Source organism: Lagopus muta, chromosome 5 (assembly GCF_023343835.1).
Source record: "Lagopus muta isolate bLagMut1 chromosome 5, bLagMut1 primary, whole genome shotgun sequence".
Classification (NCBI taxonomy): Eukaryota; Metazoa; Chordata; class Aves; order Galliformes; family Phasianidae; genus Lagopus; species Lagopus muta.
In genome coordinates, this window is record NC_064437.1 from 8,136,918 (window position 1) to 8,274,990 (window position 138,073).

General features: G+C 45.8%; 8 protein-coding genes and 1 long non-coding RNA gene across 21 annotated transcripts in view; 7 read left to right on the forward strand and 2 right to left on the reverse strand.

The window, feature by feature from the left end:
- The first annotated feature begins 8,006 nt into the window (after positions 1-8,006).
- Positions 8,007-12,043, forward strand: PDZK1IP1 (PDZK1 interacting protein 1). The gene is made up of 4 exons (XM_048946010.1): positions 8,007-8,217; positions 10,703-10,811; positions 11,360-11,458; positions 11,564-12,043. Exons 1-4 carry the CDS (start codon positions 8,151-8,153, stop codon positions 11,634-11,636), a joined length of 348 nt encoding a protein of 115 aa, XP_048801967.1. The 5' UTR covers positions 8,007-8,150; the 3' UTR covers positions 11,637-12,043.
- Positions 12,044-15,740: 3,697 nt separating this feature from the next.
- LOC125693755 (cytochrome P450 4A6-like) lies at positions 15,741-23,005 on the reverse strand. Its single transcript, XM_048946009.1, has 12 exons — positions 22,677-23,005; positions 22,370-22,511; positions 20,531-20,575; positions 20,136-20,263; positions 19,650-19,762; positions 19,404-19,555; positions 19,117-19,223; positions 18,175-18,365; positions 17,698-17,831; positions 17,192-17,256; positions 16,643-16,725; positions 15,741-16,413 (listed from the first exon to the last, which is right to left on the reverse strand). The coding sequence occupies exons 1-12, from the start codon at positions 22,860-22,862 to the stop codon at positions 16,245-16,247; spliced, it is 1,515 nt and encodes a 504-aa protein (XP_048801966.1). The 5' UTR covers positions 22,863-23,005; the 3' UTR covers positions 15,741-16,244.
- Positions 23,006-29,447: 6,442 nt separating this feature from the next.
- Positions 29,448-38,068, reverse strand: LOC125693904 (cytochrome P450 4B1-like). Its single transcript, XM_048946372.1, has 12 exons — positions 37,734-38,068; positions 34,708-34,852; positions 34,002-34,046; positions 33,565-33,692; positions 32,736-32,860; positions 32,259-32,410; positions 31,702-31,808; positions 31,113-31,303; positions 30,701-30,834; positions 30,545-30,609; positions 30,088-30,170; positions 29,448-29,934 (listed from the first exon to the last, which is right to left on the reverse strand). The coding sequence occupies exons 1-12, from the start codon at positions 37,911-37,913 to the stop codon at positions 29,766-29,768; spliced, it is 1,524 nt and encodes a 507-aa protein (XP_048802329.1). The 5' UTR covers positions 37,914-38,068; the 3' UTR covers positions 29,448-29,765.
- Positions 38,069-39,544: 1,476 nt separating this feature from the next.
- On the forward strand, positions 39,545-54,648 carry EFCAB14 (EF-hand calcium binding domain 14). Of its 3 annotated transcripts, XM_048945509.1 has the most exons (11): positions 39,548-39,898; positions 40,059-40,207; positions 43,081-43,226; positions 45,098-45,196; positions 47,207-47,317; positions 48,130-48,195; positions 48,977-49,168; positions 49,359-49,439; positions 50,691-50,802; positions 51,398-51,529; positions 52,360-54,648. In XM_048945509.1, the coding sequence occupies exons 1-11, from the start codon at positions 39,717-39,719 to the stop codon at positions 52,533-52,535; spliced, it is 1,446 nt and encodes a 481-aa protein (XP_048801466.1). In that variant the 5' UTR covers positions 39,548-39,716; the 3' UTR covers positions 52,536-54,648. The 3 variants fall into 3 exon arrangements, with proteins under 3 accessions (XP_048801468.1, XP_048801466.1, XP_048801467.1); XM_048945511.1 differs by lacking the exon at positions 51,398-51,529 and having other exon boundaries at positions 39,545-39,898; XM_048945510.1 differs by lacking the exon at positions 49,359-49,439.
- Positions 54,649-55,487: 839 nt separating this feature from the next.
- On the forward strand, positions 55,488-65,469 carry ATPAF1 (ATP synthase mitochondrial F1 complex assembly factor 1). 3 transcript variants are annotated; one of them, XM_048945513.1, is made up of 9 exons: positions 55,488-55,729; positions 55,810-55,918; positions 56,952-57,002; positions 57,744-57,806; positions 58,381-58,431; positions 59,772-59,846; positions 61,646-61,741; positions 62,272-62,379; positions 63,422-65,461. In XM_048945513.1, exons 1-9 carry the CDS (start codon positions 55,527-55,529, stop codon positions 63,614-63,616), a joined length of 951 nt encoding a protein of 316 aa, XP_048801470.1. In that variant the 5' UTR covers positions 55,488-55,526; the 3' UTR covers positions 63,617-65,461. The 3 variants fall into 3 exon arrangements, with proteins under 3 accessions (XP_048801470.1, XP_048801471.1, XP_048801472.1); XM_048945514.1 differs by having other exon boundaries at positions 59,772-59,819; positions 63,422-65,456; XM_048945515.1 differs by lacking the exon at positions 59,772-59,846 and having other exon boundaries at positions 63,422-65,469.
- Positions 65,470-67,731: 2,262 nt separating this feature from the next.
- MOB3C (MOB kinase activator 3C) lies at positions 67,732-81,071 on the forward strand. Of its 4 annotated transcripts, none has more exons than XM_048946420.1 (5): positions 67,732-67,910; positions 68,282-68,417; positions 72,217-72,701; positions 77,669-77,871; positions 79,898-81,071. In XM_048946420.1, the coding sequence occupies exons 3-5, from the start codon at positions 72,281-72,283 to the stop codon at positions 79,925-79,927; spliced, it is 654 nt and encodes a 217-aa protein (XP_048802377.1). In that variant the 5' UTR covers positions 67,732-67,910; positions 68,282-68,417; positions 72,217-72,280; the 3' UTR covers positions 79,928-81,071. The 4 variants fall into 4 exon arrangements, with proteins under 4 accessions (XP_048802377.1, XP_048802378.1, XP_048802379.1 ...); XM_048946421.1 differs by having other exon boundaries at positions 68,285-68,417; XM_048946422.1 differs by having other exon boundaries at positions 68,318-68,417.
- Positions 81,072-86,341: 5,270 nt separating this feature from the next.
- On the forward strand, positions 86,342-107,633 carry MKNK1 (MAPK interacting serine/threonine kinase 1). Of its 3 annotated transcripts, none has more exons than XM_048945962.1 (14): positions 86,342-86,442; positions 86,588-86,719; positions 86,836-87,005; positions 92,210-92,308; positions 93,118-93,215; positions 94,335-94,414; positions 95,869-95,942; positions 98,427-98,531; positions 101,505-101,560; positions 102,321-102,416; positions 103,268-103,462; positions 104,071-104,235; positions 104,857-104,900; positions 105,839-107,633. In XM_048945962.1, exons 3-14 carry the CDS (start codon positions 86,930-86,932, stop codon positions 106,065-106,067), a joined length of 1,317 nt encoding a protein of 438 aa, XP_048801919.1. In that variant the 5' UTR covers positions 86,342-86,442; positions 86,588-86,719; positions 86,836-86,929; the 3' UTR covers positions 106,068-107,633. The 3 variants fall into 3 exon arrangements, with proteins under 3 accessions (XP_048801919.1, XP_048801920.1, XP_048801918.1); XM_048945963.1 differs by lacking the exon at positions 86,588-86,719 and adding an exon at positions 88,911-89,015 and having other exon boundaries at positions 86,347-86,442; XM_048945961.1 differs by lacking the exon at positions 86,588-86,719 and having other exon boundaries at positions 86,347-86,442.
- A 1,556-nt stretch (positions 107,634-109,189) lies between these two features.
- Positions 109,190-119,134, forward strand: LOC125693606 (uncharacterized). 3 transcript variants are annotated; one of them, XR_007377176.1, is made up of 6 exons: positions 109,190-109,270; positions 110,525-110,668; positions 114,949-115,061; positions 115,794-115,867; positions 116,657-116,724; positions 117,009-119,134. It is a non-coding gene; the product is annotated as an uncharacterized LOC125693606 (long non-coding RNA). The 3 variants fall into 3 exon arrangements; XR_007377175.1 differs by lacking the exon at positions 109,190-109,270 and adding an exon at positions 110,204-110,333; XR_007377177.1 differs by lacking the exon at positions 110,525-110,668 and having other exon boundaries at positions 109,203-109,270.
- Positions 119,135-130,055: 10,921 nt separating this feature from the next.
- TMEM275 (transmembrane protein 275) overlaps positions 130,056-138,073 on the forward strand; it is an 8,222-nt gene continuing 204 nt past the window's right edge. The window contains exons 1-3 of one of the 2 annotated variants that reach the window (XM_048946617.1): positions 130,056-130,373; positions 131,721-131,984; positions 133,240-138,073. The exon at positions 133,240-138,073 is cut by the window's right edge and continues 204 nt beyond it. In XM_048946617.1, the coding sequence (XP_048802574.1) occupies positions 133,331-133,879 (549 nt within the window). In that variant the 5' untranslated portion in view covers positions 130,056-130,373; positions 131,721-131,984; positions 133,240-133,330 and the 3' untranslated portion in view covers positions 133,880-138,073. The remainder of the gene's footprint in view (positions 130,374-131,720; positions 131,985-133,239) is intronic. The other variant, XM_048946618.1, reaches the window with a different exon arrangement.

Below are 138,073 nucleotides of genomic sequence, written 5' to 3' on the forward strand. Positions count from 1 at the left end.
AGCCACACAAAGGCTGCGGGTGCCCAGGGGACCGCATGCTGTCACGGGCAGAGCCGTTCATCCTCCCATCCCTCCCTTTGCCTGCCTGGTTCTCCTGCCTCTCCCTTTGCTTCTTGCTGCCCAACACCTGAACACCACCTGGGGCTCACTGAGTTGTCACACTCCGGGATAAGGCTCACAGTGATGGCCAACCCTATTAGGAACGAAGGTGGTGATGCTCCAAAGCACACAGGGCTCCAAGGAGCCTCACGTCAGGGGTCCCGCCGTCATCTTCAGGTTCGTCACCCTTCGGACACATCGATTTTTCCTCTCTCCTCGAGCTATTCTGAGACGCCCCAGTGACCTTTAGGGGAACAATTTACCATTGTGTTTTGGTGAAGCCCGGCCTCTATTTTTACACTCTGTTTTGCTGATGCGGGCAAAGGGAGCGAGACGGGAATCCAGCAGGAAATGGGAGGGAGCGTCTGGAGCGCAGTTCAATCTGCCCCGACCCTTTGATGTGCCGGGACTGGGGCCGGGCCGGGCCGGGACAGAGGCGGGGATGGGACTACGAGACCCAGGGGGGATTTGCTTTTGTCCCTCCCAGCACTCCACGTGGATCGGGTGAGGGGAGAAGTTTTGTACTCAGGGGGTGGCGACTCCTTGGCACAGCTGTCCAGAGAGCTGTGGGTGTCCTATCCCTGGAGGTGCTCAAGGCCAAGTTGGATGGGACCTGGGCAGCCTGAGGACATCCAGTCCACGGCAGGGTGTTAGGCTGGGGGTTCTCTAAGGTGCCTTCCAACCTAAACCATTCTGTGATTCTGTCACTCAGACTGCGTGAGATGATGCTTTCACACTACCCTGTACGTCCGCACGGTTCAACCTATCTCCTATCCCATCTCCCATCACCCCGTCTCCTAACCAGTGCCGATCTCGCTCACATACGTACAGCGCTCGATGCCCGCACTTTTGCGTGCACATCCTTCGCTGTAGCCTCCCTGGAACGGGCTCAGGGCACTCCACGTCGCAGATAAGCGCTGCATCAAAGCTACCGCAGCGCACCCGCTTCCTGCCCGCCGGCGGGGCCGGCACCGGCGGGGCCGCTCGGGGCTGCGGCTGCTGCCGGGCCCTTGGCCGCCTCCCGGCGCCATTACCCCGAGCTGCCGGCAGGGGGCGCTGCGGGACGGCAGCAGCCACGGCCCGGGCCCGAGCGGGGCGGGGGCTGCTTCGTGACGGCCGTCGGGGGCTGCCTGCACTGCCCGGTATCTTAAGGGCTCGTCTCATCCCTTTCTTTCCTCTTTCCCCCTTTCCCCTTTTCTTTTTCCCGCTCTCTTTTACCCTTTTCCCTTCCTCCTTAACCTTTTCCCCTTCTTCCTTCTCCCTTTCCCCTCTTCCTTTTCTCCTTTCCCCATTTTTCCTCATTCCCTTATTCCTTTTCCCCTTTTCAGTTTTCAATTTTTCCCCATTTCCTTTCCTTTTTTTTTTTTTTTCTCTTTTCCTCTTTCTCTTCCCTATTTGAATTTTCCCCCTCTCTCCTCTCCTCTCCTCTCCTCTCCTCTCCTCTCCTCTCCTCTCCTCTCCTCTCCTCTCCTCTCCTCTCCTCTCCTCTCCTCTCCTCTCCTCTCCTCTCCTCTCCTCTCCTCTCCTCTCCTCTCCTCTCCTCTCCTCTCCTCTCCTCTCCTCTCCTCTCCTCTCCTCTCCTCTCCTCTCCTCTCCTCTCCTCTCCTCTCCTCTCCTCTCCTCTCCTCTCTCCTCTTTTTTCCACCCCCCTCCCTTCCCCAGGCTCCCCATTTCTTCACACCCATTGAAACATCCCTCCACACCAATGGAAATGGCAAAGACACCCTCAGGAGCTTTCACCTTTAGTACTTCAGCCCCATATAGGGCCGCACCGGAGGCAGAAGGTGCTGCAATTTCCCCCATTCCCCCACTACCTGCACCTGTTTGCTTGGGTCACAGTCAGAACAGCAACATATTATTATTATTATTATTATTATTATTATTATTATTATTATTATTATTATTATTATTATTATTATTATTATTATTATTCCTTTTTAATTTTGCAGCCAGCCAAATGCTGCAGAACCCAGAGGTGAAGCAGCCGAGCCAAACCCTGCCCTGTGTTATGGAAATCGCGGCTGCCACCCGGCAGATGCGGGCTGAGGAAATAATGCGGCTGTTGAGCCGACACAGAGGAGGAGAGGGGAGCTTTTGTCTGGCACTCGCCGGGGTTGGAGAACACTTGTCGAGCAACAACTGGAGCTCATTGAAAAGAAGTGGAGGTTATTAGGAGCGTTTCGCTCGATGCCGATGGCCCCGTAATTTTTCCCTTCAGATGCCAGGCAGAATCTGTGGGGCTGGGAGGGAGAAGAGAGATACCACCTGACAGCACGCTGATGGTGGAGAGAATAAATAGGGCTGGAAGCAGCCGGCAGGGCTCTGGCAGCTCGGACCCCGTGTTTTAAGGGTGCTTTGCCTTCCCCAGGGTAACTGGGGCAGCACAATGATCAGCTGGCCTGGGAGACATCCATCCATCCCTCTATCTACCCTCCTATCTCTCCCTCTGTCTCGATGCACGACCCTCCAGCCTCCTTTCTCTGCTCTGAAATAAAAAGCAGCGATCCCCTTTCCGAAGCCAGGAACGAAATGAATGCCTTCTCTCCCTAATTCAGGTAGCTCCTCATAAATCTTCCCAGCTTCAGCATGGTCTCCTAGGACTCCTGGGGCAGTTGGGAACCTATGTAATCAGCTCGGATGATCAGCACTGTTTGTCACTCTCCAGTTGCCGAAAAGCCCTTTGAACCCTTTGTGTCTTTATTGAATGATCCCGGAGTCCCCTGACGATTTTGCCAGTCTGGCCCATTCTGCACGCCAGCTCCTGGGTTAATAACCCACTGAAATCCCGCAGTGAGTGCGGAGGGTGGGGAGAGCCACGGCCCTGCTGCCAAGCCTCTTATCACAGCATCTTCCCATGTCTCCTCCTCGGTGCTCCCACACGCTGCAGATTTCCATGAAAACACAAAACGTGGCCAGCAAGTAGGGCTCAGAGCCAGCATGAGAACATCCAGGGAATGATACACCTGGTGCTGAGAGAAGAAAGCTAAAAGTCCCCGTGGGGAGACTCAACAGGGGCTGGGGCAGATGAAAAGTCACAACATCTATGGGTGAATGTGTTTATTTTTAGTACATTTTAGTGCTTTTTTTGGTTTCAGTTGGTCAGGAACCAAGCTGAGGGATGGCGGCTGCTGGCAGAGGTTTGCTGTGATGCTGAGCCCTTTGGGAGCACTGCTCAGGTTGCAGCCTGCTGGAAGCAAATCCAAACCTGTCCAAACCCAGGAAGATTCCTTCCATCAGGGAAATGCTCAGCTGTCATCTTTATAAATCGTTTGAGTTGGAAGGGACTCTTAAAGGTCACCTGGTCCAACTCCCCTGCCATGAACAGGGAGAGCCATGCCCACCTTCAGTGGACAGGTCTCTTAGGCTGAAGTTTTGCTGGCAATGTTTGCCATCTGCCCCAGCATCCCCAATAATCCCACGGTGATCACCAGCCAGATCTGCACCTCTTCTCCACCCAGTTCTCCCCAGAGGCGTTGTTGGTGTTTCTCCTCCTGAAGGATGCAGCTCTCCATACCTCACAAGTTAGTGTGGACCTCCACCAAGACAGGCAAAGTAACCTAATCTATGAGCGCATTAGGGTGTTGGAAAACAATAATCCAAGAAGGAAACACATTATCTGTCCTTGTTACTTTACAAAGTAATTTAAATTAATTTTTCCCTAGAGTGGTTAGGGAGCACAGCAACTCGCCCTTGCCTATTCTCTCCGGCTAATGAAGCTTTACCAGAGACTGCTCGTGAATTCCTATTAAGACCTCATCTTAGAGGTTACAGGGCAAAGCAATTTCTGCTCCTGGGAAAGATGCCTATGAATTTGTAATTGTAAGGCCGTGTTTGATAGGGATTAGCATCTGAAAGGGGTAGAGTGGTGGGTAGCAGAGAAAACATTATTTCAATTAGCAGAAGAAAAGCAACTTAACATCTGATTATAGTTTACAGTTTCAATTTTCTCCTATTCTGGCATTTGGGATAATTATTTCCTGAAATCATCCACACCCACCAAGCAGCCAACTCTGCCTTTCTTTTCCTCCTGGTCATGTTGGTAGTGATTGACATGGGAATGGCTGATGAGCTGGCTTTGTTCCTTTCTGTTCTTCTCCCAGGCAATAGCCAGACTCAGGGAATGTGGGGATGGAGGGGAGGATGCTGTGGCAAGCCTGACTAAAATGAGATGAGCTGTTTCCCATCATGCCCAGGAGGTGTAGGACGTGGTGGAGCTTTGCTCAGCTGTTGGGTTCAAGGCTGGTGTAGTGGTCAGCAGCATGGCACAGTGCTAATGCCCTTCGCTCCCACTCACAAAATGGTGCAACTGGGAAAACGTTTAAGGAGACTGGAAATGCCCTGGGACACCTAATGCTCAGAGCTTTCCTCTGCACTCAGGAATTGCCTCTCATCACTCATTTACTTTCCTCCCAGCCTACAGAGGCAGATGCCTTTTGCTCTGTATGGACTTGCCACAACCCACGGTCCTGCTGCTTTTCTCTGCCTTATTGGTCTCCTGCTTCCTTAATGGCGATGCAATCGGTTTTCAGGCTGGAGATTCCTCGTAAGAAGGCATGTTGTTATTTAAGGAAGATCACGAAATCCATCCTTAATGAAAGGATGGGAGAAACCCTTTCTACCAAGTTACGCTGAAGCCTGAGATTATCATTTTTATGGGCTTCCAATCTCTCCAGCCTTGTGTCTTATCAGCAAATGCAGCTGGAGGCTTCAAAACACTCCCAGCTTGCTGCTGATTTTGTGGGATGAAGATTAGAGATGATCAGATAGTGAATTATTCATTCCACTTGATATCTCTGGGCAGGAGGGAATATCCAAGCAAAAGTCAGCTCCCTCCTAGCTGTCTGAGCATCTCCTGCTCTTCCAGGGAAGAGCAGAGGCAAGGGGCCAGGCTGACATGAACACAGAGCCAGAGCCTCAGAGCCATTGGTCCCACCAGCCTCCTTCACCTGGTGGGCAGAGAAGCAGCAGCAGTGGTTTAAAAATGAATGAAGGTAGATTTACATTGGATGTAAGGAAATTTGTCACGATGAAGGTGGTGAGGGAATGGAACAGGTTCCTTGGGGAAGCTGTGGATGTTCCATCAATGGAAATGTTCAAAGCTGAGCATGATGTGGCTTTGAGGTCTAGTGGCAGGTGTCCCTGCTTATGGTAGAGGGATGGATTAGGTGGTCTTTAAGGTCCCTTTCAACCCAATGATTTTGTTATCTCAGAGGAAAATGAAGAGAGTAGCACAGCCCTAGGGTGGATGAAGGGTCACAGACACAATACCAATGTTAGAGACCACCTACCAGCTCTTGTGGGACCTCTTTGAGCCATGTAATAAAGCACAGGGTGGGGTGAAGGCCCCGTGGAAGACGTTGGGGCAGCCATGCTCTACTGCATGACGGCAGCTGGGTGCCAGCACCGGTTATTACACAGTCCAATTGGACATTGTTTCATGAAATTCCTCTGGGGGGTGGTGGCTCTGGATGTCCCTTGTCCTTCTCCATGCTTCCCAGACCTTGCACAACCCTTCTGCCAAGTGACTCTGCCACTGAATAACTGGCCAAGGAAATAGCTCACCCATTGCAGGAGGGGAACGTCCTGCCAGCCCTGACTTGACCCTGTTGGGGAGTCTGGGCAAAAACCCATGTTTTCAATGGAAGAAAAAATATATATTTTTTTATTTTTGCACTGTTCAGGCTTGCTTTTATCTATTTTATCTATTTATTTATTTCTTTATTTTTATGTCTCTTTCTGGTGAAGTGTGGGGGAGATGGGGTGGATGAAACAGGGGAGGAGGTTGAGAGGGAGGAAGGAAATGAAGGAAAAACAACCCAACCTCCATACAGACACTGAAGCCCACAATGTTTCTCAAAGAGGAACTGGCATCTGCTCTGAGCCGTATCACCCAGGAACACATTTTAGGCTCAGGAATGTGCTCTGAGCCAATGTTAATTTTGGTTAAAAAGAAGAAAAAAAAAAAAAAAAAGAGGAAGAAATGTCAGGTTTTTTTTGAGGATATCAACATAATTCTGAAATGCCAAGACCTGGATTTGTCCAAGTCCTGTTCTATGGGAAACAGCTCCTAAGAGTCCCTTGGAGAGAGCTGGGCTGGGGCTCAGTGCTGCAAACAGAACTGCCCTTCTCTGCCTCAGTTTCCCCCTTCAGTGAAATGTCTCCAAAAGGGTTTGCTCTGCCACATCCCTGTGCTGCCAAGAGCATAAATGTGAGGGATAGCAACACATCCAAAGTGCTGCAGTGGGAACTTGTAGCTTTTGGTCTCTGCTTTGCATGCTTCCACTGCGAGAATTCCACACGCTTCCACTCCTCCCACAAAAAGACAAAGCGGTGGCAAATTATTTGCTGAAATTTCTGATCTTGTCCCTACAATAAACCTATTGCCATTGCTGTTCCTCATCCCCCCCCCAGGCCTGGCTGAGTGACGTGCAGCCAAGCAGGTGCCACTGGGCCCTTTGGCCACAGTTGTGCATACCTCCCTAATAGCTGCCATAGGCTCAGCAGATGCCTGGGAGCAGAGAAGAGCTTTGAGATAAGCAAAGGAATGAGTCCCTGCCCTCATGGCCAAGGGCAGAAGAAGAAGAACCCTGCCTTAAGATTCTTCTTTCTTTGGAAATCAGCCCTGCTGTCCCTGGGGCTGAGCTGAGCAGAGAAGATGGGAAGAAGTCCCCGAGTGTGGAGAGGCTGAGAGCGATGTGGATGCAGGGTGGGCAGCAATAGGTGGCAGATGTTACAGGTGCTGCACTTGCTAAAGACAGACCCAGGACTGGGTGTTGGTGAAGCTTTCTGCTGAAGGCAGGCTTTTTTCTTTTTTTTTTTTTTTCCTTGTGAGGTTGTGCTAAGGAATAAGCAGCCAAGAGCACAAGACCTGCGTTCTTCTTTGGAATGGATAACATGCAAATATGTTGCTGGGAAACCAAAGGTCACTCTCATTATTATTTCTTCGTAAGCCAGCTCATCCCTTTTGGTTTGTAACAGCATTGCTTTTAAAGGGACACACTATAGGCACGTCCTTCCCAGGTGCATGGAGAGAGTTCCCTCCTTGGAGAGACCTTTCCCTGCATGAGCAAAGCTGGTGGGGCTGAGGCTGAGCCCACCTTGTGCTGCATGGGGGATTGAGGCAGGGGGAGATGAGTGTGCAAAGGAACTCGGGGGAAAGCTGGGGGCTGGGCTTGTGCACCTCAATTTCCAGGATAAATGAGACTGCTTGAGGTCTGGGGAAAGCAGGGGAATGAAGAGCAGGATGACAGCACTGCTGTTGTGTGTTTCTATCTCTTGTGGTGTCAGAAAAACTTCAGGATCAGCCCTGAAGGCTCAATAAAACCAATGCTCTGTGTATGATGTTTAATAGTCTATCTAGCAACGTCTGTTGCAGCAATCAGCAGTGAGGCTAGTTTAATAAAGGATGTTTCTAAGCCACAAATGTGTTTTCCCAGCTTGTTAATGACACTTGGTGCAAAGGACAGCAGCATTCCTCTCCTGTACCTGGCACTCCGTTCCCCTGCTAAGCTGTGCTGTGTGTGGTATCTGTGCTCTGTGGGTGCTCCCCAGGACTCCAGTGCTGGGATGGGGCACAGGGGTGGGAAGGGGTTCCTAGGGGAGCCCCAACCCCTGCTCTGTGGGACAAGAGGTGCTGACGGGGAGCTCTCAGAGCTGAGATTTCAGCTCTCTGCTCGGCCGCATTCCCCAAAGACCACAGCAGGGATTTACCGATGAGGGCGTTAGTTCTTCCTCCCGCACCCGTACAATCGCTGTCCGTGTATCTCGGCTCCCTTCCAAGCCCTAAGGGAACAGCCAGGTTCAAGTCACCTTGCCCCAAATTCCCCTTAATCCCTCTCTCTGGGGCGGAAGAAAGAGACACCTCCTCCACACCCTCCTCCCCTTCCCGGGGTCGGATTTGAATATCCAGGTGTGAGCATCAGCCACTCTCGTTAACAAGTTTGATAATTTACCCGGCTCGTTCCTGCCTGAGGGATCTGAACGCAGCGCGGCTCCTCCCGGCCCCGCAACGCCGTTCGCAGCCCCACCGCCCCGCATCGTAACCCCGCACCATGCCGGCCCTGCGGCTCCTCGCCCTCGGGCTCCTCCTGGCTCTGGAGCCCGCGAGCTGCCAGGAAGGTAAGAGCTCCATTCCTGGAGAAACAGAGGCACGAGGGGTAGGGGTGGCTTTTGGGACAGGAGAGCTGCTTAGGAACGGGAAAAATGCCTCTGTTCCCCCTGCAGCTCTGCCTTCCTATGTGAGCTCAGTGGTAGATCTGGCTGCAGATGGAACAGTCTTTACCTGTTTAGCTTGATGCCAGGTTACACTTTGATGCAGCAGCTCCAACTGATCCCCAGCACTTAAAGATGGGCGATGTGTTTTCTTACAAATTGCTTTCTTATTTGCCTCTGGAAGGCACTGCTCTGCTTCTCGCTCTCAAAGCGGCAGGATTTGTTAATTTGTAGCTCTGATCCCTGTGGAGGTGGTAGGGCCAAATATTTTCCTCTGCAAATCATGCTTTCATTCCCTTCCTGGAGACTTAATAGAGAAACTTCCTATTGCTCTGACATTATTTTTACGAAACTCGGGACTTGTCTGACACTACAAATAATCAGGAGTAATTAAAACAAATCAGGTCCTGCCAAAGAGCTGGAAAATTCCCTCCCCCTTTCTCCTCCTGATGCTCTGGCCTTGACCGCTCTTCCTCTATTTGTTTACCAACTCGTGAAAGACTGAGCAGTGTGGGGTCTCCACTGTCAGCAGGATTGGATGTTTTGCTGCTGCCTTGAAAGAAAAAAAAGAAGGGGAAAAAAAAAAAAAAAAAAAAAAGCCTTTAGTGAAGTTTAAGAGCTGGCACAGCTTCCTCGGCCATAGCAAAGCACTGGCACAGCTGCCCAGGGAGGTGATGGGGTCACTGTCCCTGGAGGTGTTAGGAACCATGGGGATGTGGCACTGAGGGATGTGGTCAGTGGGCATGGTGGGGTGGGATTGGGGGTGGTGGTCTTAGAGGTCTTTTCCAACGTCTATGATTGTATGAAAGCTCAGGGGACAGCTGATGCCTTCTAAGCGCTCAGGAAAGATGGCCCAGAAGTCCTGGATGTACCTTCAGACCAGCCTTGGAGCATGGAAACAGAGTTACAGCACATGAAAGGGCTTATTTTGGCACTGGTGTTTTCCCTCGTCTTGTTTGTAGCTGCAGATGGATGTGTGTGTGTCTGCCAGGGAGTGCAGAGTCTGCATCCCACGCTGGTTAGTTGGCTGAGGAATTCCTGCGTGATGGAAAAAATCATCATTACTATGGGCAGAAGGGAGATGAGATGGCAGGGATGCTCTAGGAGGGATGCCTCCATTAAAACCTTTTTTGGGAAGGGGTCTCTCATCCTCAGGGTCATGCACCTTGTTGAGCACTTTGCCTCTGCTCTGGTTTTCTGCTCATATTTGTGCACTGTGTTCTCGTAGCCCCTGGCATGAGGCTGTGAGGCTGCTCGAAGCCAGAAGTGCCCCATTCTTATGTACTGCTCATCCCTTTAGCTCTGGGTGCTCTGAAATTGCATGGGAACAACGGTCTGAGGGAAGCTTTGCTCGCAAAACCTGTATCTCCTGAGCACAGCTGGCTGTGGGAGGTCTCCTACCATTTATCTTCTCACCTTCCCTCTTGGAAGACCAAGAGAAGAGAACTTGGAGGTTTTGGTCGCTGCTGAATGCCATAGATAAGTTGAGGTGGGATCTGTGGAGGTAGCCTACTCAGCCCCAGCAGAAACACCTATGACAGGGTGCCTAGGCCCAGCTCCAGGCAGCTTTTGAAGATCTCCAAGGAGAAACGTGCTCTGGTGCCCCATCACCTGCACAGCACAGAAGGACTTCCTGCTGTTTTGACAACAATCCATTCCCAAGCTGACCCTGAACTCCCTCAGTCCCATCACAAACCTCATTGCAGTCTGGAAACCATGGCCCCAGCAGGAAAATAAAACACAAATAATAAATAAATCTAGCAGAGATAACAGCCAAGGACTGAGCGAGGGAGGAAATGAAGCTGTCAGGCCCCCAGGGCAGGGGGAATGTTTGTCTTTGGGGCTGCACTGCAGGGCAGGAGCATCTCCTGCCCATTAGGTAGTGCAGGTGGTGACCAAGCCCTGCTCCCTCTGCCTGCTGCCACCCGTGTGGCACTGCTCAGCGCTGATCTGAGGGGCTGCAGTTGAGGCATGTGGATACAAGAGGGAATTTCCGCCTGGATTCCTCCTGTCTGAGTGTCGATCCAAAGGCTTTGCTGTGAGCACATCTGCACAGGCAGGAGGAAGGGTGAGACAGCTGCCAGCAGCACAGGCAGCGTGCCTGTGGGGGGCTGGTTTGCAAACACAGGTTGCATAGTCCACTTTTATTGCCTCTGGGGAAGGTTATCTGCAGTTGAGAGCAGAAATTTGTCTGGACAGTGTGTTCTGCCATGTAAGACTCTGGAGCTGGGCTGAAGTGTTCCCACTGGTGTCTGGTGGCAGTGGCTCTGACATGGCTCTGCAGAGCTCAGCTCCCTTCTGTGTGTTGCTGACACTGTGCTGGAGAATCTCACCCAAGTGGGCAAAGCACATAAATGCATTTCTAATCCCTCTTCTTCTTCTTTCCCTGCAGCCAGGGGCAAACTTCAGCCTTGGTCACAAGGTGTCATTGCTGTGGTGGTGTTTCTGGTGCTGGTGGCAATCTGCTTCGTGGTCAACAGATTCTGGTGCAAGAAGCAGCAGTGAGTGCTGGGGCCCTGGGAGTGCTTGGGGCTGTTCTGTTTGTTGGTGGATAAGGTGGCCAAGCAGTCACAGCACTGTGATGTGGACTCAACCCATGGGAGATGCAGTGTGGGACCACTGCTCAGCTTGGCTGACCCTTGCCTGCCTGCTGGGCTATAGGACATGGTCTAGAAGCCCAGTGTTGATGAGGACAAGTGCTGGAGGTGCTTTCCCATGGGCCGAGATGTGCACACATGCACACAAACACTGTGTTGTGCCAGGGGAGGCACAGCCCTGCCTATCTTTCCCTGTCACTCCTGGCTGCGGGTGATCATTTTGCAACGGCGTACACAGAAGGCAACTGGAAAAACCAGTTAGCAGAAGAAAACAACCCTTTGTGTGTGTGGATGGATGAGCAGGAGCACCCTGCTGAGATGCCATCAGATCTTGCCAGGGTCACACGTTTCTGAGAGTCTCATATTATCCCCATGGTGTCCCCTTCTCTCTGCTGCTCTCCCCTTACCCCTGCACAGCCCCCAGTGTTGGGATCTTTCCTCTCCCCTTCCAGGGATAATGTTGAGACAGTGGTGAGCATCGGGGCCAAGGAAGAGGCTGTTGTGCCCAACGGACGTGAAGGGACATATGTGACCTCTGCAGTGAACTTCAGGTGAAGCATCCCTCCCTGTGACCCTCAGGCTCAGCAGTCATGTCCTGTTCTGTCCTCTGGCAGGTGTTGGGACACGATGACAGCTTGTGCTTCTCCCTCTGACAGGTCCAAGGAGAACAAGCACGCCTATGAAAACACTTTGGATCTAGAGGAGAAGGTGATCACCACTGCCATGTAGCACCAGCTGGTGGCGGGACCCTCTGCACTGACATCCCCATGCATGGCAGCTCCTCTGTCCCAGGCCTTCAGACTTCTGTCCCTTTGATAGACCCTAGGAGAGGTCTGGGGCTGTCACCTCCCCAGTCCTTTGGCCATCCCCCCACCTTTTCAGCTCAGCTGATGTCCCCCACCCCCTGGACCAGGGGATGCTGACCCACTCCAGATGCTGCTGCATGCATGGGACCCCATGTTCCCTCCCCATATCCTTTCCCCTCTGGGAAACTGTCAATGGAGAACCCACTCTCATGTCAACATCTCATCCTCCTTTTTATGAACAAAGGCTCCATGCCATGCATTTCAAACTCGGAACAAATCGCCTCCCCTGTACATATCTTCTCTGCCAGCAATAAAAAGAATTGCTGTCCATCCAGGCTCATTCTGCTGGTGATCCACAGGATTCTCCAGCATCTCATGACACTCCCAGTCCTCAGGCACTTCAGAGAGGGTGGGACAGTATGGAGAAGGATGCTCAGAGAGGGGTCAACACCTCATGGGTGGGATCCATTGCTTATTTCCTAGCTTAGATTTCCTTAGCATCAGGGGATGTAGCTTGAGATACCATGTACAAGTTGTGACCTGGTGTCACCGACTGTTGCAAGCTCCTTTTCTGCAGCCACAGCTTCTGTAGGTGATGCTGCTGATGTTCCTGATGGGTGGGGACAGAAATTCAGGCGTGGTGCAAATCGGGAGTGTCCCCATGCCAGATATCTCCCCATTAAGGTAAACATCGTGGAGCCAATGCTGAGAAATCACAACTGGCATCAGGGAAATTGAACGGGGTGGAAGATGGGGCAGAAGGTTCAGAAGGGCTGAGCCCTGTGGTGCAGCTCTCCTTTTGCAGATGGAGGCTGCGTTGTGCTAGAAGTGCTTTTGTGACTGCAGGGCTGCAGCAGGATCTGGGTGCTGCTCTGAAATAAGCATCACTGACACTGCCTCATGCCCAGGTAATTTCGGGGCGTATGGCCATAGGGATGGGAAGGAGTCCCCTCCCCACCCCCCCCCAGCTCACCTCCTGTCTTTTCTTTGGTGGCTGCCACACTGCACAGCTCTGACAAACAAGCTTCCCAGATCTTCCTGGTAATGATTTGCTTAGCAGAATGTACAAGGATTACTCATTTTTCAGCCTGCTGTGTCAGCACTCTGGCTCGTGGCTCGAGGAGTGGCAGAAAGATTGGAACCCATTAATTTTTTACCTCTCAGTTGCAAAAGAAGTTACAAAACAGCGGCCTTATAATGAGTAACAAGTTGTCCCCGACTGCATGCACGCCCTGGGTGAGCCGTGATGGGTTTGGGGTGGGCAGTGGTGGCAGGTAGATGGTTGGATTAAATGATCTTAGAGGTCTTTTCTGACCTTAACGATTCTATGACGCAGGGTTGCTCAGTGTGTGGCATCCCATTTCTGAGGAGGGCAGATGTAAGTCTGGGCAAGGGCAGGGATGGGGATTTTGGGATGAACCCAGGCGGTCTCTAACAAACAAAACGGAGCAAGCATAAATGAAATTTATTGTTGGAAAATCTTAATTAGACTTTAAGCCCCAAAGGGAGAAAAGTGAGGTATTATCTGACGCAGCTAATGAGTGTTAAGGGTCTATTGTTGTCTTTCTTGTTTACCTTTCTGTGCTGGTTGATATGGCCTGGATCCTCACCTGCGTTGCCATAATTAGGATATCTCATCTCCCACTGATAGGGCTGGGGATGCTGTTTGTAGCACAACGCTGCACCATCCCTTCCTGGTGGAAGAGCATGGTGAGGAAGACAGTGTCCTGGCACCCACTGCACTCCCCATGAGCTGGGGGATGCCCTAGGGCGCCCTGCAGTACCTGAAACCTTGGGATCATCAAATCATAGAATGGCTTGGGTTGGAAGGGACCTCAAAGATTATCTGTTACCAATCTCCTGCCATGGGCAGGGTTGCCAACCATTAAAATCACCTGCTGGCCCCAGGTGATACCACTAACAAAGGCATGTTAATTCTGCCTTACTCTGAGGATATGTGAATTATTCCAGGTGGTTATTCCATTATTCCATTATTCCATTCCATTATTCCAGCAACTGAGGGGTTGCTGTATGGGGTTGAAGTGTTGCAGAGTAGGAGGTTTGTTCCACCCTTGCCCCACGCAGTGCAGCCTTGGCTTGTTGTCTTGGTGCTGGGCTCCTCAGCATCCAAGCAGCGGGATTTGGACCTGCAGAGCACAAAGGGAGGTTTGGCACCACTATGGGAGTGAGTAACAGTGCTAGAACACATGGAGGGGGCTATCACAGCCCCTTGGGGTGCTGCCTGGTGGCATCGGTGCAAATGGGAGCAGGGCATGTGAGATAGATGCGTGTGGGCAATGGGGCCACAAAGTTTTTGGTCTTGATTCAAGGTACTGAGAGCCAGGAGTAAAATACCATCCATTGTTGATTCATACACCCTTAGTAGCTCAACAAACATCCCTGGAGCCGGTCCTTATCACTTTATTACACCTGCTAGAGTGAATAGATTAAAGAGGACAGGGGAGGGGGGAGAAAGCAGAAGAATCCAGGAGAAAAAAAAAACAAAAAAAACAACCAGGTTTGGGGATTGTTAATTATTCTCTGGGGTCTCTAATCTTTAACTGGCAAACAGCATCGCTAACTGTCTTAAAGCCCCTCCTGGAACATCCTGATAATAAGCCATCTGCATGAAGGCACCCCGTTATCTGCCCTCCTCCAGCCGTCTGTGACATGGCTGGAGTGGGAGATAATGGATGTGCGCCGTGTAATAACGACACGTCATTCATGATTATCGGCCTGATACCCAACCTTTTAGCTCCATTGTTTGTGCATTGAAAAAAAAAATTAAATAAATTAAAAAAAGGAAAAAAAGGGAAGGGGAGGGAGGGAAAGATGGGGGGGGGGGGGGGGGGGGAAAGGAGGATTTTTGGTGCTGTGTGTACAGACTAATGCATCTCCCTGCTAAAGAGGCTGGCTCTGGTGGCATCTCCCTGAGGGGCTGTGGTACCCGGTAAGGAATCGCCCATCCGGATGCTGTATCCATGGTGATGGATGGAGAGGGAGGAGGCAGCACAGAATTGTCACTGCCTGGCAGGATGTTTGGGGAGATGAGGTCTCCAGCACTCTCTCTTCGTGCTGCTTTTGCAGTGGTGTCAGTGGAGGGGGTTGTGTTGCGCAGCCTTTTTACAGGGAAGATGTCTGATGGAGGTGGCAGAGCAGAAAGACCAAATCGTTCCCTGCACCTAAGAGCTCAGCCCCTCGAGGATGTGGGATTTTATTCTTTCAAAGCTGGGGGGAGGAGGAGAGCTGGGGCAGATCTCTGAGATCAGCGTGAGCCCATGGGTGCTGCAAGGGTGACGGCATCAGCACTTCTATCTGCGTGCAGCCCCTGTGCCTTATTCTCGATGCTCGCTGTGTCGGGAACAGGCAATGACTCGTCTTCCTGACCCTAACAACTCTGCCGCGAGCCCATAGGCAGCACCGGGCTGTGCTGCACTCAGAGCCAGAAGGGCAGATTTGGATTTTTCCCGGTTCTTTCAGTGCCACCCAGCGGAGCTGCGCGGACCTGCAAGCTGAGCTGGTGAAAAGGGGGGTCCCACGGCCGCCCCCCCGGCCCCCAACCTCACGGGGTGCGCATTGGGAACCTCCCCGTGCCCTCCCCTAAACCCCTCCAGCACCGCTTTCTGATGGTGGTTTTTTGCCTTTCACTCGGGTACTGAGCGCTCAGTTCTCAGCCCGTACAGGAAAAGTCTTGGGACCAACCCATACTTTATTTCTGCCCGTGGATTTTTGTCATTGCCACCGCTGCTTTTGTTCTGCTGCTTTAAAGGCAGCTTGCTGCGGTTATTTCCTTACCACAGAAATGCTAACATGGTGCAAGGCAAGGGCTTGTCGTCCTGTAGCACGGAAGGGCTGCAAGCTCTCTTCTCAGGGGATAAAATTCCTTCAGTATTTGTGGCTTGGGGAAATGCAATGCCAGGGCTGCACCCTCCTGCACTGCAGAGCAATGGGTGCAGCTCATTCTCAATGAGGCTCAATTGGCCTCTTCCTCTCCTACTGACTGTAGGTGCAAAAGCATCCAGGGACATGCTCCCAGACCACCTCGGCAAGGCTTTATTCACAATTTAGAGGATGATGAAGGTCATGTGGTGCTGAGGGCTTTCTCCAGGCTATCCAGTGTCTAAGTACCCTCAGCTCCAGGAAGTTGAGTGTCAGGTTGGGAAAACCTGCTGGTATTCATTTATGTAATGCCAGGCACAATGCCAGCCTGCAGCTCACCAAGGCAGGGCTCTTCCCTGAGCTTAACGTGGAGGTGCTCAGATAGAAATCCCATCAGGACAGGCTAGAGATGAGGAGAATGCAGAAGATCCCTGCTAACCCTCCAAAAAACCTCAGCTGTGCTTTTCCTTCTGCAAGGAGGGGACTTGAAGCTGCTGGGCACGATGGGCTCAGTGCAGGGTTAGTGTGGATGAGACATAAAGGTGGATCTGGTGGGTATAGCCCTCCCCAGCCCTGGCATTCAGGAAGGCTGCAGGTTGGCGACTCTGAGAGGAGAGTGGTCTTTGGGAACTGCTTGTGCCACCTCATAAGATCAGCGAATCTTTTTCAAATGCAGGTGGATGCCGCTGCTGGACTTGAGGATGAGCTGCTGTGTCAGGGTAGGAGGCTTGCAGGCATTAGGGAACAGCTCGAAGCGGAGCAGGGTCAGTGCCAGAGCCACCTTTATCTCGTTCATAGCAAACTGCTGCCCAATGCAGTTCCTGGGGAGAGGACAAAGGTTCAGATTGAAGCCTGCAAGTTATGAGATTTGCATCCACAGTGCCTTGGGGGTGGGAAGTGCTCTAGAGCTGGCAAAGCTCAGTAGGGATTCCACCATGGAGACTTCTTGAGATGGCCAAGCCAATTTGACCCAGGGGTGCTGAGGGGATTAGGCTCAGGAGCACAACCCCACGCACCCATAAGGAGGGAAAGGGATGAAGGATTTGTTACCTGGGTCCTGCAGAGAAAGGCAGGAAAGCGTGTGAATGCCTGTGTGCTGAGTTCTCAGGAGAAAACCTCAGGGGATCAAATACCTGTGGGAGGAACAAAGGCCATTTGGTCAGCATTGGCCTAACCATGAGTGGCACCAGGTTCTCTGGTGCCCAAGGTAGGGCTGGAATGGCCTTTGCTGCTCCAGGAGAGCTGCAGCTGACATTCATTCATTCCTCTGCAAAGCCACTGGATGGATGAAAAGAGGGTGCTGGTGGCTTTGCTGATGTTCCCCTTGGAGATATCTCATCAGAGCTGCTGAAGGCAGGAAGAGTAGCTCTATTTCCCCTTGCATAAAGGCAAGCCATTGTATACCTTTTTCAAAGCCTTTGGGGTGTTTGGTAACATCACTGAACTTTACATTTGGATACAGACTGCTGGAATAAAAACCAAAAAGAAGACCCACCCCCCAAAAAAATTTGGCATGGAGGTGCAAGCTGCCTTGTTCAAAGACAGTGGCAGTCTGGGCTCTGAGATCATCTCCCCGTTCTTGCTGTGAAGGTGACATACCTCAGGATCTTCCCACACATCCCTGTTCCTGTGAATACCAAATATGTTCAACGAAACCTGGGAACCTGGAATTGAGAAAATACTCATGATGTGAAAATACTCATCATATGAAGAGTGAAGACCAAGAGTGTTTGGAGGATGTTCTCCTTCCCTGGCCTCTGCAGGGGCTGTGACAGAAGATTAGGCAGAAACATTTCCAAGCCTGTCCACATGGGTCAGCTCTGAATCCTTCCCATGGAGGAAATAATGGTCTCAAAGCTGGGCCCCACTCTGGTACTGGTGGGTGAACCCCTACTCTTGGACATGATCAGCATTTGCAGGTCCGCTCTGAGCTCTGAACACCTGGTGCCCTGTTGCATGTGCCTGGGCCCTCGCCAGTAACCCTTCCAGGCTCAGTGAGTGTGGTGGCTTTGTGCAGCCTTTTGGAGAGAGAAGTAAAACTGGAAGCTCCCCAACCAGCCCCTCCGCCCTTGTGATGGACAGCAGCAGGAAGGATGAACACAGACCTTCAGGTAAGCTGCGCCCATCAGGAAACGTGACAGGTTTGGAGAGCCTTCGGGACACTGCAGGGACTGGTGGGAACATGCGCAAACTCTCCTTGATGCACATGGTGCTGTATGTCATCTTCCCCAGGTCCTCCCTGAAAGCAAACCAGGGCTCAGGCTGTGTTTGTTGGCAGCAATGGGGACATGAGATATTACATCATTAGTGTTGCAAACAAGACTTTTAAGGTCATCGAGCCCAATCCGTCCCCACCGTGCCCACTGACCACGTCCTTCAGTACTACATCCCCATGGTTCTGGAACACCTCCAGGGACAGTGACCCCATCACCTCCCTGTGCAGCCTGTGCCACTGCATCGCTGCTCTTTTGGAGAAAAATTTATTCCTGATATCCAACCTGAGCCCCTTCTCTGGCACAACTTACGGCAATTACCTCTACTGAAGAAAGCTTCAGGTAAAGAACTCAGAACTGCTAGCTCACCACTCAATGGTATCCCGTTTCCCCACAATCCCCTGGATCTCCTCCCTGCACCGTGCCTGGTGCTCGGGGTGCAATGCCATGCTGTACAGGAGCCATGAGATCCCGCTGGCTGTAGTGTCGTGCCCCTCAAACATGAATGTGTCCACCTCAGCACGCAGGTCCTCATCAGACAGGCCAACTCCATTCTCATCCTAGCAAAGAGGAGAACGTATCATTTGCATGCTCTCATTAATTGGGCTAGCTCTGCTGGGTGTTAAAACAGCCCTAGATGTTGAGGAAGAAGGACCTGGTTTGGTTTCTCTTGTATCTCCCTGTATATCAAGAACTAAGCCAGTAGAAATTAAATCCAGTATATGTGAGAACAGAGCTGCTGGTTGCTGACTCTGCAGTCAACAGAGCTGGGTTTTACTGCAATACTAGCTCCTGGCCCTTTGGCAGGACAGCCTGCTGCAGGACAACCCATTTGTTCCCCCATTACATTTTGCAGTAGTTTTTTTGCTTTGTTTTTGCTTTTGTTTAAGATGGTGGCACACAAGAAAGCAGAAGCCCTACAAAGAGCAGTGAGCAAAGTGTCTTCATTCTCAGCACCAAATGGCAGAAACTCTATCTAGAGTTCCTGAAGACATCTGTGAAGGTAAAACTACAGAAGGGGAGGAGCAAAACCTCCTGAGAGGACTGCAGCCAAGGCAAGCTCCTTGTAACCTCCCCAAAGGTCTTTCTTCAGGTTTCTGATAGCCCACACCTTTCAAAATAGGAACGTACTTGATGGAAATGAACAGGAAAGTGAAATTCTGAGCTATTTATGTTCAGTCACTGCATCTCACACATCTTTATTACCTTTCCTTTCTGTCCACCATTCCCCAGGCTAGGAAAAAGGGATGCTGGTTCAACCCTTGTGCCATGGAATCTATGGTGTCTGACGGGATTATTTCAAACTTTCACCTTGGTACAAAGAAGAATGTCCAGAAAATCCAGGTGTCTCTTCTTCAAGATCTTGTCTAGCTCCTTCTCATTGGAGAGCAATATCTTTCTTTCTTGTATTACTTTATCTGCGTGGAAAAATGATCAGTGTTAGATGCATCCTGCCAGAGAGCTCACAACTGTTTGTTCAGCCTCTTACACCCTGTTTAATTTGTAACTTTCTGACCAGTGCTTGTGGTAACCCCACTGAGCTGCTCCCCATGTGAATGTGCAAGAGGTGCAGCTGGGAGAGCAAGGAGCAGAAATACCTGTGTGGGCATGGGCCCGCCTGCAGGCGTCCTGAAACTCCCTGCTGCTGCGAGTCAGGTCATAGAAGGCATCTTGGTAGGAGAAATTCTGTATTCTCTTGTTTATGAGGGAGCCCAGGTCAAAAACGGCTTTGATGTAAGCATCTGAGTTGCTGTAAGAGGCCGAGGTCAGAGTTGGTGTTAGCAGTGCTAGTGGAGTAAATGGGGGCACTCGTTGTCCCAGAATTGGGAAGTCTGTGTGCTGACCTCTGAGTCTGGCAGTTGGTGCTGTAGCTGAAGGCACATTTCATGATGCTGTCCAGTGCCATCAGGCTGACGTTTTCAAAGAGCTCTACTGACTTCTTCTTCTCCCATTTATCCTAGTGGTGGAGAAAGTGTGAGGAGAGACAGACTTCCAGAGCAGACTCGGCCACAGTATCAGGTCATGGTTCCTGTCCCTGTCTCAATCCACACAGCTAATTATTTTCTCCAAGAAAAGAGGCCCTAATTCACTGCATATCCTGTGAACATAACCAAGCCATTCTTTGCATTTTTTTTTTCTGTGTTTACCATTGCTGGGCTATGAACAGATATTCAACTATATTGATTTCATTGGGAAGCAGCCGAAAGAATAAATGCAACAGCCAGAGGAAGCAATTTCAGAGAAACAAAACTAAAAAGAAAACTTAAAAAAAGAGTCCCCCCCAAATGACAGGGCTCTAGGAACCGTCTAAGTCTCTTCCCTTCTCTTACCAACATCACTTTGACCGATTCTGACATCAGGGGTACGTAAGATTTCAGCACATCATAATGAAACGCTGGAGTGAGCAACTTCCGATGCTGAAACCATTTGGTTCCACCCAAGATCAGCAACCCTTTGCCTGTAGACACCAGAAAAAGCCATCAGCTACTCCACTCTGCTCAAAACTCCAGCAGCCTCACTGCAGCTCATGGCCAAGCAGCAGGTGACGTGCAGGGCCTGGGGGGAAGACATGCTGCTCAGTGATGGGGACAACTCCAGTGCTAATCCTCACAGCCTAATCCACCTGCTTGTGTACTCTGGTTTTAGGATGGAAAAAGGTGAAATGAAGATGAGAGTAATGAAATGTGTGACGTGGCTGCTAGGGTTAATGGAAGAAATTACTCACCAATCCATGGAATTAAGAAGTGATAAGGTACAGGAGGCTTGGGATCTGTAAAACGAAGCAAAGACCAGAACAGCATAAGTGGCTAATGAATTCAACGTATCAAGAAAATTCAGGATAAATCGCCAGTAAAATCCCTCCTCTTTATCACAATGTACACAGGTTGCTCCAAAAGTAATGCCTCCTATTTATTTCCATGGAAACTGTAATAGCTACAAAGAGCAAAATAACACTATTTGATAGAGCAAATTCTCAGATACAAATCAGTATTTTTCAACTCTGTCACCACCATTGGCTGTGCATTTTTGCCAACAGTGAACAAGAAGTCTGCATGCCATGCCTATAAAAATCTGCACCAATGGAGGTGGCCCACTTTTTCACAGCTGCCAGGATGACATGATTGGTTCTCATCAGCCCAATCAACCCAAACGGATGGAAGTTAGAAGGCACCAAATCTGGACTACACAACTGGTGTGAGAAGAATGCCTGCCAAAACTGGCAACATGCCCCTCTTGTACACTCTTCAAACAGGCATATGGCCTATTATTGTAGTGTTACAAGAGAAAGGTTGTCCTCTTCTCAGAGTTCAACCCTTCAGCATAGCGTCGTGATAAAGCAGTAGTAGTTTGGATTCTGGGAAAACCAGAAGGATCTCTTCTTTCCTATTGCAAAGGACAATGCACATCACTGTACCCACTGAGGGCTGCATCTTGAACGTTTTCTTTGATGGGGAATTCACTTGTTGTCAATTGCCACTCCATGGACTGCTGTGGTGACTTGGGCTTGTAGCTGTGAGACCATGTCTTGTCAGTGGTAATGATGTGATTCAGAAAACTAACACCTTCAGCCTCTTTTTTTGTTCAATAGATGCTGACAAACTTGCATATGGCATTCTTTCTGTTCCTGTGCAATTGCTCATGGGACCAACATGGTGTAAACTTTATAATATAGACTCAGAGGTCAGCACATTTTATAATAATCCAACATTTCCACCATAGTTCCCAACGCATTGAAGCTAATATTCAGCTCTGTATGCAGCTCCCTGGTTGCAATCCAAAGATGAATTGATTGAGACAGCCTAAATGTCACGGAGTGACAGCTGTGCATGGCCATCCAGAATGTGGCTTGTCTTTCACATTGCTGTCACCACTGCTGAAATGCACCACTCAGCTCACTGTGCTCACATCCACTGTTTGTTCTCCACAAACATTCAGCAAGCATCAGTGAATGTCAACAGGTGCCATTTTTTTCTGTATTCAGGAATTCAGTGACACACCTTTCCTTTCTGTACACACACTTCTGTGTCAAACTCAGTTTTTTCATGCTGCCTCTCTACTTTGCCATCTGTTGTATGGCAACAAAATGTAATGAAATGTAGTTGGGAAGGTTCAGCCTCTACTGCCGTACCACCAACATCCTCTTCTGATTGTATGGGCCAACATAATAAAATAGGAGGCATTATTTTAGGAGCTGCCCTTGTAGAATCAGTCTTGTTTCCAAGAAACACTAGAGGTAGAATTTAAAAGTGATTTCTACGTCTATGATCTCAGTGAACAAGGGAAAAACTGGGTAAGAATATGTGTGGAAAATAAACAACTGTGACAAATCTCAAAGCTGAGAAGAATGAACGTAAGTTCTTGAGAACCCACCAAGCACAAACAACTCTACAAAAAGGAGCAGAGAGAAAGTCTTCAGATGTCTTTTGAATTGCTGTGCCCGATCATGCACGTTCCTGCATTTACCAGAAAGCATAAATATTGTGGTGGCTGATGGTGTAGGAGGACAGGCTTCCCAGGGAAGAGTGAAGGACTGTAATCCCCAAACCCAAGTGAAGAGAATTACCCCCTCGTCCAAGTATAGTCTTGGCATATTCAGGATGGTGGATTACTAGAGATGGCAGCACTGGTCCAAACCATCTGGGAAAGGCATATGGGTATTCTTCTCCCAGTGACACTACCAGACTTAACATTTTGTCACCAGTTATCTGCAATGATAGCGAAGCAAAAACTGAATTCAGGCAGAAAAACAAGAATGTGCAGGGAGAGCAGATGCTAAATTTATCTTCCTATGAAACCACATGCAAGTTGTCTCCTCCTGGGTAACAGAGAGAGCAGCTGCTGGCACAAAACCACCCCAGTTCTGTCCTTACCAGACGGTTGTGGCCATAGAGCCAATGTGCTGGGGGACCAGGAAATGCTTCCAGGGCTTTGAGGATCTTCCTCCTCTCCTTGTAGAATTTGACCACTTTCAGTAGGACAAAGATGACACCAAGCACCACACACAGCTGCAGAATGACAGCAGAAGGTCTGGCTATGTTGTCCAGGAGAGACACCATGCTGGCCTGAGTCTGGGGTGCCCAACACTGCCTTGTTCTGCTTCTTTTCTACAGTTCCTGCAGCAGAGCTGGCCAATTGCTGCTGATGCAAGGTCTGGATGAGTTTTATAGCAGAAGTGTACCAGTAAGCAATGTGTCAGCTTGACCAATAGCCAGAATTCCTACACTCCCTGTTGACCCTTTTACCCACTTGCAATAACCTGGATGGACAGAAATGGCTTGTTAGCAAACACTCTGTAAATATTTACTTTTTCTAAAGGTTGTTACATCCCAACACTGAGCGAAAATGCTTGCAGCAGCACAGAACTCCAGCTCTGACACCTTCACATATACCCAGGTAGATGAAAGATCAGTGCTGGTAGTCCCCAGTGCACCCACACAAGGTGAGAAGCAAACAGACTAATTCTGTTGGACTGATCCAGCCACCCTCAGCTGTAAAAACGGTGCTCTTAGTGACTGTAACAACACACCTGGACTGTAATCAAAGGAACAGCCAAAACCTGACCAGCAGACAAGGGATCATGCTTTCCAAGCGGTCCTATATAGATGAGCCAGGAGACAAAAGCATTGTCTAGAAGAGTTGACTCTGTCAATACGTAAATCAAAGAGTGGGAGAGCAGCAAAAAGAGCTGCAGTAACACTGAGGGACATCTAACCTGAAGGGAAGGGGTGATAATACAATGGTGTTCCCTCTACAGTTCTGGTGAGTCTTCCTTTCCCTGCCTGCAGGACTGCGGGAGGGCTTGGGCTGAAAATTTGCTACTTTTGGCTGATTTCTAGGTGTACTGCAAAGTCAGGGATCCCAGATGGGCTGAAATAACTTCCCATTTGGGTGTTTGGATATTATGAGGATCAGACGGGTCATCAGCTGCTGGACACTGAGGATTCTGAGTTGTGTGGGTGTTTCTCTTTGACTTAACACGTCTCCAAAACAAGGGTCTTTGGATGGATGGACACCTTCCTTTATTATTTAGTCTGGCTTAGAACATAGCCAATTGAAACCCATGTTTTCTGCTGGTAGAATCACTTTACTGAATGCACACAGCCCTAGTTAGAATGTTTAAACATTTGGGACAGAAAGTTTGTAAGAAAATATCCCACAAGTCTCATTCTCTGGGTATTACTTGACTCCATGATAATATTTGAAGGCTAGTAAACAGGGTAACTTTTCCCTCAGCTGGCTTGTGAGCTGTTTGTTAATGATTGCAACGAGTGCCCTTGGTACGGGCAGTTTCATTTATTCCTCAGAGCTATCCACCCCTTGTGAGAGCTTATAGGATAAGCCTGAGGGGGGCACTTTTGCTCTGACTTGAAAGATGTCACATTTATGAGCTACTCTACATCTGTTCCTGGGCTACTCACATTCTTGCTTGTCTTCTGGTGTTGTATGCAACACCACGAATCTTCAGCATTTCCCTATAAAATGTGCTGGGATAACTCAAGCTAACTGGATTCTTGATAGCAAGATGGGAAGATGTATTGCAGAGAGCTGCACCCCTGGAACTCCTTTAAGATGGTGCCTGTTGTTCTTCAGGCTAGGAGAAAAAAGGAGGCTCATCCCCTGGCTGGTATTTGTCATTGTGCTTTCTGCTCTGCGTCATTGCTGACATGCTGTATTGACCCAGAGCCTGGTAAATTATTAGAGCCACATCAACCAACTATTCTGAAATTTAAAGAAAACACCAATACTTCTTGTAAGGCAAAGCTGAGGATTAAACTGTTGGCTTGGATAACTTCTATGACAGGATAACTTCCATGACAGAGCAGAGTGTTTTCACACACCTGGCCAGCTTCATGATGCTCAGTGTATCATCTTATCCCTAGATGGATTTGTGCAAACATCCAGAGAGTGGGAAGTTGCTCAGGAGGCCAAAGATTGCAGTATGTCAGCTCAGGCATTCTTTAGGGAAGGAATTCATCCTACATTCATCCATAGCCCAAGCAGAAGAGATTCTATTTGCTCTCATGCTCCTGAGCAGGAGTGACCAACTCCAGAGGTTTCATGGCTGTGGAAGATGCATCTTCTCTCTACCACACAGCACCTCCAGTTCTTCCTATGATCATCCTCCATCATCTTCAATGTTGTGATTAGTAGGTAATTAGGAGAGGAAGCATTGTGTGCTGATTGGCAAGCTGGCTGGGAAACCAGATGAAATCACAGAGAGGATTTGGACAGATCTGTCATGATTCTTGGGGTTAAACTTGAAGTTCAAGCAGTGCATGCTACAGGAGATCCCATTCCCAACCTCCAGTGTATCGTGGACTCTATTTCTCCTTCAGGTGTTTTTACTTCTCACCCGTTTTTAAAAAAGCTTTCAGTCTTGTTCAGAGTCCCTCTAGGAAACAACCCATCAGCATTCAGCCTCTCCTCTGGCCTTACGCATGACCATGGATGGGAGAGAGAAAGGGGCTGAGGGCAGTGGGATGGCTTCTGTGGGTCATTTGTGCTGAAGACCTGTAGCACATGCAGAGAAGTTGGGTGCCTTGCCAGGGTTGTGTAAGGGATGAAGAGAGAGATGGGGGCTGAGCTGCTGGCAGTATCAATGGAGCTGTTTTGGGGTGTCCTATGACACCTATCCCATTACCAGAGTGACTGATCTGGACCTGCAATCCCCTATAAAATAGACATAAAATAGGTAGAGAAATCACCTAAGACTCAGGGTGGAGTCTTGGGTGATTTGGAGGGACCTGTCTGGGGAATCACTGGTATGGAGTCAGACTAAACTATAATTTCCTAGAAAGTCACACTGGGACAAAGTCCCTGGAATCTGTGTTTGATCATGGGTAACTGAGCAAGGTGGATTTTTACCCATCTGGTTCCCTGGTAGTTATTAAATAACCAGTATCAACGGCTGAGCGTGGAGTCAAGGATACTTGGGTTGTCTTGAAGGTCAAGTGAAAGAAGAGCCTTCAGCTGATAGGGAAGACAGAGCAGAGTGACTAAAGCTTCATTTATGGGGACTTCAAGCTATGAAAGTTGCTCTTGGGTTTAGGGAGTCTTCTCACTTAATATAGACACCTCAGGAGAAGTGATGACTTGGTGCATCACAGAATCACCAGGTTGGAAACGACCTGCAAGATCATCCAGTCCAACCACCCTCCCATTCCTATCAGTGCCACAAGCTACTAAACCACCTCTCGTAGCTCCTCATCCAGGCGCCTCTTGAACACTGCCAGGGATGGCGACTCCACCACCTCCCTGGGCAGCCATTCCAGTGCCTGACCGCCCTCTGAGAGAAAAAGTTTCTCCTAATATCCAACCTAAACCTCCTCTGGTATAACTTCTGGCCATTTCCTCGGGTCCTACCATTTGCCTGGGAGAAGAGGCCAGACCTTTTTGCACCACAACCTCCCTTCAGGAAGTTGTAGAGTGCAATGAGGTCTCCCCTGAGCCTCCTCTTCTCCAGACTGAACAATCCCAGCTCCTTCAGCCGCTCCTCATAAGACTTGTGCTCCAGACCCCTCACCAGTTTCGTTGCCCTTCTCTGGACACGCTCCAGGGCCTCAATGTCTTTCTTGTAGTGAGGGGCCCAAAACTGAACACAGTACTCGAGGTGCAGCCTCACCAGTGCTGAGTACAGGGGGATGCTCACCTCCCTGCTCCTGCTGGCCACACTATTTCTAATGCAGGCCAGGATGCCGTTGGCCCTCTTGGCCACTTGGGCACACTGTCGGCTCATGTTCAGCCGAGCATCAACCAACACCCCAAGGTCCCTTTCCTCTTCACAATCATCCAACCACTCATCCCCAAGCCTGTAACACTGCATGGGGTTGTTGTGGCCAAAGTGCAGAACCCAACACTTGGCCTTGTTAAACTTCATCCCATTCATCTCAGCCCAGCGATCCAGCTTACCTAGATCCCTCTGCAGGGCCTCCCTGCCCTCAGGCAGATCGACACAACCTCCCAACTTGGTGTCATCTGCAAACTTACTCAGGGTACACTCAATCCCTTCATCTAAGTCATCAATGAAGATATTAAACAGGATGGGCCCCAGTACCGACCCCTGGGGGACACCACTTGTCACAGGTCTCCAGCTGGACTTCACTCCATTGACCACCACCCGTTGAGCACGGCCCTCCAGCCAGTTTCTTATCCAACGGAGGGTAAAACTGTCCAAGCCACGGGCAGCCAGTTTCCGCAGAAGGATACTGCGTGAGACCATGTCAAAGGCTTTGCTGAAGTCTAGGTAGACTACATCAACTGCCTTTCCCTCATCTACCAGTTTGGTCACCCAGTCGTAGAAGGAGATGAGGTTGGTCAAACACGACCTGCCTTTCATAAACCCATGCTGGCTGGGCCTGATCCCGTGGACAAGCTGTGTGATCTCTCCCAGGAGGATTTGTTCCATGACCTTCCCTGGCACTGATGTCAGGCTGACAGGCCTGTAGTTCCCCGGATCCTCCTTACGGCCCTTCTTGTAGATGGGAGTCACATCAGCAAGCCTCCAATCCTCAGATTGGATCTCAATCTACTGCAGAAGGGCTGCTCTGTCAAACAGGTGAAATGTAGGTGGCAAATTAGTATTTTGCCCCTGAAATTGACATTGCAGCAGCTGCTTCCCTGGGTGTGCCTGTGTTTATTCAGGTAGGAAGAAGAACCTGAGCCATCTGTCCCTGTGTATTCCTGTAGTGCTTAGTGCTGACAGATGAGATGTAGTTGTGTTGCCAACAGAAATAACATTTCAGGCTTCCTAACACATGATATATGAGGATATGATGGAAAGAGACCAGCAAGTGTCGCAGAGTAATGTGAGCTGTCTGGATCCCATCTGACCACACACATCTCTAGGGTGAATTTATGTCTGGAAGCATTTAATACAGCTGTCTTACAACTATGCTGCAATATTTATTTAATTTACAGGCTGCTCCCAGTTTAAAATCCCAGTGGGGGTTGGATGGGAACTGCTGGTAGCACCTGATATCAGGTTTGCAGTGAGAGCCACGTGGGTCCTGTGCAGGGACCGCATCCCCTGGGGACAACGTGGCACCCTCTGTGCTTGGTGAGAAGGTGATACCAATAGGCTGATGTGGGTTAATGAGAGATGGGGTTGTTGAACTGTAGCAATGAAAGGAGTCTAATGAATACATACCCTACTGCACTCAGCAGAGCCCATCTCTTGAGAGCCAGTTAAATTAGTTATCTAAAAGACTGAATCAGGCAGTCCAAGGTCAGTTCATCATCTCTGCAATTACAGTTTTGGCAAAAAGTAGGATTGAAGAATGAGGCAACCTCTCTGTATCTAGAGCTCGGCTGTCTTTATGGCATTGTTCCAGGTTATAAAATCTCATGTGAACGAGTCTCTTTATTACTGTCAAGTATCTTAATATCAAGCAAGGGAAGTTACCTGGGGCGGGGGGTGGCGCTCTCAGAAATCACACACTGGAAGGTGAGCCCATGGCTCGCTCCCTTTCACAGACATCCTACAGTGGGATGGGGGAGAAAATTGAAAAGTGCAGAACTTGTGGGCTGAGATGAGAACAGTTCAGTAAGAAAGAAAACAAGAAAAAAAAAGATAATAATAAAAACAGCAAAACAAGTGATGCACAATGCCTGCCAACAGTTGACCAGTGCCCAGCAGTCCCTTAGCAATGGCCATTTTACCCAGCCAGCTCCCCCAATTTTACTGCTGAGCACAATGTTATAGGGTACAGAATATCCCTTTGGCAGGTTTGGGTTAGCTGTCCTTGTTCTGTCCCCTCTCCATCCAATACAAAAACATATGTTGTTTGGTTCTGGTGGCTTCAGTTATTTTGATCAAAAATTTTTCTCATTTTGTACTTCAGAATACATTGGCAAGGTACATTCTGCAGTAAATGCAATTGCCCTTATGCTTGAATCTCAGAATAGAGCTGAAGGACACTCATTTCATTTAGTGAAAGGAGATGCAAGGGAAGGTTTTGGAGAAATATTTGTATTTGTGTATCCAGGTTTGGTGTTTGCTTTGATTACAATAGGAGGATATTACTGATTCACATTACTGTTATGGTCCTCTATCTCTTCAAAATACATTTTTGGAGAGGCTGCTGCACAGCCAGCCATCTGCTTTGAGGTTTTGTGCAATGCCTGCATCTGTTGTGCTTTGTGTGTGCCCTTACAGAGCTGCATCCTAACCACCTGAGCACCTTCTCCAATTTATCGAGATTATTTCATATCTTAATACCACCCTTCAAATTGCTTGCAGACTCTCCAAGTTTCATAACACGTGGATTTTTTTAATAAGTATTCTCTCTATTCCATCATCCCCCATCAGCAGTAAACTGAGGACCTTTCAGTCCCATGCTTAACAACCTCTGTAAAACATTGGTTCGGGTTGGATATTAGGGAAAAAAAATATTGTCTTGGAAAGAATGTTGATGTGCTGGCACAGCTGCTCAGGTAGGTGGTGGGGTCTCCATCCCTGGAGGTGTTCAGAAACTGTGGAGTTGTGGCACTGAGGGATACAATCAAAGGGCATGGTAGGGATGGGTTGATGATTGGATGATCTTAGAGGTCTTTTTCCAACCTTAATGATTCTATGAGATGCTGGGTTGGCTGGTGAGACTGAGCTGGTGAGCATTAGCAATCCAAACTCAATACAGCAGCTGTTAACAGGAATCAATGGTTTATTAATGCAAAAATTACATCATATTTTGCAGCTTGAGCAAAAGTTCCAAGCCCAAGCTGTAACCAGTGCATTGAGTGCAATCAGGCATAGAGAGAGAGAGAAGAGAGGTGAGGTGAGATCAGCCCTGAGCTGACCTGCAGGCACTGGGGTGCCCACAGGGACAAATTTGGCTGCTGGCAGCCATGCAGGAGCGGAGGAATCCTCGTATCCTGAGCTGCTGTGAACCTTGTATCCCAAGCAAACATTTCATCCCAGTCTGTTTGGTCCCTCCCACTGATGGTCAGGCCATTTTCCAGCATCAATGGATTTTCTTTAAGTACAAGTGAATGCCATTCTTGGAGCGAAGGATGATCTGAGGTATCTTACGGGGGGGATTGGTGAGGTCAGGGGACAGCTCGAAGCGGAGCAGGATCAGTGCCAGGGCCACCTTCATCTCAGTCATGGCAAACTGCTGCCCAATGCAGTTCCTGACATAAAGACAGCAATCACCCAGGGGACACGAGCAGGGGACAACCGAGGGGGGTGGAGGGAGGAGCCCTTGGCACATGCTCCATTGGGCTAAGCATTCCAGGGACATGGATTTCTGCATCCCACTGCTCTTCCCATGCCCAGTGTTTTACCTCAATCCAGCAGCAAAAGGCAGAAAGGCGTGAGAGTGCCTGCCAGATACATTCTCTGGAGAAAACCGCAGTGGGTCAAACACCTGGGAATGAAGTATGTACAGCAAGAAAGAAACAGTTATTTAAGGAGCAAAGGTACTGTGATTGGTACCCTCAGAAGTGCAACACTCCATAATTTCTGAACAACTCCACTGGAGAGAAGATGGACTTTGAGATGAACTGGAACTCGTATGCCAGACTCCCTTGGCTTCCAAGGAGCAGCACAGCCAGCACAAATCAGGCAGAGCAATGATTATAACTAAGAAACTGTGGTGCACGGATGCAATTTAATTCTTCACCTACAAGCTAAGCAAAATCATCTTCATGCCTGCTACTACAAGAAGCTTCCTGAGGCATTTAATTGCTACACCCAATGCAGAGGCAGCACAAATGCCACTGTTTGAGAACCAAAACTTACCGAAGGATCCTTCCACACCGAGGGATTTCGGTGAATGAGATAAATGCTTATTGCAGTGACAGTGCCTGTAAAGTAGTTGAGGAGAAGAAAAAGGCTCAGTGGCACAGACACACAATTTTACTGCTGTAATGTCGAGCAGAATCAGAATCCACAGACCTTCTGGCACGGTGCGACCATCATGGAAGGTGATGGGCTTGCTGAGCTGCCGGGACACACCAGGCACTGGAGGGTAGAGGCGAAGGCTCTCCTTGATGCACATGGTGCTGTAGGTCATTTTCCCCAGGTCTTCCCTGCAGAGGCAGGGGATGCTGAGCTGCAAGTGCCCTCCTGCTCCCCCCTTGCAATGACTGGGGCATGGAGGGAGCATGGGCTGTTGCATGCAACATGAATAGCCATTCAGCAAGATTATGGACAACATGATGAAACACATCATGATGAAACAAAAAGCCACGGCTACAACATGCATGCAGCTATCTGGAAAAAAGCAATCCCTTAACACTCCAGCTCCCAGGGCTTGAAGGCATTGCTCACTTAGGAATGATTGCAATGGGGAAATGTGCAGCTTTACCACTGAATGGTGTTCCGACTGCCCAGGATGTTCTGGATCTCCTCCCTGCACCGTGCCTGGTGCTCAGGGTGTGATGCCAGGCAGTACAGGACCCATGAAAGCCCACTGGCTGTGGTGTCATGCCCCTCGAACATGAACGTGTCCACTTCAGCACGCAGGTCTTCATCAGACAAGCCAGCTCCGGTCTCATCCTAAAAACAGAGACATCTTCAGTGGTCCCATTTAACTCAGGAGGGGACATTGCAAAGGGAGGTGATGATGGCCTTGAATAATTCTCTCCATAGACTGAACTTAGGGCCACTTTTTTTTTTTTTTTTTGCTTGTAAAACCCTTTGTCTCCCTTATATTAAGACCGTGAAATCCTTCTCCAGGTTGCCTTCCCAGACAGTGCCAGCATCTCAGTGGTTGAACACTGGGACATCTCCATTCTTCCTCATCTGGGTAGGGCTGGGCATGATGCCTTCAGCTGATGTAAAACAATGCCCCCAGGGATGTCTGTGAGTTTGTGGCACTGCCACAGGGACTGGATTTTGCTCCCTATGGCATGTGTCCTCTTCAGCTGTGATGAGGCATGCATCTCATTGCTCACCTTGGCGCAGAGCAGAATGTCCAGGAAGTCCAAATGCCTCTTCTGCTTGATCTTCTCAAACTCCTGTTCATCTTTAAGGGACTCCTTTCGCTCCTGGATCACTTTGTCTGTGTAAATAAGAGCTGAAGACTCAGCAGGGCAGGAGATGCTGAGTCTGGAAATCACCTCCTGAACACAAAGCTGGCCAAGAAGGTGGCTTCCTTCCTGCTCCTAATGCACTGATGTGTATTTCTACGTGCAGGTAGTTCTGCTTTTTCAGGAGTATGACAATAAGTGACATACACGTGGCTGTTGTTGCAATAGCAGATTCCTTTCCACAAACTTAGTTGTCCACCACAGCTCACTTGGTCTGCAGGATCATAGTATGGGCAAGGAGGTAACTCATGTACAGAGCTCCCATGGGGATGCCTGATTCTCAGCTCTGGATGGGTTTCTTTGGGCCAGAGGCTGGAGACAGCAGATGAGGCAGACATAGCACTTTCGTCACGTCTGTTCCTTGAAGGCTCTTTCAGACACCCTATATGAAAACTTTGGGAGAGGATAATGACAATGCATACCTGTGTGGTCGTGAGCAAGCTGGCAAATCTTCCTGAACCGATATCCGTGGGGGCTGAGCCAGTAAATGAAGTCATTGTGGTAGGGAAAGATGCGGAGTCGCTGGTGTACCATCTGGCACAGGTCATAGACAGCCTGGATGTAGGTGTTTTGCCTGGAAAGAAGGGAATCCCTATTCACAGAGCTGCATACACTGGGAGGGCACTATGTACCAGCCTGAGTCTGCTCCGTCCCCAGCCTCACTGGGGTTCATCAGGAGCGACTAACCAAGTATTAAGGAATAATGGCATCAGGAAGGCTTCTGCAAGCCTTCTGTAAGAAGGCTGCTGCACTACTACTGAGCAAGTGCTTGCCCAACAGACCCTGCAATTTGAGTCAGGTTTATTTAGGTCAAAGCCTAAATTTGGGTGTGTTTCGACAAGCAGTTTGCCTGCTTTCTCTCTGAGCTGCAAACTTTCAGCCAGGGCTTGGGCACTGACCTGTTGGTTTGGCAGTCGCTGTGGTAGCTGAAGGCACATTTCATGATGCTGTCGAGAGTCATCAAGCTGACATGCTGAAAGAGCTCCACTGGTTTCCCATTTGTGATCACCTTTTCCCACTTATCCTAGTGGGGAAAGGAGACAGAAATGAGAATGCAAAGCACAGTTCTGCACTCACCTTCCCATTAAGCAAGTGCTCAGCATGGGATGTGTCCTGAAGGAAAGGAGAAGTTAAGAGGATCTCTTAATTGCAGTCAAAAGTCCATTGAAGGGAACCAGCAGCCAGAACAATGTGTGCTGGCACCAGGTTTCCCCAGCCTCTTTTTTCTTTATCTCTCAAGAACATATGACTGTAGTGCCTAGGATGCAAGCTTCCAATCAAGGCTTTTCCTGCATCTCATGATTTCTGTTCCACTATGTTTTTCAGCATAAAGTATAGGAGGCTCTTGCTCAATTCTTCCCACAGGGTATCCTAAGAGAAATCATAAGTGCTGCAAAATTACTTTGGATCCTCTTTCCTTCTGGAACTATAAGGAACTGGTGACCAAAAAGCTGAGAAAGGGAAAAGAGAAAGGAGCACGGATGCACCTGAACTCTCACAGCATGAAACCAGGCTGGGAGCGGTGCTTATGTGGATGGAATTTTGTCTTTGGTACAGATTGCCACCTAGTGGAACCGGCTGACACAACTGGCCTCCAGCTCCTTGCCCAAGTCACAGCTCATCTTTGCAGGCATTAGCAGCCAGGACACTGCAGGTAGGCTCTTGTGTTCACAATCAGGATCATGGGTGATAACATAGGACAGAGAGAGGTACAGACACTGCCCCTACCAGCATCACATTGGTAGACTCTGCCATGAGGGCTACATAAGGCTTCAAGACGTCGTAATGAAAGCCTGGTGTTAGGAGCTTCCGATGTTGGTGCCATTTGGGCCCGTGGAGGATCAGCAAGCCCTTCCCTTTGGAAATACAATCAGTGAACAAGGAGAATGGCTTCTACAGACACAACACAACCAGATCTGCCTCAATAGATCATTTCCAGAGGTTGTGGTCACCTCTAGGCATAAGCAATTCTCATTTGAATGAGTGGCTATGTTTGAACTTTAATTTAAAATCACAAAAACTAGCATTATTTAGCACCTTTTCCAATAAGCAGAATAAATTCAGGACATTTTTTGGAAGGAACAAGTGCAATGCTGCTTATTTATAACGTGTTCCCAACTAACTTCAGTACAGTTCCCAGTAGGCAAGGGCCTGGGAATACCTACCAATCCATGGGATAAGGTGCTTATAGCTGAGGTTATCCTTGGGATCTGTAAAGGAAAGACGGGAGAAGAGAAAGAGAAAGAAATGGTAAACATTTTACCAGCATCACTCCACTGGTTGGCACCTGAAAGCTCACCCTGGGGTATTGCTTTTGGTTGGATATGAAACTGAACTAGTGGCACCCTTGCAGAACTGACCACTATTTCACAGCAAAATACTGTTGGGCCTAGTTGTGAGACAACGTATAAATGCAGATGCTCAGACTGGAGTAAACAAAAGTACTGGTAGTCCAAAGTCAAATGGGCATGTTGCAGGGTAAATGATTAACCCTCTCAGACTCGCTGTTGAGCACCTTTCTCACTGGATTCACCAAAGCAATGGCTCAATGGGACTGAGCCAACACCAAAGCTCTGAGCTGCCTTCTCCTTGCTGAGATTAGGCTCTGAGAAGGGAGCTTTTCAAGGAGGACTCAATGAAGATAGATCTGCTAGTAGATTTCGAGGACCCTTGGTCCCTTGCAGCCCTCAGTGGGCCATGCAGCTGCACGCCTGGAGCACACAGCAGCCAGTTCTCTCTGTAAAATAACCCAAAGTTGGTTTCTCTAATACAACCTGTTTGTGACACCTTGCCTTGCTGAGAATTGCCATCCTGGCATGGGAAAGCTGCAGTCCGTGGCTGCTGCTCCACAGTTGAACCACTGCCTCTTACCTCCTCTGGCAAAAATGGCTTTGGCATATTCAGGGTTGGAGACCACCAGGAAAGCTGAGAAACTCCCGAACCAGACAGGGTGGGCATATTGGTACTTCAGTGCCCAGGCCTCTGTCTTTTCCAGAATTTCTTCTTCACTGAGAAACTGTAGTTGTGGAGAAGGGAGAAGAGACAGAACGCTCAGGTTTGGTGAAAACACAAAATCTCCTTAGCAGCTGTTTTCAAAAGCTGAAGGTCTTTGTGTTTCACAAAGCCAAGCTATCATCAACAAGGAGCTGCCCTAGGTTTGCAGGGCAGGAGAAGTAAAGGTGCTTATTACTTTCAACCATCATATAAAATAATTATTCCTTATCAATTGATCTTAGTCAAGGAGAACACCCTTATGGGCAGAAGTGCACACTGCTTATTGCTGCACGCATGGATGTTGATACTTGTAGCAATGGTAGTCGGCACTTCCCTCTTTGAAAGCAGTGATTGTTTTATTGCTTTTACAGCCAATTTTACTGTATATAAAACAGGCAACAAGCAACAAACTGGTTAGATGGGTTAGTGCAAAGAGTCACAAGCAGAGACCAAAAAGTCCACATGTACAAATTGCCTTTTCTTTAAACAAAAACTGCTCTGCCAAAGCTGCTAACTCGTGCACAAACCTAGTCCAGCTATGACAATGCAGAGGGAAGGATTTTGGTGAGCTAGGGCTGAAAAGATAGCTGCTGAAGTGCAACAAATTTGATAGCAGCACAGAAATGAACTGAAATGTCACTCTATTTACTGAATTGAGTGAATGTTTGCTCAGTTCCCTTAGTGCTGACTTCTCTTGGCTCAGCTGTTTGCTTGGCTGGCATTTCTCAAGTGGGTATTTGTGTCCCAGCATTGTCCCACAGGGTCCGGCAGCAGCCAAGCCCCCACCAGGCTATACTTTAGACAATGTCAGCAGAGAGGGGACTTGGCATGGTGCCTCTGTTTCCTCCTGTTGGTGCAATAACAGAAAACATAAACATGCTGGAAGAAACTGGGGCAGCAATAAGTCTCACTGTACTTGGCTTTTCCAGATGGCTTAAGAGCCAGCAACAGTCACTGCACCTTTAGAGCATTGGCCCCAGTTTGATCTATGCCACAGGGAGTAATCCCAGAGCAGAAGGCAAATGAGTACATGTGCAAGGAGAGGTTATTGAAGAATCACTGAGGTTGGAGATCATCCAGTTCAGCCTCACCCCAACATGCCCTGACCACATCCCTCAGTGCCACAACCCCATGGTTCTTGGACACCTCCAGGGACGGTGACCCCACCACCTCCCTGGACAGCTGTGCCACTGCATCACCTCTCTTTCTGAAAAGATATTTTTCCTAATATCTAACCTGAACCTCCCCTGGAGAAACCTAAGGTCATGACCTCTAGTTCTGCTGTGGTTATCAAAGAAAGACAGAGAGGAACATCCACTGACAGCTCCTGCTTCTTTACCAGAGTTCCAGACACGAGGCTTTGGGTAAAAAAAAAACAACTGCAACAACAACAAAAAAATACAAAACAGCACTTCTATTTCTTCCTCCCTTGGGTGTTTTGAGAGGAAAGTATAACCCCATCTCTTCTAAGGAAGATAAGCAATAGCATGATCTCACATCGAAATGCAAGCTTTGGAATGGATCCAGCATTAAAAGCATCTGGGAAGAGGTGCCTAAGGGGACATTTAATGACCACATACTGATAACAAATGAAGCAGAGGAAATACAGGAGCTGAAATCTGAGCACTGAGCTGCCCCAGTCTGGGTCAAAAATAAGCATCCTCCACCGGATGCTGAAACAGGCAAGATGCACATGAGAGGCTGCTGAGGGACTGAGCCCTCCTGGGCCACCTCCTTCTGCTCTCCAGGAGCTGAGCCCATGAGGAAGGGTGGCCAGGAACCAATGCTCTGGGTTTTAATAGCCATGGTACTGCAGTGAGACAGAGCTAGATGGAAATAGGAGCTCTCAGTGCTCTCCTGAATACAGCTGCTAGATATCCTCCATCAAGACACCTACAGATGTTACTTTCAGCACTTGTCCTGAATGAAGCACTGACAGCTTCCTTCCTGGCTCACAACTGCTGGCTTCTAGCAAACTTAGCAGCTCTGAGTAAAACTAACAGAACTCTCCTTCAACAACAGAAGCATGCCCAACATAAAAGGTTACCTTTGTCCAAGGTGAAAGGTAAACTAAAAACAACCTGACAATCGCTGGGTGCCAGTGATCAGCACCAAAGAGTTCCACCCCAGTATAATCTGGCACAGCTGAGAATCTGATGAACATGCTTTGCTTAATTGCAGTTTTAAAGTCTAACTGGCACTGCAACAACCCCCCCAAATTGGCCTGGCCTCATGCTTGTATTGCCAAGAGCTCATTCGTACTGTCAGACACAGAGACTGCAGCGTGGATGTGGTCACCCAAGAGTCTTCTGTCTGGCTGAACCTTTTCACCAATTTTTCTGCCTTGCTCTTTGGGTTGCTTGTTATTTAATGTGCCAGGGCAGGGGATCAGCAGAACCCAGTTGAGGGGTCAGCATGCTTTTAGAATCACAGCACAGCTTGGGGTGGAAGTGATCTTAAAGACCATCAGGGCCAGGATGCATTCCACTAGAACAGGCTGCTCAAGGCCAGGCTGGATGGGGCTTTGAGTGCTTCCAGCACAAATTCAAAAGCTTTTCCATTTTTGCTTTAATTAAAAAGCCTTTCACACTGCCCAGCTCACAAAGCTGCCAGCAACCAACAGCCAAGCTGATCTGCATGGAAAAATGCATAGCTTGAGGTACAGCCATGCACTCCAAGCATGACTTTTTTTTCATATACATGTGTGTAGTTAGCCAAGATGTCAAATCAACCTCATAAAGCCTTAAATCCCGTCTCCTCTCCTTGCCAACCTATTGCATCTTTTCCCATCGCATCCACACGCCGCTCCCAGCAGAGAAAAGGCACGGGGAGAAAACGGTCCTCTCACACATCACCCCCACGCGTCACCTCCTCCCGCAGAGCCCACCCTCGCCCCGCCGCACCTCCTGAACGTGTCCGAGCAGCCAGTGCGTCGGGTGCCCAGGGAAGGCGGACAGAGCCCGCAGCAGCTCCCGCCGCCGGTGGTACAGCTGGATGGCCTTCAGCAGCACGCATGTCAGGCAGAAGACGGCGACTAAGTGCAGCACCCGAGCCACATCCACGCCGAACCAGGACGCCTTCATCCTTGCGGTACCCGCGGGCACCGGCGCTCTTATCCCCGCCGGCGGCTAATGCAGGGCGGAGGGGCCGGGCTCGCGGTCCGAGCGGCCGCCGAATCACGGCAGCGCTTATTGAGAGCGGAGCATCCAGCCCTGCCCGGCGCCGGGGATCGGGCAGAACGGGAGGAGGAGCGCGGGCGGTGCTGGGCACTGAGGGAGGAGGGGAAAAGCACGGAGCTGCCGGGGATCGTGTGACTTCCTATGCGACCTGAGCTGTAATTTTAAGCTGTAGCTTGAAAACCCTTGGGACAAAATGTGGACGTGCATTCTCCATAGTGAGCTTGGCAAGGGATGGACAAATTCCGTCACAGGGCAAGTCACAGACAGAAAGCAATGCCCAAAGCCGTGGGCTGAGCGATGGCCGGGTGTTCCTGCAGCAATTTGCACACAGTGGTACCACCAGGCTTTGGGGACCGCTCCTGTGTGGCTTCATGGGGACAAACAACGGGCACCAGGGGCGGACATGTGGGGATGCTGTGCAGAACTGGGATTGTTTAGTACAGAGAAACATAGAATCATTAAGGTTGGGAAAGTCCTCTGAGAACACCAAGTCTAACCACTGTCCGCGTCCCTCAGTGCCACATCGTCACGGTTCTGGGGCACCTCCAGGGACGGTGACCTGCCTGTGCAGCTGTGCCACTGCATCACTGCTCTTTCTCAGAAGGAAATTTTCCTTCTATACAACCAGAACTTCACCTCTCATCCTCTCACAGTTACGTGGGAGAAGAGGCTGATGTCCACCTCATCACAACCTTCTTTCACACACACACAGAATCACACACACAGAATCACAAGGTTGGAAACGACCTGCAAGATCATCTAGTCCAACCACCCTCCCATTCCTATCAGTGCCACAAGCTACTAAACCATCTCTCGTAGCTCCTCATCCAGGCGCCTCTTGAACACTGCCAGGGATGGCGACTCCACCACCTCCCTGGGCAGGCCATTCCAGTGCCTGACCACCCTCTGAGAGAAAAAGTTTCTCCTAATATCCAACCTAAACCTCCTCTGGTATAACTTCTTGCCATTTCCTCGGGTCCTACTATTTGCCTGGGAGAAGAGGCCAGACCCTTTTGCACCACAACCTCCCTTCAGGAAGTTGTAGAGTGCAATGAGGTCTCCCCTGAGCCTCCTCTTCTCCAGACTGAACAATCCTAGCTCCCTCAGCCGCTCCTCATAAGAGAGCTGTAGAGAGTAATAGGATGAGAGCATCATAAAGCATCAAATATAAAGCTGTACTGGCATCAAAGTAACATTTCACTGTGCCCACAAGCGCTGTCTGTAGGGAACACCCGCTCAATGGATGCTGTAAGGGGCTGCCTCTACAACAGCAGGGCCGCCGTGGCGGAGCCGAGATTCGAACCCTGCGTGTTTCCCACCGCTATCCCCTCAGCGGCTCTGCACGCGACGGGTTGCTCCTGGCGGAGGCGGGATTCGAACCCTCATCCCCCCACACCACTTCCACCGCAGCGGAGAGGCGGGGCGGGTCCCGCCGCCCAACGGGAGCGCGGCTTGCTGGCGGGCGAGGGGCGGGCCGCGGCGGCGCCGGCGGCTGCCATGGCGCGGGCGGGGGATCGGGACGCGGCTCCGCGGGGCCGGCGGGGGAGCAGCGGCGGCCCCGCGCAGCGCCTGTAGCCGCGGCGGGGCCCCGCTGAGCTGGCGAGTCGGGGCGCGGAGGCGGCGGGGGCCGCGGCGGCGGAAGGAGGAGGAGGAGGCAGCGAGGGGCAGCCGCCGGCCGCTCCGCCGCCCCCCACGCCGCACAAGAGGATGAAGAAGCGCAAGGAGCTGAACGCCCTCATCGGCCTGGCAGCCGACGGCCGCAGGAAGAAGCCCGCCAAGAAGGGCTCCGGGCACCGGCTGCTGCGCACCGAACCGCCCGCATCCGACTCCGAGTCCAGCTCCGAGGAGGACGAGTTCGCGACGGCGGGGGGACGGGGCCGCTGCGCCAAGTGAGAGCGGGGCTTCGGCCGGGGGCTGAGCCGCCGTGGGGTCACCGGCCCTATGGGGTGATCGGGGACCGTGGGCATGCGGCACTGAGGAGGCGGGCGCTGGGCAATGGAGGGGTGAGGTTGGACCGGTGATCTTAGAGCGCTTGTCTGCTTTCCCCAGGGCGGACTACATACGCTGCTGCAAGTTCTGTTACCCGCTCTGTGCTTTTGTCATTCTGGCCGCCTGCGTGGTGGCGTGTGTGGGCCTGGTCTGGATGCAGGTGGCTCTCAAGGAGGACCTGGATGTGATTAAGGAAAAGTTCCGAACCAGTAAGTACGTGTGGCTGTGCTGCTGCCTGTTTGCTTTGGGTAGCATGGAGAGCTCTGTCTGCCCGCCTGCTCGCTCTGCACCTGTAGGCACAGAGCTGACACACTGCCGTGACTGGAGGAGTCCTCTGAACCCAAGATAACTGGAGGCTGAGCAAGCCTAAGGATGTGGCGTTGTTCTTACTGCTGGTACCTCCCAGGGAAGAGGGACACAGCCACTTGTACATACATGCTTCTGAAAGCCCTACTTTGGGTTTGGCAGTGCTCCCTTCTGAAGCCACTGCTGCAGAAAGTTCTAAGAAAGCAGCCTGGGGAATTTTGATCCTTCTTCACCCTCCCCTCCCCCCCCCCCCCACAAGAAAACAAATAATGGAGGTTTGTGTTCTTATCTTGAGCTCTCTAATTGTCCAATACTTGCAGTTCTGTTACTGCAATTTAAACACTACTTTATGTTTTTCTGATATATCTTTGGAGTGTTTATCTTGCTTTCATTAATCCACGTTTGTTCAACTCAGTGTGCTGTGTGTGGGGTTTTATCATGTTTGATACTTTGGACCGGAGGTAACTTGAAGTTTCTCAAGTTTCCTCTGTTTAAGTCAACATTTAAGTTTCCAGTACAGTAACTGCTGCTGTAGTGCTGAGGTATAAGAAGTGACAAGGTTTACCTGAAGTGCTCTTTGCCTTACCTCTGGATACAAAGTATGGTACCTTATTTTACTAGTGTATAAAATGCCATCTATTGAAAAAGGCAGCAGTAAGCAGAGGAGCTGTGTGAAAGGAGCAGAAGATAGCAAAGCTTGAAGTTTTGCCTGAAGAGTGTCTTTGTTCAGTGCAGATTTTGTCCCATAACTTTTGGTCTTTTTGTTAGGATTTCTATTTTTTTTTTTTTTTTTTTGCTCAAGACAATCTTAAAAACAAGGCCAAAGTTCTTGGAATTGAAAAGTTTGAGGATGCTCAGGCTGGAGGCAAGTAGAGAGCTTCATTTGTTTATGGTAGAAACAGATACTGAGGAAGTGTGCTTGCTGTTCTTTGAGAAGTTCTCAGCTGTGGGTGTCTGGGGCTTCCTGTTGGGTGTGTAAAGTTGCTGCAAGGTGGGGAGGAGCTGATTGCTGAGCTGTCTGCCAAGGTGGAGTCTTCTGGCTGGCTAGCACTGCCTCGTGGCTCTAGGCTCTAAGCATGCTGAGCCTGGTTTTGTCCTGTTATGGGTAAGCTAACTGCTGGTCTTCATGCACTGATATACTTGAAGCCATGGTGTGTACTAGCAGTAAAAGTTCTATATGATGCCATCTGTTGGCTTTGGTGTAGTGAAGTTTCATCATTCCTGTTGTACACAGGCATCTTTGTTAAAGCAGTTGTCTGCTTCGGGCACGCTGTCTGGCTGCCACAGGTGTGCTTGTTCTCTCCTTAATAGCTCTGATAGAAAAACAGCACATTATCCTGCATGCAGTGATTAAAACAGTCCTGCATTTCCTTGTTGCTGAAGTAGCATCCCTAGAAGCTGGATGAGAGAGGCACCATTAAAATCCAGAACAGCAACAACAGAAAGATGGACAGCAAGAATAACCTGGTTCCAAAAGATAAACTCTGCTTTGGTGGAACAGGTGGGTGAAAGGAGGAGCAAAGTCATGCAGGCCCATATCTAACCTTCCTAGCACTGTAGAGAAGTCTTAAATGCAGTTTTGCTGTACACAGAGTAGGAAAATGGAAAGTAAACTGTTTACAAGAGCCTCTCATGTCAGGAGACATCTGATTCAGTGCCATGTAATCGCATTAAGGTATGCAAATGCACAAGCAGCCCTGAGTTTGATTTGGCTGAAACACACGTGTAAAGGACTTTGTAACCAGAAGCATGATTTGAATCTTGGGCGATCAGTGCAGGTTACTCTGTTCCTAGAAATGACTTCAGAACTTGCTTTAAGAGAAGTGAAGTGGCTTTTAGAAAATGCACACGTTCTGTGTGATTAGGCATCCACTCTGTGGGCAACGAGCACTCTTGAAGGGTTTTGCCCTATGGAATTTGGGAATGCCCTATGAATTTCCACGTGGAAATTCATCCTGAAACACACTGTCAGGTCTCAGTGCTGTCAGCAGTCTGGGCTCTGGAAGATGGCAGTTGGTGCTGGAGCGTTGCAGAGCGGAGGTGCTGGTTGTGCAGAATCCTGTCATCCCCATCTCAAAAGCTTTGCTTTCTTGTTTCTCATACCTGAGGATTTAGGGTTGCCTAATAGCACTTGCAGCTAAACAGCTTAGTCACTGCACACCCGGAAGAGCTGCATCTCTGAGGCTCACTGGAATTCATCTAAGCCACGTTTTCCCCTTCTCTGTTATTAAATGCAGTGATGACTGACTTTATTTCCAAGACATGTGTCTGTTGATTTGTTTACTGACAGATATTGGTGTGTGAGCTTATCCGTTTTTCTCAGTTGTCTTGTTGTCATGTGGAAGAACTGTAATCACGTTGATCTCTTTGGAATTCACTGCATCACCACTGACCTCTTTATGTAGGGCACTGAGTTTCATTTCACGGGCCTCCTTTGCCCTAGTGCTGATAGTTTGTGTTTACTGTTGTTATTATTTTCTATCTCCCTCTCATAGCAGTGCCAAATAACAGCACTAAAAAAAGACCTGTTGAAGTTTGCCGAGGTGACAGGACTATTGCAAAGCCTTACATTCAGTAAGGTCTTGTTGGGTTTTCTCTACAGATGTGAGCTGCTGTTTCAAGCAGATATTTAGTACAGAAGTGGCAATAAACTCATGTAGAAACTGTTACTGCTGCCTTAAACTACTGTGGATGTTTCTGCCTGTAGTTTGTTCCTCGTCTGTTTGACATTGTTTACTTGGATACCTAAGTTTTATGTTTTTGTTTGTCTGTCTAGTGGAATCTAATCAAAAGACATCCTTCCAAGAAATTCCTAAACTGAATGAAGATTTGGTGCAGCAGCAAAAGCAACTGGAGCAAATTGAGACTGGAGAACTGGGGCTGGCTAAAGTTTGGATAAATATCACAGAGATCAACAAACAGGTGAGGAGAACTGAGTGCTTAATTCTGAAAAGTCAATTGAATGTTGTGTTTACAGAAAATGTAAACCTGCTAGCAGGAAAAAAAAAAAAGCTCATTTAGTGCAGTGCTGAGCCATTCTCTAAGGACTTCTGTGGCCAGATGCTGAACTCCTAAAGTTAAATAGTGTATTAATACTGAGCCAAAAGAAGACAGAACATCCAGTTAGACTGGAGGCTTATGGCAAAGAGGAAAAGTTATGCAACTGATGGGGAGGCTTGTGGCAGACTTTAAAAAAAAACAACTGAGAACTGTGCATTTATTTATTTTCTTGCCAAATAGCTGTGTGTTTACCAGATAGATTTGATATTTCGGATTTAAGGAGAGTATCTCCAAACATTTTGTGTGCATAGAGGGAAGTTAATTCACATCAGTGTGAGTTGATCTTGCTACAGAGGAAGTATTGGTGTCTTGTGAATGCAAAATCTGCTAATACTCACTTGGAATCTGAGCTGGAGTAAATCTTAGCTCTGTTTACTCTGGTAGAACTAAGCCACTTAACAGAAAGCTGTTTCCTTAGCTGATGTATTAGCTCACTTCAAACAAATCATCCAGGAAGGCTCTTACTGAAGTTCTTGCCTGAGAGTTTAGTGACAGTTCATGACTGCTCACAGTTAGTGGTATCCAGAAGTACTTTCTTTTACTGTTGCTTTCTTTTCCTTTTTAAAGACCATTGGGATGCCTGCTCAGATGGGCTGTTTTCATCCCTGTGCAGTGATGGAGAGCTTAGGAGTGGGAAGTGCATAAACACATCTGAAAACTCAACTTGCTTTCTTTGGCACCTGACAATACATGTTATCCACAGATGTTTAGGTGCTTAATGGGACTTTCAGGAGGCTATTATCTGCTTCTTGTTGTTAGAGATATACTTGGGACATGGTTCCTGCAGGCCCTTATATTACTTTGGGGTCTGGTCACAGTCTTGGCCAGAATTCAGTTGTTGTTTTTCCATGAATTGTTGGGATGCACTGCTGGGAATTATTTCAGCCAATGTCCACAGCTGTGAGGCTACAGCCTGCACGCCAGCTGGTCAAGGTTGGCCTATTGTAAAGCTAGGATTTTGTCCCTTTTATCAGCATGCAAAACAACTCCTTTTCATAGCTAGAAGAAAGTGGGTTTTATGTGCTCTACTTTTCAATTCTCCAATATGAGGAAACTGATTCTTCATTTGTTTCAGCTACTGGGGGCTACAGATTGATCTTAAAATGGTAATGCCAGCAATAAAGGACCAGCTTGTGATCACTTGTAGTTTCACAGCCTTTTGATTGGAATGAATATCTCGTCTTGAAGACTTATAGAATGCTTGTCATCTGGGTGAAACAGTTGAGAGAAACCACTTCTTGACTGAATGTGTTAATGATATGTGCACATTCTTTGTCCATCACTCATCTGGAGAAGTTGCATGGTTTTGCTGGGCAGGTTTGTGATTGCTAAATGCAGAACTAGATGAATGTTTCCTCTTTGTAAAGGCTTCTTGTGCAATATAAAAATAAAATAACAATCTTCCTTCAGCAGCAACCTGTCAATGAGGGGATGAATATAAAATGGGTATAGAGGGTGCCACATGTTTGTCATTCAGTTTGAAAAACAAACTTCTTGCTTCTATTCCAAGGGGCAGATAATTTTTAGCATAGCCTAGACAGGACTCCTCACCTAGAAACAAGATTGTTTTGTGTCTGCATGTATGTAAATGTATTTTTAGTTCTATCTAGTGTTAAAGGTGAAGTCTTTAGTTATGTGAAAGTTCAAAATCAGGGTTAAAAGTGAAGTCGTTAGTTATGTGGAAGTTCATAATCAGGGTTATGCTGACTGATTGTAAACATTCCTCTTTGTAGATATCGCTATTGACCTCAACAGTAAATCATCTCAAAACCAATGTGAAGTCTGCTTCTGATTTGATTTCTCTTCCTGTCACAGTAGAGAAACTCCAGAAGGCAAGTACCATAGCTGTGTGTTGCTAAGTGCCTCCTGCAGTGCTGGCCTGCTGCTGGGCTCTTGGGGACAGAGAGAACAGCGGGATTTACCTGAACAGTACGTGTGAAATAGTGGTTTCTCTACTGCTTTTAAATTGCAGCTCATGTAATTGATAGTGTATGGTCCTAAGATAATGTGTTGCAGATGTTTAAAAAAACAACGACAAATGAAGGTCTTGGCTCTACCTTTTTGGAAATCCATATGTTTCTGATTATCCTCATGTTGTCACTTCTTTCACTTGGAGATGGCTTTTCTTCAGGCTGCTGATCCTCTTAATGTCATGTAAGATACTGGTCTATCTGCAGTTTTGCAGTACGTGCACAGCAAAGCATACATTGTACTGGAATGTTTCCTGACAATTCCTTGAGAGACAAGCTCAAATAAGTGACACAAGCATACAAAATGACCTCTGTTAATACAATGTTTTTCTGCGCCCCATAGCTTGAGCCTTCTCTACTGGCCCATTCATTATGGTTAAAGAAAGGCTTGTCAAAACTTACCTGAGTCTCCCACAGCACTTCTGTTACTCAGCCCAATACAAATATTTATTGCTAAAGCCAGTTGTCAGTCCAGTTCTTGTGGCTTCTATAGGTTTCCATTTCTCATTTCCTATTCCTACTAAGTTATCATGTAATCAGTGTGCGAATACGTAAAGCAAGCAGTGTGGTTTGGTTGACCAGGCTGCTAGGATCTCTTCTTCTGGGAGGACTATAGAGCTGTTACAAGCATGCTGGATTTCCACTGTGTCATAAGTCATGCAGAAGTAGAGTTTAGATCCTGCACGTAATATATGTAGTAACCTTGGTGTTATCTTGCTGCACTTAACAGCAGTACTATCAGTGCAAAGTTTTAAGGCCAACAGGTTTCATCTTGCAGTGATCTGCTGAGCAGCCAGGCTTTTTTTTTGTGTTGAGATAAGTCTGCTTGGTCATACCTTGTGAAAGTGAAAGAGAGTGTCAGAAACATCCAGAGTTCATTTCAGTCTCTCCTATTGAAAGAAGGAAGGTGTCAGATGTGGCATCTGTTTCCTTTCCTCTTTTGATGCCATCTTTCTTGCATGTATGTTTTACAAGGTTGTTGTAATAAAAAACAACCTGGAAGCCTTCTAAGAAGTATACCATGAGTGTTGAAAAGCTATTCTGATGTCTAAATGCAACAGTGTTAATGTTGGTGGGTTTTATTTCCAGTATCATGCCAATGAAAATAAATGAATTTCAAGACGCAGGCTTCTTTCAGAACCCTGGCTGATGCTGTAGCTTCTGGGGGATGCCATAGCTGGGTGAAGCTTCTCTGGGTGATGGAATAGCTTCTGTCAGAAGAGCTTTGGGTGTAGGTGGGGGAGCCCAGCTTTTGGTGAGTGCAGAGAAAATGTTCTGCCCAACAACTTGTGCCCAGTTGTGTTTGGGTCACCTGCCTATAAGAGAAGGAAAGAATGAGGGTGCAGCATCAGGAGCAGCAGTGGTGTCACAGCACACAGGCTGACCCACAGAACTCATGGGGATTTTTGTGATGCTTCAGTGCTCTTCTTCCATTAAAAAAAAAAAAAAAAAGGCAATGCTGGCTTGGAAAGCAGGTTAGCAACCTTCAGCAGAGCAGTTCTGCAGTGTGTGGCGCGTTCCCTGAGCAGCCTGAAAGCTGATTAGGGCAGGGTGAACACAGTGTCAGCACCTGTGTGTTTAATACTGATACTTCATGCAGAGAGGAAGAAAAATGCCTTTATATCAGGGCTTATTTTTTTTAATGCCAAAATGTTTGCATTGCTTTGGGAACCTGAAGGCTGTAGTTGTGGTTTCTTTGCGTGTCACGGTGTAGGGTGTGTGAACTTTTTGGCCGGGATGCCATAGTTGCTGTTTTGTTTGCAGAGGAGGTTGTGTCTGTGGCAGACTGCCTGCTGCTTCGTCAACTAAACATTGGGTTCAGGGCATTGAAACATGGGATTTTTGCTGAGATTTTTGTCTCCTTTCTTTCAGACCGTAGCGACAATAGGCAGCACTCTGACCAGTGTTTCTCACGACGTTGAAAACATACAGACAGCTATTGAAGAATACAAGAAATTCATCGAAATACTCCAGAATGATGTGGTAAATTTGTACTGGTTTAGCAGGGTGTGTTCTAAGTTTACCTGCCTCATTCACAGCGCATAAGAGCTCTGTGAAGTTCTTACCTTATGTCTTCAGAACACTTTCCAAGTCTCAGTAGATGCCAGTTGATACATTAACACACTGCTTATCCTTGTGTAGCATCTCCTGTATGATACCAAGCATGTGTTTTTCTGGTGCCACAATTGATCACTGCTACACTTTCTGTCCTGGAGTTTTTTGCATTCTGCTACTCTAAAGTTGTAGAGCCTTGGAACTGTCTGCTTTTTGTGATGCAGAATGCTGCTTCTGGTAACTGCACTGAGTCCTACAAGTGAAATTGTTGAGATGATCTGCTGGTTGAATTAAGGATATGGGCAAGGATGAGGTTATTGACCATCCTTAGCAGAAATTGTTTGCTGTATTTATGCTGACCTCTCTTCTAGTGGAAAAACAGCAAATAAATAGTTCTTCAGTGCAGTACAAAGCTACTTTAAATTATATTTTATCTGCTAATATTCTCATTCTGCATCTTATTAAACTAATTAGTGAGTGCTGCAAAAACTTAGTGGATGTGACTGTATGGCAGTGGTGAAATGTGTGCCTTAATACTCCTTTAAAGGAGAAGAGCCAATTTGGAGGGGTTTAATTAAAAACAACACATTTGACTTTCTGTTGTATTAGCCTAGTTAAAATACTGAACACACAACAGACATGAGCAACAGTAACTATCACAAAATATCTTTAGTTGTGATCTGCCAGTTCTTAAGAGCTTAGTGTTTGTGACAGTCATCACTTTCTGCTTCTTTCTTTAGAAGGAACTGAAACAGTCCACTGCTCTGCCGACGACTGAGAAAAATCAGACAGAAAATTGCAAACAGGTATTTTTCTCCCTTGCATAAAGAATATTGATACAGCCATGTAGTAGTATATGAAAAAAGTATGGTTTTTATGAAGGCAAAACACAAATGGCATATGTCAGAACCAAGTACAAGATAATATTACTGTAGTTTATTTCTGTGCATGTGCAAACATGAAAGTATTGTAGCCTGAAAGCACTTCCTGTGTGTGCATTAACTAAGTGAAAAGTGAAAATCGAATATCAAACAAATTATGGCATACTTTGCTCATGTAAATGATTTAAAAGCTTTTTATTGAATGGATTTTATGGCAGGTACTTGCCAATCTGAGCAAGTCTAGGAGTGGTGTGTGTTGAGTCACCCTTGAAATAATGGTGTGCAAAGAGGGGATTAAAAAAAAAGTATCCATGCTCACCTCAAATAGTTTGTAATGTAATTATATTGAATATAGTCAATATAATTCATATATTCCTCAAAAGTGTATAAATGTGCCTAGTACCTGCTTTTTTGGGGAGAAATAATTGGTGCAGTTACTAAGCTTGCTCTGGAAGATGAGATGAATAGGCTTTGTGTGTTTGCTGGCATAGCTGAATTGATTGCATTAGCAACAAAGAGGTTAGCCTTGAGGAAAATCTCAGTCAAACTTTGTAAGCTGGAATAACTTTGTGGAAGCTTCTCTTGAATGTTGCCAGTGTTTCCGTGGTGAGGCAGCCTAAAGTGTGCCTGGTTAAACTGGGTCAGCCACCATGTTGTAGTGCTGCAGAAGTCAAGTAAACCAACATCTCTTGGTTTTATATTTCAGGAAAGCCAGATATTCCACGCAGCTTTGGAGGAGCTAAATAATACTGTAGTGACAAGCCAGAAGTTGAATGACATCAAGCTTCTAAATGTGGATTCAGCCATTGGTAACCTCAGCCAGAGGGTTATGCTCTTGGAAAACACTCCTGTTGCTGTGAATAAGCTGGACAAAAGAAACAACTTGTCTACCGGTCTGGTAAGCATGACTGTGGGTGTCTGCTAATCTCAGTTTGTCCTGCATAGCACATATACTGCTTCTTAAGGTCTAACTAAAGTGAAAATTAAACTTCAGAGGCTTCATGCCTAGCAAACTTGGAAAAAAAAGCTTTATTATAGAAAACAGTAAGTACATGAATATACTCAGCTTTCCTCCCCTTTCACTGTAGGGGAATGATACAACTACCTCTCTAAAAGTGGAAAATGAAGATCAACCAGATAATGAAACGCATTCAAATAAAGAACTGAAGGTAAAGTAAGGAAACAGAAACTACACTGGGTTAGTAGACCCTGTTATTGTCTTACAGTCATGTTTTGAGAGAAGATCTGCAAGTTATCTGATCTGGTTTCTTTTACAAGTACAGTATAGAAGGACAGCTTACCTACCCCATGCTGGGGAAAGGAAATGAATTAAATGGAAAACAAGTTGGAGTTCAAAGTCTTGCCATTTTGATTATGTATGGAATAACATGGCAGAGCTGCTGTAATATCCTTTCATGTAGCTGAAAGTTTAGGGAGGTTCAGACCATTGGCTGTTGCACTGAGAGACTTTGGTAACTGCCTCAATTTGAATTCCCACTGCTATGCTTTCAGCAAAGCTGGTGCAACTATCGTGGCTTCGTGCTATGAGTGGTGTTATAGCATTTACCTGCATATGAAAACTTTCTTGGGCTTATGTTTAATCTTGATAAGCATAATTCAGCACAGGGGAAATATGAAAGGATAATGGGAAGGAAATTCAAGAAGACAGTGATGCCCAAGTTTGCCCAGTCCTCTGACTTCAGATCAGTGGCCTCAGGAGCCAGCAGCCAAAACATGACTTAGGGGAACTTTGTGCTAGTGGACAATGTAATGACTGGCTGTGATGTGGTTTAACAGACTTAATGGAAGAGTGAAGTTTTGGGTTGGAGTTGAGGGGTGGTGCTGTTAAAGTTAGTTTCCATTTTCTGGTAAGAAGACAGATGAGTGACCTGGCTATGCTGTCAAATCAGACTTGAAATGCTGTGATCTGGAACTTTATAATAAAAAGAACAGAAGAGATAAAGATGTAGAAGACATGCTTGACAGAGGTGTAGTAGTGTCAGCCTTAAGGCAGTCAGTGCTGCTGTAAACATTTGAAATAATTATTTATTTCATGTATAAATGTTCATTCCAAGTACATGTTAACTTTTTATAGTACCATTTTTCTGTATTGCACCTAATTATATAAGAAATATGGAAATTAAATGTCACCTTGTTTTGAAAATAGGCAAAATACTTGCCTTCTTTTGGGATTTAGGTTTTGGTTCTGTTGTCTTGTTATAGATGATACGAATTTAGTCCTCACGTGTTCCCATAGATATCTTTTTAACTTTTAATCTTGTTAATAATTTAAAACTTGGTCAGCCTGGAAGGCACAAAGTCATTCAGAAGTACTTGGATACTTTAAACTAACTCTTGCCCTAATCTTCTCCATGTGTTGAAGGGGTATTTTGTAACAAAATTCTTTTCTGCATATACAGGAAGCAGGAACCAGAGATTCTCAGGAATTAAATCTAAGGGAGAAGCTTCAGCTACTCAATGCTCGTGCAAGTAGGCCAGATGAGGACCGACCCATTGAGACATCAGAGAATGGTAAGGGACTTGTGCAACAGTAGCCTCTAAAAATGAATGGTTGTCCTCTTTGTAATTAAAAGAATAAGTAATGAAGGTGAATAATGTTTCCTTGAAATTTTTGGAGATTAGTTCAGCTGAAGTCGCAGAAAGCAACTCTTAGACATGGAAAATGATGTATGAATACAAAAGTTTGAAGGTGACAGTTGCTGTTATGGGAGGAGGTAATGATGCATCCCTTGAGGAGGGAGAAGGTGGGGAAAGCAACCCGAGCAGGCAGATGTAGATTCAATTACTAAAGCTTGCTCAGTGCTTCCAGAATGGGAAGTGAAAAGCATTTGCCAACCAGTTGTTCTGTGTTGACAAATATGCGTTTTCCAAGTACAGCATGAAAGCTTAAAGCTGGATAGCTGTCCAAAAATCAGGTTTTCTTTCTTCTGTTCTTCCAGTTCTTAGTAAAAACGCATAACATTGCTGTCTTCTGAAACAATTTTGCACCATTCTTATCCCATACAGCATCTGTGTGCAAAAAATATTAGTTCTGGAATTTTTGTTTGTTTCTGCTAACTGTAATTCTGTGTAATTAACAAGACTAATAGAAATTGTTTTGCAACAGTTGAAAGTAGTCCTAGTACTATGACAAAGCCCACAGACCTTTCAAGGCTGGGTTCAAGGTCAGCTGATGACAGCACAGAGAAGAACAGACAGCTGAGACATCTGTCCTTACCAGGAGTTTCCAGCATAGAAGGTGTGTTGTCCTCTCCTGGCTGACCTTTCCTTCTTCTAAATCTTTCATGTAAATGTTTGGGAGGCATTAAGTGTAACTGCAGTTATGGCAACGTCTGGATATTCTGTGATAAGTTTGGTCAAGTTGAAAAGCTTGAGAACCGTAGATGTAACAAGTGTATAAACAAAAAAAGCAGCAGAGGTTTAATCAGGTGTGTTCATTAGTGTCAGTTGTTTATTTTGAGCTCGTTAAGTATTGTGTCAAACGCCCAAGAGACTGGGAGAGTAGGCAAGGTCAGAATTAGGATGCTGAAGGAAAAGGAGTTAGGTGTGAATGTGTCTGTTGTTGGTCTGTCTTTGTCCTTTTCTTCTTCTTTTCCTTCTCTCTTTAAGAGGGCGCTGCCTGGCGGAGTGAATGGTTTCTAGATCTTGCTGTTCTGTCTCTTCAGCTACTGAACGGGCATTGCTTTGCATCAGAAAGTGAATAGACACTTCCCTTTATATGATCAGTGCTGTTGGTATAGCAACAGTCATTCAGAGCCTGCTTCTGTGAAAGATAGCTGTGTCTGTATGCAGTTGGTAGAGGTAGAATGGGCCATTAGCTGTGGCCAGAAATAGGGATTTCATTCTAATTTTTTTAAGACTGAAGAAATGTTGATGGTCGTGTTTTGTGGTTTTTCTTTTTCCTCTTGAGCTTATTGACAGCACAGAAGGCAAACTACACATTTAGAGATGCTTTATTTACTTAATGACTAGGTGGTAACACATGGTGCAGTAAAACTGGTAGAGTAACTTGCACGGTGTTCCTGTGTGCTTCAAAGGATTACTTCTAAGTCACTGTTCTTTTTGCAGATCTTCAGGATTTGTTTGACAAAGCACCTGAAGATGCTGATGGAAAACTGTCATTTGAAGATCTTCAAAAGCTGCTGGGCTCTGCAGCCCAAGACTCACAGATCTTTAAGAAATATGACACAGATGGTGATGAGAAATACTCATTAGAAGAACTGAGATTAGCTTTGGGTGTATAGGATAGAGGTTTAGGGATGTGATGTTGAGGAAAGCTACTGTAGCTAAAGGAAACTACGGGACATGAAAAAACTGCACTTTCCCAGTGTTTTATTGACCTTTGGTTTGTACACATTGACATCTCTTCTTTCGTTTGCATTTATTGAAAGGAAATTTACAGGTTTAGATGTCAATATGGCATAATATTGGGACTGTATTACAATCCAGAAAATTCCCAAACTTGTTTAGAAGCACTTGCTGGTCTTTCTTTCCGAGGGAGTTCTTGTTTTTAATTTAAGATGTGTACATATAAAAATAAAACTATGGTTTTGTATTTCACTGAAATTTGCCTTAAATTAGAGAGCTGCACTTTAAGTAAAGCAGAAAGAAATCTGTCTTGTAAAGATGGGCTTTTTCTGCTTGTAAATATCTGAAATAGCTTAAATTATGCATATTTAAGGAGAAGTTAGTGTCAGGGGTTGTGTTGGCAGTGAACTGTTCATAATGAGAGACTCGAGCCTAAAAGGAGTGGTTGGGAGCTTCAGCTGAATTCTAGTTTTAACTCAGCATATCCATGGATGAGTTTGGAGTTAGGCAGAGGAAGGAAGGAAAGAGGAGCCATGCACATCTATAGCAGGACTTACTTTCAGAGGGAAGAGTTGAATGTGTTTTTATATCATAAGCCTACAGGAGCAATTACCTATCAAGTGCTTGGGTTTTCACTTCAGCATTCTTTTAGCTTTGCTGTATTGCATCCAGATTACATTTTCTAAGATGAGCCTAACTGGTTTGAAAAAGAAAAAAGCTACTGAAGAACTTTAACAGATACTGAAGAGGTAAAAAGCCTGCAGTGCAGCCTGCTGGGCAGCCCAATAGCTCCAGCCCTGCTCTCTGTGCAGGTAGAGGTGCACTGAGTCACACTGACTGATTACTGCAGACCTTGTCATCAGGTTTGCTGATGCTGCTGGCTTCTTCCACCCACTGTTGTTGAGGTCACTGATGAAGTGCCCTGATTTAAAGCTCCTTGTCAGTAGGATTGTGAGCAGGTGGGGAAGGCTAAAGTAGGATTTGTTTTTGGTTTTTTTTTCCTGGTTAACATGCATGTAATTGCTTCTTGGTACCTTAACCTTTGTCTTCTCAACAGAAGGATTTAAAAGGCAGGGCAGGCAGTTGCATCAGCGGTCTCTACTGACAGGTGCTTTGTGGGTGAGGTTTCCTTGGTACAGAGGAACTTAAAGTTATGTTTATGCTAAACACCAAGCATGTTTGTAATCTCCTGGAACGTGACAAAATACTTTTGCAGGAGGTGTTATCTTGCAGGCCAGGTCAGGGCCAAATCAGATGATTCTGCTCACAATATCACTAATCTTGTTGGGAGTTTTTTTGCATGATTAGTGAATTGAATGTACCCACCTCACCGAAACATCAGTTTATGTGGAAGTCAGTTCATAGCTGTTGAATTTTATGTATCTTTGGGCTGGATGTTTATAGCTGTGTGAATAATTGTATTCTGGAAGTATGTATCAGTGGAGGAATGTGCAAAATGAAACCCTTTTACCCATTGCCTAGGCTTCTCTCACTGTTGCTCTTCTCTCCTATTTGGGTAATGCAGACATGACCCAGTAAGGAGATGCTTTTGATGTGACATTTTAAAGCGCAGTGTTTCAGAACAAATCCAACCAACCTTGGCTTTAAGAGGCCAAGAAGCCAATATTTGCTTCTTGCTGCTTCCTGCACCCTTTTATACACTTCCGTATAATTCCTTAACCAAATAACAATAATAAAACCCTAGCAATAAAATGTAACCATTCTGGTATTTTATTTGTACATACTGTATCATAGCCATATGCCAGAGTTTGCAAAATATTTTTGGAAGTATAATTTGTACGAAATTTACCTTAAAATTTAAGGAATTATTGTATTGCCACGTGAACCTACTGGTGTTTTGTTACTGTATGCTTTACTTTCTGAAGGCTTTTCAACAGCAATAGTGAAGTTTTTAGCTGGAGCTTGTTGAGAATAGCATGAGATAGCAGTGTCCTCTGTCTGCAGCCAAGGAGCTCCGTTGGTAACCTGTTGGCATTAAGGCACAGCTGTCTGTGGTGCTGCTTAACATGCATGTCCAGAGTGTGACTGTTGCTGTTGTTGTTGCCGTGTAGGATGGACTCGTGCTTGGAGTTTAACAAAATCTGACCATGTAGGAGTGCAGCAGTAGCTTCTGTTTGGCCTAGGCTTGCTAGTAGCTCTTTGTTGCAGCCTTGGAGCACTGCTGTGATCCCTGCAGGTCTTCTGCTGTGCCTCTGATCTCTATCCCATGTGCTTCCTCTGCTCTTGTGTGCTTGTGGCAGAAGGCATGAGGGATGGTGAATATGTTTGTCCAGATCTGTGAGGATATGGTGGGATGTTTGCATGAGAGCCCAGTGGCACAGCCTGCTCTTGGCAGCAAGTCCTAGGGGAGATGGCTGAAACCAAGAGGTGAAATCAGAGAATCATTAAGGTTGGAGAGATCAATGAGATGATGGCAGCAGTGAGCACTCTGGAGCTGATGTGGGACTCTGGGGACAAGCAAGGTGAGCTTACGTTGGTGTGGAGGTTCCTGGGTGGCCACAAGCACTGCCACTGGGGTGCAGCCGTGCTGGTGCTGCGGGATGGCCGTGCCCAGGCTGCAGCGGGAGCACCGTGCCGCTCCTATGCTCTGATGCTCGGTGTCATTTCCACCTTGCGTTGTTATTTTTTGGTGACTCCCGCATAGGGACCGCTTTGTATTTTGAGTTTACCGAAGGCTCGCTGCTGTGCTGTACTCGTTTCGCTAACGTACGACGGCTTCCCAGGTCCGTGCGAGCTGGCTTGTAGCTCCCGAACACCACGCGCTTTTCTCATGTAACTTTATCTCAATAAAAGCTCATTCGTAACGTTCGCCTCTCTCGTTCATTCTGCAGCGGAACGGAACGGCGGGGCGCCGGGGGCGGGCGGAGCGCTGCTGCGGGCGGAACGGGAGCGGCGGCGGCGGCGCCATGGCCGGGCCGCTGGGACAGGGCTGGGGGCTGGGGATCGCCATGCGGAGCCGCGCCGCGCTGCGCCCGCTCGGGCTGCTGGCCCCGCCGTGCCGGGGGACGACGGCCCCGCAATGCCGGAGGGTGACGGGATCGGGGGAGGAGGTGCTGGAGGAGAATCCCTTCTACGGGAAATACCGGCATAAGATCCAGGAGCTGCGCAGGTTGGGGAGGAAGGGAGGGATGGGGCTGGCGGAACGGGGTGAATCGTCTGGCGCTGTTAATGGTCTCTTTTCTGATTCAGGTCCAATCCGGATGTGTTTGAATCCCGGATGGAAAAAAGAAACGAAGTGAAAAAGCAGCCCGTGGGGTGGTCGAAGCAATCAGAGTTTGTCAGACGCATGGAAGAAAAGGCAAGGCCGGTTTTCCTTGTAATTGGTAGAATCAGTGAGTGCATCGTTAAGGCTGGAAAAGACCGTAAGACCATCCAGTACAGCCCGGGAGGTGGAGTCACCGGGAGGGCCGTGGAGCTGGTCAAGAACCCGTAGGTGTAGCACTAAGGAATGTGGTTTGGTGGTAGGTGGGCACTTGGAGCAGGTGATCTCGGAGGTTTTTTCCAACCTTAATGATGCTGTGATTCCATACCTTTGCTATTGATGGAGGATCAACAGAAAGCTACAAACACAGCATTCCTGCTGGAAAGGAGCCCCAGATCTTGCTCTCTAATGGCTAAGAATATCATTCCAGCATTATTCTGCTGGTTTTTCAGCCTGTAGTTTCTGAGCTTAAGGGCTTTTTTAGGTGTTTAATGAGTTCCAGATTAGTTTGGCTAGATCAAGCATCAACTTGCACAGAAGGGTAATGGAGCTGTCAGGGGTCTGGAGTACTAATGTTATGGGGAGCAGCTGAGGAAATAGGATTGTTCAGTCTGGAAAAGAGGAGGCTTGAGAGAGTTGCACCAGGGGAGGTTCAGGTTGGATATTAGGAACAATTTCTTCTCAGAAAGGGCAGTGATGCACTGGCACAGGATGCCCAGGGAGGTGATGGAGTCACTGTCCCTGGAGGTGTTCCAGATGTGGCACTGAGAGACACAGTCTGTGGGCATGGTGGCATAGCTTGGGGTTGAACTGGATGATTTTAGATGTCTTTTCCTACCTTAACAGTGCAAATGAAAGCAACAACAGTTCAGTAATATTGGATCCAAAATGAGTAATACTTTGCCTTAACAAATCTTCCCTAATCACCCGATTCATAATTCACGTTTTTGTTCTTGTTGCTTCTCCAAATCAATAGTTTATTGCAATAAAATGCACTGGACCAATCTGTAGGCATCTTGAAGTTGAGCTCATACTGAGGAGATGTCAGCAGACATGATATGCATGGCAGGCAGGGCAAATAAGTGGTACTGCAGCTGTAAGAAAATTAAAGAATGATGTTTTCTTCTAGGCAGAAGGCCTGAGCACAGGGCCGTCAAAGGGAGGATTCACACGAGATAAGGTAAGGAAAATGAACCCAAGTGCTGGATCATGTGCTAGCAAGTGAAGGGTGAATGTTAATTTGGCATATTGTTACCACCAGTGCTCCAGCCAAGAGATCTGAGGTGCAACTGATCTTCCTCACAGTGCACTTCATTAGCAGATGCTCATTTACTATTGGGATTCATTTACTATTGGGATTGTGTTCAAGTCTTGAAGCTCCTGGCAGTCTGTTTTTATTATCCCATCCTTTCTCCCTGACGTCCTGCACGTTCCTGCTAGCCAAGGAATCTCAAAGCTCCCAGTAATAAATCAGAAGGGTTAAGCTACCTCCACAGACTTTAAATATATTTCCAAAGTTCAGCCAGAAGAGGGACAGGAGTATGGCTTTATTCTCTTTAACTTTCTTGTATTTTGGCAAGCTTTCTTTGTAAAGCTGCCAGCAAAGCACGTGTGAGATGGGTGAAGGGGAAAGGCTGCAGATCATTTTTCCAGTGCTTTGGAGATCTGCAGAACTGGAGTGAAGCATATTCTCTGTCCTGACAGAATCTCTTGTGTTGTGCTTCAGTGTATGAATCCAATTTTCAGCATGTTACTGGTTAAGCTTAGTAGTTTCTATGGCAATTCAGAGAACTAAGATTGCAAATTGGATTAAGTTGCTCTTGTTTGATTTTGTTCTCTGTAATTGCATCCATTCATTCTGAAATCTCACTTGAATCAGAGAACTGTCACTGTGCCAGATGCCATATGCTTTGTCTTGCAGACACTTGATTCAATTCTTAACCTTGAGATGGTGAAAGAGAAATCAGCAGAGGAAATAAAGCAGGTAATGGGTTTAAATGGCATGGAGTTTGCTCCACATCTGTGCTTAATAATGATATTAAGCACGTGTGTGTGTGTATATATATATGAGGTGACTTACCATGTGTTTGATTGCTCAGAAAAGTATCACTGCTGCAACTCACAGCTATTTAATGTGGAGCTGTTTAGTTGGGATCAGCAAGCCCCTGTGAGAGGGGAATCCTGGCAGTAGCTCGTATGGATTATGCTGTGTCTGTTTTGCAGGAATATAAGTAAAGCTTTACCCATCTTCTAACTTCACTTGTGTTTTTTGTCATGCAGGAGATTTGTACTCAAACTAAAGGTGGTTGGGGTGAGAAGGAGGAGGGTGCATTTGTTCTAAGAGCAGTGTGAATCAAGTTATCCTCCTTACTGTCTTTTTAATTTGCACTGTTCCCTTTTATCTTTTATTATGATGTTGTCAGTCAGACTTGGCTGAAAAATGCCCCCTCAGAGTGCTGACAAAGCTTAGTTGACAAATGCAGTTCTTTTTAAAGCATTTAACATACCTGCTAGATGCTTGCTTTTTAATTGTAGATGATTTCCTTTGTTTCTTACAGATTTGGAATCAGTACTTCTCTGCAAAAGATACGGTTTATGCTGTTATTCCTGTAAGTAGTCCCTCAGCGAAAGAAAATGAGGTTTCAAGAAAAACTTTCTTGCCAGGAAGAGTTATTGCTTTCATTGAATAAAGGCCTTTGTTTCTGAAAACATTTATCTTATTATTTTCCCCTCCTGTTGGTTGTTGTCAAAGCTCGTACTTCTTTCTGCACACCTGGATTGAATTTCCAACCTTCTTTGTCTGCAGTAACCAACATTCTTTGCAAGGCTGTAGTATCCTTTTTTTGTAGCATTTGTATTTTCACATAATTTTTTTCTCAAGATTTCTCTTCTCTTTGCTTTCTTCCCTGCAGCACAGACTTGTACTTTTAACAAGGCAGTGTTAAAGTGCTTGTCTAATAAACTTGTACTTAATTATGACAGTTCCATGCTATTAAAGTTACTGGCAGCGCTGTTATTCATTGAAAATGTTGTGGTGCTTCCTGTGATAAGATCATATTTCTTATTCCTGATAACTTTACCAGCTGTTAATTGCTCTTATTCTGCATTAACCTGAAAGCTTGTTGTGTTGGTTGGTTGGTTTCATTTTGTGGTGTAGGCCTTCATGAGTGGGGTCACTGTTCCTTGTTGTGCTGCTTTAGAGAAGCTCTGGGAGCTTTTTAAAGCTATAATGCAAAGCATATTGTAGGCACAATGGGAATTAGTTTGTGGTGTTATTGAGGGGAAAAAAGCTATGTCTTCTGCCAGAAGTTTTTATTGTTGGCTGGAAGAAAGGCGTCACGTAATTTTGAAGTGCTCAAGAGCGCAGATGGAGGAATTTGGTGGTGATGGGTAGCATGTGTTTTCTTTCCTGAGCACCTTAGAGTAGGTATTAACACAAGATGCTGGTAGGAAGAGAGCTGGCAAAAGATTTGGGGGAGCACAGAAGACATGTGAATGAGATGGCTGGGTTTCATCAAACCAAGTATGTTTGTGGTTTGAATACAAACTGAAGCAATGAGTATTTGGATAAATATCCTGTGTTTTAGTACTTGAGAACAGTAATGTAAAATCCATCATTTGGGGCCCAGAATGCATCATCTTGCTCAACTGTTGATGCTACACTTGGTAAGAAGGACACAACGTAAGCCTAATGCATGGCCTCCTGCCTCCACTGAAGTTTCCTGCTGCCTCTTAGAGACAGTATTGTACAAGCAGGGTACCAATGACATTTAGGTAATGAAGCACTCATGTAATTTTCTGTGCATTTGTTGTTAACTGTTTCCACGGTGAGACTTTCTGTGGGTGGAAGCTGGGGAATTGTGCTCTGTCAAGTTCAATGAAATGATACTGAGTAGCAACTGCGTCCACAGCCTTGTTAGGAAAAAATAATTCTTCTCTTTCCCAAAAGGCAGAGAAGTTTGATTTAATATGGAAGAGAGCCCAGAAGTGTCCATCGGTACGTCTGGCAGAGATCCACAGTGTGGTGATGTATAGTTGTAATGCATTTCTCCTGTCTAAAGCCTAATTCATAAACTTTTGACCCTCCTGTGTTCATATGCATCGTATTGGCTCACTAAGTAAAATGTAGGCGTGCAAGTATTTGTCACGGTGTTCAGATAAAAGCAGTGGCTATTCAGGTATACTGAAAGGTTGATCAAAGTGTCAGGTGTCTAGATTGAAAAAGAGGGGTAGAGTTCAGAAATGTAAGCACAGAATCTCCCAAGGAATGATTTCATAGAATCATGGAACTGTGTAAGTTGGAAGGAACCTTTAAAGGCCTTTTAGTCCAACTCTGCTACAATGAACAGGGACACCCACGGCTCCATCAGGTGCTCAGAGCCCAGTCCAGCCTCACCTTGAATGCTTCCAGGGGTGAGGGCATCCACCACCTCTCAGGGCAACCTATGCCAGTGCCTCACCACTCTTACTGTAAAAATGGCAGCATGCATCTGGTTTCCATTAACTGGTGTCTTGTGGTTAAACCTCTTCCATGTAGTTTTGTGTAGGCCAGCTTCATTGATGTTCTTCTGTATCTTTCCTTAATATTTCAAGTGCCCATGTTTTAATCTGGAAGAAGTGTTAGCTGTAGCTACACGTCATCATAGCATTAGACTGCATCTACATAGAGAACGTGAGTTCTCTTGTCTCACAGTTGATGTTAATGGTTCCTGTTTCATCTTAGGTTTGCTTCCTGACAGTAAATAAAAGTAGAAATATTTTTAAGGGAGAGCTACAATAAATAATGGTGTTCTCTGTCAGTTCCTTTACAGAGCATTGTAATTCAAGGGTTGTGACAAGGGAAGGAAGTGGGGAGTTGGGTGTAGTTGAATCCTTTGTTACACACATAGAGTAAATATTCAGTGGGTTGTGCTATATGTGTATGACAGCACAACAATGCATAAAATACTGAGGATTCTTGAGATTGGAGTTCAGTGCTTCTCATGGGGGCTGGTAGGTATCTTGTAAGCCTCAATTAGAGAATTCCTGTTGCTTTGAAAAAGTTGAACTGCAGAGGATAGGAACAGCTAACAAGAGAATGTTTCTTCAGTTTTGTACCACGTGCTGCTGATTAGTATTGTTTTCTGGTGAAAGTACTGTGTTTTTACAGTAATTTGTGCAGTGAAGCGTGGGCTTTGTGCAGATTGCACTTGCTAAGCTAGAAATTAAATCCTTCACTGCTTCATTGAATCAGAGGATAGCTAGGCTTTGTGACATCGTAGGTCTGATTGAGAAACTTCATCAGATTGATGGCTTGGTCCTGTGTGTTCTGTTTGCCAAGATCAAATATGTCTGGATTCCTGAGCTACGTGGAGCTTAGGAAGTTAGTTACAGTTTTGAGTGTTTCTGTACAGTCCGTTGGCATTTAGTCAAGTATCCTGCTTGTTTCCTGCTCCTACACTGTCCTTCCTCTTGGTGTGGGAAAATGACCAAGTCCCAGCCCCGTGGAGCCAAGCAGACTGTAAGTCTCAAAGAGAAAATGCTTGCCTCTTGTTCTGGAACAGGTAATAAGGTAACTGTACAGGATTGGCAACTCTGAATGTTCCTCATCTGATTTGTGACCATTTCTAGTACTGTTAATTTCTTAGAAGCAAGCTGGCAGGTCAGTGTGAATGCTCTCTACAGTCCTTTCCTTTGTCTCATATAATACTGATAACAATATATCTCAATGTAGGTGATTTTCTGTTGTGGCTCTCTTAAGAGTTTATGTTGGAGGCCAGTATGACACTGGGATTTATTTTGTTCTATGAACAGGAGTCTTATTTTTTTATCCCTTCTCTGCAGTTTCTGTATGCTTTGCCAAGAAAAGAAGGCTATGAGTTCTTTGTGGGGCAGTGGTCAGGAACAGAACTTCACTTTACTTCTCTAATAAACATTCAGGTGAGTAGTTAACATAACAAGTTTAAAGATGGCTTGGGGTCCAGAAATATATATAATTGTTACTGAATAATCTGATGAACACGTTGTGTAGCTTCACTTGAAAACAGTTATCAGTGAAAAACTGTCCTGAATTATGGGTACTCAGTAAATTTATGGTACTGTGTCTCTTTCTTCTGAGAGAGAATGGGGTAGAAATCGAGCAGTCTCAGAACAGAAAGAAGAGCCAAGCATTTTAGAGTTGACTGCACAAACTGTTTAGAATACCAGCAGATGCTGTGAAATGCAATGTCTTCCTACAAATTGCAGATTATTTTGAGTGTGGTTATTGGTTAAGAAAAAACTCAAACTCTTCAAATTGCTTGTTTGCTGTAAGTACCAGAAATAATTAGAACTGACCCTTAAGCCCTAAAAAATGACAGTCTCCATAGCAGCTATTACTCAAAAGTATTATATGTAAAATCAGTCCCAAAAATGTGCTGTAAAGCTGAAGTTCTTTGTGGGATACCAACAGGTTTCTTTCCTCCCTTCAGACCCAAGGTGAAGCTGCTCCTAGCCAGTTGGTCTTGTACCATTATCCTGAGTTGCAGGAGGAGAAAGGAATAGTACTAATGACTGCAGAAATGGACTCCAAGTTCTTGGTAAGAGAAAAGTGCTCATTGACTTCCCTCATTTTATACTTCTTGTTCTCCTATAGTTGCCCAGAGATGTAATGGATGCTGCATCTCTGGCCACACTCAAGGTGAGGCTGGACAGGGCTCTGAGCACCTGATGAAGCTGTAGGTGTCCCTGTTCTTTGCAGGGGAGTTAGACCAGATGGCCTCTAATGGTCCCTTCCACTTCAAATTCTATGTTTCTGTGAACTGAAAACAAATTAGGCTTAAAAAGATCCTTTCTCAAATAGTACTAGATTTCTTTAATCTAATCTGTTTAGTGATCTAGGGGAACTTAGAAGGAAATTAGCTGTCTTTGGCTGTCTGGTGTTTGCAGTTCATACATTATTTTTTCTTGCTCTGGTTATTATAGTTTATTTTTGTGAAACATTAGGAAAAGTCAGAAATATTTCTGATCTTGTTAATGGAAGCAAATGGAAGTGGTCGCCACCTGCCAAAGTTAAATCAGCGTTCTGAACACTTGGACTAGTAGAATTAGTCAAAGCAAGAGATCCCCAAAGATTTGCATTGAGCTCCTGGGTGCCTCTGCTCTTTCTCCTATGTGTGGTTGTACTGCTTTTTGCATATCTGTAATAATATGGCTCTAGGACTTACGGCTCTAGAGATTAGAGTGGTAGAACAAGATAATAACCAAAGCACCCTATCTCTAATTTGACCCACTTGCATCATTTCTGAAACTATGTGGTAATACATTTGCCCTGTTGTGTCTCGGTAGGCAAATTTTGCAAAGTAAATCAGCTGTAAGAAGAGAGAGGTGAGGCTTTGAATCTCTGCTGCCTTATAGTGGGTGAGGGCCGTGAAAGGTGTGGAGCATGTTTGACCTCTGAGGTACAGGTTCTGCAGGAGGCTCATTTGTAGGCACAATGCTCAAGGGCCTGAAGTCAGGAACAGGAGTGAGATGATTTGTGAAGACAGTGGGTAGGACTGCAGCCTTTCAGCCCCCAAAGAATCTTTTTCAATGGGAAATGGCAACACTCAGCAGTGACAAATTCTTCATTTTAACTTGCAGGCGGTCCACGAAGCACAGTGCTTGGCGAATCAGGTGCAGCTCTTCTACGCAACGGATTGTTCTGAGACCTATGAATTAGTGGAGACCTTCAACCACAGATCCAGCGAATTTAAATACATGTCAGTTATAGCAAAGCTTGAGCACAGCGGCCTTGGAAAGGCACTGAGACCTAATCAGGTTTCTGACGACTCATAGAGCCTGACCTGCGAGTGAAGGAGCCAGCAGCAGGCGGGGGGCTCTCGTCTGGGGTGCTTCCCATCTCTTGTTTTGTGAACTTGAGTTGGCTACAAAAGGGATCTGGAAACATGCTGGGATTGTGGTCATCAAGTGGGTCTGGCACTGATGCAAGATGAGGACTCGGGTCATTTGGGCAGTGGTAACTAATTGCTGGACTGAAGCACTGCGCTTTGGCATAACTTTGTCAGAATGAGCCATTCTCTCATCTCTGATTTATGCTGCATGCTGTATTTTATTTTGAAATCTGAAATGTCAGAAGGGCAGCTATGTAATGAAGTGTGTAGACATCAAGAGGGAGAGCAAACAATGTTTCTTCTCTGTAAATGCATTTAAAATGCCCTCTGCCATTATAATTGCATGGTCTAGTGCTTTTCATCTGTGAGGAATTTATACAGACTTGTCTATCAAGAAAAAAGAATAGGTCTGATGGTCTAAAACAGACTCCTCATTGTTACTTTGTGTGTGAGGTTCCTTGTGCAGATGTGTAGCAAGGCCCGTGCCTTTTTCAGGGCTGAAGAACAAAGTGCTTGGATTTGTTCTGGGAGTGTTTTGCTTCTTAATTGATATATTCATTTCATCTTGTTGGGTTTCTTAGAGACGTTTTGCTTGAGGAACAGGAAAACTTGTTTTTATTTCTGCATGTTTTTGAGTAGTGAGGAGGAATTACCACATGCTTTTTGGAGTGATTTTTCTCAGGCTGGCACCTACACAGCCAACTGTACACATGGTATTTAAAGAGACAAAAAAGAAAATAGCTCCTGTCCCCATATCAGGAAAGCTGCTATCTATGATGAAATGGCATAATAAGAGAGCCACCACCCAGTTGCTAAATGACAACTGGTGTGAATATGTGCAGCTGCTTTAACACAGCAATGTTTGTAGGAACCTGGCTTCACGGGCTGCAGCAGGGTAGGTTTTTTTAAACCTGCTTTCAACAGAAAGATCCCAAAGCATTTGTGCTTTCAGCTTCTCTTGCTTTCGTCCCCAGCAGAGGCAGCCAGTGCATCCTCCTTTGCCAAGGAAGCAGAGGCATGAAGGATGAGCCGCTTGTCTGTCTGTCAGAAGAAGAGCAACTTTTGGGGCTGTCCTTAACTGTGAGCCAATACAGGTTTGATGAGTTACACAATGTGTTTGCTAGTGTAGCTACTTGTCACGCCATGTGTTCTCAGCCCATTCTTTGGATGAGAGCAATGCTCAGCTGAGTGCTGAAGGTAGGTAGTGAGATTTCATCATTGAGGTCAGTTCTGGCAGTGATCTGTACGCGTTAATGTGAACTGTTGTCCATTCAGGGAAATAAAAGATGCTTCTAGAAGAGGTAAAACTTCACCCCAGGCTGTGCTGTGAGTAGGGGGTGCTGCTCCCTACTATTGCACTCTTTTTGTTTCTGCTCAGGTTGGATCTGTGAGTGTCTGCATAGCATGGAAAATGTGGATGGGGCTGTTATAACCTGAACAGCACTTAAGAGCATTTCTACTTCTGTTTTACAGCATTCATGCTCCATTTATCGTTTTCTCTTAGCTGAAATATGGGCAATGTTGATTCATTATTCACTTCCTGCTTTGAAGAAGTCAAAGATGCTGGATTCATTTTTAATATAGGTGTAATCTAAAATCCCTAGATGAGTAATTGGCAACAGGAGTGAAATTCTAGGATTTCAGATCTACACCCAAGCTGCCTGTGAGCTCAAAGACCAGTCTCTAGAATGAGGCTGGAAGCAGTCACTACCTTTGAGGGTTTTTTTCTGAGTTATTAGTCACCAGCTCAGTACTTCTCTGAGGACTTAAGGCAATCATGGCAAAATACAGAAGGGGAAGCATTGTGTGTACTGGGAGTGTTATTAAATAAGACCCTACTTGAAAAGGCAAAGCTGATCACACCACTTGCAGTTATTCTGCCAGGAGGATGGGGCGAGTGCCTTTTCTGGCCCTTGAAAAGGTGGAATCAATCAACTGATTCCAATGAAAAGAGCAAGAGCTTTTTTTCTCTGGGTATTTTCTTGAGATTTGATGTGTACACCACAACACGTTCCTTCCTTGTGTCAGGGTTAAATCACTTGGCATGCAGCTGATGATCTAGTGTTGTGTTGCATGTCCCCAGCCAGCAGACAAGCCAAGAGCCAGGCAGGTGTGTGCATGCAGTGGTACGAAGATAGCTGAAGGCTGAATGCTGCACAGCCTCCTGGGTGATATTTCCAGGTCTTCTGCTGAGAACTTCTGCTGATGCAGCCCCTGGAAGTGTTGTCCCTGTGTTTTCTCCAGGAAGCCACAAACTCTGCTATTGAAAAATGCATTTATGATCAGCACTGAGCCTAAGAGCTGATGAAAATGAATCTTGCTCTGCACAGTCAGTTTCAACCACTAGAGGGAAGATGTTTCCTCATTCTGAGGTACCAGCACACAATTTACAAAGCCTGTCTTCTCAGCTTCGTTAAATCAGTGAATTTGGTACTGACAAATGCTAAGATGCCCAGGCTTCTCTTGTGTGGGCTAGCACTGAGAATATGATGGGCTGTACTGAGTTACACTGGAGGTTCCCCTAGCCTTGCATCCTAGGTGAGCTGCGTTGGCAAGGGTGCAAGGCCAGAGTAAACCCAGCAATAGCTTTCTTCAGTGTGGGAGAGACATGGATAGCTTGGAATGCCTCCAGAGGAAGGTCGCATAGAGCGGGATGGAACACCTACCCTATGAGGGCATGCTGAGGGCTGGGGCTGTGCAGCCTCAAGAAGGGAAAGCTCCAGGAGATGTGAATGGCCTGGTGCCACGTTGTGACGTCTCTTGGAGGCACACTGCCCTGCTCCTGTGCAGCTGTGTCCTGGCACGAGGCCCTACTGCAGTGCCGGCCTCTTCCCATGGCCTCCCGTGGGCCTCCTGGAGCCACCAGCGCTCCGGGCCCACTTCCTTCCCCACTTCCTTCCCCCTGATAAATTCAGCAGTGCACCTGCCTGTGTGAGGGGGGCCAGGCCACCCTCTTCCTTCCTCTGCAGCAGACAAATGCCCCTTCAGAAAGATGGGCTTTGCCCCTGGCCCCTCTCCTTTGGCTGCTGCCTGCCTACCAGTGTTTTGGCTCTGTCTCTGTTTCGCTTGGATGTAAATCATGGTTGTGGGTTCCCTGTGGGATCTGTGCTGTCCATCGCAAAGCCCTGGGAGCTTTATCTACTCTGCAGACATGATGTCCAGCCTCTCAGTCACAAGCTCCTGGGATGTTCTGTGTTATGGTTCTCTGTATCACTCGGGGATAAGCATGGACTCCGGTGCCCACTGTGTCCTTGGGGAGGAATCGTAGAATCACTGAGGATGGAAGAGACACTTAAGATCACTCAGTCCAACCCCAGCCCACGCCATCGTGCCCGCTGACCATGTCCTTCAGTGCCACATTCCCATGGTGACCCCGCCACCTTCCTGGGCAGCCTGTACCAGTGTAGAAGAAATTGTTCCTAACACACCACCTTAACCTTCTCTGGTGCAACTTAAAGTCATAACCTCTTGTTTCACCTCCAAATGTCCCATTTTCTACACAAACTCATGCTGCAATGGATGCCAGTTCTATGCCCCTAGCTAGACTGAATCACAACCACAGGTGAACCCTACACATCCTTGCTGTGGCCCCAGCTGCCACCAAGCCCCCAGCTGCCCTTAGCCTCATCCTGCTGGTGACCAGGGATGTCTGCAGGTGACTTGCTCTTTAAAGGCTGGCTCTGATCCTCGTGACTCCAAGTCAGATCTGTGATTGAGAACCCAACTGCAGGGAAGGGGTGCTGCAGCCCCATGCCAATGATGTGCTTCATAGCCCAACCAAAGTTAGTTTTCTCTGTGGACTCTCTGGAAATGGGCATTTTCATTTTTCCTTTCTCTTTCTTTCTCTCTCTCTCTCATTTTTTTTTCCCTTTGGAAGGCATCCAGCCCATCCTGGCACTCAACCCTGCAATGTGCCAAGTGGGGAGAGATGTTCACACGAACGTGCACATACCAGCGTGTGCCTGGCTGCAGGAGGGCAGCCTGCTGGCGTGTCCCAGGGACAGCTGTGGCTCCGGCAGGGTCAGGATGTGACATCACTGGCAGGAGAAAAACCCTCAGCCCCCGCTTTCTGCAACCAAAACCTCAGTCAGCGTGCGGCTGCTCTCTGTGCTGCAGGGCGTCCTGCCAGATTCTGGGCTTTTATTTTGAATTTTTTTTCTTTTTTTTTTTTTCCCCCTCAGTAAGCGCAGAAAGTGCACCGGGATTGTGTGCTGGCAGCCAGGCGTGCTGAGGATGAGGTGAGTGCTGGGGCTGGAAAAAGGAGTAGCATCGGTGTCCCAGCTGGTGCTGTGTTTCCTGCATTCCTAAGGATGCTCCTGGGGTGCTTTTAGTGCAGGTTGGGCAAACCCAAGAGAAGCAAAATGGGTGCTTGCAGGAGCTCTTCCCTGTTCTGTGGGTGTCCCAGTATGTCTGCGAGCATGTAAATGCCGAGGGATCCCGGTTTGCAGCTGTGGGTTAGTGTAGATAGCTGGAAGTGAGTAGGGAGCCCAGGGTTTTGGCTGGTCAACTATCATCCCAGGGCTGGTGGCAATCCTGGAGGTGGCTTTGCCATTGTCCAGTGGAGGGCAGGAAGTTTTGGGTAGAGAAAGCTGTGGGGATGCACTTCCAGCAGCTGGCTCGTGTCCTTCCAATCGTCTTTCTGGAGTTCCGGCACTTGGGATTGCGGCTCTGATGATGGAACGATCACCCTCAGGACTTACTTTGGCTACAAGCAAGTCCCTGTTGGCAGCAGCACCAAGAACAAGGTACCCCAAACAGCATCACCCCCAAAGTGTGTCAGGTGTCCCACTACTGGAGAGATGAGACTTTGGCTGTGGTTTGGGACATGGGGGGGGGGATTGGATGAGAGGGCTGTGTGTCCTCTTAGTGAAATTGTGCTGGGTCTGCTTTGCATGAGGTGGGGATTTCCGAGTGTCAGCAGAGCTGGGAGAAGCAACAGCATAGGGAACTGAGGCTCCTTTGGGAGTTGGTCACTCTAGAAATAGATGCTGGGGGCTTTCCTAGAGTATATCAGAAGCACACGGATTAACTCTGTGTTGGGGCTGGTGGGACTCTGCAGTCCCACTGTCTGGCGTGCTGGCCCTCGATCCCTCTCCCAGCATCTCATTTTGGCTTGTTTCCTGGAATGTTTTATCGTTTGGGTTATATTTGGGATCAGCTGCCAAGAACCCCTGTTTCTCATGGCCAGCCCAGCTGGGACTTGGCTCCAGCAGGAAGCGTGAGGAGAGCGAGAGGGACCAGAGCTCTGACGCCATGCCCCCAGCATCTTCCTCCTGCATTTAAACCCTTAAAACCAACCTCTCTGCCTCTAAAACCAGACTGGGCCACCACATGCTGTCAGCCCCTGGCTGGATCTCAGGGTTGTGTCACCTGCATTGTGAGGGATGCTCAGGGGAGGCAGGGTTGGGCTGTGGGGCATTTCTGCAAGGCCACCACCGAGAAGCCCCACTTGCACAGCTGCTCCAGGACAAGCTGAAAACTGAGTTTTAAGGACATGGTTTAGTGGGCGTGGTGGTGATGATTAAACTAGATGGTCTTAGAGGTCTTTTCTAACCTTAATAGTTCTGTGAAAAAAGACTTCTCTGCAGCGAGAAGCCAGCAGAGCCCCTGCAGGCAGCTGGAGGCTGTCTGTCTGTCTCAGGGCTCTGGCTCACTTCCCTGACGCCAGGCTTGCCATGCAGGGACGTGGCAAGAGGGACTGCCCACAGAGCAGAGAAGGCAATCCCCTGCAGCACCAAGGGGGAGTCCAGCCTTTGGGGGAGCACGTGGGGAAGCACAGCGGGATGTGTGGGGTGGGCAGCTTTGAACCACAGCTTTGCTACACGGTGCTGAGCCGAGTCCTCGTACTCCCCAGCATGGCTCACAGCACTTTGCTGACAGCTCCTGTGGTTCCAAGGCAGATGTTTGTGCAAGTGTGTAAGCGTCTCGGGCCGGATCCAGGGCTGGTTTGGGCATCGGACCCACTGCCAGCTGGAGTGCCTTTCTCCTTGTTAGCATTGACCCTGGTCAACTAGGGGCACTCACAAAGTACTTTCTCTCCTCTGAAGCCAACTCTTGGCTTTTGCAGCCCTTAATATCAGGTGATCCTTCAGGAGGGAGAAATTACTTTTGAAACTGGGGAAACTGAGGCAGAGAGTGTAGCACTATCTCTGCTGTAGCCCAGAGCTTAGCACTGCCCCAACTACTCCTCCCCACTGCTTTCCAGATTGAAGCCAATCTGGGGTCACAAAGGCAGGTCTGACCCAGTGGCTTTGCTCAGACTGGTGGGACTGATTGTGGTAGGCAGAGGAAGCTCCTCTCCCTGCTTTGCTTTTTTTCCCCTCTTTTGTTTTGCTAGTTTCTAAACAGACTGTTCAGTGTTGTTCTTAATTTAAAACAAAGCCTTTGTTTGGCAGCGTTGTGTGGATTTCAAATGATTTTTAAAAAATAAAACAACACAAAAACCCTAAAATGAAAGAAACAAAATCCTCCTCAGATTTGGAACTAGCAGCTGCCTTTGACCGTGAACTCACTTCCCTCCTATCCAGTTCGTTTCCTTTCTCCCCCAGCCCTGCCAGCCCTCTAGGAAATCAGGATTTCGCATGTCCCTGCCTGCTGCCATCCTGCAGCAGCTCAGCCCCACAGTTTAACCCTGTGCAGACTTGGCTCCCTGAGCCCTTAGTGCGTGGCTGTGGGTGCCAGCACCGCCCCACTATGGGAAAGGCAGCACAGCAAAGCGGGCTGCAGCCATGCCAGGGCTGCTTGGGGGGGGAGCTTTGATTTTGCACATGGGAACGGAAGGTGGGAGCTGCGGGCACCCACCCAGGCCTCTCGGCAGTGGGAGGCATGCCAGCATACGGCAGGAGCTGCTGCCTCAGCTCGCCCAGCGCTCCTATTGCAGGACTGTACCCTGAAAGCCCCACTCCTGGCCTCCTGCAGCTCCCTGTGCCTCAAGTGGATTTTCCTGCCCATCAGACCCTGTGCAGTGGGAGCTTTGGAGAAAGGTTAGGAAAGAATCTGGTTCCTGGCACGGTGCCTCCGCCTGCTCCTTTTGGTTGTAAATCCCAGGATGTGTTCTTGGCTTTGCGTTAAATTGAATTTCTGGAGAACGTTTTTCTCCCTGGTTCCAGTACGGATTCACGAGGCCTTTAAATGGCTCAGTAATTCAGTAGTGAAGCTGGCAGGGATCCCAGGAGCAAAACCACTCTCATTATCCAGCTGTGCCTAGCTGCAGCGAGCCTGGGGACGGGTCTGCTCCACATTTGGGCAGCACTGGGTACTGCTCCCTTACTCCTGGGAACAGCTAACAGATGCACAGTAGGAAAACATCTGGCAGGTGTTTAGCAGGGTTCTTACTCTGTGTTTTGATTTTTTTTTTTTAATTGATGTTTCATTGATGTTTTAAAGCATCGGTCCAGCGTAATGCAGGGATAACTGAGTTGTTCTCCCACGCTCTGTGATGGTGGCAATGCATCACTGTATTTGTGGGGAAGGCTGTGGTTTGTCCCCACTGGCCTCTGGTGGCACCCGGCAGGGCTCTCCCCTGCTGCCTTGTGGAAAGTCCCACAGAACAGCTCCTGTGTCCTGGAGAGACTCTGGGGGGAGCCCAGGCTCCTCCAGCAAGGTGGTTGGTTGATCTCTGCTGGATAAAACAGGATTTGCTTTTGGCTTGGGACTGAGTTCACAAAGCAGAGTTCATACAGCAAGCTTTTGACTAAGAGATGCCTTTTTAATGACGAACACGCATCCAAGCTTCACTTGGGCGCCGTTCACTCCCACTCGTGACTTTGGGTAAATCACTTCCCCTTTCTCTGAACCTTTTTCTTTTTTCCTTTAACTCCTCCTCCCTGGGGGAGGCTGCCTGGGGTCTTTTGCCTCCCCAGATTTCAGCAGGGCGTTGAGCTCACTGTGGCCTTGCTCTCCCATTATTAACGTTGCAGAGGGGCACAGGGCACGTGCACGTTTCAACCTGTCCAAGAGCACGGGATTTCCACCGGAGCTTCAGGAAGGAAAAAAAGGAAATGCTGCAGACCCTATCCGCACTGGCAGCCTCAGGAAGGGATGACCTCAGCACTGCTGAGCGGTGACTTCCAGGTCACATCCCCTGTTCCCGGGGTGCTGTGGAATCGGAGCGCCATGGGGAGCGCTGGCAGCACTGGCTCCCGTGCATTGTGTCACATCCTGGCTCTGGTGTGCTTGGACGCTGTTTTCCTTCTTTGGCTGTGGGTTTTGTTCTTCTGAACAAACACGCAGGCAGAACGACAACAAGAATCCCCCCTTTTCCCATTGATCCGGGTGCTGGGGCTGTGTGAACCAGAAGCCAGCTGCAGTCACAGTGTTGTCCCTATGGCACTGGGGCTATTTTTGTGGGAAAGAGGCACAGCCCCTTCACCAGGAAGGAAAGGCCACAGGTAGGCGAGTGCTGTTCATATCATACTTCATTGTACTTCATTGCAGTAGTTCTGGACAAAAGCCCTGGGGATAAGAAGCTGGCTCCCAGCATCCTGGTGCTATCTCATCTTGGTCCAGGTGTACAGATGACCAAAATTTGTCTCCTCCTCTCAGATACCTCCAACCCTGAAGATCCTCAGTGCTAACCCTGGTGCTCTCACGCTGGCTGGGCCAACCCATGATGGCACTGTGTCTGAAGCAAGTCTTCAACAAAGACAAAACCTTCCGCCCCCGGAAGAAGTTTGAGCCCGGCACACAGCGCTTCGAGTTGTACAAGAAGGCTCAGGCCTCCCTCAAATCAGGGCTGGACCTAAAGGCTGTGGTACAGCTGCCTCCTGGCGAGAGCATCAATGACTGGATAGCTGTGCACGTGGTGGACTTCTTCAACCGCATCAACCTCATCTACGGCACCATGTCAGAGTACTGCACGGAGAAGAGCTGCCCCATCATGTCGGGTGGGCTCAAGTATGAGTACAGGTGGCAGGACGATTGCAAGTACAAGAAGCCAACCAAGCTGTCAGCCCCACAGTACATGTGTATGCTGATGGACTGGATTGAGATGCTCATTAACAACGAGGACATCTTCCCCACCAGAATAGGTGAGTGTGCTGTGATTCTACAGGAGGCTGTTGTTGTAACCCGTGTAGTTTTCCAAGTTGTGCACCTCAGCTGTTGGTATTGCTGAGCTTTACAATCCTAAGAGCTCTGCTGATTACCTGCTTTGTCCAGGAGCTGTAGTGATTGACACTTCCCTTTCTGCTAAGCTGCTTTCTTGTATTTTTGGGGTGATGTTCAGGGGCTGGAGCTGGGGTGCTGGCCAGTGGGTTCTGGTGAAAGAAAGCTATCACCTCTCCCCTTCAGTAAGGGGGGCTGCTCTGGTTGCACAAACACATCTTTCCTTTTCCAAAGCCATTACTAGTCCATTCTTCAAGCATCTTTGTGCATCCCTGAGTGACTTCAGCCTCCTTGCTGGTGTGCTCCATTACCTTGGCTCTCATTTGTATAAGGGAACTTAGCTGGACTCACATTTCATGGCGCCATGTAGCAGGGAGGGTTGCAGGGTTTGGGGACAATGCCCCAGGCACACCGCTGATTTCCATCCTTGCCATCTGCAATGCAGCTGTCCCAAGGCAAAGATTTCTCTGCTAAGGCCACCTGACCACAGACAAATCAAACTTTTTTTTAGAAATGCCATGTGTGACCCAAACTTGCTAACACTGTCTGGGCTAACCTCAGCATCCTTGTCCCACTAATGCCACAAAACCTGGAGCAGCGCATGATTCAGTGGGACTCAGTCATAGTACTATTGGCAGCCAAGGGAGAGGTGTTTTTGGGGTCAGAGTGGGAAAATCTCTCATGCTGGGTTCAGAGGCTCAGCTGGAAACGAGCAGAGACAGAGACAGAAAGGTGGAGGAGATTGGGCATCTTCCTCATCCCCAGGGAAATCCACCCACAGGGCTCAATCCCACTGAAAGGCTTTACAAATCCTTTGGAAGGAAAACTGTCTGTCTGCTGGTCATGATGAGACAGCTTCCTGGACGGGAGGAGCGTGGCTGTCATAAATCTCCAGCTCCTCCAGATGACCCGTATCAGTTAGCATGTTCTAGTGCTCATTTCCGCTCTCCCAACCAACATAGCTGGGCTGAAAAAAACAACAAAACCCTACTACATGCAGAATAAGCATTGTTCCCGTGGAGGGATAAGAATAAGTGATTCTGCAGGCATATTTTTTAGCAGCTGGTAAAACTATGTCAATAGACCTCTTTGTGAGCAGATTACCACCTGTACAATAGCACCATCCCCAGTAATTGCTGTGCCTTCAGGAGCCTGCTGGCAGAAGTCACGTTCAGTTTCATTCAGTGTCTCAGTGGGAGCATGCCCAGCACCCAGAGTCACGGCCATTGGTAACACATGGGGAGGAGACTGTGGTGGATGGAGTCTGCAGGGCTATGTCAGCACCGACGCGTGTGCCGAAACCTCTCCATTTTTAAATGAGCACAGACGTGGGGCTTGGATGAAAACCAGCATTGGAAACGCCCCGTACTCTCTGCCAAGCCTGTCTGTGGCTGGAAGGAACATCACTTGCAGGAGGCTCTGGGATGGTTCTTGGAAAACTCTTCTATGCTCAGACTCTGCTGTTCATGCATATTCCCAAAACAATGATAAAAGCAGAGAAAACTTGATGCATAATTCTTTATAACAAGAGAAAAATGTTCAGAATTCAGCTAATTATTGCAGTTTTCTCAACTGGCTGTTTTTAACTCAGTTTGTCTTTTATTTTCTCCCTGTTTTGTTCCAAAATCAATGCCACACCAGCTTGCAGCTGCCATCATACTATTAATTTCAAATTGCATTTGAGGGCTTATTTTTAGGAAAAGACGAATCATGGAACAATCCAGAGACCAGACTGGATGTTGGAAATAATATTAACAACAATAATCCATCACGCAGCTCATTGAATTACTGCTTTTGGAAAGGGAAAAATACAATTGTAAAGAAGCAAAATAGTTTCACAGCACTGTTTCATCGTGAAAAAATGCAATTGGCTTGTGCATGAGGGCTGGGGGTGAGAGATGGTGAGGAGGATCCAAGGCCCACTCGTATTCCCTTCCCGTAAGTGCAGACGCTTTTCATTTCCTTTTCCCCACAGTCCCACATGACTTCCTTATGTTTTGAAGCGATCGGCACAGAGTGTGGAAAACAGACTTCTCTAAGTATTAAATCACACCTTGGGTTTCAAGGAAAACATCCAAGATAAACTGAAGGTGCTAATTCATTCTAGGGCAGTGAGTCACATTGCTCACCAGTGCCTTGATGAAATAGAACCTGCTGTATTTACAGCTCTTGCTCTGGCTCCCAGCACTTGTGATGCTCTGTGCTTTGTATCGCTGCTCTGCTCAGCTCATGTTGGTACCATTTCTGCTGCGCAGAAAGAGGAGGGCCAGCAGCCTCCTCACTGTAGTGGGCCGTGGACTGAGGTCTGCACGTGCATAGGGTGAGGGAGAGACTTTCTTCAGAAAACCCAGAGGATGGAAAAGAGAAGAGACTGAAATGTTGGAGAAAGGACTCAGGATGTGGTTGATTCCCACTGACCACGTTTCAAGTATTTCAGCTGGAGGAAGGTGTATGCATCTGGCAGGTGTTGGGTGGCTGGCTCTTGTCTGGAACCCTCTGGAGAGGTTACAGTTGGAGATGATCTGAGTTACAATCATAGAATCATTAAGGAACAGACCTCTAAGATAATCTAGTCTGACTGTTAACCCATCCCCAGCATGCCTGCTGACCATGACCCTCAATGCCACTTCTCCACAGTCCTTGAACACTTCCAGGAATGGACTCCACCACTTCCCTGGGCAGCTGTGCCAGTGCATCACTGCTCTTTCTGAGAGGGAAATTTTTCCTAATATCCGACCTGAACCTTCCCTGATGCAACTTAAGACCATTATTCTCATCCTTTTGCTGTTACATGGGAGAAGAAGGCTGACCTACCAATCTCATCACAACCTCCTTTCAGGGAGTTGTGGAGTCTTCTGCAGTGTGAACAGTCCCAGTTCCCCCAGCTGCTCTCCATAAGAGTTGTGCTTGAGACCCTTTACTAACTTTGTTGCCTTTCCTAGATTGTACAGGTCTAGCTGTGCCATTGACCTCTCTCCCAGCCCATGTTTCCCCATGGTAGACGCTCACAGCACATCCTCAGGTTCCTGGAACAGAGTGTCACAAGAGAAGCAGATGTGGCTGCAACATGGGGAGGGAAAGCAGGGCCTGACGGTCCTGGCCACATGCTTCATGTGTTCAAGAGAGGTGATGTGGGGAGAAAGAGCCCCAACCAGTCCCTTGTGTTCCACTGGGCCATAGGACCGTAGCAGTGATGATGTTGCAGCATGGTAGGCTAAGAGGTGACCTGCTGGAGTCCATTGGTTACTACGTTGGCAGCCAGTCACCAACGCGGCTGGGCCACGTCTGCAGAGGGCGTGCACACACTGACACCTTGTGATGGACACAAGGAAGAGCAGCTCAGCTGCACGCCCCAGGAGCTGGGTGATACTGCTGGGTTCATTTGAAGCCACAGCAATGGGTAGTCCAGAAGGGTACTGTTAGGTCTTGGCAGCCCAGTGATATCATTCATGATATCGTTTCATCATTAGGAGTAAGATGGCTTAGCAGCTCCTGTAGCTGCTATGCATCTCCATACAAGACCAGTGCCTGCTTTGAGAGGAGGAGGTATCAGGCAGAGGACAGTGACAAACTGGAGAGAGCACGTGGATCACTCCCTGCCTGCTGGCACCTTGCTGAGCTCCTGGCAGCAGCCGCTCATCCTTGGTCTCAGGACAGGCTGTTCAGAACAGCGTGCATTCCTCAGCTGTGGCCTGGGAACGTGCACTCCTGACAAATTACTTGCCATGATGGGTTTTTCTTTATTAAAAGAAATATTTTTATGGCTAGTTCTTCAGATCTGGTCTTTAGGAGCCACCCTAATAGCATGTTTCAGGCCCCAGCTGGGTGATTAGGGCTTTCCGTTGCTCAGCAAATTCTCGGTGCAGAAAGCTCAAATGAAGCCTTTGATAAAGCATGGTGTTTTTGCTGGCTGCAGGGAAGCCCAGCAGATTGCTCGCTGTCCTTATCAACCAGTCATGCAGAGCAAGCCCCATAGCTAAGGGTAAGGGCAGAAGCAGATCCTTCATCAGTGGCATGGAGAAGTACTTGGCAGAAAGCCCTAAGAGGAGCTATTAGAATCCTAAAGGGTGATGTCAAAGACTCCAGTGGGTTTTGTCCTGCTGCAGGATGCTCACTGTTATGCAGGGCAGTGGCCATGAATCTCAGCCCCCTCTCCATGTAGGTGTGCTGCTGAGCCAAGATGCACAACTGCCTCAAGATGAATCCAAGCCATCTACCCATGGCACGAGCAGCCCAAGCTTGTGCCTTCTGCACAAAGCAAGGTGAGACCAGGCTGAGTGTGACATCGCTCCAGACTGAAGATAATCTTCTGTTACAAGTACTTTGACAATAAGCTCAGTGCTTATTGAGGAAAACTCATTACCATCTGTATTTTTTTTAGCTAAGAGATGTGCGAGCTGGCTCTGGGAATTGTTTGGAAAGATTTTTAAGAGGTTAAGTGCTGCATTAGTAAGAAGCCAAGGGAGGAGACAAGCAGCACCGTGGGAAGGGAGGATTTTATTTTGCTCTATGCAAATTTGCATTGAATTGCTGGAGGGAGGAGAAAGAACCTTCAGGAAAACAAATTCCACTTGGTTCACATTCATCCTTCCAAAAAGTATATTCAGGGGTTTCAAAGCCAGGTTTTCTGTATTTTCCTCAGTTTCCTGACACTGGCTGTATTACACCTCTGAGATTTTCACTGTCATAACAATGTATCTAGATAAGGATGTGAATAGAGAGTAATAAATTGTGTCCTGGTACAAGACAAAGCCAAAAGTATATGTTGGTGCATGAACACCTTGGTGGGATATTTCAGTAGGGAGCATCGTACAGGTGCAATCACATTACAGCCTCAAGACTGGCATTATTCTTCGTGTTTTAATGGCTTTAATTTGCTTCTGCTTTGCAGGTGTTCCCTTCCCTAAGCAGTTCCAGCAAGTTTGCACTAAGATCCTCACCCGCCTCTTCCGTGTCTTTGTCCATGTCTACATCCACCACTTTGACAGCATCATCAACATGGGTGCTGAGGCTCATGTCAACACCTGCTACAAGCACTTTTACTACTTCATCAGGGAGTTCAGCCTTGTTGACCATCGGGAGCTGGAGCCTTTGGTAAGGATGCCAAAGTGGGTTAACACAGCTCTGGTAAATTCAGGCAGGGTCAGACTCTGCCCTGTGCAGGACATACAGCTCCAGACAGCTAATGTGGGTCTAGCAGGAGTTGCACTGCAGCCTCCCTTGGGAAGCAATTAAAGGAATTAGCCAAGCAGAAAGTGAGAGACCTTGGACATAGCACGGAGGGGGGAAGTAAGGGGAAGAGATATGCAGTCCTGGCATATAAACTAGAAAATATGCAGTTTTGTAAGAAAAGCAAGTGTGTCACAGGCCATGTTGAGTGTAATCTGGCCTATGGAAACCTGTTGTGTTGGGGAGAGTAATAGGGAACCCAGTAATTAGTATGCTGTGCAAAGGGATGGGCTGCAGAAAGGGCCAAATGCAGCGTGGGAGAGTTCAAAGACAAAGAGCTGAGAGAAGTCACAACATGAGCTGCCTGTTTATAAGTACCACGGATGCACCTAACCCTGAGTGCTAAATGCTTTAACTCCTTTCCTGCTTTCTTTTTTCCTCGGTCAGTTCGCTGCCTCCTCTGCTCTGATTGCAATCTGGGAGGCTGGGATGATGATCCAACCAGGGGACACCTGAATGACAACAGCAGATTAATTAATTAATTACATCATATAGTGTGACTGTGACCTATGTTATCACAATGGCCTTCAGCCACAGAAAATGGCAGTTCAGCATCACTGTGTCCTCTATTATTCCTCATAACCATTCCTCACGATAAACTTTAACATTGATATGTGGCCCATAATAGTGTCATCTCCTTTGACCGATGCTTGTTAATGTAAATAATTAGCAGCTAATAGCCAAAGCAGAGGCTGACATTGCTAAAAAGGCTGTCAGTGCCAGTAACACTCATGCAATGTGAGATGATTTATGGTTCTGGATGATTCTGAGACGAATGGATTTTCCTGTGTGATGCAACTAGGGTTAAATTACAAGGAAATGAGGCACACTTCCCTCTGGTTTTGTACATCTTGTTTCCTGGTGTGCCCATTGCTTGGTATCCACTGCTTGGAATCCACATCATACAGCAGCCTCAAGCACCCGTGAGACCTCCTTCCACTCAGCAATGATGTGCTGTATGTGTGCAGGAGAGTGACCTGCAACCAGAGAGCGCTGAGTGCAGTGCTGGGGAACTGGGACAAGGTCCTGAAGATGGCAAACAGTTTTCAAAGACAGAAAGTGGTCCTTCTGACCTGTTACCTCAGGAAGGCTGCACCTTGGCACTGCCAGCAGTCCCAAAATCTGATTGGCAAAGAAAAGCAGCCTGTTAGCTTACATGGAGCTTACTCTTGTCACCTTGTCTCTCCTGATGTTCAGCACTGGTAGCTCAGGACTAGGTTTTGTAGATGAAGCATTTGGGAAATGACAGTGAGAGGAGGGAATTCTGGCTATGAATATTTGACCCTGAGTGGCTACTGGAAGAGCTGCTCAAACTGAAGAGGCTTGCTTATATATTAGGGATATCACAAAGCAGGAGGAGACCCCAGGAGAATGACATCAAGCTAACAGTACTGAAGGCCAGAAATGTGAGTTGCCACCAGGTTTTCTGTGGCCCTTTGCTATTAGCACTCATTTGCATTACAGTGCAGCCATGGGATCCCTTGCCAGAACCACAGGCCCCTTCAGTGAGCTGTTGTCACCACCTGCAGGACAGACAGCACTTCTGGGGAGTACCTTGCATCCCCAGGCTCTGGGAGCAGCACCACTTCTCTGTCTGCTCCTTGCTGAGTCAGGACACGCAGCTCAAACATTTCAGCCCTTTCTTTGGATTGCTCTCAACACTAAAACTAACCTCTTGACACTGAGACCAAGGAGCACGTCAGGAAGGAACTGCTGGGGCAGAGAGGTTCCCAAAAGGGCCACCATGGGAAACAAGAACACTCTCTGAACTCCATACAGCCACCTCCTTGGATTATTTTTGGATACCTATCAAACTGCTTTGCACATCACTTCACCAAAACCTGTGTTTTGCACTGACTGGTTCTTTTTTTTTTCCTTCCCTTCAATGCAGAAAGAAATGACAGAACGAATTTGCCACTGAAGCGATTTCAGCAGGCATACTCAGCAAGATCATTCAGCATTCGATGGGACAAGAGCCCTGCAGTGGGAGATGTCTTCCCAAGGACTTGCTCTGGGCATTTCAACTGAACTATGAAAACTGCAGAAGAGCCTTTTTCTTCTTTGTCTTCAGATGCATCAATTTCCAAGTGTTTTGTTAGCGAGACCTGCCCTGTAAGCAGGTGTGACCTTGACTACTGAGTCATGCCCGTTGCCTTTCTCACATGCATTGAACTATGATAACATGTGAGATCAGCTCCGTAAAGCTGGTGACATTTGATCCCAACTGACTCCATGGGGTTAGTTGCCAATGTCCCTTTTTTAACCAGGAGCTATGAATGTCTCTCCTTCTGCCCTCATTCGTGCTTTACCAAAGGGACTTTTCTTTTCCCTCCCCCCAGTAATTTTTCACCCTTGGAAGAAGGGACTTCAGGATGTTCTAAGATGCATCCAATATCACTTGGACTAATGGCAAAGTGGCCCCTTGACAAATGGAGGTGAACTGGGCCACTTTTCAGAGTGATCAGCAGTCTACCTGAGTATTTTCCATACTCAGAAATTGCAATCCAACGTGAGGGAAAGAAACGTGCCAGAAAACAAGTGACGATTCCTGATATGTTGTCCTGGCTCTAAAAAGCAGATGCTGGTTGTAGAAATCATTGTCTTTCCATTGCTCGACTGCAGCACAGACATTGTTCTTTTGACAACAGTTGGATTTTTTTTTAATTATTATTATTATTCTGGGGGAATTGAATTGTCTGAGCCACAGTGTTGTTATGTTTGTGTTTCTTTGCCTTTTTCTGGGAAAGTTTTATATAGAAGATACAGTTGATATGTATAAAAAGAGGTTTGCCCATTCCAGGGGAAAGGGGGGTGTGGGTAGAAAATGTAAATATTTAAGACAGCACTCAAGTTTGCAAGTGGATTTTTAGTGCTCAAAGCACTTATTTTATTGTGAAAATCTATTTTTTTTAATCTTACGTACCAGATGTATATTTTTACATGGGAAATAAAATGGGACGACATGGACAAACCATCCGATACGTCATGCCAATATTTTCTGTGTAATACCATCATTAAAAGTCCAAACATTTTTGTTCTGTTACTAATTAAAGAAGCAGGAATGAGCCTGGTGTCCTTTCTTCTTCCCTCATTTGTAGTAAGATGTCACGAGAAAGCACCCGGGATAACCTGACTGGATTTCCCTCATAGCTGTAACACTGATGGAGCTCAGTGTCGTGTGGAGACCTCAGCAATAGGCAGCTTTGCAAAAAGTTGTGCAGGATGAAGAAAACTCTGCAAGTGCCTGCTGAAAACTTGACTTAGTGGAAGTCTCTGGGATTTAAGCCTGTGCTAGGGCAGGGGGCTGGCAAGTCCTGAGCGGATGGTGACAAAACCATGACGTGAGCTGGTCTGAGATATTCCTCCTCTCTTGTGAAAGTTTTTGAGATGTAAAAGAAAAGGTGGGAAGAGAGAAAAATGAGCTAAGGGTTAAAATTCTGATCACAAAACCACTGGGGGGTAGAAAAGGAGAAGATGTTAATGACATGAGATCTATTCCTGGATTGCTTTCTTTGAGGTGGGAAATGCTGATTCTAGCAGAGATTTCACAACAAGATGCAAGATTGTCTCTTGAATGCATGCAGCTTTTCCCTTCTGGAGGCTGGCAGCTTTGCTAGCACAGCTTGGCCAGCCGGATTTCCTCATGAAGGTCAAGGAAGGACAAATGACTCACAAGTGTCAAGAAAACCTTGAAGACAGAGTGTGGCATTCAGCTGCCTGCTGCAAAGAGACCCTGAGTCAGAGCTGAAATGCCAGCAGTGTGGGGAACTGAGTGCACGTCTGTGTGGAAGTAAAACAGCAACAGCAAGCAAGGCTGCTTACACGAGAGAATCTCTTACTGTAGAGAGCATGGACTGGAGGACAGTGGATTCATGATTCTTTAACATATAAGACTATTCAGCCTGTGTTAGAAGCTTTGCTGCAATATGGGTAACACTCCAGATGCTATTTTATTAAAAACTTTAATGAAGATGTACCACTTGGGATTAGCCGTACTGTAACAGACCCATCTTTTTTCATTCAATATTTTACATCCACTGGGCCAGTTTCCAATTGCTCTGGGCTATGCCCTAATGACAGCGTGAGCAGTAAGAGTTCTGCCATCCATTCATGTGGCTGATTTGGTAAGCAATGTAAGAGCTGGCAGTTTTGGGGCAGCTCACAGTAGGCATCCCAAGGACCAGCGCTGTCCTCGTGATCTTCCTCCCTTGGGTCTTATCATCTTGCATCTTTCCAGTAATGCCAGGATTCTCTTCACTTATGCACTTATATGTGTATTGATGGAGTGCTTTGACCAACAAGGGAGCACAATTTTGGATGAGGGCCCTGTGAGTTGATCTGATTTACTCTGGAATGTAAGGCAAATAGAAAGAACAGTATGAATGTCTGGGCATTATGTATGCTCCTGAGGCATAAAAAGCAGTAGCAATCGTTAATGAATGGTTTGTATAGTGGATAAAAGCATCTTTCTGTTTGTTTCCAGAAAGTTTGGTTTGCTCGTGTCCAGTAGACCATATATTTTCCAGGTCCCATATTACTTTGGCTTCCTATTAAATACAGTCAGTTCAGGAACTCTGTCCTCAAAGGTAGTGGACTGGCACTGTGTCAAGGTGTGAGTAGTCCTCATGGGTCTACAGGAAAAGCAAGTTTCACGTTGGCATTTGCAAACATCCATACTAGCACTTTTAATGTCCACTTTGAGACCTTCGCTTTGTCCCCTTCTGTGTACAGCTTTGGCACATGGGATCCTGGAAGTATGGAGGGAAATACGGTCTCTATTTGTAGGCGCATCCCATGCCACCCATTATGTTGCATGAAAATCATCAGGTTTCCTGAAAGAAAAAGCACCTTTTTTGCTGTGTGAAGAAGGGCTGCTCACAACAAAAAAATGACAGTGAAGTCTGCAGGTTTAATCACCCAAATGAGAAGTATAATTTTCAGAGAAACGGAGGCTGTGTAGCTTCCTTGAGTAGCAGAGAGAACGGTACATGCTCTGTGTTCTGAAAACCAGACTAGGGTAGATTGCAGGTGCTTAAATACAGATTTAGGTGCTTGGCCATGGGCAGAAAACTGAGGGATAATTCTAGTCAAGGCTTAAAATCATTTTAGCGGTACACAGACCAAAGCGCTGTGATCCAATTGTAACATGGCTAAATCAAAATTACCTTTGGTAATTATTTTGGTAATTATTTCTTATGTGCTTAACAGCCAATATGGGCAGCTCCTTATGTTCTCCGTGTGTTGCAGAGGTAAAAAGCAGACACATTCTTGAAAAGGTATTAAAAGGAAAAATCATGTGGAGGAGCCTAGTAATTTTACTGTGGTTAATACAGCAATTACAGTGTTTGAGAAGGTGCTTTTTTCTTCACTTTTTGCAGGAATTTATCCTCAAGTATTAGCTTAACCATTTCCTAGAAATGCCATGCCTATCTCATTAAAAACAAGACGATGAAAACAAAAATCCTTTCTTTAATGCTTTACAGCAAACCAGGTTGAAACTTAAGTCTTGCCCTCTTGTTAAGCGTGCTGTGCATTTGGGTTACCTTGCAAGTAACAAAGGGGAAAGATTCAAGAATACACATTTTGTTTTGAGAATGGATGCCTACTTATACAGACAGAAAACGCTGTGCTGTGCAGGAGCCCTTTAAACCAGCAGATAAAGGTGTGACAAGAAACAACAGATGGAAATTAAAATCCAGATAAATTCCATTTGAAAATAAGCTACAAATGTTTGACATCATCTCTGAGCACAGACAGTTCTAAATGCTGAGGATTTGAAAGTGCTTGGATTTGAGTTACTCTCCCGAACTAGCCTTTAGTTCTATTCAAGTGGAGGAATACAAAGGAAGATGCTCAAGAATTACTCCTGAGCCCTTCAAGGATAAAAGGTTTCTAAGTACTGTTAAAAGAGAGAGACTGAGGAACATCCTCAGCTAAGATGGGCTTCTAGAGGTCCAGGTGGGGAAGAGCTGTCAAGAGAGGCATCACTGTGGGTAAATCTTCAGGTAGGCTTGCGTCTTGTTAGATATCAGAGCACTGCATGAATACACTCAAGCACCTCTAGGAAATGGCATCAGTGCTTATGCTGTTTGAAGGACAATATGCTCTTTCATGTCAGTTTGGTGACAAGAACAAAACGTGCCTTTATCCTATAAGAGGATATCAAAAAGGTATCCTGGCATTCAATACACCCCATTCTGTCCTGCAGCCTTCAGGTTTAAGCAGTCTGAAGCCCTGCTCTTCTGTTTCTGGACTGTTTTCTTTGAACCTATGTGAAGAGCTGGCAGCTTTCTAAAGCTGTGATGTATCCTTCCGGCCCCTTGGCAAAGAAGGCAGCAAAAGCAAGTAGCCCATGTCTTTGCTTGCGTTAGACTTGTTGAGCTTGTGGCTTTGAGAGTTGTGGGTACCAATCTGCATGTCCAGATTGAAACCATGCAGTTCCGGCATGCTTACGGATTAAAGCTGTAAATCACTGACTGAGCTGAATTTTGTGTTTCTCTTGAGCCATTTTAACAATAGCTGACACTAGCAGAACAGAAGAGCTTTGTGTGAGAAATGCTGCTAACAACAACTTATTGGCCCTGTATGTGGCAGCAAAGTTAAATGTTGTGGTTCTTGTATAAATAAAAGTTCCTCTCCCTGCAGAGCACTTTGGAGATGCATTTGGTGCTTAGGGGATAGGAACTTACTGTCCCCTGTTTGAAATGTGGTAGCATTGTATGCAAGCTCCTAGTTATTTGCAAATAGGAGGTAAGGAATAGTACCTCACAGGATTTTTTGCTGGACTGGATTTTCATCTTCATTTATATATATATATATATATATATACAGACTCCATGTTTCCCAGTTTACATCTTTTTACTTAGTCTACTACAATGAGTGGAGGATTGAAATGTCACCCAAATAGAGAGTGACCTTTTAAAATGTCAATCTGAGTTTATACGGAAGAAAGCTCTTCTTTGCCAGGGATACTTCTCTGCAAATGATTCCACCACCCTGCTCAGCCTTACTGAAATAGCACCGATAAAAAGGCTCAGGAGGAGAAAGTTAACTCCTCAGAAGCAGATCAGAGCTTCTCTTTGTAAAACTAAGAGAAGAAGCTCATCCGCCAATTCAGAGGCAAGGTTTCTGTTATTAGTGAGCCTTTTTTCTGTTGCTGCTGAAAGACTTGTTTATTCCTGAAGGGGGGTGAAAAAATGAGGCTAAAATATGGATAAGCTACTGAAGAGTGTTTTGTGTTTGGTATCTGCATTATTACTGTACTTTCTCCTTTCATCTCTCTTAGCCTGATCTGCTTGAAGATGTATTGGGCTTACTGGGTGTCAGGAGACACAACCCCAATCCGTCTGCTTTAGCCACACTGCTTTGAAAAGCAAAGGAGGTGGAAACTTTCTCCTTGTTGCCTGAAAAACTGCAGAAATATGCAAGCCCCGAGCTTGGTCTTGAGGCTAACCTGGAAAACCCATGAAAAATCAACAGCTTACAAAGAATGCCTGTAGGAGCACAGGACAAAGATAGCATGCAAGGAAATGACCTTTCAAACTATCTGCTATGCTGCTGGCATTACACGTTTACAGTATCAATCTGACAGGAAAGCCAAAACAAAACCAAAAAAATCCAAGAAGACTTTTCTATAAAGTTATCCTATCATCCCTTCTGTGCCCTAGCTCTTCACAAGAGCAAATATTTGATGAAGCCATGAGACGAGAAAGACTCTCTGGCTTTCTTGAATGCACTGGTGCGTGTGAAGCTATTGCCTTAACAACAAGCTGAATGCTGTTTGATTGCTCATTCCTGTGGTGTTTTTTTTCCCCCACTAATCCACCCTGTGTACATTCTAGAGGATCCATGACAGGACTCCAAGACAGGTCTTCCCATTTTTGAGGACATTTCACAGTAGCCACACCTGCAGTGCCATACCTCCCATTTTCTCATACAAATGTGAGGGTTACCATATATCTCGTGCCTGGGCTGGGCAAGAACAATCTTGCCAAAAGCTGAGAACAGCCACTGTGTTCACGAGGCGCTGAAGAAGCAGGCACTCAGGAAGGAGGCAGCAGCACAACAAGGTGACCACCACAACCTCAGCCCAGGAGGGGGGCAGCAGCACAAGATGGCGGCCACCTCCACCTCAGGTTACCCCTGTGTGGCCTTCCTGCCACAAGTGGGGACACAGACGCTCATTCACACTCAAGTAGGATTTCAAGTTGGGTGACCCAGCCACGTCCACGATACCCCTTCCCTGCTGGCCTCGAGAAGAGGTGCTTCGCACCTCACCCGCACACCAGCTGCCCGCTCCCCACAGGAGAAAATGGCCTCACGACAAATGGCGCTTCGCGCATGCGCGCTTCCCCCCTCCCCCCCTCCGCCCAGCGGGCAGGCTGTCCGGAGGCGCGGCGCCACTCCCGCTGCGGGACGCCGGCGGCCGCCATGGAGGTGAGGGTGGAGGGGTGCGTGGTGGCTGGGGGTGTCGCTCCTCGCATCGCTGAGGGGAGGTGTGGGAGAGAAAGGCTGAGGCAGGAGCCAGCGGGTCCAGCTGCGAGCAGGGTGCTGAGTACTGAACATTTTACTATAATGTAAGGTATCGCTGCCGTGACCTTGTGAAGTGATTGCGAGGGAGTAACGCCAGCAGCAGCAGTGACAGCCGGCTCCTGGCTTCAGGACATGTGTGACAGCCAAGCATCAGCCCGTTCCCCTGACAGCGCTGGTGCTGGTTTGTAAAGTGTTGAATTTGTTTGAAAGTAAACCACCAATTAGATGGCTGGTTTGTTTTTTCTTCTCTTCTCTTATGAGCTGACTGCTTCTAAAGACCTTTTTTCTTTCATACAGATGAACACTGCACAATTTGCTTGGAAAGCCTGGCACCTGTTCTGGTAACTTTGAAGGTGTACTCATTGGCTTTCATCGCACAAAGCTGCTCCCTATGCCTCCCAGATGCTGGATGGAAGCGGGGCAGAACACAGCTGTGGAGCTGAATCCCTTCCACTGCACTCCTGAAGGTAACTGTGGGTGGTATTGGCAGCTTTCCTGGGAAGGTGGGGGTGTTGAGCACCCGAGAGCCCCTTGAAGTTGGAATTGCCAATGGTAACACTATTTCATGGTATGAATGCTGCTTAAGTTCTCTGTAAAGCTTACGTGCACACACAAGAACTATGAGGAATTTCTTTTTTACTTTCCTGTACCTTTCCGGGTAACAAGGTATTAAAACGTACAGCTTTTTGTGTGTGTTACTTCAAACGTGAAGATTCACTGCAGTTCAGTGGCTGTTAATTTTAGGTGAAAGAAGAGAGGATGACAGGAAGAAAAATCACTCTTGTTTCAGGTTTTAAAAACACTTTGTGGTAAATGAATCCCTCCAAAAAAGGCTTTTGTAGTATGGGAGTGTGTTGTGTAGCCTTTTTCCCAGTGAGAGATGTCCTTACTGATGGTTTGTGGGGTGTTGAGTATGAGCAGGAAATCCTTATCTTGTGTTTGTTCAAAATGAAATGTTGTCTTCTAAGAAGTTATTTTCTTTGGTTTACACTTAAAAACTGACATGGGAGCTCGCTGTGTGGGGTTAGAGGAGCTAATTGGTGATGCAGAGGCAGTCTGCTGAGAGTTCTTGATGCCATCAGATGTTGCAGAGGAGAAGCAGCTTGCTGTTTCATAAGTGGTCCTTGGGACTGACATGTCCTGCACAGCTCCTTAATTTAAAACTGCTCAAGGGATTAGAGAAGCTTGGAGTAGTTGAGTCAAAGTACTGTTACAAGGACTTTTCTCATTTAAAATACGTATGATCTGGAATTTAAAATAATTTTGCAGCTCAGGTCCTACTGCACTGTGATAGAAACTCTTAAATATGAATTGTCTGGCAATAGTCAGTAGCATTAAATACCTTATTTGGCTGTCGAGCTCTATGTGGAAGGAAGGAAGATGGTTTTTAGTGCCCTAACCAGTATGTATGCCACGCTGTCCCAGACAACACTTACTGTTCATGAATATTTGCTAGTCTGACGGAATATTACATCCTATTTCATCCTGTTATCCACTTGGTTGCCACATAGGCAAGTTGTCCTAGAACAAGAAACCAGGGTGACTGTAGTACGTTTTTGAGCCAACTTCAGTTTCTTTTGTTATCCTTCCTTGTCAACTCATTTTATGGTCATCATGCTTGTCTTCTTTGCCTTTGGATCTTTCCGGTGGGAATGATAAGTTCTCTTTCTTTGACTCTGAGTGATTACCAGTGCTTTCAAAATAATGCAGGTGTATTCGCATAGACTGATCTCAGCAGAAGTCCTCTTGTCTATAGCATGTCTGCTAAAACATACTGTTCTCTCCCTACAGGAGAGGGGAAAGTGTGCTCTCCATTCTGTTAAGGTTCTCCCTGCTTCCCTAGTAATGGTGAAGTAATAAATTCGATAGTTGAAGTATGTTTGTGTTATCCTGCAAAGTGAGATCCATCCATTGCTGGAGGGTTTGATTCAGGACCTCAGAAACCCCATCCTTAGTTTGCAAGGGAGGTGCCTAACTCCTTGTATGGTGTTGGTCTGCAGCTTGCAGAAGATGAGGTCTTCTAAAAGTGAGACTGAAGGGTATCACAGAGAGAAGCAGGGAGACAAAATTTGCTGTAACATCTGCTGTATGGCAACTTTGATAGCTAAGGATGAATTACAACAAACTGCCATACAGATGAATGACCATGCCATGTCAGCTGAAATGATGGGAACATTGTAAACAGTGCTATAGTTTGCATTCTGTGTTTATAGGTGATGAAGTCTTCAGTGCAAAACTGTGCCTGACCGTGCTTTCCTGTGAAGCCCAGTGCACCAGGTTCTTGCAGTCCTTTGAGACTCTGGATGCTACCCTAATGTATATAGCAATACTTATGTGATTTTTGAATGTAAATGTGATGTGTTCCTTTTCAGTTACTGAACAACTCAGCTCAAGCAAGACACAGTGTTGAAGCAGGTGGTAGTACTTGGACTCTGCTTAAACTGCTTCCTCCCATTGAATTCAAACACATAAACAAGGTATCTGCTTCTTAATAGAAGAAGGCCATCTGTATTGTGTTTTCCAAGTGCTTCCTGGATATGTGTATGCTTGTTTTTTAAATATGCTTTTTCTTCCTTTGGGAAAGCAGATAAGAATAAGAAGGGAGTTACTTTTGGATAGTGGATTGTGGCATGTTTGTATATGGAGTGTTAGGAAGCGAAATGAAAGGTAATGGATGTGGTGTTGATTTTTCCTTCTTCAGCTGTCATTATTTGAGACTCTTCTATATAATAAGTGCTTTTATTCATTCTTTTGGAAATACTTATAGAGGCAACAATTGCAAAAGGAGAAGGCTGTAACTATTACTTTCCCACGCAAGGCTGTGAATAATGTGTATGTTAAATATTACCTCAGCACTGAATTATGGTGATAATAACATGCAAGCCTTCAGTACCACTGCAGTTAAGACAAAAACTTGCACACTTTTTTTTTTTTTATTCTTCTTGCTGTATGGATTTTGCTGGGTTGTGTTGTCCTGTGACCAGTAATTCTAACCTGTCTGGAAAAGAAAGGCAGATCAGTTTGAATGGTGCCCTGTTTCTTCAGCTTTTGTCAGCTCAATCCATCAGCACCTTGCTGGAGAGCAGTATGACTCTGCTGTGATTGAGAGGGATGTAAGAAGTGCTCTAAGCACCAAATCCTGTTCTGCACCAGCCTCCCTGCGCTCAGCCAGGGTGGACAAGTTGGTTTGGTGGAAACAGGAGTTCAGCATTGTGAGCCATGTTGTAAAATGACCTTTAAATGGCAGTGTTTAGTGTTCCTCTTGGACCTGATGCATCTCCGAGCCTTTTTTCTCCAGGGCAGTTCTTTTTTCTTTTTTTTTTCCATGCAGTCTTTTCACTGTCATCAAAATCATTTATGTGCAGTCACAGAAACACACTGCTTTGAAAACTTGAGGAATTCTAAGGTGTTTGCTTAGGAATTAGAAGGAAGTTTTTTGTCATTCCAATTGTTAATTAAGATTAGGTCTAGTTTCCTTCTGCCAATGAGAATGAAGCTATTACACCTATCAAGGAAAGGCTGTATTGACAGAGGAGTGAACTGTGCACTGATGTGAAGTAGCAAACCAGAAGGGTAAAAAAAGTAATCTAATAAAGCAAACATTGAATGTCTGTCTGGTAGTACGTTAGGTCTAGACTATGGGTTGGAAATGTCAGTTTTCATAATTTGATTTCTGTGAAGATAACTGGTGAACTTTCTGGTTTTAAGGAAGCAGTTATCTGTAATTTAGGAATTGAGTCAGACCAAAAGGAATTGAAATAATGCAGTGAGGCATTAAACACCAGGCTGTAAATATCATAGCCAACTGAGAGAGGGAGATGATCATGAGCAAATATGTCAGCTGTGCTAACGTGAAGGGTTTATCTCCTGTTGTTTTTGCATAGTTTTTAATCTGTTACAAGCTCCAAATCCACGTAATATTTGAACTAAGATACCTTAGGTATGACTTTTTGACTTGGGAGTGAGCCGCCTCCTTCAAAAAGTCCAGCTGTGACTCTGAGCAGCTTCATGTGTGTTGTTTTAATCCCAACTCCGAGTAACTTTTCACGTAAGCTGAAGTCAGTGGGAGCTGGGACTTGCTGTCAAAGGCTGCCCTTATCTTTATTTTAAAAGCTGAACCTATCCAAGTGTCAGTCTGAGTTAAAAATGAACTGTTTCTTCAGAAGCAGGTAAGATGCATGCCCGTGTCTTTCTCATTGTATTTCAGAACTCAGAAGTGTCTTCCAGTGTGATGATTTCTTAGTGTATTCTGCTAAAGACTTGAAAATGAGGATTTGCTGCTCTCTTGAATAGATGATTGTGGCTTTGAGTGATGCATTTTTCAAGTGCTGCCTAAGACATTAGAGGGTTTTCTAAGTAACATTTGTCTATTTGAGACAGCAGGCGAGTTCTAAGTGACACTCATAATAGCTGCTACTGACAGATACTGACAAGAAAAGTAGTTTTTTCTTTCTTTCTCCTGTTTTGGTAGATGTGTAGTATTTTCTGCCTCAGAACCTCCCTGTTTTAAGAGTACTTTAGAGACAGGGGGAGTATAAAAACAGTTACAAAGTTTTAAAAAACTTCTATTCAAAAAGGTACTCTGTTAAAGGAGAATTACCTAAGAACCTAATGGTTTCAGAACTTTTCAGTCACTGTTACAATCATACTGTTTCTAGGAATCTGTTTTTTTTTCCCTTTAATATAAGACCTGACTTTATATTACACTGGCTGTATAATGTCTTAGCAGTTCTTTGGTACTGCCTTGAAGACTTTGAGCACTGATGTAACTGGCAGAGCCAGGCTGGCAGGTAGGACTGAAGTGTTGGAGAAGTGCTCATGTGAGTGGGTTGTGGAATCATTTAACCTTTCTGGAAATAGGGTAGCTGTCTGAAGTAGCCCCTGGTAAAGCACTGCTTTTGATTAGGCCTTCCTTAAAAACCAGAGGATGTCTTTTTCTGCCATATTATCTTGCATCAGTGAATTGTTACCTCTGCGTAAGCTCTTGTCATATTTGCAACTTTTAATGCAAGAGGTAAGATCTTGTGCTCATTTTGGAGCATGGGTTATACACCAATCTGTGGTTTAGAAGGAATCTATTGAATCTAATGAATCTATTAGAAATGTTTTGCTGGCCTGTTGTCAGCATAAACTGACCTACATTCCTCCTCTGACCTGTTGACTTCTGTGGTTGCTGCTTTTCACTGCTGCATTTGAGACTTCCCATTCTTCACCCTTCTGTTGTCTGGGGAGCTCATTTTCTTAAGCTGACTTGAAAATGTCTTAAACAGTAGCATAACTGAAAGTACAGCACCTGTATGAGGGTTAAAAATCCTGTCCATCTTTAGCCTTCCAGCCTCCCTTCTGTGTTTCAGGGCACGTGTTTTGTTGAAGGTAGCTCATGGTGGCTTTTAGTGAGGTTATTCCTGTGCTTTCCCTTTGTGTGCTGTGAGAGGAGGAGTCACAACAGATGCATAATCATTTTTTTTTTTTATCAAACCTCCCCAGAACTGTTAATCAGCACCCAGCCTGTCTTTTTTAGGTTTCCTCTGTTTCTATGGGAGAGGCTTCAGCCTGCGGTAAGGAAGCAGAGATACTTGCGTATAGCTGAAGGGCATGAACACAAGTATGTGCATTTTCTCCTGAAGTAATCCACTGTGTGTTAAAAGCACCTTTATATTCTGTCACACAGAGATGGTCAGCAGTCAGCCTCTTGCCATAGCAGACAGTGGGAAAAGGAAAAAAAAGAAAAGGACCAGAGCCACAGATCATGTCCCTGGGAAATTTGAAGGTTGGTGGTAATTTCTGAGCTTCTACTTGTAATGGTTCATTTTCTCTTACAATTTTCATAGCCAAGCATTGCTTTTTGGCCAACATTAAAGGTCAGCATTTCTGTATTTCTTTAATCTTTCAGTCTTCCATCACTTTTTATTTCTTGTGGTTTTGAAATTGATGTGTTCTGTTTATACTTGATTTTTTTTTTTTAAATAGAATCAGTGTTTTGACTGCTAGATGTGAGCAAAAATGCCAAGGCACTATCACCAAAATACAGTCCAATGGGACAAAACTGACTAATACAAAACTTCTGTGGGAGGAAGTAGCATTGTAAGGTAGATTACAAGCGATGATGATGATAGCAGTCTTCTGGGCTTAAGCATTAAAATTTCATTTATACTTGAGATACTACATCTGCAAGTGGATTCCACGTGGTAGGCATTTTCTGATCAAGGAGGGAAGTGTTTTCCAGTTGAAAAAAAAATCAGTTCTGGCTTATAAATGAGGACAGGGAAGGTGTGTTAGATCCTAGCAGTCACTGAGGTAAAATGGTGCTTGTGTGAACAAACTTGTAATTTTACTGCTGAGATGAAATCATCTTTAAATTTGTTTGGAACGTGAGGAGGAAAAAAGGTGAATAATGAGGCATAATTAATCCTGGCACATCTACTTTAATACTTCATAAATCTGTTTTCTGTGGTCATTACCAAAGGACATTTTCTCTCTTATGTCATTTGAGAGATGCTCATCAGATAAATAGCTTGTCTCAGTGTTATTCACAAATGCTTTGGCTTATATTTCCCATTTGCTGGATTTCTTTGGCAGATTTGTACAAGCTGACTGCTGAGCTTCTTGGTGAGGGAGCTTATGCCAAAGTTCAGGGTGCTGTCAGCCTCCAGACTGGGAAAGAATATGCAGTAAAAGTAAGTATAGAATAGAAGCAGTATCACTACCACCTGTAACATGTTTTCCACCTCCTGCTATCTAAGTTAAAACACGAATAGAGTGTGTAATAGCAAAAGCTTTTAGGAAATTCTTAATGCATGAAATGAGTCTAACTGTTGATAGGTCTGTCATTCTAAATATCTTGCCTCTAGAATGAACTGTGATATCAGCCACTGGTAAAATTCACAGACCTTAAATGGTGTTGTTAATGGTTAGGTCTAGGGCTTGCTTTTGTATCATGTCCTGATTTAATTGCAATCCTACATATATGTATATATATATACATCCTACAATCCTACATATATCTATATACATCTATGTATGTATGTATGTATCTATGTAAATATATATATTTACCTTTTCTTGTGTTAGAAGTGGCCAAGTCATTATCTAGCATGATGGCCTGCAAATCTGCATGTAAAACTGAGGACCTGACACTGCATATTGGTGGTGCTGGCACTTGCAGGAACATTGTGAGCTTTCAGTTCATGTTGCAGTCGTTCAGTCTCCACTCCTGTGGAAAAGCTTTGTCCTCTTTTGATCTGAGGGATGTGTGAAGGAAGGTGACTTCTGATGGCACTGCAGGACTTTGAGATTATGTGTATGTTTGCTTTAGCACATTAGGTCTTGCCGTTGGGTCTCTGTGACATTTGTGCCGTGAGCCAATGTCTCATTCCGTGGTTAGTTTAGTACTTTTTAATTAAATGCACATAATGATGAGTCTGTTCTTTCTGTCTATTTCATGTCTCATGTGACTCAAATCTATTTTTGTTAGAACTCAAAAGGATCTCCTTTTCTGCAGAACTAAAATGATGCAACAAAAGCCTTGTGGTAACTCATCAGTAACTGTGGTAACAGACAGTTTTAGTTCCTTTCTTCTCTTCCTGTCCTCATTTCTCCTGTCCTTTGAATGTTTTCCAGACTCTGCTGACACTCTAAATAGACACGTGACAAATTAAACAGGCAGAAAAATGTGGAGTATCTCTCTCTGGTGGTCATATATGAGATTGAAGTTCTAGATCAGTTATCCAAACCCAGAGGCATGGGCGCAGTTCCTGCAATGATCTTTTGAATATGAGTTCTATCTCTTCCCACAGATCATTGAAAAAAATGCTGGCCACAGTCGAAGTCGGGTTTTCCGTGAAATAGAAACACTGTATCAGTGTCAGGGTAATAAGTAAGTATAGAGTCTCTTGTTTATTTAAAGTATCTTGAGTCTTTTTTCAAATTGAAGCCTCTTTATTTTGTGTTGTATTGTATTTTGGTTCGGAATTTTGCAGTAGTCTCCTTAAAACCAGTTGGAATTTAGACTTGATCTGTTCAAAATAAGATTTTCCTCCTATCTGGGAAATTTAGAGAAATGTTTACAAATTAACTTGCATAATTCAGTCATCATCCAGGTCGGTGTAGTCTGAACGTGCTTCAGTAATGCGTGGCTTTTGTCTAAATAAGGAGTTAGCATGTTGACACTTTCCCTTGTGATTTCACCACTGGCAAAAGCTGGCCTAGTAACAGCTGCTGTTGAATGCAACAGTCATACCCTTTCTTAATGCATGCTTTTTCTTCTTTGTGTCAGTCCTCCTGCTTGCAGTTCTTAAATAAGCCAAAAGCTAATTTAGCTTTCATTTGGATGATTGTGCTGACTTCATATAGCCACAGGATGAAGCAACTTCAGAGCTGCTGCTCATGTCTGAAAAGGAAGGAGAGCTTGTGCTGCCAGTGACAGCATGCTCTGTGATGAGTGTAAGCAGTTTCTGAAACTACTCCTTTAGATATCTCTGTTAAAGTGTTGCTGTATGATATATAGTGCAGCTGCTTTCTGTGCTGCAGTTGTGTGGGTCACATTAAAGCCTATTTTTAAACAAATTTTAAGTGCAAGTGTTAAAGATAGTCTAAACCTAAGCTTATTTATCAAATGCTTGGGTTTAAGTTGTGCTGTAGAGAAGCAGGTTAATCTTTGTTCTCTGTGTTGTTGAAAGCATATGATAATCCAGCATGTAACTGATTTAAAAACAAAATGCAGTTCTTATGGCCACATTCATCATTTAGATTTTGTATTCCCTCTAAGTTTTGAAAAACTCTTACATGAACTTAAATGTTGGACATTGTGAAGGCAGCTTGAGGTGTTTGTGTTGCACTGTGCAAAGACTGTCCACTAATAAGCCAAAATTGGTTTTAAAGTGGCAAGTGATGTACTGGACTTAATGTCATGTTGATCGTTGCCTGTCTCCTGTGAGCCCTGTGTGTTTTGCTTTGTGATTTCTGCGGAGAAGGAATGCCAATGTAATTATTTTTTGCTCTTGCCTTCAGCACAAATGCACTCTTTCAACTTATTAAATATAGCCTATTATCAGTTATCTTCCTGTCAACTGAGCAGTAGCAGAAGTCTTTCACAATTCTGTCCGATGAACATTTTGGGTTTTGGCCTCCTGTTTCCCCTGCTTAAATTTCAATATGAGTTGGAAATTGATTTTAATGCGATAGGCAACCAAAACAATTTCCTTAATTAGCACTTTCATTTTTGGTTACTTCTGGCACTTCCTAATTATCCATAACAAGACATTCATTGCTCTGTTTACGCTGTCTGCTTCACTCTTATAGTTACCCTTGTTATTATTGTTTTTTTTAAAGGAACATTTTGGAATTAATAGAGTTTTTTGAAGATGACACAAGATACTACCTTGTCTTTGAGAAGCTGCGAGGAGGTACTGTACAGCAACTCTGCCTTTGCTTGTTGAGTCAGCTGGGTCCTGTTTGTCTCAGTGTTTCAAAAGAAAGTGAAGAGCTTATTTTAAGTGCCTGACAATTTGAAGACAAAGAGGCAGCAGAGGGAGACAGTATGTTGAGTATTGTGCATGACTGTGGTATAGCATCTAGATATCCTGGTAATGTTTTCCTTCAGTGTAGGATTGATGCTGTTTACTTGAAACTTGTGCAGTGGCTATTAGAAAAAAGACATTTTACTTTTGCCTCGCGTTGCTCCAGTAGTAAAAGTGTCTGCTTGCAGCTGTTTGAGAGCCACTACAGTGAGCATTTGTGGTCACTGGTCACCAGGGGAATGAAGCTACATCCAAGCATTCAAGTGCACACGAAGTCTGTGTTGTGCAGTTTCTCCTGTTTGTCTGTGTAGTGCATAATTACAGTATCCATTAACTGTATGGCATGAAAAAACATGAGTTAAAAGTATGACGTGTCATTCGAAGAACAGCTGAGTTTTTGGAGGTTTGTGCTCCTGTCTGTATAACACCATCTGCTGTCACTGACCTGGAGGACAGTAGCAAACCACATTAGCAAGAAATGCAGATTATCTTAGTATAGATGCAGAACTCAATTTCTTAAGGACACTGCTTTTCACTGAGAAAGAGCTTTCATTCACTTTCCCTTAAAATTACTGTATCATCTCGTTATTGTTGCCTAGGTTTCTCTTCTTCACTGCACAGACTTCTCTGGCAAATTAGCTGTAGCAGGGCTAGATTGGAATAAGCCTGCATTTGTCCCTTTTCCCATCTCTGCGCCCTTCTGCTCGTTAATTCTCTCCATTGAATGTGAGGCTATGTGTGTCAGTGTTCCTGCACTGCTGCTGAGTGGGTAATAGTGCTGCACTTTCTCCACTATCTTACCTACTGTTTTTCCAGCACTTAACTTAAGCTGAAGCTTTTCTCTTTGAAAGATGTCAGTATTTGAAACTTTAATTATGTGGGTTTGAATGATTATCAAAGAATAATGGAAATCAAGGGGTTGGGCCAACTTCTGATGGGCTGCAAATTCTGGTGTTGGTGTAAACAACACGGCTGGTTCATGAATCTTACTCTGGATCCAGTCTCAAAGGTGCACTGCTAACTACAGTATTGGGTCATAGCATGGGCTTTCCATTTTTGCCATCCTGTAGCACAGAGAGTTTGGAAGGTCAGCTGTATTCAGAAGGGTGATCTGAAATAAATCTGCTGAGTGAAGTGAGCACTTAATGTGGCTCAGACCTGCTTCCTGAAAAATCTGCAGGCTTTTCTGTAAAGATGGAGGCATTCTGGGGAACTGTTTTTACTTTGTAAATGTGTAAAGAGCAACTCTGCCAGGAAAATCCCTTGAACTCTGTGCCCTTAAAAAATCTATGGTAAGCTCAGAAGTGGCGTTATCAGCAGGGAAAACCTTGTGTCTTTGAGAACTGATAGTCTGGCCCAAAGTGGCCTTCTTCCAGCCATCTGAAATAGTACTTTAAAGCATCTCTGAAGAGTCTTTTTGTTCATCCTTCTTTTAACTGTCTCTACCAGTGAACTTCATTATTTTTCTGTCTGAATCCTTACTGTAGCAGCAGTACTGATCGTGTGAGAGTAAGGCGTCCTACAAGAGAGGAGTGGAGGTGTCCTTCCACCTCTAGAACTTAGGAATAAAAATGAATTCACCTGATATATAAGATATATATACAGATATATAAGATATATGCAGTATTTGGAGCTAATCACAAATGTCACAGTTACTTAACTTCTATGCCTAATTGCTGTAAAAAGCATACATCTCTGAGTTAAAAAATATATATATATATTAAAAAATGCGAGTAGTAAGGCTGTTTAATGGGGTTGGATCTCTGTGGATTATGTTCAATTACTTTCTAAAGGCTTTTTTAATGTTTTGAGAAGATGAACAGAATTCACTTTAAGAAAAGGAAATAAACTTCCCTTTATGCTTTGTTAAAGAGATACCAGTGGTGCTCTGACTGCCAGTCACCAATCCCTTGGTATATTCATATTTGAGAGGCCTTTTGTCAGATTTCACACCCCTAGCTCAGCATGTGAGCCTTATCTTGATGTCAGTAGGAACAGTGTATTTAAAGTATGTATTTTCATTTTGATAATATTGAGATTTAATTAAAAAAAAAAAAAGTGTTTACTTGATTTTCAGAGGAAGGTTTCAGCTGTCAGATTACACAAAAGAGGAGAGTTAGTTCCAGGGTGCCCTGCTGTGACCTGGAGATTGGTGGATTTTGCTGAAGTCCTCCATACATATAAACTGATGTTTGAGTTTTCCTAGAACTCTTCTAAATAAATTCTCTCTGACTCTGTTCTCACTGCAGTCAGTTTTCCCTCTGTTGCAGACCAGTTTTAGCTATTGCACTTTTATCCATGTATTGACAGAGCGTTTTCTTGGCTCAGGCAGCATTTGCACTAAGATTTTCTATCTGTTAATTCTTACAGGTTCAATCCTGGCCCATATCCAAAAGAGGAAGCATTTCAATGAACGAGAAGCTAGCAAAGTGGTGAGAGATATCGCCTCAGCTCTGAATTTTCTTCATACAAAAGGTAAAGGAAGTTTCTCTCCATCTTTACTGCTTGATATTGTGCCTTTAGGATGTGAAGCACATTTTATCTGTAAATAGCCTTCACTTGGATAGCGTTTCCATTTCCAGCCATGCCAGATGACTTATGTTATCTTCCTCTATAACAATTGTTTCATAATGTGGTTGCTTTAGTGATCAGCTGTGTTAAGATGGTATAGCCTTTTGAAAAACAGAAGTTAAATCAGCAGCTGAGGAGAATTAACACTAAGATTGAATCCATTTGCTTGTTCACATTACCTAAGCCACTATGCAGAGGTTACTCAAAAGGAAGCTGATTTCTTTTTAATTTCTCCCTCTTTCAGATCTGCAGAGATGCTTTTTTTGTATTTACCCTGAGTTTCTGCTAGTTGCAAGACCTCCATATTAGCTTTTGGTCTCTGCATTCAAGTCCTCACTGTTGAGGGAGGGACTGACGAGTGAACCATAGCCTTTCTTTGGAGGTGCCCTCATTTCATTAGGAATGTGGTTAGATTTAAAAGCACTTCTGTTTGTGAACAGTTCTTCTACTTTAAAATGCTTTCCTCCTGCTGTTTTCTACTTAAAAGTACTCTGGTTTCATTGCAAAACATCTGTGTGTCAACTCAGAGCTGTGTGTTCCAGTGGAATGTGGTAGATGACTATAAAACCTTATCCTTGTCCAGATTATCTGGTTATGCCTAGATTAAGCAGCTTTACTTAGTGTTTGCTTTCATTGTATTGCAGTAACTACCTTTGAATTGAATGGCACTTAATTGAAGGCTATGTTTTTGACAAGCTTTCCTTTCCATTCACTTTGCTTTTCTTGTTAGCCACCTTTTACATGTGATCTGTGGGTTTGTTTCCTGTCTAAATTCTTGAGTAAAACAAAATAGGTTCGTTTGTAGGCTTTACTTCTAAGTCACAGGACTGCTTGTGCTTGAAGAGTTGAAATCACAGTATTTAGACCTCATGAGGTTGAACCTATCAAAAAAAGAGTGACAATGCAGAAAGAGTAAATAAAGTAAAATGAAGGAATGTTGATCTTGCTCAATGTTGTGACTGTGATCAAAAGTTAATTCCAGTATGTGGGAAAGAGCTTAATTTGGGTTAAGATTTTTGGTAATATTCATAGCCTGGCTATGCAGTGACTGAGTTTTGAATCTGCTGAGGATGTTGTCTTTGAATACCCACGTTCAGACTTGGCATTACGGAGTGAATAATAAACAGGAAACTTAGGCCAGACGTGGAGAGACACACATTCATTGTGTTAACAGCAGAAAGTCTAGGAATACTGCTCAAGCAAATTTAATATCTACTCAGCTAATATCTTTCAGTAGTTCTCTTAGAGTGCTTAGCCTTGATTCCCCGTTGCCCAAACAAAAGGGATGTGATTCATTAAAATGGTGCTAAAGCATCAATATACTTTCTTTCCTGCTGTTTGCTGTGAATTGATACAGTGGGGATGTCTCACAGAATCAGCTACAGCAGCATCCTGCTTCATTTTATTGTTCTCTTTATGGTTCTTCTGTGTCACATTAAAATAATTAGTAAGTACCACACAGGACACTGAAGTAAACAGGAAATGCAAGCAGTTTTATCACACAACTTAACAGTGGAGTGCTACAGCTAGATAGTTATTCAGGTTGGTTGTTTTTTTTTTTTTGAGAAGAACTAGTTCATTTGCTAGTAGTAGTTTAAAACTCAGCTGGATGATAATGCTGCCTTACACCCACTTGGGGTATGTGTGCTTTATTGCTAATAATCCACTGGAGGAGTGTTTAAAGGCAGTTGTTTTCTTTTCTCAGTGCTGCTGCAAAATAAAACATTATATAACCAGACATTTGAATTCAAACTGTAATACAAAACAAGGCTGTTAGGTTTCATCTTGCAAGCAGACCCAACTGCTGGGAGTTCTGTCAGCCTTGCTGTAAACGTCAACATGGGCTGACTTGATGGATGTTTGTCACGTTTCCCCTCTTCCATGCACAAGCAATGGAAGCTGCTCTGATTCCTTTGGGTCAGTGCTATGCTATGAGTGTTAGAGTTTAAGTCACATCTTGTGGTTTGTGCTGGAGAAAGGAGATTAGAACCTTAGCTAGAAGTTGGTGGCATATATTCTATCTCGTAATACAGAGTAGTAGCAAATGTGCTTAAAGATGTGCTTAAAGTGCTTTTAAACAAGACCAGAGTGCTGCTAACAGCCAAGTTGTTCATTGGATTTTTATTTTTGCTACTTGTTTTCCGCCTTCCTGTTATACTTGATCATATTAAATTGAGGACTTCCAGCAAATATATGTTTAGGCAATCAAGGAACTGTTTTGATCATACAGAACTGTCTTTGCAACAGGTACTTTGTGTTTCCCAGGGTGGCCTATTCTGCTAGCAATTGAGTGAATGGTTCTCCTGAAGACTTTTTTTCTACCTCTGGCACAAAAGCCTTGATATTTTCTTTTGCTTCAGCAGTGAATACGTAGCTGTACATGACATTAAAGGGGCTATGTTTTCATCTGGAAGCTCAGTGTTTTCTTCTAAGGAATGTCTCAGGTAGTGTCTGTGCTGAAAGGAATTCTGCAAGCTGTTGAATGATTTCTCTGGAAAGACAGACCTTCCTGTAGAAGGCACAAAAATCTTTTGACTAGATCGTGTACACAAGTACATTTTCCTACAGCCCTGTCATCTCAATAAGCTGTTTTTAATTAGCTAATTTTAGGGTTAGCCAAAGTGTCCCAGTGTTAGCAGGTTCTTGTTTCCTTGATTGACTGCTATATGCTTTTAAAGATGATAAAGGCATAGCGTGATGCAACAGTGACTTTTTACAAATAAACACTGCAATTTAGTTAATTGCAGTGTCATTACGGGCTGTGTGTGTGTAAACTCAGGCCTAGAATATTTCCTAGACCACCTTCTAAGAAAAAGAAATACAGAGAAATAAAACAGGAGAGTGTCTTTTCTAATGAGCATTTGTATTCTTATTTAGGAATCGCTCACCGGGACCTGAAGCCTGAAAACATCCTGTGTGAATCTCCAGAAAAGGTGCTGCTCTGTTCTTTTTTTTTTTTTTAAAATACACTTTATAATGTTAAACTTAGTTTCCTAAGTCAGTGCTCACGTTCAGTCTGTTCCTTTCATGAAAATTTCCAAATCTATTGGTGAACTTCAGCAGAATTCCAGTGAAGAGTCTCAGTTCTTCTGTGAGCTGTAAAAATGTAAGCATCTGTCCAGCTGATAAAAAGCCACCTGATTTTTGAGAGGACGTGGCAACTAGAACTTAGCATCTAATCTATTCTGAGGTAATACCCAGATGGACAAATAATGTTTGCAGTCCAGCTGGTTGTGTTATGTTTATTTCCCAAGCTGCTCCACTGTGTACTGGCACTTGCCCAGTAAATAGAGAAGTAATGTGACAGGGTCAGATGCTGGGGATGTGGGACCAACTGAGGGAGGTTGCTCACCACCCCACTGACCGATGCTCACCAACCCTCCTGAGCAGTGGAAGAGAGTGAGATGAACTCCTTCTGTATGATGTCAAATGATATGGAATATCTCTTTATCCAGTTCAAGTCAGCTGTCCTAATTCTGTTTCCTCCCAACGCCTTGTGCCCTTCACTCTGAATGGCCTTTGCTTTATACAACACTGTTTAGCAGAAACTATAAACATCTGTGTGTTATCAATATTGTTTTCCTCCTAGAACCAAACACAGCATCATACCAGACTTTGAAGGAAAATCCATCCCAGCTGAAACTAAGACAGTCTCAGTCTTCTGAATCTGAGTATTTTTATCTTTGGTTTCAGGTCTCTCCAGTAAAAATATGTGACTTTGATCTTGGTAGTGGGGTGAAGCTGAACAGTGCATGTACTCCCATAACTACTCCAGAGTTAACAACACCGGTAAGAGATGGACTGTGGCTTTGTGCTTTTCCCTTTACCACAAAACTGGTTTTCACATCTCCAGAGTATGGCTTCCAAAGGGCTTACTGCAACAACACTGAGTGGTGGATGTTTCATTTAAAGCAGGTGTATGTGTGATAAGTACTGTCTTGGTTTCCCAGTCATAGAACGAGTAAACAAAAGAGCAGCTCACTGTGTTAATTCTCCTGTGGGCCAGAATGCATCACACTGATCCTGTTTATATCTTACCACCCCAAAGATAAAGATTTTCATGGTTTGTTTTTATGGGACTGAGTTTGAACTCAATTTTGTCTACGTTTCTACAAACTTGGTTCTTGTAGCTAAGACCCATGAGCTAGAGGGAATGCAACCCTGCAAGCAGTTGCTTCATAACAGATAAACTTGTAAAGCTACAGAGCTGTTCTTATGGCATTGCTGTGGAAATAATAACCTGTCAGATTGTTGCAGGAGTTTGTTTTCTAAAAATCATTTTCTATGATATACTTTTTACTTTCTGAAAAGCCCCAAACAGATATGTAAGATTTAAAAGTGTAAAATATGAATAAGTAGATCCTCTGAATAAAATCACAGATTAATATGGAGCAGTTTATAATTCTGCCAAAGAACAGTAGAATCCTGTTTGCTTTCTGTGGGGCTTAACAAAGTGAGACTTCAGTAAAATCTAACAGCAAGTTTCAGTAGTCCCCGATGCACAGTTCTGCTTCTAGACCAAGGCATATATTGTAAAGAGAGGAAAATGTTTAATTAAAAAAAAACCACCAAGAGCACCACCAAAATAAATATTAGGCTCAAGCCTCACTTCAAAATCTCATTTAAATTTGATTTCCTAGTGTGGGTCAGCAGAATACATGGCACCTGAAGTAGTTGAAGTCTTCACAGATGAGGCCACGTTCTACGATAAACGGTGTGATCTTTGGAGCCTAGGAGTGATCCTGTACATCATGCTCAGTGGTTACCCTCCTTTTGTGGGCAACTGTGGCACAGACTGTGGCTGGGACAGAGGAGAAGTCTGCAGAATTTGCCAGGTGAATTTGCATATACTGGGCATACCTAAGACCCTGTACTTTGCCCTGTGAATGTAGGGTGTAAGACTGGACCGAGCTCTGAGGAGTGGTGTGCATATTAATTACATGGGAAGATAAGCTCTCACTGAGAAGTGAATCTGGTAATTAAGACTTGAGTTATGACAGCCCTTTCTCATGTAATGCTTGGAAAGATACCTCTTTCTTCTCTTGATGAGATCTCAGAGCTTTCTCTTGCCCTTCCTCCACCCTCACTTTCTAATCCTTGATCTGGTTGACAGTAATCACCAGAATTCCTCAGGTGAAAGTTGTGCTCCCAAGGAATTTCTATCCAGAGCCTGAATTTATTCTTTCTGAAAACAGTAGGTTGATTTCATAGTTCCTGGAGAGTGAGAGGTGTTGTCAGCAGACAGTGTATCACAGCCATCCTAAAATGTACTGCACTGCTCTGTGGAGCTGCCTGTCATTCTCCATTTGCTCTATAAGGAGACTAGTTGTTTTCAGCTGTCACTCACCCTATGAAGTGGATAAAACTGAAAAGAATCTCACCTGAGAAGTCATCTGGTTATGTTCTAGTTGCTGTTTAAATTAAACATTTTTTCCTTTACCAGAACAAGCTTTTTGAAAGCATTCAGGAAGGCAAATATGAATTTCCTGACAAGGATTGGTCACATATATCCTCTGAGGCCAAAGATCTCATCTCAAAGTTGCTGGTTCGTGATGCTAAAGAACGACTTAGTGCTGCTCAAGTTTTGCAACATTCATGGGTTCAAGGAGTATGTATCTCATTGTATTTTTAAGGGTTATTCTTCTTCCTTAGTTGTAAACAAGCTGTTCCTTCTCTCTAAGTATTTAGTAGAAATATTTCATGTTTAGTGCTCATGTCTTGATTAATTACATTATATCCAGTGGTTTCATTCTTCCTGAAGCTCTGTGTGGTAAATATTTGGATGACTCTATCAAGCTTTAAGTATTTTTTTTAATTTGCTTTATGCATTTTAAATAGCTTTCCTGTGGAAACTAGGCTCTGCAGTGCGCTTATGGTGGTGCTGCTCTCTAATGCAGTGCTGCAGAATGCTGGTAGGTACTGTTCTAAAAGAACAGCAGTATGCTCTTTTGCTTCAGTTCTTAGTGCAAGAAGGAATAGATGGGCCCTCTGGAGAGCTTCCCAAGCTTTAGTATTATGCCTGCAAATGGTGGTCTCTTTTTGTGATGGGAGAGGTGGATTAGAAAATCAGTCAACAGTGATTTGTAAACCCACGGTGAAGTATTTAATGTACAGTATCCCTTAATTGTGAATTTGAGAGAGTTACCTGTTGTTTTTCAAAATCATTCCTATGAGTGCTTGATTCCCACCTACTAATACATAACTAACTTTTCTTAACTTCTTCTTGTAGCAGGCTCCTGAAAGGGGACTACCTACTCCTCAAGTACTTCAAAGGTAATCTTTTTTTCACTTTTTTTTTTTAATATCTATCAGGTTGGCCAGGAATTGTTATTGAAAGAATGGGAGGGGTAGGAGGTGGCAAATGAATGGGTAAGATCCGTGGTTAATAGTGGAACTACATAAGTATGGCAGCACTAATTTTGTTAAGAGCATCAGAAATATTAAAGCTGTCATTTTTCTTTATAATCTAATCTTACTTGTTTGTGGGAAAGGCATTGGAGAGGATTCCTGTGGAGCATGGCTAATCTTAGACTGGAAATAATCATGGTTTTGGCAGTTTGCTGCCCAGGAGGCGAAAGAAGGCATAAAGCCGTGTGTTACCCGAAGAGACTACATTTTGATGGGTGGATAATCATATGTACAGACTAGGATCTGACTTCCATTGAAAACGTGGTAATCACAGTAGCAATTTAACCATGAGCAGGACAAGCTTTGTATAAAGCGGTTTGATGGCAGATTCTGCATGCTGTAGGGCCTGAGTCACACATCTGTTTCTGTTTCCATGTCTGCCACTGGCAATTCCAGGTTCTGCCAATCCTCAGAACTGCAATTCCTGAACCCAGATGTGTAATTCTAGTGGGATTGCAGTTCTCTGAAGAGAAACAGCATTGTCCCGCATGCCTCTGCTTTCTTAACATACAGAAACTGAAGCACGGTGTTGCAGGTGGCTTCCTGGGTTTTCCTGGGGTTTCATGGCAGACAGAAGACTAAAACTGTGTCTGTTTCCAAAATCTCAAAGCATTTTTATTATGCACTGTTGGTTGTCCCAGTAAGGAGAGATGCAAATATTACCTGGTCTTTTTGCCTCCCGTGTCAGTGTTTCGACAGGAGAAAGAAAACTGCTTGGAAATGCATTATTCTGCTGTTAGTGTAAACAGCCACAACTGCCTCTTTGCATGCGTTCTAACTGCCTTCTCCTTTTCCCTTGAAAGGAACAGCAGCACAAAAGACCTGACGCTTTTTGCAGCTGAGGCTATCGCCCTTAACCGCCAGTTGTCTCAGCACGAGAACGAGCTCAGCGCAGAGCACGAGAGTGCTGCCCGTGCTGTGTGCTCCATGAAGCTTTCTCCTCCATCCAAATCCCGGCTTGCCAAGCGCAGAGCAATGACACATGCCACCAAAAACAGTGACTTTCAGCCAGTCCCCCATAAAGCCTTTTAAACTTCTTTCCTGCTACGGATCGGCAAGATCAGCCTGTTTTATTATGTGGATTTTCTGTACTGATGAAAGCTTCTCTGCTTCTTACTCTCTGAATAGAAGCTTGGTCTTGGGATGTGCTTCTTAACTTCAAGGGGGTAGCTTTTATGTTTTGAATGTTTTTGCCTGTCAGATTTGGTGCATTAAGATAATTTAACTGATGTTTTTAAACTATAGAAGATGGTTTTGCTGCTGTATTATCTGAGGTGATACATCACAAAGCTTTCATGTTTTCTTCTTGGAAGAGCACATTTTAAAATTCAAGCTTGAAAACATTGGAAAAAAATACTTTCTTGCTTTGCCTGGCAGAGCATAAAGTTTACATATCTCTTTGCTCTCTTTGGTGGCAAATCCTTCAAGGTGCTGCTGCTACTGTCAGCAGCAGGGACTGTTTTCAACCAACAGTGCCCATCTCTCTTTTTGTAGACTCAGGAAACAGAGGTGATGACTGGGGGTGGATCTTTGTCTCCACTGCCTTCACCGGGCGTAAATGTTTTGTGGACAATATTGTAGAGGTGTAAGAAGGTCACAAGCTTGCAGAGATGATGAGGACTGTTTTGTTTTTTTTTTAATTATCCTTGTGGATTGTTTGTGTGTCAGCATGAGGGACAAAATCTGGAAGTGTTATTTCTTTTCCTGACACCTTGTTCTCAACCACGTTGTACTGTATATTTTACCAGTTCTTTTTGTCCATTGTCCCCTTCTCTTACAGTTATGCTCTTAAGTCTGATAACCACATTATTACATATGATTATGCTTCGTATCTGCTTTGTTATGTATATTAATGCTACTGTCCGTTATACCTTCCTTTCATGAAACTCATGTTCTTCCAAATCCATTGGTGAGCATTACCTGCAGTTCTTAATGGACAGGATTGAGTAAATTTTGGTACATGAATAATTTAGGATTGTAAAATCCAGAGGTACATCTGTTCAAAAACAGTACTGCAGCTGCACTCATGTAGTGATCTCAGGCTGAGGGACTAGATTCCAAGTTCCAGTTTTAGTACTGAGATGCACCAGGGATCAGATGTAATTTGGAAGGATACTGGCTGAAAAGCTGAAGATTTTGAGTGACCAAGTTGAGGTGTCTGTTGAGATGGATGCAACTGTTGAGCACTTTCTAAAACATAAGCTGTGAAAATCGGGCTGAGATGCCCAACATGAAGCACCTTAACCTTGCCAGCCATTTGTGAAAGCGTTTGCTGGGGCGTTGTGCACAGGCTGAGGAGGGTAGAAGGGGGGTCCCCCAATGCAGGCATTAAACCCTCCCAAGCAGAATGAGGAGTACAGTAGCTGATCCAACAAGTGCTTGGAATTTGAGTAGTCAAAGCTGAATGTCTTTGTATGTCCTATTAGAGCAGTTTTACACTCTTTTATCAGTGTGCATACAGCTATTTTTATACAACATGCTGTATTTTGTGACTAATATTAAAGTTCTATTTAAAAGGTTTTATACATTGTGACAGTGATTATGAAATGTGTTTTGCTTTGTTTTTATTAAAGCATTTTAAGCTATGGACTTAACACATTTGACAATTGTTCTGTGTGGTTTCTTGCTGATGATTTTCAGCGACTTCAAGAAAAAATAATCAGGAATTACTTACTTCTCTGTGGTTACTCTTGAGTATAAGCATACCTTTCACTCCCGTGGCTGTATTATTTTATCAGTCTCCAGTGCAGCCAAGCAGGACTTGCACTAAATTGTTAAACTTTGTCTGCTGATTATGACAAGTCCTCCAGCTGGTGGCTCTGAGCCCCATGAGGCTCTCGTGGTGCTGGCAGCTGCCTTGTGGATGCTTCCAGCAGCTGTCTCCACGTATGACCTGTATTAGAGCATCCTTGCTCCCTGCTGATGCATACTTAGAAGCTTATCTGTTCAGGGCTTGAAGCTGAGATGTTGGGCTTTTTAATCAAGAGCTAAAATCTGGAGTGTTTCTTCAAGGCAGTAACTTCTGGCAGAGAGGAAGATGAGCAGCTGGCAGCAGTTTATGCCAGAGTCGTGTAAAATTAGGAACTAAGAAAACTGCCCCAAACAAGGAAGAGGCAGTCATTTATGTCAATTGTTCTATTATCAGGTGTAAACTAGCTTCCATTACTTGCAGGGCAATTTCTATGTCTCTGAAGGTTTATGACTACTCATGTCTAATTGAGTTTGGATGGGGAAGGCTGTTCTTCCTGAAAGGCAATCAATGTGGGAGATGGAATTCCTGTGTGAGGTTCACCTGCAACAATCAGATCTGCATCAAACAGTGTGGGTTTTGTTTCTTTTCCTATTAAAATCTGAACAGAGCAGGAATCCCAGAACAGATGGCAGGCCCTCTGTTTGTGCTCATTGCTTTCTAAAGGAAATCCTCTTGCCATATCCAGATCAAGAGCTTTAGTTGGAAGTAGGCTTTAAAACCCTCTGTTCCTTATTCCTCTCCCCCCTGTAAGAGGAGTAGCATGAAGCATGGGAGCTCTTGTAGCAGAAAGTGATAGGAGAACGACTGCTTAGTAACACTGATGTTAAACATTTGCCTCCACATGAAGTCGAATTCAGCTGCTGGTCCAACACTCCCCTCACAGGTTCCTCCTTCCTATCTCATCTTTAACTTGCAATTACAATTGAGAACCAAGTTTTCTCTGGGCTTTGTATTCCCAGAAGGCCCACAGCAATGCCTTTCTGAGGCTGTCTGTTTCAGTAGGGGAATGGCACTTCTTTGCAGGTAGAAGTCACAAATCAGGGTACCAGCTCTCTGTTCTTTTGAAATACTGTTTCACAGATGTCTTCTCTGTTGTCAGCTGAACTTGGTGTGTTCGTGTCTCCTACCAACCATGGCTGTGTCTCACTGCTGAATTGCACCCTCTCCTTACCAGGAAGGGCTGAATATCTTGAATATCTGTACTGCTTTATTTCAATTACTGGTTAAAACCAACCAAACAAACAAAACATAGCAGGCAGCTTATATGGGCTTCCTGGCTTAAGAAAGAAGAGGCTACTTTGTGGTGAGGAAATGGGGCAGATCAGGAAAGAAGTGGGCGAGCCAGCTGACAGAGAGGCATATTAGTATGGTTGGGGGGGGGAGGGATGTAATTTTAAGGAAGCAAATGGCAGCCAAACACCACTAGTCTCAAGATACCCTGTCTTTGTCCTTCTAGGATCTGGTGGTACCAAGCGTCTGGCAGGTATTTTGCTGACCTTCACTTGCAGGATTTCACGAAGCACGTTCAGATTTGTGTTTGCCTGTGTGTTTCAGAAATGTTTCAGTGTTGTTGGTTGTGTGAGAGGAAGCTGCAGTTTTTCAGTCTGGTATTTTCTTCTCCTGTCTTCTCCTTCCTCCTGTTTATTGAATCCTTTATCAGAGATGGAAAGATGCTGGGTTTTTTGGTTTTTTTTTCTCCAGGGCTGTGGGTGGGCTGGCTCTCAAGGTAGAGAGCAGCTTGGTTAATTTGCAGAACTAATAATTTTTCTTTGGGCCACTCCACTGGCAGCAACAGGCTTCAAAATGTGGCTTCCATGGAAACATACTGCCATGGAAACAGAGAGGCTTGACAATCCTGAAGAAATATTTGCTTGTACCCTTCCTTCCCTCCACCATTCTGTTTCCCATGTGATACGTGCATGTTTGGTTATCCCTGCCAGCTTCAATCAGTGCATTCAAAATGCTCCAAGCACAGAGGTGCAATTCTCTCAGAAGAACACAAAACAAAAGTTGTAAAAGCAATGGTGGCATTTCACTGGTATTGTTTGCACAAAAAGCCATTGTAAGTCTGGAGGGAGATGTCACCGAGCCATATTCTGGTGGGAAAAAGCCCTAAAAGAAATGCTTCAGCATTAAGTTATTTTATAGGGGCTGGCTGGAATGAGCTGCTTTGGGGAATCAGGCCCTGCACCCCGTCAAACAAATTGACTCATCCAATGGTTAACAGAGAGAGAGAGAGAGCAGCAGTGCTTTGCTGGGTCCCTTCCAGCTGGTTTGCTTGATGCTGCGTTTTCAGTTGCTGCCTGTCACAGCTGCTTTCACACTAAGATTGGTTAGCAAATTTTGGCAGGGTGACAAGCAGCCACAGTTCATCAACTTTGCTCTGATTCAATGTGGAGTGGGAGGGGGAATGGAGCCTTCCAAAATGTTTTGCTAAGCAAGAAGCAGGGCAAGGGCTGCGTGTGGCAGAATGTGAGCCAAGTAGATGAGAGCGAGGCTTTCTGTGTGATCAAGAGCAAAGCTCATAACACTGTGTGGTGAGTGAGGTATGGATCCCATCTCCTCCACCATTCCCCCACCCCCCAAGCCATCCTGAAATTTCAGAAGCTGTTTTTGATCAGCTGGCTTGAAAATAATGATGCTTGCAGCTCCAGGCTGCATCTAGAGAAAGCAAAATTGCTTCCTGTATTTCTTGCTCCTTTTTCTGCTCGTCTGTTTCACTCTGTGTTTCATCCAGGTGTGTACCTTATAGTAGCTTCAGATCCACTTGCTTAGCCAGCAGGCTCCAGCACAGCGCTGGGATCTGTACAAACTTGTGAAATGAAATAGGGAGACAAGTCATGGAGCTGTGTGCAGGAGGACAGCTGACAGAATAACACAGGTTGGTGAATTGGGAACGTAGGGCCAAGTCCTGTCCTCCTCGGTCAGAGAACTGCGTGATAGGAAAAATTCTAATATGAAATGTTGTAACTTTAAAGGATCTGTAACGCACAGTTAGAGGTGTACCTATGTGTCCCTGCTGTAATACTTTACATGGCCCCATGGGATGGTCAAAGCAGTGGGCTTTTCTTAATTTTTTCTTAATTTTTTTTTTCTCTGTGCTTTGTGTTTTGTTCCTGTGGCATTAGCTGTGGGAAAATGCCATTTCTGGGGAAAAAATGCATATATTTGCCATGAAAACCTTCTGTGAATCAAGTAACTCCCAATCCCATCCTAAGCACGGAACTCCAGAACAAAGCTTCAGCAAGTGCCGGTACCACAGCGCCTAGATTCCTCTAGTGTTAAGCTGTGTCATATTACTGCTCTGCACAGCAATCTTCAAGTAGTTTGGGTCCTTCCAGGCTGTGCTTGCAGCAGACTGGCAGTACTGTCCAGGCTAAGGGGGGGATGCCATCCAGCATGTTCTCTTTTTTATGAAAAGATGCTGTCACTCATGACTATGGAAAATGTCCTTTATTTGCTACACATCCTCCCACCAGCAGCTGCATGCAGATTTCCTCATGTCCTGTCTTGGAACTGCCTTGCAGTGACTCCATGCCCTCTGAAGCTGTTTCATCACAACACTTTCCCTCTCCTATCTGAAGGTGCTCTCAGCTTCATAGCGATGCACGAAGTGGAATCTACAAAACCTGTCTCCATTCTCATCAGTTGATCTCATTTTAATTAAAACTGGAGCAGACTTTACCCTCCAGGTTTTGGCCACCCCATTTCTTTTCTTTGAAGCTTCAACCACTTGAGCAGCGTTGCAAGCTATCATCCCTCTCTTCATGCCAAATACCCGACTGGCATCCAATTTCCCCATGCAGGAACTCCTCGGAGTGGGGAAAGGGAGAGAAAAAAAAAAGGTATGAAGTAATTTGCAGGCATCCCATATCCACTTGTATGCAGAACGAAGAGAGGTGTCAGTGAAACCCTTCCCTTCCCTTCCCTTCCCTTCCCTTCCCTTCCCTTCCCTTCCCTTCCCTTCCCTTCCCTTCCCTTCCCTTCCCTTCCCTTCCCTTCCCTTCCCTTCCCTTCCCTTCCCTTCCCTTCCCTTCCCTTCCCTTCCCTTCCCTTCCCTTCCCTTCCCTTCCCTTCCCTTCCCTTCCCTTCCCTTCCCTTCCCTTCCCTTCCCTTCCCTTCCCTTCCCTTCTTTCCCCTGCCCTTTCTTTCTCTCCAGCCTTGTGTGGAGCCGAGCATTTTGGAGAGGAAAGGAGGCTTTGCCAGGTGCTTTGCTTTGTAACCAGTTTTGCTTCTGTCCTCAGACATCTGTGAGTCTCAGAATTGGAAACCTCTTTTGCATATAAATAAGGTCTGCTATGTTCAGGAGATACGGTTATGAGTTTATAAGGGAAGTGATCAGATTAATAGGCAGCAATGAGAATGTTCAATTATTCTGGCTTCTGAATAACCATCTTCTGTCAGACCGTGTCAGCACACCTCCTCATGTTGAAAGCATTGTCTGAGATCTGCGGAGCACTCAGGCCTTTCCCTTAACCAAAGGCAAATACAAACATGCCCCAACACTAACAGGTAGTTTCTCCCACTCCTTCTTGGTTCAGTGGGAAAAAAGTTGCCATCCAAGTATTCAAAGCCGTTTTGGACAATTTGCTCTGATCTCTTCAGAAAGTCATCCCTGTTAATTGCATTCTTTCTCAGCTTTTGCATGTAAATGCTGAGCCCTTTGGGTGGGAAAATCTCCCCACCCCAACTCCAGCCACATGCAGAGAGACATGTCACCATCTTTCCTGCTAGCATCTGTGCTTCTCTGCTGACCAGAAATATTTCGCCTGACTGTGTTAAGGTTGCTCTGATGTCTCAGTATTTCAGCCACTAAATTGCTTCTGAACACCCAGTTCTTTCCTCTCCTCTGGGAACAATAGAGTGAAGGTCAAGTCTTTGCTCTTACAGCAGAAATTCCAGTTGCTCCCTAATGGCATTTCTGCCTGCTATTGAATTTCTGCCCTGTTATATTACTGAGGCCGTCATCATCTTGCTTCTGATATTGTAGTCCTCTTCAAAGTGGTGGCTCAGTGTCATCAGCAGATCTCCCTGCCTGGCTTCTCTTTCTGTCTTGGTCACCAGATGATTTAATTGCTTGATGGATTTAATTGTTGCTGCTTTCTCCTTGTTCACTAGATCCTCTTTTGTCAGTGCAATTGTGGCATAAAAATCCTGGCTTCTGTGCAAATCCCTCTGTAAGGAAGCTAGCATGACTGAAGCTACTTGTACAGGAGTTGTATAACTAATCTCTTAACAAAAATAAGTGAAATCTGGTTGAACGGTGTTTCTCAGTGAAAGAATGAGCATGTCTGGGAATGAATGAGTGGGTGGTAGCCTGCCATGTAAGCAGTGCTGCTCTTTCAAGCTTTGGAATTGCTAAAGGACATGCTTCCCAGATCTCTAGATTCAGGTTTTATCCTCTTAATGCCAAATGACAATTAAAATAAGCAGATACCTGTTGTTGATAAAACTTCAAAATACTTAATGCCTTTTGCTTTACTATGGGAACTATACAGCTGTAAGTAAAAGCAGAGATCTCGTGTGCGTTTCTCGTCTGTTTTCTTCCCCGTTCCTGACACAATGCTGACAAGTCCAGATTTCTTCCACTTTTGATTACCAGTTGAAATCTAAATCCTGCAGATTTGATTTGTGAACCATCCAGATAACGTCCTTCCTCTCTCCACCTGTGCTGCTTCTGGAGCATAGACATTTATCCATGCATTGATGGGGTTCTGCAGGGCTCCATTCTGATGCCCTTTTATGGTTTCATGAATTACTTCGATGCAGGATTCAAAGACAAACTAAGTAAACTTGTGGATGATGCTAAACTAGAAGGAACTGTCATCTCCCTCGATAGGAGAGCAGCCTTGCAGGGAGGGCTGGCCTTAACTACCTGTGTGAAATTCAACAACAGTGTTGAAAAAGTTCTGTGCCCTGGACAAGACAAACTCTTTCCTTTTGCTTTTCAGGTTATGTGAGGATAGAAGCCAGATTTTCCCATCAGGGTTTTGTTTTGGTTCAAAGCTTTGTGAAAGGAACAAGCTGCTACGCATCACCTCCTCTTGCCATTGGCATATGCAAGGCAACTCGTTCCTCTCTCATGGGCTGTTAGCCCTTCTGAATTACAGTGTATATATTGTGTGATGGGAGCAGACACATAACCTGCTACTGGGCACCTCCATGGTGAGTTGTTTGCGTGCTTAAAGCCTGTGACTGGATGTGTAATTCTCCAACATTATCAGTTAATCACGAGCTGCACATAAACAGGTCCCTTAAATTATGCTTTTGGAAATATGTCCCCCTTGAGCTTCTTCATTATCAGTTCAAGACTGCAACAATATCTGATTGATGACTGCCAGCTTCTGGCGGCTCCCCTACAGCCTTTGAGCCTTGCATGAGTTCCTTAGATGGGCTTAATCCCTCAACTGAGCTTTATGGACTGCTGCCAAACTTTCCCAATAGCACCAAAGTCACTAAGCTTCCTTTCCTTTTCCACTCCTGTTGTGGCTTTCCTATTCTTGTCATGTGTTTTTTTTTTCCCTCTGTTGAATAATTCAGCTAATACACTGGCACTTGAATGCTTGAGAGCTGTGTGTTCCCTAATGAGGGAAGCAGCTTGCCAACTTTATATCTTTCCAGTCGTTTGACTGCAAACCCAACATCGTTAACAAATCACCATGGAATAGCTGTGGAAATACAGAACAAATTGTGGTTGTCTTAACTTAAGTGTGCAAGGAATTAAAAATAGAATGAAAGAAACCCAAACCCAGCACAGGGAAAGAAATATGGGAGCGAAGTGTGCCTTGAAGGAATGGATGACAATACACAGAAATCTCATGCAACTTCCCTCTGCCTCGCAGTATCCGCAATGAGAAATGATATATGCGAGAATGGATGTTAATTCTCCCAAGAGACACTGTGCTAATTTGGAAGATAGGTGTAGGTGAATCTGTTCGCAGCTCTGATTTTCTTTCATGTTTATGTGAATCAAGGTTTGTATACAAAGCGATTTTTTTCTTTCCCAGCTTTTTTTTTATTTATTGTTTTTTAGCCTGAAGGTTTTACAGTCCATGTGACACAGACCAGAGTTTTAAAAAATGACCATGACATTTTGCACATAGATTAATCCCCTATTGGCTTGAGTTCGTTCAGACTAAGATTCACACCGATATGTTTCAGGTGAATGTTTAGTCCTTGGCTCTCTGTGCATTTTGTCTTTCCTGGATCCCCATCTCTGCTTACTGGAGCAGCAGCTCTTGGTGCCCGAATGGTCCTACAAGATCTCCAAGCAGGTAAGGATACGTGCCAGGTTTCTCGTTTCCTTTTCGGGATGACAGCTCTCAGAACTTGGGAATCAGGCGGAAATGTAAGCTGGTTGGGAAGCAGGAACCTACCTAAGGTAACATGCAAGATAAGGGCACCAAGATGGTGTTCTGGGCCTGCTTTACATTAGCTTAACTGGTGCTCTGGGTGCAGGTGCTTAAACTCAGGATGAATCTCATTTTGCTGTTAGATGTTATATACGTAGTTAAAAAGCTGCCAGAGAACCAGTGAATACCGTGGCAGTGCTAAAAGTCTTTGTTTTTGAGTCAGATTAATGCAGAAGGCTTGTGCTTCTCTAGGCAGAAGTGAAATGTTAGCACACTGTCCTATTGCTTGCAGAACACAGGAGCCAGCAAAGCACAGGCAGAAACAAAGTCCTGGGAGTAGACCATTGTCTTCTATCAAAGAGAGAGCTACAAAGATGCTGGTCAGGATGTCTGACACATTCCTATCCCTTAAGGACTTGACAGTGAAACCCTTTCAGAACTGTCTAGATATCCAATAGCATCCAGCTCCAAGAATACTTGCTTAAGGAAGAGCTACTTCCTTGTTAAGCAGCAGTTTAGTTGTGGGGAGGGTGCAAACAATGTCAACATCTCCATTTTTGAAGCAAAGATGTGTTCATGATGGAACAGGCAAGAGATGAGAATTTAATAAATAGAGCTTTTCATCCAGAGATATCACAGTCGTTCACATTTCAGGGATGAGGGAACGGAGACCTGTGAAGCTGATGTGGCTCAGATGTCCTCATGCAAGATGTCCTCATGAGGTGGTGGTAAGGTTCCCAGCTTGCACAGGATGAGGGCCTCTTGAATCTCCTCCCAGAGAAATTATGGGGCTGAACTTAAATTACACTGAGAGCTGCATGAGCTTAATATCATTATCTTAACTGTGTGCACAGAAAGTACGTTTTCTAATTTCTTTCCTGTTGTGTTGCCAGTATTCACACAGAATGCAGAGCACCGAGCTGAATGGCAGAGCTAGGCAAAACTTGGGGGTTCTGGATTGAGCTCAACTGATTTTAACTGGAAATTAAAATCCCACTCATCTGGCCTGTGATTGCTGTGATCTTTCGAAGATGCAAGGCTGGCTTCAGTCAGCATTGCAGTAGAGACATTCTGGGAACTACACTAAAATAAAATGGTTAAAGATCTAACTTCGGTTTGTTTGCGCTCAAAATATGGGGAAAGGACACTAAAATGAAGAAAAATGAAGATGGATAAAAATAATAAAAAAAGAAAACAGCCAAAATGAATGACTCTGAGATGCCTAATGGAGTGCTGCCTAGAGGGAATGCTGACTTAAAAAAGGTGGATTGATCCCCTTTCATTTGCACACAAGTGTTGAGCACCCTACCTTTTGACTCTTGCTTGTTTCTAATCTATCTTCTGTTTCCCATCAGTCTTGCTTATCTCTTAGTCTATCCTTCATCTCTTGGTGGCAGGAGCTAAAATAACCTTCTGCTTTGCATTGCATGGATATGTGTGATATGAAGCCAGATGGCTGCAGAGATGAGCAATTGAGAGTGTCTGCACGTTATTGATTGCAGCTGCTGTTTTTGCAGTTGGAGGTGGTGGTGAGGTTCCCAGCAGCAGCCGGTAACAGGTGGACAGAGAGTGATTTGGCTTGATGGTATGTCATTAATATCTTCTGGAATGGGGTTCTGTCAGCCCCGCTCTGGGCTTAGGTCTCCTGCAGGTCCATGAGACCATAGGAATGGGAATATTCTATCTTGCACTTCCAAGTGCTGTTTGGGAGCTCACTTTGATGTGATCCCATTTTCTTGAAGCTGAACTCATTTTCATTGTTTCTTGCTCTTCCTCCTTTGTTTTCCTCTTACAGCTGCATTGCATTACTAAAAATACTTAAAAACGTATCATTTACTGAACTGCTTCCTCTGCTTGTTCTTGTTCCAGGCACAAACATCCACCTCTCTCTGAACACCTATCTCATTTGCTTAAATTAAATCACTGCTTCAGAGAAGATCTCCAATTTTAGGAAACAGCTTCTGTTGTTCTGTGACTCCAGCTTGTATCCTCACGTGCAGCAAGAGACCAGTGCTCAAAATAAGGACCCGGTTTAACAATTAATGTAGGGAAGAGTAAGTAACGCCTCCATCCTCTAGGTTGGAGGTTGGAACCTCTTGGCTTATGGCTAAGAGTTAGAAAGGCTGTTTTGGGTCAAGGTAGCTTTGTCTGACTCTGCACTCTGGTCCTGTCAGTGGCCAGGAGGAGATGCTGAAGCAAACATATAACTAGTATATTTTCTGGACCTGTAACCCCTTGCCAGAGGCTAGGATGTTCCTTCTGGAAAGCAGTAGTATCAGAGTTTGATTACTTCTTGGAAAATCTGGCTCTCCTACTCGGAATAACCTGAAATAAACCCCACGATGAGTCTGTTAAAGGATTCTGAAGGAACAACATAGACATAAAACAGCTTAGCTCTGATTATGCCCTGAAAACTATGCTAGTTCAGAGACCGAGAGGATCAGCCTTGTGATATTTGGAAGCCTGTGGTGGGGACAATGGCCTAAAGAGAGTACATAACTGGGGGCCACACAGGTGCCTGAATCCCTTGGGAACAAGCTTGAGATTTTCCTTCTCTCCATATCTTCCATTAGGGAACTTCTGCTATGCCAGCTCTGTTCATAAGGGGATTTGTGCCTCAGGCACTGCATACCTCTCTGCTCAGAGCCTGAGGCATTTTGGTATCTGCAATTCAAGAGCTTTCAGAATGAGAAGGCAGGCAGTTTGGGGCGGGATAAGGTACTTCTCTGTACACTAAGTATAGAAGCATTCCCATAGGCCAGTAAGCTCCCACAAGGTGGCTCAGTTACACTCAACATGATGGCTGTGCATGCAGGTCTCTTTTTGTGTCTGAAATGGAGTCCAATTCGACTCTACTTTAAAAATTATATTCCCCATATAAAAACTCCTGGGTTTTTTTTTGCATTTAGCCACAGCCGCATACACAGTTATGTATAAATGCTGTGCATATGTTCACACATACAACTGCTCTGGTTCTGTTTGTGGCTATTTCCTATCTGACGTGATCTGACTATAGCAAAAATTAAAATAAAGATCAGATTAGTTACCGTGGTAACAGCTACCCCTGCCTCATATGACGCACGGATTCTGTGAAGTGAAGGAGCACGTATCAATTTACACTCTTAATTTTTGGGACGTGCAGGGCTCAGCTCTTCCCAGGAGGTCCTCTGATGACACCAAGCGCTATCCGTGCTTTCATTCAGCAGCTCATCCTCTTTGACTTTCTGTAACTCACAAGAGCTTTGGAGCTGCTGCCACCATCTTTTGGTAGAAACAATCTTCATTTCAGTTTCTTTCTTCAAACAAACCGAAGAGAAAACACAGTGAGAAAAGTCAGGTATGGGGGGTACTGAGGCAGTGAGGGATGTTCTTGGTCTTTTAGGACATAGGCAGCACTGGGGCTGTCTTGGTTCATTTGTTTCCATGACTGTATGTCAAGGTTTTGAATGTTTCTGCCTTGTGTTGGAGAAAAACAAACAGTCTCGAGTAGGAGTAGTCAAATTAATGATGTCTTGTGGTGTGAGATTTCACTCGTTACATCTCCCAGCTATCAGATCTCTTAAGGTGTAGGATGAGACAAATTATCAGATCTGCAGGAGAAGAGAACATGAAGAGATAATACAGTTGACTGCAGTTAATGATTACTACCATGTGTCTATGTACATTGCAGGGATAATATGTCTTTTTGACTCTTGCCCTCTGGACACACATCCACAGCATCTTTCATTCTGCATCCTTGGTCCCTACTCAGGACTTGTTCCAGAGCTATCAAGGTCTCAAAATCACACCTTTAAATGCATTGTGTCATATAACATCATTTCCTATGCAGGAAACTTCAACCGACACAGTTTCTCACCATTGTGGTCAGGATTTATTGGATCTAATTAGACTGTTTCTAAAGCTGGAGTAAAGAGCCACAGGCTCTCATGAAACACCGAATCATACGTTCTCCTGAGTTTCCCATGGAAAACCCTTCAGGAAGAGATTTTGTTGTGGCCGCGGTTTCATGCACTGCAAGAGGACATAATGTCCACAGTGCAGTTTGAGGCATCTGTGTTTTCACAGCTGTAAGAACAGAAAAATATCATGACTGCTAATTATATTAATTGAAGCTGTGCTGCTGTTTGTGTGAACATTCACAGATTGGAATACAGATTTTTCCCATTGTCTTACTTGCAGACAGAAGCTGGGGGCCAAGCCTACAATTCCCAGCCACACGTGTTGGGATTTCTGAAATACAGCTGTTCTTTAGAAATGTATTTTAAAAATGCATTCACTGAAAGCAACGTTTTTCTTTCCCAGAGGGACTCCATAGAGACTTTGACTCTTGAAATCTGTTTGCTTTCTCTAGCATCTCTAATTTGAGCCGTGTTCCTGTCCTCAGATCCTTTTTGTGCCCCTGCTGCCTTGTTTCTTTTTCCCCCTTCCCAGATTCCAGGGCCTTGCAGCTACCAGCTGCAACAAGGCACCAGCTCTAGAGGGCCAAGGTCCTTTACTCCGCAGTGCTCTTGCTGTGCTTATGGGAGGGCAGCTTCTGGCAGTGTGAGTGGGAATGATAGACTGCCTCTCAACACAAGTGCTCTATTTATGGGCTGTTAAGGATTCTGGCAATAATGCAGAGTTCTGAATGTCTCCTTGTGAAGACTGCAGAAGAATTGTCTTTCCTGCTTCATGGCTTACAACCAAAGCAGCTACTGTGGGATGGAGACTGTCACAAATACGAGGGTACCTGTGCCAGCTTCTGTTCTGTGCTGATGCAATTGCCTTGGCTGTGTTAGCAGTGAGCATTTGCAGAATGGTGCTCATCTGGTCTGGCCTAGACATTCACATTTTCTATCTAGGTTCACTTGACAGCAGCCAAATGTTGCCCTTCTTCCAGTTAGATTTATTTTTCACTCTCTGCTTAGCAGCTTACATTTTCAAAAACTTGTACAAACACAGCCACCCTCCCAAATTGACTGGGAGATTTAAAAGCAGCTGCAGAGCCACATCCTCTTCTGCTCTGAGCATCGGGAAACTTAATGCAAAAGGACTGGAACAAGTGGAGGGGTGTTCGTTTCAAAACTGAACCAGTATTTGAGATGTGGTCACCCCAGAACCAAGTACAGGGGCACAGTCTCTTCCCCAGTCCTGCACACAACAGGGCTCTGTTGGCCTTCTTGGCCACCTGAGCAAGATGTATATCATATGTTTCGCTACAGAAAGAAAATGAGGACAAAGTCTTCATCAGCATGGTCTTGGTGAGAGAGGTTGAAAGAAGAGCAGGTTTAAGCCTCAGCCCTACCACAGCATTGTGGTGTGATCCTAAGCAAGCCACTTTGTTTTAATGCATTTCTGTCAAAGGCAGGACAAGGATTTTCCCTGTGTCATCATCCTTTGTATGGGCTGGACACCAGTCATGCCCACCCGATTGGGTCTGCAAGACCTGAGTGTGGGATACATGCACTAGCCTTGCTAGGAAGCCAAGAAGCAGGTAGCAAGATGTCTGTTATCCTATGTATGATCCTACCCTGCTGCACTTCCTATGCTCAGCTTTCCCTTGTTTTGCTGCTGTTTGGGGGCCCAAAGATTTGAATCTTTCCATCTTTCAGCCTGATAGTTTTCTGAGCAAATGTAATCTAACACTTAAGCAGACTTCCTCAAGCACAGTGTGTTGTACTTCCCTCCCAGTACAAGCTGTCTCTGTTGGCTCTAAGCTGCAATAACAGCTATCTTTAATCATCTTTCTCGTTCAGCTTGTAATAGGCAGCTTTACCACAGAAGATGGACTTGAGAATTTTCCCAGCCCGCATCTGGCATGATCCAGGCTGGTTTCTATTTCCTATCCCCTTATAATAATTAGTTGGTGGTGAAACCTGAGTAGAAGATGTCTGGCCTCCGAGAGCTGATATTTGCTTCCTCTGACAGATGAAAACAGGAGAGTAGGTGAAAAACGCTGGGTCACACTGCCCTCACAAGACTTACAGAAACAGCAGTTAATCTTCATCCTATAATAAATATCACTTGGAAAGTCTGAGTTTTCTGAAAGGGATGTATCAGCGATCTTGGGAAGAGTTCCTGCCTACTGAATCAGTGACACAACACTGCAGCAGGTGTTGAATGTCTGTTTCTACCATCTTCTGCTTTCTATTGCCAGATCTTTAGATGCGGTACTTAAGTAGCAATATTAGTGGTAGGTGGATGATTGGACTGGATGATCTTAGAGATCTTTTCCAACCTTAATGATTCTACCATTCTCCCATCTTCACCAAAAAAAGCATCATGAAGCCTTCCACACCCTACTGGCATGCTTTCCAGGCAGCCTTGCCCTGCTCCTGCAGCCTGGAAGACCCAGAAGGGTGGTAAAGTGAAGGAAGGAGAAGAAAACTGGATGCTGTTCTGGGGCAAATGGTCATGTTTGATGTCAGAGAGGGGTTTAAACCTGCAGCCTCCCTGTACCTGCAAGGGTCGCCTAGAGCTTGTGGGAACTGCTGGCCACAGAATTGTCTCATTTCATTGCAAATCACATGTGGACAGACAAACTTTCTCTTGCACCTGCAGAGTTCTGGGCTCTGAGGATTGCACCTGGCTATAGGAACATTACAAGAGCGTGGTTAAAAGCTTTCACGTGGGCTGCATAGTCCCTTTACTCCTTTGTTTTCTATGGGTTCACCTGTGGGTGAGCTGAGCAGTGTGTTGTTTGACAGAGATGGCTTCTGGCACACTGAAATTGGCATTTGTCCCTGTTGGACCCAGCAGATGTGTAAGTACTCGTGCAGCAGGGCTGGGCACATTAACACAGCAGGCAGTCAGCACCTGCAGTGCTGGAGCTACAGGGCTCTGCTCCAAGCAGCAGCAAAAGGAGCCAGAGAGCATCTTGAGAAGGGTCTGAATGCAACTTCCCCAGAAGCAGTGCTGCCTACCACAGTGAGTTTGGCAGAAAGAAAAAGACAGGAGAAAATGGGAGCCTGGGGGGATTTTGCACCTGAAGTCGTCCTCGCGTGCTTCCCTGCTGGGTGAATCACACTCGGGTGTCCAACCCCTCTGGTTTCTGGTTTTCCTGGGGGGTGTACAGGGCACGTAAGGCTTCAGCAGTTGTCAGAAGCTGATACTTCGTTGAGGATCCCTCTTCTACATAAACCAAAAGCTGTTCTGCTCTAAATCTTGCCTCTTTCCTCCTCTAATAAAACATCTAAACAGCCAAAATACCTTTTGTTATTTATATTCAGAGACTGTAGCTGTCCTTGAGTGTTTAAAGCAGGCTGAGAAATCCATTTCTTCGCATGGTAGAGTCATGTTTTTGCGTGAGCTGTCTGCTCTCAGGCCTGATTGCTGCTCAGTGGGTTTTGCAGTGAATCCAGTTTCTTTTAGTAGCTGCAGGAGGCTTTGGGGACCTGAAGCTGCAGCCTGGCACGCTGCATGGGTTGGGTTTTCTGACTTCTTAGCTGGGTCCCCACTATGAGCTGCATTGCTGTGTTATTTCTGTGGCCTTTCATCTTTGCTCTGCATGATGTCCTAATTGCACTGTGATGTCTTAATGTTCCAGGGAGCTCAAAGTGTTACAGGATGGAAGCGGGCCACAATTTATGTTTAGTATTTTCCCAGTGAAATAAGCAGCTCTCCTAGCTGCATTCCTACTCTTGATGTTGGTATGTTTCTCTGTGCTCCTGGGTAAGAGCAGCACCTTGTATGATAGCCAACGCTGAGATGGTACCTTATGGACAGCCTGCTTAACCAATTATAGGCTGAGCAAATTAAAAACAAATGATGACAAGCAGGAGATGTGTAAGCTGGCACTCTCTCTAAGAGATCAAGGCATTTATTTCTTTGAGTAGCTCCCTAAGAAGCTGCCAGCTATTTTTCTTCATCCCTTACATTGACTTGCTTTCTTTCATTTCAGCTTGATGTCCTATTGAGATTCTGCCACCCCAAGAGATTCTCCTCCTCCCCAGCTTTTCCCTCCTGCCTGTTTTAGAGAGATTCCAGCCCACCCCAAGTTCTGTCTGCCAGGACCCAGCCTCAGTACTGGGAGAATAAAGTTTTGCAGCAGACCCATAAATCCATGCGTAATGTTTCCTCTGAATCCTACCAGCTTTTACTGCAGGCTTTATTAATGCTTTCTAACACACATGCCACTTGTGATATAACCAGCCTATAAAGTGCTATCCGGGGAAATTTTATTGGATTAATATTTCCATTCCTCCTGCAGCCAAGCCCTGCTCTCTTCTGCTGCTCCCTCCCCACACAGGCACAGCTGCTCAAGCATTAGAGACAACTTTATGTTGCCCATAAAACTGTCTCACTGTCAGCTCAGTCCATTGGCTGCTATTTCTATTCTCTGGTCATTCAGCTGACTGGAGGCTTGAAGCAAGGTGCAGAGCAGGAGGGTTTATAGCCAAGCAGATGAGCTAGGGAGGCTCGAAATGGAATTAACTGTTTTGCAGATGGGCTCTGAGCAAGGTGTGTAGAGGCTGTGTCACACCTAAGATGCCACTTGGGCAGATGGAGGAAGGGATGGGCACATCTCATTTCCTAAGCCACAACAACCTCTTTTCACTGAGTAAACCCAAAACACCACCAAACTGCACTTGGGCTGAGCCGAGAGTTGAGCTGCTTCCTCAGTCCCAGGGATGTTGCTGTGGACAGGGGATAAATTGCTCCATCTGAAATAGTCATGGATTTCCAGGCATTGATCTCAGACGTGGGAAACGTGCTTGAATGGCTGAAAGGTATAAATTGCTTTAAATTAATCATTGATTCAATCTTCCTCCCCAGAAGCTGGGATAACCATGCTATTGAATCAGGAATAATCTCCAGTTGCAGGCAGAATTGTAAGAGGAATGCATGTATTCAGTGCTTTGGCTTCTTGCTCTTTCTGTGAGATATACACCATTTCCCACTGAGATGAGTAGATATTGTACAGTCCCCAGCAGCGAACAGAAAATCTCCAAGGGAAGAATGAGTGCATTTTCAACCCTCACAGCAACAAATCACACCCATTCAGGAATGCAGAGGAGCCAACAGAAGATCTCTCCCAGGTGAGATAGGGATGGGGGGAGTGTTTCCCTCTCATTTTTACTAAATGGGGTTAAATGTGAAAAACGCCTGCCTCCTTGCTGCACCCAGGCATAAGGAAGGATCAGCTTCCTCCTGGGTAAGCTGATGTTAAAAGGCTGGAGATAGAGATGTGGGGCTTGTAAGGAGGAGAGAAGCCCTGGGGGAGATGCTCAGAGCAGCTGATGAGCAGTTTTCCCGTGCCTCTATAGACACCTCTCCTGTTACAGGGAAATAAATGGGCATCTGTAAGAACATGGAGGGGAATCTAGTTATTAGAGACCATCTTACTGCTTTCAGACAGTCACAGAAACACCAGTCCAAGCTGTTTCCTACTGTTATTTTTTTGTCTTTCTCTTCTTCATTCGTATTGCTTGCATCTCTAATTACAACTGCTGATGTGGTGGTGGACGGGGTGATGAAGGGGTGTCTGGCTCTGCTCCCATCTGTGTCACTGGAGGATTCATCAGGAAAGAGCTTCTTTAAGCCAACATCAGCTTCAGATGATGCTTCGATTTCTCAGCTCCACAAGTCTTGTTAATAAAGGATGTGAAATTGAATTGGAATTTCATGTTGTGCTGGTGCTGAAGTTTAGGTGAGAGCCCAGTGCTTAATTTCTCACTGGTCTTAATTAGTTTGTTGGGTGTAGGAGTTTGTAGGGTCTTGACAATGGTAAAGGCAGCACGCAGGCTCAGCTTTTCCCTACATGTGCATAGTCTGCACATGGGAAATTGTATTTTCCCTTTCCCATCCCATGTGCAGACTGTGCACATGTAGGGACTGCACATATAGGAAAATGAGATGTGCCCATCAGTGACTCCTAAACCTAACAAACCATTAAAGCCTATCTACAAAATGATGCTTCTATAGCTGCCATCCCGCCCCACCAGTTGTCTACCCAAGTGCAGTGGGTGGGTAATGCCTTCTCTTAACTGTTCATAGCTGTCATGGGATCTTTTCTCCCTCTGGGTCATGCTCTTGAAGGCAAAGAGATGTTTATTATATACAGTTGATCTCAAACCTGTGGGAAGCAGTTGCTCCCTAAATACAAGTGGGTAGTTATGGGGTCTGATGTGGGGCACTTGTGTGGCTATGTCTGCCATAGATAAACACAGCATTTCTGATCTGTTCTGTTTGAGAGCTGAATTCATCCAGACAGCAGATACTTTGAGGGAGAAGGGAACCTGTTTGTTTTGTGATTGCATTGAGGTGGTAGTGTAGGAACTGAGAAACAGAAAGATTACATGTATTATGAGAGTGACTTGTGGCAGAGCTAATGGTTCAGACTCAAGTTCTTTAACCAGATGCTTCCCCAGCCTCTATGTAAAATAAAACTTGTGCAAGCACAATGATGCTAGGAAATGTTTGACGTGATGACCTTATAATCAGTTCATTTAAGGGTGTGATTAATGATCTGTGCTGTGCCATGTTGTAACTTGATATCCCATATGGTGTCCGTGGACATCTGCTCTCTACCAGAGGATAAACATTCACAAGGCAGCATCCTGCAGACCTTGTTCACAGTTCACTCAAATCACTGCAGCCTCTTCCATGAAGTGATGTGGGATCTGTCTAAATCACAGAATGATCCAAATAGTCTCCCTGGCTTTCTTTTTATGCACCCTGCTTTTAAGGAAATACGATACGCTTTGAAAAGGTTTCCAGAGTTTCACATAAGGACAAGTGAGGAATCCTCATTCTGACCTCTAATTTTCATAGGAGTTTGGTTTATTTCTCTACTCTGAAGAGTTAAAGACTTGCGAAGCTTTCTGCTGTTGTACTGCAGATTGAACCACGAGAGACCCAGCAGATTTTGCAAGGCAGAAAAGCTTTCAAGACATCTCACCTTTGTCCAAGGTGTAAAACACCTTGGAGGGACCATGAACTGCTTTTCAGCACTGGCTGTATTTCCAGGTCTTACTCATCACAGTAGATGTGTAGAGCCTCAGAGGTTGGGTTAAAAAAGTTGGGTGAGAAACAAGGGCATCATTGCCCTAAATAATGTTGGTCTGATTAAGGACAAGACTCTTCTCCAGAGAGAAACACCATCTGTTGACAACGTTCAGCCTGACATTCCTCAAAGCAATATTGTTCAGGAATCAAAACTGGCTGGAGTACTGTGATTTATGCTGATGATAATTAGTGTCTCTTGTGGTCTGGTGTGCTGTGAGCTGACCATCAGGCAGATACAAGAGATGGAAATTAAGTCTCTTCTTGTTGGCCCACAGAGCTACATTAAATCTGTTTTTGGGCTTCATATTCACAACAGCTTGAACAGGAAAGCCACTGAACCATCATTTCTGGTCTTTTTTGCCTCTTCCTGATCAACTCCTCACTGGCCTTCTCTGCCCAGTAGAGACAGCCACGTGCAACAGGAGAGCAAACTGCCTGCTGGGATAATAAAACCACACAACTTCAGGCCATCTCTTCCAATGAAGCTTCTTGCTAATTAGTTTACCAGTGGGAACCTTTGAGAATTAAACACAGGAGACATAATCTCTCTGAAAGCTAATTACAAATATTTGCCCCTTGCTGATAAGTGACCTGCTAATTTCCTCCTGTTTGAGAAAGCTTCATTAAAAATTACTGTACTGTTTGTGTAACAGAAGAGTTGCTAGCACAGATGTTTCCCCAACAAGGATGCTGCCAGCTGATTTTCTTCAGCTCTCAGCATTTCCAGAGGTCTTCTTAGGAAGGAGAAATTGGTTTGAATATCTGGAAGACATTGTAGATGTGGTACATGGGCTAATGGGCAATATTAGTGGTAGGTGGATGGTTGGACTGGATCTTAGAGGGTCTTTTCTAACCCTCGTGATTCCATGATTCTATAAAGCCTTTTTTTTAACTTTGCCTGAAGGGAGTAAGACTCCCAGACAGGGAGTCTGTTGCAGAGCGGGGATTTGAAGCCACTGTTCTGGAGCCCATAATGAAGCACTTGAATTGCATTAGCAATCAGAAACTTGGGATGAGGGTCCCACACTACACAGTGCAACACACAGACAAACAAAAGAGACCGCTGCTCTGAAGGGCTTTGGTGTGGGGATGGGAACACCTGCAAAGAGATTTGGGAACAGCAGGTCCAGCTGCTTTAGGTCGTGGAGACAGTGGTGTGCATGATGAGAAAGCTCATGGGAAGAGCAGAGTGGAAGTATAAGCTATCCCTGCTGAGCTGCAGTGAGTGTCCTGGGGGACACCACGCAAGGGGTATGGCTGGCAAGTCTCTTCTATTCAGGAACAACAAAAGCTTCATCCCTGGTGAGATGGGACCAGACTACACACCTACCTTCCTTATTGTTCTGCTTCAGTGGCTGGAATATCAGAGCCTTAGAGAACAAGGACCATGGCAAGCCAAGAGCAAGTTTTCCCCTTCTGGCCATTGCCAGCACTCACAAATGTAGGGACCTTGTAAGCCCAGAGCTGCACATGTCTTCTGTGTCTGACAGGTCCAGTTGTGGCTCCCTGCTGGCTCTGAACACACTAATGCTGCTGTAGTCCACGACAGAGTCCTGTGATTTTAATTACACACTGCACACAGAGCTGCCTCCCCTGGGGGTTTAAATCTCCTGCACAGCAATTTCACAGCAGCCTCTGAGAATGACAAACACTGATCTGCTTTCTTTTTGCCTCCTTCTTTCTATACATGATGTTACAGACAGGTGAACACTGCTGCAGAAATTGGCCTTGCCCTTTTCTGGATGTCAGGGGCACTAAGCCATGAGCCAGAGCTGGATCCTGCTGCAATGCTAACTTCCTGGCAGTCTTTCTGGGTGCAGGAGCACTCAAGGCAGGTTTCAGTGTAAACCCACGCTCAGGAAATGACAATGGGAAAAAGCAAGCAGGCAAATTGTGCCTCTCATTCATAAACTTCTGACTTGATGTTGGAATTCAGCAGAAAATGAGAACAAGCCGCATTTCCAGACATATAGATCTGCATTTTGCAGAGGGCTGGGAGCTGAGCATGGCAGGGCTCCTGCTTCCTGGTAAGCCCAAAATCAGACTGGTAAAGCCCCTGGCAAATGATGAAAGCTCATGAACTACCAGAGCTCGGCAAAGCAGTGGATCTGTTCTGATTTATACCAGTGAGAAATCTAGCTTTTATTTTAGTTCTTGAATTAGCTGTTGTTTTAATCACATGAATGCAGCCTGCCAGGTTGTGAGGGCCACATATGTGAAACTCAGAACTGTTCCTTCAGTGCAGCCCTATATATGTCACATTTCTGCAAAGTCTTCCTCTTTTTATTGGGTTTATGGCCCATTAAGTTGAAAGTGTGATGGAGAGTCACACAACAGCCAGCAATAACCTGGAGGAAGCAGCCTGCTTCATCACTGCTTCATGCAATTAGGGAATGGCTCACAGGTCATTTGCTATTAATTGACCCCATTAGAAGCCTGAGCACTTTTTGATTGCTGTTATACAACGTGATAGCAGGGGACTTGAATCAATGACCCTGCCAGGATCTTTCTATACGACTATACTATTCCATCTCTTGAATGGATATGTTTTATGGGGCCATTTCCATAGGGGCTCTGTGGGGCTGTGCCAGGAGTTCAACACTCCAGTTTTCACCCAGCAACAGTCAGTGAACACTCAGTGACAGTTCTGCTGCAAGAGGGACTCTCAGAGTTGCATCAAGCAAAGCCCAAGCAGCGGTGTCCTTGTCCATCACTTTTCTGCTGGGGATGAGTGCACTGAGCCATTCTGAAGCTCGCATTGCAGAGCCAGGGAATGCCTACAAGAGATGCTGCATGTCTGTAATTAGTTTTCCTTATTGTTTCACTCAAGAAGGCTGGGCAATGTGTCTGAACAACGCTGTTCTCCTGGATCCCCAGTGCCCTCAGCCAAGCCCCTGGGGTATGCTGACAGCACTGCCACAGGCAGGGAGAAGGCAGAGCTGCCCACCTCAGCAGGGCTGAGCCCAGCTTCTGCAAAGCTTGTCTTTGCCTCGATTTCAAGGCCAAACTGTGAGATGGGATGCAAAAGAAAATGCTGTCTGATTAAGAATGTGCAGGCTGGAGTAGTGCCTGGAGAACAGAGAGAAGTGTGTGTTTGTTCCTCTTCAGCAGTTTCTCCTTTGACCTTTGTTTTTCTCCATCTCTGTGCTATCTTTCCTTCTTCTCTCTCTCTCTTGAGCATGAAAGCAATCATTTTAAAAAGGAGAGAATGAATCATGTTCGATTTGGGTAGGTTTTTTTCTGCAATAAGCTGAAGAAGAGCCTTTGTTGAGTTGCTGCTGGCAGCATCCAGGCTGCTTACAGCAGTGTGGGCACAGATGAGGGCATGTGAGTGTCTGCACAGCTGAGGAAGGACAACCTATGCTCTCTGCAGCTCACAGCGAGCAGCCTGCCTTCCTTCCGCGGGCACCAGCTCTGCAGGCTGGCTAGTTTATTAATGTGGGAGCCAAGACGTTGGCTGTGCTTGCAACAGGGTCTAGCATATTTGCAGAAAGATGCCAGCAGTATCTTTGGGTGTACACAAGGTCTGATAGCCGTGTTATCGCAAAGATGCTCTTTGAATTCACCAGCTCTTACACCCTGAGCATTTCCACCTCTCAGAGGCTCAGCACCCTTCTGCGTTCCCCCCAAGCCAGGAATTAGCCCTGCATCCCTCCACGATGCTCAGCACCTAACACCAGATATTTGTTCCATTCGCAAAGCGCGCTTCCAGCCTTTAGCATTTAAGTCCCCGTGCAGCGAGCACAGCCGTTCCCAAATCTTTGCAGGACGGCTGCGAGCCGCGCACCGGGGCTCGGGGCTGCCCCTAGCGGGGTGCAGCCCTTCCTCTGCTGAGGAAAAGGGGCTGTTCTGCTTCGGGCACCTCCGGCGGCTGGAGGGGCGGAGGCTGCAGCTTTCAAGTAGGAAAAGGAGAATAAAAAGGAGGCAGGGGGAGAGGCGGGGAGGTTGCCGGACAGCGGGCGGGGCTGGAGAGGAAGGGGAGGCAGCGACGATGCGGAGCTGCGGCTGAGCCCCTCCTGACCAAGAAGGAGAGCATCAGCTCGGCTGGACGGAGGGAAGCGGGGAGATGCGGCCGGGCTCGTTCGGCACCTGCTGAGTTCTCATCCAGCAAAGTTTCCACAGCTCTGGAGGAAGAGAAGGAAGGCGGTCATGGGAGAACCTGTCGTCCTCATCCCGGCCTCGCCGGGACCCGCTGTGGCTTGGGCGCTGCTATCTGAAGGCTGAATGGGACCCCCGGGGCACCTGCAGGTAACCATCCCCGCTCCCATGCACCGCGGCTCCCCGTGGCACCGCAAGGGGACTTTCCCGAGCGCTTTGCCCAGGGAAAAGTCCCGTGCTTCCCCTAAAGGCTTTTCCTGCTTGTGTTCGTGAATCTGTGTGTGCGCAGGGGCCGGCTGGAGCTGTCTGACTGGGATTTCTGTGTGCTGTTCACAGCCGCTCCTTCGCTGCCCCTTTGGAAAGGGGACTCCTTGGGGGTCTGTTCTGCTGTGGTGGAAAGATGACAGCTCCATCCCCTTTGCTACAGCTAAGAGGGAACCGAGCGTGCTGCTGGTGTGGCTTTAAACGATAGCCATAAAATGCTGCCTGAATATGTCAGAATGTCCTCAGAGCTCTAGGAACTCACAGAGCTATGAATAAAACCTTCTGTTTGGCCCCATGAGGATATAGGGAGGGATGAATATTCCCCTAGAAGGAATCACTCTATCCTCTGGATTTCTGGTTTTGATATGCAGCTTTTTTTTTTTCTCATCTTTTTTCCTTTTTCTATTTCACTCTCCCCAATAGCAATGCTTGCCACCAATGCATTTCAAGCTGAGATGTTGTTTGGAGTAGAACCCCAGACTCTAACTGATAAGAAAGAACTTGTTTCACACAGTTCCCAAAAGAACTTTTCCTAAAGGAAAAGAAGTTCATCAGTCTGGACAGGATAATGGAAAGAAAGCTGGTTATTTTGGAGCAGGTTGATTTGGCTGAAGTGGAAGCAGGAAGGTAAAAGCTGCCAGATTTCCTTTGGAAAGATAACAGTGAGGGCAAATCCCCATCAGTGGGTTCCTGTGACTATACAGGGGATGGGGGGGGAGGGGGAGATACCCTCTCCCCACTGTATGAAATCTGACCTCTAGAAGGTGACAGAACTCAACCACAGCCATCAACACACACTGCCAGGCAGAGGAACTGAGCTGTTAAGGGCTGTGCTGGTTGCTATCAACGCAGCCTTGATAGCAGCCGGAAACCAGCACGATCCCTTTGGAGTAGCTACAGGTGACAGCTGCTGTGTGATGGGTGTTTTTTACCCGTCCCATTAGAGCCCAGATAGCTCACCTGGGATCAGGGATATTCTCACAGGAGCCAGGAGAAAGCAAGCCCTGTGGAGTGAACCTGTGATGTGATTTGAAGTTTGTGGATGCTTAAACAGAAGCTGCCTTGCTGGTGAAAGGGGCGAAAATGGTGCTCTAGCTCACAGCCATGTGCTGAGGTTCCCAAGCAGAATAAAAGGATTCTGCTGGAGAAGCACAGACGTTGTTAGCCTGTCTGATGAAGAAAATGCCTTTCCACTCTCACACATCTTCACTTCTGAAATGTTTTTGCCTGCAGACTCTTCCCCAGATGAGGAGGAGCTGCATCCTTCAGTGTGCCCATCCTTGTCAGCTCCAGGTGATGTCTCATTGAGCAGGAACTTCACTGAAAGTTCACTGCTGCACTTCCATTCAGCTCTAAACGAAAGCCTGAGCAGAGGCAATGAGATATGGCACTGGAGACAGCAGCAGAGAGCTCTGCCTCAGCTGGAGGTATGGGAAAATGTGATTCCCTGGGAAACGTGCTGGAAATGGCTGGCTGATCCCACTGGCATGTTGGTGGGTAAGGGTTTCTATTTCCTTATTCATTTTACTGTTACTGGTGATTTGTTTGTTTGTATTTTAATGTAGTGGCTGCAGAGTGTTAATAACACAACAGTGATTTTTGGGCTCTTGCATTAGAAACCTGTGTGGTATCAGTTTTCTCTCTGCAGTCTTTATGAATGTGACTTGACAGCAAAGGAGAAAAGAAGCTAAGGAGCCAGGCAGGGAAGTATGAGAGAGATGAGAGAGCACTCTGTTGTTGTTTGCAATCAGGCTGGGATGAGAATTGCCCTCCTGCCTGTAAAATCAAAGGCACCACCAGCAAACTGCTGGCAATTTGGCTTCTGAAAATTTGGCTTTCCAGCAAAGTTCAGTGAACTCAAAACCAGCTCCAATAACCTCTTCCATGGACAAGCTGCTGTTGTCAGTGAAGGACATGTATTCCTGCCTTTGGTACTAGGAAAGGGTAGATTCCTATGCAAGCTCTCCTCTAACTTAACTTTCTCATTTGCCATGATCCTGCATCCAGGAGATGGTGGTGCTCCTGCAGGAAAACTGCATCAGTTTGGTTTTACACTTGCTGAAGCAGACTACCTGACCCCTTCTGCATCATCTCCTGTGATCCCACCCAATGCAGTGTGATGCAAGGTAGAAAAAGAAGTCTAGCAGACTAAGCCCCACAAATGCCCTAGGGACACAGATTCATTTTTCCACCTCATCGTTGATTTCTGTGACTGTAGATGGAGTTAGTCTTGCTACACATTTAACCATTAGCTCAGGTTCTCTTAATAGTTGACTCAACCTGTGTATGCTGGGCAATTTGGAATGTCCTGAACTGCCTTCTGGTGCCTTTTATTCTCCACTAGCCAAAATACTGGCCTGAATACAGGATAACTGAATGATGGAGCAACAATCCCACTTCTTGTTGCAACTTGGTACCCTTATCCTCCTCTAGTATATTGCATTCACATTGTGGTGAGGGCTGTTCCCAGCAGTACTGGGGTTTGCTATTTTGGACAGGTGTTGTCTGGGTGATGATGAGCAGTGTGAGGCAGAGCCAAAGCTTTGGCTCTGGGCCATCATGTGCTTAGATTCAGTTGGACTTCATCCACGTGGATGGCTAAAGCCATTGGGTCAGGGAGAGCACAGATTTGAGAGCAGGTTTGGATTTGTACTTTGTTGTTGGTACCAGCAAACATGGAGAAGAGCTGGTGGTGGAAAGTTGCTCTTGGTTTCTTGCTGTAACAGTTGCATGCTCTTTTCTTCCTCTGTAGTGATTTCAAAGGAGCAGAAGACCAGAAATAGCCTTCTCAGCATTGCATATACCCTGTAAGGACTGAAGTGACCTCCAAGACTCACCTCAACATGTTCAGTGAAAAGAGCAGCGCCTCTTTGACCCAGAAACCCAGCCAGAAAAAGACACGACCTCAGGGCCTCCCCTCCCCTGCCCTCTGCTGTGCGTGTGGACTCTGCATCATGCTGGCAGGGATCAACATCACCCTAGTGGGAGCATTTGCATTTGGGACCTTCCTCCCTGTGAACAACCCTCCCATCATCATCGGACCCATCTTGCTGGTTGTGGCCTTCACGTTCTTTGGTGCCTGCTGCATCTGCAGCCGGAGGCCGCCTGCTCATGGGGCCAGAAAATCCAAACCAGGTTCCAACATTGGTCTCATCAAACCTGGCAACACTGCCTTTGAAATTGAAACTAGTGAGCACACGGTGCAGGATACCACTGCTGTTCAGCTGAGCCCCACAAATTCCCCCATCTCCTCAAAAAAGTCCACACCAGTCCATGAGAACGCGAAGACTTGCAAACTCTTCACCATGGAAGGCAATGGGCCAGTGGCCAAGTACACACCAGGAGGAGAGGCAATACAGCTCAACCTGCCCAGGGACCTGGCCACATCCTAAACCCAGGCAGAGTTTTGTTAGCAGCCAGACAGATGCTGCGATGGCTGGGCTGGAATCTGAGGTGTACCATTGGTCAGAGGTGGGGGGGAAAGTGCTTGTGACAAGCCAGCAGGCAGACAGGCTTCTCTGAATCAATTGAAGGAAGAGGGATGAAACAGCATGACAATTCCAGATTTTTTGCTGATAGGAACATGCCCATTAGTTGGCTTTGTGAAGAAAACTGCTCATGATGTCACTGTGAAAGGGTGAAGTGGACAGTTCCTGGGAAAGACTGGCTTTTGGGAGAAGAGATTGGAAGAGGAGGATGAAATAATTCCTCTAGCAGAAGGCAGCAATGTGATGGCTACATGGGGCTGACAAATGACAGCTCTTTCTCTTCAAAAGTGAAGCAATTCTTGGATATAATAGAAGCAGGAATGCAGTAAATTACATCTTGCTGCCACTCGGTCACAAGAAGATTTCAGCATTTTAGGGCCAGGCTTTGTGGCAGTAGGGACATAATGTATGTGTTTACTATTGAAAAAGCAGTGTGAAGCAGTCTCCCTTCCTTTGGAAATCCTTGCCCCATTTTTCCTTCGTTTGGATGACTTTACCATCTGTTATAAGAGACAATCATAGGGATCACTGCTAGAATTGGCATCTTCCTTGTTTTGATCATGCTGGATTGCAGTGATGCTGCTCAATGCAGGGTGTATCTTAGAAGGTCAGCATTGCTGAATCCCTGGTAACAAACTCCTGGGGTAAATGGAGATTGGGAGGGCCCTGCAAATGAAATCTTTGGGCAGTGCTTATGCCCTGAGTGCTGGGGGAGACATCTTCCTTCCCATCATTTTATGGAAGTTGGGCCTGATGGGACACATCAGCTTGGAGCAGGGGACAAATTGCTGAATGGGTTTCAGTAGAGCTGTGCAGGAAGATGCTGATGGTATCTTCTTTCCTGAGGAGGCTGCCAGATCTATTGCATGCAGTGAGCAACCAGGTATGGAACTCCTTGCTGCAGGAAACTGGCTGCTGAAAGTGCTCCTGGGCTTGCAGGTCAATGGGATGAGTTTGCAGAAGAGAATTCTTGAAGAGCCACTCAACACAAAGGTACCTTCAGCTCAGAAAGACTCTGAGCTGTGCACAGGGTGCTGATTATTGCTGTTGTATTCTTCCCTGGTAAGAAATGCTGTGCTAATGGACCTCATTTTTTTTCATGAAAATTCACATATTTGATGAGATGTGGGACCAGTGAGGAAGGAGACCTCTGGGAGGCAGCAGCAGGAGGATGGATTTTTGAGTGCATCTTGTCTAAAGTGATCCCCAGCCTCCAACACATAATTGCTTAGAGCTTCTTGAGCTGGAAGTGATGCCTTGTATTAAGCAGCTCTGAATGGATTCCTTCTGTCAAATTGTATCATCCACATTCCTGCAGCATGGAGTTGCACAACTTAATGAGAGGCTGTGCAGATCCCTGTTGTTGTTTTATTTTCAGCATGCACCCTACATCTCCCCCTTGAATCCCCAAGCTCCTGGATTAGAAGGGCCAGCAAACAGCTTATGCCTCCCCAATGCACTGAGACTTTTCTGGGGTCTTTATCTCATTTCTTTCAGTCATCTGTTTCCTATGGTACTTCACATCACTTGCTGTTAGAGAGAGGCAATGCTTCTCAGCTTGACCAGCAACTCATTCAGCCCAGAATCAGTGCTTTGCTAGGCTGAGCCTGAGGCCAGCGCATAGGTATATGAGGGGCTGAAGGGAAGATGCTAGAGGAGAAGGGAAGGCTGTGATGTGCCCAAGGTTCTCCTGGGCCACCAACAGACCTGCAAAGCAGACAGCAAGGGCTGTATGACTGTTGTGTTGGGATAAGTGATGGCAAATGGGGATCACAGAGAAGCTGTGGTGAAGTCCAAGCATGGGGTCCTGGTTGCTCTGGGGAGCCATCATGGAGCTGATGGCTGAATTTCATTCTTCTACAAGAGGGAAGCGAGAACTGTGGCTTGAATGCTCCAACAGTTTGCTGCCACTGGCAGTTTCTTCTACATCATGGAATTACACTTGTGATTTTTAGCCTGCTGGCTAGGAGGAGCAGAAGCAGAAGGATTCATGCCTGGGAAGATGTAGGCTCAAATCTATGCTTTAGCCTCCAGGTCCTGGGCAAATCATTTAATTGCTGTGCACCCAGCTGCCTGCCTGTGCAGGAGGGAAAACAGCTGCTCCCAGCTCCCTAGAGCTGCTATACTGATGAGCAACATTGGGAAGCAGGAGGGTTGGTATCAGCACACCTGAATCTGCAGACTGCTTGAAGGTGGAGGGGTCTGCCTGGTCTGATCTCTGCATGATCTCTTTCAGAGCTTGTCTTCACAGGTGATCTCTGTTTCCAGCACTGACTTCTGTTTGGCTTGTGGGAACTGTAGCACTGAACTAAAGGCTTCAGTGGTTTTCACCTGCTGGTAATTGCTATAGGAAATAAGCAGAATAACTTGTTGGTCCAGGTTTGGCCCCCAGGTTGCTGGCTCACTAGCATTTTTGAATAGCATACAAAGCTCTGAAGGTCCTCCAGAAGCATTGCCCACACGAATACAGTTATTGCAGTGCTTTTTCTTTGGGCACATGAAGGCAAAAAGTAGTAAAATCAAGTGGTAACCATGCAAATTCCTCTTCTACTCATTGGAGGCTTGAAAACTGAGTCTGGAGTATGTGTACTGGAATTGCTCCTTATTGTGGTTGTACCATGAAATGCTATCAGTGATGGGTAAAACAATGGCAGATCCCACACAGGAACACCTGCTGCTTTCCAAAGCATGGAAGCTCTGCTTTTTCCTTTTGATATCTTTTTGGGATTTCCATGTCTGTTTGTAGCTGTGATTGCCTGTACTGACGTCATTGTGAATTTGTGCCTCCTTCTTGTGCAGCAGGAGACAGGGAGGCTTTCTTGTGCTCCAAGTCACAGTTTCTATTGTGAGAGTTTTTTAATAAGGAGAATACTATTTATATATGTGCAATGTGGATTTTGGAAAAGACAGACTCATTAAAGTAATTGCGCTCATTAAGCATTTGGCTTGCCTGCTCTTCCAGTCTGTTGGTACCTTATGGATGTGCCCTAAGGTAGCCTCTTTGTTTTTATTGTGCACTATGCTGTCCTGTTTGATTCTCCAGCCTGGGCAACTAACTTCAAGAGAAGGGCATCCTTAGGAGTTCATGTTACCTCTGCTCTGAATTCAGCTTCTCTGGCAATGGGGTAGAATGGAAAAGAGCTCTAAGATCACCCAGTCCAACCCATCCCCACCATGGCCACTGACCACGTCCCTCAGTGTTGCATCCTCACGGTTCTTGAACAGCTCCAGGGATCCTTTCCAGGCCTGATTATAAATGTCTCAAGTTGTATTATGGGGAAGGGTTAGAAAGTGTGTGTGTGTGTATGTGTGTGTGTGTGTGTGTGTGTGTGTGTGTGTGTAGGATGGGTGCTGTCAGCTTTCTGTGCTCCTTCTGGGCTTAACCCAACATGGTGTCCTGGAGATGAGGCAGTGAGGGACAGCATGTGGGAATAAAGAAGATTTGAGAGTTTTCCAAATTCTCCCTGTGAAAGGGCTTCTCTCCCATGTGCAGCCAAGTGATTTGACACGAGAAGAAATCTCTCTGCTCCAGGCAGGCTGGCTGGTTAAAGACCTGGGAAATGAGCTGGCTAAGAAGGCTCCACTGACAATGTGTGTAAAATGCAAACCTGCTCCCTTCAGAATGGATTTCTTTTGACCTTTAGAAAGAACTTCCTGTAAGGGTTTTTCTTTTCTTGAAGTAGCACCAGAGAGAAAAGCACAGAGAAGGGTTTGCTGATCATCTGCTGGTTCTCTCCAGGACCTGCAGCATTCTTGCCACCTCCCCATTGCCCACCCCAACCCTGAGCTTCTCTCTCTACCTGGAAGTATAACCTAGAACCATTACATAGACTACAACTAAGCTTTTCTAGTTCTGAGCCCAAATTTATTTGTATTTTATTTTTTGTTATCCTTGTGCCAGCAATGTCTTTTGTCCAGGATACCTCCAGGAAATGCCTGTCTCTGAAACATTTTAGATCTGTTGCAGATTTCCTGGAGGCTCTCTGTGATGGGGATGAGCTGACTGTCTCCCTCCATCCTTCTCTCCTGTGGGCCGTCTGCTGTTCCCTGAAGCCCTCACCTCCCTCTGTGGCCCATTGCTCCATAAATACTCATGAA

Bases quoted from the DNA above. Each gene is read 5' to 3' on its own strand.
- EFCAB14 (XM_048945509.1), top strand. From the start codon at position 39,717: ATGAAGAAGCGCAAGGAGCTGAACGCCCTCATCGGCCTGGCAGCCGAC. The intron at 39,899-40,058 runs GTGAGAGCGGGG...TGCTTTCCCCAG, and splicing joins GGACGGGGCCGCTGCGCCAA to GGCGGACTACATACGCTGCT. The intron at 40,208-43,080 runs GTAAGTACGTGT...TTGTCTGTCTAG, and splicing joins TAAGGAAAAGTTCCGAACCA to TGGAATCTAATCAAAAGACA.
- LOC125693755 (XM_048946009.1), bottom strand. From the start codon at position 22,862: ATGGTGTCTCTCCTGGACAACATAGCCAGACCTTCTGCTGTCATTCTG. The intron at 19,224-19,403 runs GTATTTCTGCTC...TTTTCCACGCAG, and splicing joins GCGGGCCCATGCCCACACAG to ATAAAGTAATACAAGAAAGA. The intron at 16,726-17,191 runs GTATGTCACCTT...TTCCTCCCACAG, and splicing joins ATGTGTGGGAAGATCCTGAG to GTATTTGATCCCCTGAGGTT.
- MKNK1 (XM_048945962.1), top strand. From the start codon at position 86,930: ATGCCTCCCAGATGCTGGATGGAAGCGGGGCAGAACACAGCTGTGGAG. The intron at 87,006-92,209 runs GTAACTGTGGGT...TCTGTCACACAG, and splicing joins CTTCCACTGCACTCCTGAAG to AGATGGTCAGCAGTCAGCCT. The intron at 94,415-95,868 runs GTAAGTATAGAG...TTTTTTTTAAAG, and splicing joins TATCAGTGTCAGGGTAATAA to GAACATTTTGGAATTAATAG.
- MOB3C (XM_048946420.1), top strand. From the start codon at position 72,281: ATGATGGCACTGTGTCTGAAGCAAGTCTTCAACAAAGACAAAACCTTC. The intron at 72,702-77,668 runs GTGAGTGTGCTG...TCTGCTTTGCAG, and splicing joins CATCTTCCCCACCAGAATAG to GTGTTCCCTTCCCTAAGCAG. The intron at 77,872-79,897 runs GTAAGGATGCCA...CCTTCAATGCAG, and splicing joins ATCGGGAGCTGGAGCCTTTG to AAAGAAATGACAGAACGAAT.
- PDZK1IP1 (XM_048946010.1), top strand. From the start codon at position 8,151: ATGCCGGCCCTGCGGCTCCTCGCCCTCGGGCTCCTCCTGGCTCTGGAG. The intron at 10,812-11,359 runs GTGAGTGCTGGG...CTCCCCTTCCAG, and splicing joins TTCTGGTGCAAGAAGCAGCA to GGATAATGTTGAGACAGTGG. The intron at 11,459-11,563 runs GTGAAGCATCCC...TCCCTCTGACAG, and splicing joins ACCTCTGCAGTGAACTTCAG to GTCCAAGGAGAACAAGCACG.
- LOC125693904 (XM_048946372.1), bottom strand. From the start codon at position 37,913: ATGAAGGCGTCCTGGTTCGGCGTGGATGTGGCTCGGGTGCTGCACTTA. The intron at 34,853-37,733 runs GTGCGGCGGGGC...CCACAACTACAG, and splicing joins TGCTCGGACACGTTCAGGAG to TTTCTCAGTGAAGAAGAAAT. The intron at 33,693-34,001 runs GTAGGTATTCCC...GTATTTCCAAAG, and splicing joins GCACCTTATCCCATGGATTG to GGAAGGGCTTGCTGATCCTC.
- ATPAF1 (XM_048945513.1), top strand. From the start codon at position 55,527: ATGGCCGGGCCGCTGGGACAGGGCTGGGGGCTGGGGATCGCCATGCGG. The intron at 57,003-57,743 runs GTAAGGAAAATG...TTTGTCTTGCAG, and splicing joins GAGGATTCACACGAGATAAG to ACACTTGATTCAATTCTTAA. The intron at 58,432-59,771 runs GTAAGTAGTCCC...CTTTCCCAAAAG, and splicing joins CGGTTTATGCTGTTATTCCT to GCAGAGAAGTTTGATTTAAT.